This window comes from Aulonocara sp. 'chitande type north' Nkhata Bay, linkage group LG15 (genome assembly GCF_057382095.1).
Source record: "Aulonocara sp. 'chitande type north' Nkhata Bay isolate Kocher_YH1m ecotype deep benthic linkage group LG15, A_spYH_male_GT1.1, whole genome shotgun sequence".
Lineage (NCBI taxonomy): Eukaryota > Metazoa > Chordata > Actinopteri > Cichliformes > Cichlidae > Aulonocara > Aulonocara sp. 'chitande type north' Nkhata Bay.
The window spans coordinates 7,587,236-7,715,518 of NC_141358.1; the positions used below are offsets into that span (position 1 = coordinate 7,587,236).

Sequence of the window (128,283 nt, forward strand, 5' to 3'; positions counted from 1 at the left end):
CCCAATTCTACTTTTTCTGCATAATCCATCATACAAAATGGAATCAAATGGAAAAATCTCTTTTTTTAACTTGTTTTATCAGTTTTAATCTTTTAACTTTATGCATCAAGCAAAAATTTAATTATATGCAACATTCTCTGAGTTGAATAAATTAGTTTAACATTTAAACCTATTTTCTGCACATTCCAGCACATAAAATAAAATGTTTTTTGTGTTTACACTCACTCTTTCAAATAGATGCAAGTAAAACACAGCAGAACATAAATAAAGTCAAAGACTCAGTGGCCCTGTTGCTCTATTTTCACCTGTAAAGCAGGACTGCGGTAGGCGGAGGTTTACCCTGGTGCAGGTGTGCCGCGGTCAGTTGAAGAATCCGCGACTTTCTCTGTGAGTTTCCCATTACGTCGTTGCGCACTCGGTACTTGCTTGGAAGTTTAGGGGTTTTTTCACTGTAAAAAGAAGTTTTCTTCCCACGCACAATGGACGCTAATGTTTTTGTCACTTTTTATGGAATCAAACTCAAAGTAAGGTCAGTACTTCCACACTTTAAACGCTGCACGCTCCTACTCTCTCCCACAATCGATATGTGATCCATTGTTGATCTGCACACAGTTGTTGTCACTAACGGCGCACTGTCGTGAGACATTCTCGCAAATAAATCAAGGTTTTAGTAACGCAGTAACGCAGTGTTCCTACGGGAAAGTAACGGTAATCTAATTACCGTTTTTGCAATAGTAATCCCTTACTTTACTCGTTACTCGAAAAAAGTAATCAGATTACAGTAACGCGTTACAAGTAACGCGTTACTGCCCATCTCTGCTCATGACAGGACACACTTAAAAAGGCCAATTAACATGAATTTGACGTTCACAGTTTAACTGCAAAAGCAGCAGATAACCCCATACTAAAGTTGTTATATGCCAGATTGGGATGTAGATGAGTACCTGCATACAGCCTGCCCTTGCATTTTCCCCCCCGCTTTGAGCTCAAATGATGGAACAAGTCGGGAAGATAAGCAGGTTTCCAAGGAATCAATGAGACATCCACAGGAAGAACCCCGGCACACTCTGCAGGAGTTCACCACAATATCTTATCTCAGAATCCTGCTTTATTAAAAAAGTGTTAGCTTCATTTTAGATGTTAAAAAGTATTTGCAGCTCCCAGGTTGCTGACCCCTGCCTTAGTCCAATTTGGGGGAATTCAGATCTTTTCCATTACACATTTAGCATTTTTTGGCAAAGAGTGAAAAAACGATTAACCCTCTCAGGCTCAAATTAAACTTTTTGTTGCTAATGCACAACCAAGTCCTGCAGTGGTACTTCTGAGTAAAAAAAACTAAAAATATGTATGTGGGGTAATCAGGTTGTTAGTTTTCAACTATTGCAAATTGGCAACGCCTGCCTTGAGAGGGTTAAAAGTAAAGGCATACAGGAGTGGATTCACGGCACTGTTTACAAATGGTACAGAGGCAAAAGTGCCCCAGTTGTCCTCACAAAACCTCAGCAGGGGCTTGTTATTTAGGGAAACAGCTGCTATCTCCACAGTATTCATGGCATAATATGGCACACGTAGAACAAAAACAGTCACAACAATGCTGATAATCAGTCTCGTGGTCTGTGGATTGTTGAAAAAGGCTGCCCGATTCACTTTTCTGTAGAGACTGATGTATGAAAAAGCTATGACAAAAATGCCACAAATCCTACCAGGAATCCTGTGAACACCACCGCAATCCTCCGGCCCTCAGAGGAGTAGTGAGCTTTGCAGCATATCCAGTGCTGATCGTCGTCCAGGTTTTGAACCACTAAAGCAGGGATGGACAGGATCATTGAAACCAGCCACAGTGGAACCAGCAGCCGCCATGCTTCAACTTCATGTAACCTCCTCTCAAAGTGCACCACCTGAAGGTAACGCTGGATGCTCATTGCAGCCACCGTGAAACAGCTGCCTCTAGCGCTGCAGTAAATAAGGTGTTTTACCCGACACAGTATGTACCAGCATATAGAGGAAGTGGCTCACATCCAGAAATCCTACTGGACAAAGATCAAATGAAAGACAGCAAAGAGGCTCTAATCATGGCAGCACAGGAACAAGCTCTAAGTACAAGATCCATAGAGGCTGGGGTCTACCACACCAGGCAGTACCCCAGATGGGTGAGAAGGGATTTTTTTTTTTTTTTGGAATGTATACATATGCAAAACATGCAATGTTCACAAGTGCTCAATATGTCCCCCTGCGACAGATAGCTAACAATCATATTAGATTCATTATATGAATCTAATAATATGATAGCACAACTTACATTTGCTTTTGCAAGCATGACTAGAGTCACTACAACCTCTGTTGTTGTTGTTGTTGTGCAATTTCACATTTAGATTTTCAAGGCCACTGCTACCTACCAGCAACCATGTGAAACTCATGAATCCCCTCTTTCTAACAATATGTGCTTCAATTGTTAATTGTGAATATCCACCTTTTTTTTTTTTTTTTAGTTTCCTTTTTTCATTATTTTGGGTAGTGTTCATGTCACAAACACTTTTTTTGTTGTTAAATATAAATAGTGCTGATAGAAACCAAAGCAGGCATAAGTGATGAACTGAGGTCACTGAGATCAACAGATGTGTCTTTTATTGCATCTCATTTGGAGTCACATGCAGGTGGGGTTGAGGGAGGGGGGGTGATGCCATCCATGTAACAAAAAACAAAAGAAAGGAATCCTTAATTTTTGATATTCATCCACATTCTTCTTGTTTTTAGGTGCCATTTTTATTTTTCCTTCAACACTTTGTTAATGCCACAATGGATTAAGATACAGTCACTTTTTGAAATAATACACAGAACATCCAGCGTATACTCGAGTGCTTTACAGTGAGCCCGTTAGCAGCACATGAACAAATGTACCAACTGCTGCTCTATCACAAATCACCCAAAAACAACTGAGGCCAATCACAAACACTTCCTCGTGTCTTTGTTTCCACCTTAACTTGGACTCATCGTATGTAGAGATAAAACAAGGAATGCAGCTCTTTCAGAGTGCCTCCCAGATTCACCTGTTTCACGTCATGATGCAGTACCACTCCACACCAGCAAAGGGCGACACAGCACACACTCTGAGCAACATTTCCACTCAATATTTGTTACAGCTTCAGAGGTATGTACAAAGTGGGAAACTTTTTAGTCTACTTGCATTTTTATCCAACCATATAATTTAATGTAACTAAAAATATATGATACACTTTTTCACTTAAAATAAAGAAAATATGTATAATCTGTCATTTAAAATAGTCTAAAATGCATATGTCAATTTTTGCATGTTTCATACAATCCCTAAAAAAAGATAATGTGAAAATGAAACGAAACACTGTTTAATGTCTTTAGTGATAAGCCCAGATTTGCAGTGCAAGTGGTGTTTAAGTACATTTTGATAAGGAGCTTTTGTCCAAAAAAACTTGAAGTAGACAGGTAGGATGGATGGCCATCAGATATATATGGGTACAACCAAGTCTTTAATGACAATAAACAGTATTAGTCTGAACAACAGGGATAGAGGAGTGGGAGTTGGCCAGTGAAGTTACACCGAACACAGTCCACATTGAACAACACAGTCCTCGTCTGGGAGATGCGCAAAGAAACCAACATATATCCACCATTCCAAGTCAGCTGATACGCCAAAATCCAGAATGAATCTAAATACACATTTACTGATTTTTTTTGTTAATTTTTCTGTAGTATATTAAGTAAATGTTAACACTGAATAACACACACACCCACACACACATAAACGGAATTCTCTTTTTCTGTATCTAGGGTTCACATTCACAGTTGTGCTACAACATTAGATAAAGAGGGCAGGTTGCTTTCAGGGGTTGTGGGGGGGCAAAGATCGAAGAGTTGATGGCTGGCTGAAGAGGCTGAGAAAAAGGGGGGGGGGGGGGGGGGTGCAGACATCCACTTCCACAGAGCTCCAGACACGATGACAAACCTACACAGAGAAAGAACATGGTCTTGTTTTAGCTTTCTGTCAGAGGAATGTGTTAGCAGACACAACATATTGCATTATTATTATTAAACAGCATGAAACTGGCATGTGATATCTGATTTAACTGTCACAAGATGTTTTCCCTAACCCTAATGTCACACATTTGGTTTCTTTACCTTATCGGTACTGTTGTGGATCCCAATCCAAAGCAGCTTTTAGCACATTTTGTTTTGTGAATGCTGATCACTTAAAATTTGTGAAGTCTACTTTCAGAAAAAATCTTGATATTTGCCAGTGACTTCTGTCTGTTTACAGAAAAAAAAAAACCTCAGAAAAACCACCCTTAATTTTATCTTCAGGTCTGGGAACCACTTTTCCAGCATCAAATTGAACTTGCATGTGGTTATTGTTTAAGGCTCAAATTCTTCTCCTTATGCTTTGCTATTTCATGACATATGAGATATTTTAGTTTAGCAATTGCACAACAGGTTTACAACAAGCAACATGCATGTCTACATCTTAAGCAGAATAACTGATGGTAGTAGTGCTGTAGATTACTGTTATGCTGAAACTCCAGCCTGTTCTACAGAGAAAAACTATACGAATGTTATCCGTAATGAGAGGAATCTGCAGTTTCAGCATACTATCAGTAAAGATGTGTACCTTGGGGGTTTCTGGATCAGTCAGTCTACATGAAGTCCTTAATATTGAGGTCATCCAGAGCGTTCCTGGGTGGTGGAGGCTTCCTGGGGCTCTGGGCGATTCCAGGAGACATCTGTAAAACACCTTATTTTAGCACTCATATTCCTTCTTTTGTCATTGTAACCTGTGCAAATAATAATATTTTCCATTGTAAAAAAAAAAAAATCAAGTGTGTTACCGGTGCTCCTGGGGTCACCCCAGCGGCTGGGAAGCCTGGTCTCGCCATTGGCATCATGGGAGCTCCAGCAACTGGTGCTCCGGCCTGATGGAATGGAAAAGAGTCAATAAAACTAGATGTCTGTTATTTTATGGGTGTGTGAGGGCCACCCAAAGGGGGTGATTGTCCATTAGTTATCCAGTAATGTCCTGCCTGGGCATTACTAGACTGGACTGGAGGTCTTACCATGGTGAAGCTAGGGTGAATCCCCATAAAAGGACTGACACCCATGGGTATGGTCTAAAGGTATGGACGAGAGGGGATGGAGAGGAGGAGGTGGGATGTTACTATACTACATTTCAGATGAAAATATGGCAAAATGAACACAGAAAACAAAAATTTAAGGTAAAAAAAAAAGGACAGACACACCGAATGCTGGACAAAACAAACTGGCACACAAGAAACGAGGACACGCCACAACAGAAAGCCCAACTTCATCTTCAGTTTTTGTTGTCTATTTGCATATGAACAGGGGTTCAGAGAGCAGTGAAGCTTGTTTCATGTAGCCTTCAGATGGAAGCGTCAAACCAACTGCAATGTCCAGGTTTGCCTCAACTCAATCAGGTTTCAAAGAAAACTCAAAAATTAATAGCTGTTTCCAAGCAACAGCTTCTTAATGCAGTACTATCACTTCCCCCTTCATCACTCTCCAGTAAATATTCCAGAAACACACATTAGGCTGAATTAAATTTATGCCCTGCTTCCTAGCTTTATGGTACACCTGGAACCTGGAGAGCTGGGCCATATTGAAAAGAAAGAGGACAAATCTCCAAAACATAAGCATTTGTTATAAGTTTTTTTTTTCCTGTTTCTTTTCCATATGGTGATGAAGGCGACACTTGTGACTGCTGCTACAGGTTTGCCCTATCTGTCGCTGGCATGCGGCTCCACTCCATGCTTTAAGACACAGACAACATTTACCATCGGAGCACCCCAACTTGGGGGAGCTACCTGAGGGGCCGCTGGAGTTCCCATTGTGAGATCTTGGAAGGAAAGAAAGAGAGAAAAAAGGTACTGCAAAAAAATCTGTCGCATCATTTGTAACTTGTAATTTACTGCAGTGATTTCTAAGTTACAAGACAGAAAGTCAGTTAAAGTAGATGTTTGCCATTTTAGTAGATGAGTTTCTTTGCTTTCTTTTAACAGAGGTGGAAAGATTAATAAGTTGGCTTATCTTTAACACAAGCACTCTTAAAGTTCACAAGAATGATTTACTTTCATAAATAATTTTAAGTGTAAAGAAACATATTTGTGGTTTATAGGGGAGTTAGAGCTACTGCTGCTATTTTTACTTGACTTTTTTTTAAATTGTGAACTAAGTGTCAGATGGAGTCACACACTCAAAAAATGACTCTTTGCCCTCATAAACTTTAAGCAACTCACTCTGTGAGTTTGGTGCTATCAGAGGTTTCTTCCTTTTAAAAGGGAGTTTTTCCTTCCCACTGTCACCAAGCACTTGCTCATAGGTGGTCATCTGATGATTGGTGCTTTCTCTGTAATTTTATAGAGTCTTTACCATACAAAATAAAGCAACTTAAGGTGATTGTTGATGTGATTTGGTCCTATAGAAATATAACTGATTTGAACTGAATATTGAATAAATGTAATGATTGTACGCCACTCAAATAAAATTCATTTCACCAAATTCCCAAATGTTTTACATTGTAACAAAATTATAAGTATTCAAATTACTTAGTTAGCATTTTGGGCATGTATACCATAAATAGGTTTGGCTCTGTTAAATATAAAAGAAAATGTGACTGCCAGCACATCTAACGTTCCCAAGACTGCTTTTCTCTTTTGTTTAATATGTAAAGAAGTAACTCTCAAGCCTTTCACAATTTATTTAGAATGAATAAATAAAGCAAACCTTGCAATTTAAGAATCTCTGCTGGAGAACAAACAAGCATATTTCTCAAAATGTTAATTTACTGCATTACATAGTCCAGAAATCTAGAAATCTAAAACTCTACTTACTACTTGCCATGTTAGCCATAGAGGTGTCAACATCCCCAGCCTGGGGAGTCACTGTGGGCTTCATTACATCCCCTAGGCCATCAAATACTACAGCAGGGAGGAGGTGCAACAGGGAAGGGAGAAGATGGACAGGGGAGGGAGATATTAGTATCCTTCACTACAAGCAATTCTCACACTCTACTACAACTCAAGAGCAGGCCTTCTTATTACTTGGGATATTACCATGACAACCAACAGATGTCTCCATGACAACAGCGAAAAGAGAGCATTGAAATGTAACCTACTGAGGAAGAGTTGGTTCATTTAAAATACGACATATGGTTTCTTTTTGGAAAATACTAAATCTTAGTGAATTTCAATCATGTGAAATAGAATATAACATAAAACCATCGAATATATGACTCAGGAGACATCTGTTATGATCAATTGCAGTAAGATAAAGAACTTTAAAAGTACATATATATGTGGGACAGATATAAACCTGAGCTTGCTTCTGCATAGCATCAAACATGATGTCAAGAATGCGACCGTTAATGTAGTTTTCCCATGAGTTTGTGACTGCTGCAGAAACTGGCATGAGGGCAGAAGCACTGAAGCTAGAATGAAGCTGGGTTAAATGCTAAAGAAGCACTGAATAATAACTGCTACTTCACACAGTCCTCATAACCGTCAAGCATCTGGTGTTTCAGGAGAAAGTGCAGCTGAGCTTGCCTTGCACCACCGCAATGCAGTGCACTGTGGGAAATTAGCGTGTTAAAGAGCAAGGGGACTCACCCAATCAAATGGCAGGAAGCAAGAAATGAGCCAGCCCAAGAGCCAGATGGAGAAAGAGAGCGAGGGAGAGAGAAAGAGAGGAGAGTAAAAAAAAAAAGCACAGATGCCAAAGAGAGAGGGGGGAAAATGCAATGAGGTTTCAATAGAGTGTTTTTTTTCTAAGGAGGTTATTGTATGGTTGATAGAAAGGAAGGAAAAGAGAAAGAGTTAAGCCTTAAAGCAGAAGTATTGCAGACCATTAGTTATATAATATGAGACCAGCAGCACAAAAGGAGAGGACCAGGAACCACATAAGCAGGGATCAAGTATTGAAAGGTGAGAAAGATTGGAGGATTTTCCGAAGAATATAAGTCGTCATAAGCAAAATGTGATGCTGTTATCATGAAACTGAAGCAAAAACCAAGCCAGCAGAAACATGCACCATTTTGTGTGGCACAAACAATGTTGATGTATGTTGCTGTTAAAAGTTAATAAATACAATCCAAAGAGAAGCTGCTGACAGCAAACCATTTCATTAACCATTACCAAAGTTAATAGAAACAGTAAGTGATACATCCACTGACACGAAACAGCTAGTCTGGCAAGCAAACCGATTTTAAGATTATCAAAGAAAGTGTTAGTAAAATATTGTAAAGTGATATTATGGTATTAGCAAGACAACAACAAGGAATCATGAGTGTTATTACAAGATGAACAGCTGTAGCCATGGATGAATGATCAGGTTAGGGCCTCTGAGCTAAGCAGAAACCCCAACCTATTCTTTTTTGGACAGGGCATCCAGGGCCCAAAAGACAGGAGAAGCAAGGTCGATAGATCTATTAACACATAAAAGTTCCACAATATGTTTAAGTCATGTTAACTCATCAACCAAAGCCTTACTGTATTCAAACAATATATTATTACTAATATTATGAATCAAATCCTTTTGTGCTGTCTGTCATTTGCAGAACATGCATGTGAACCTGTTGATGTCAAGTATGCAACTGTTTTTGTTTTTGGCAAGTGTCAGAAAAAAAACAGAGTAGCTCCTCTGTTTAGCAAGCCAAAGCAAAAAAAAAGTGGTCCTTAAAAGAGGAAGGAGAGTAGAGGGGAGGACTTTGGACTTAAGGAACTTGAGCAGCACTGACTTTGCTGAGAGCATGGTCTGAAAGGTGAAGTTCTGATGAGTGAGTAGTTTGTTACCGCATATATATTAATAATATAGACTCATATTTGGAGCGCATGAGTCCATCATTGAAATAATTGTTGAGTGGGGAATTCTATAAATGAGCGTGCTTGTTCGGTACCATGACGCCATCCAGTCAGTCTGTGAGGACCTCTGGTTAATGTTCTCTCTTTTATTCCACGCTTACAGACTTTACAAAACAATACCATCAGTCTATTTCCACTTTAAACTCGACAAAAACAAACCTTAATACAGAGGCTTTAGCTCAGGAGCCTCCAGACCTGTGCTCATAATATCTGTTATGAAATCCATCCATGACCACAATACATGCAGTGAGAGGGAACTATTTCATACAAACATGATGATATAACCTTCACTGATCACATTCAGGTTGGCACTTCCACATCTGAGGATTTACCTGACATCAGTTCAGCACCGGGGGCAACAGGAGCAGGGGCAGCAGCAGCAGCTGGGGCATCTCCTCCTGTAGGCTCTGGCAGGTCAACCAAAAAACATAAACACAGTCCACCATTCATTCCATGACAGGGTCGCAGTGGGTCGAGCCATTTCCATCGCAGCATTAAGGCAAAGAAGGGGAACAATCAGCCTTCAGCTTCACACTATTAATGTCAGACAAAATGCTTAGAGTTAGAAAAGAGGGCTTGAAAGCATGAGCGCAGGATTTTCGATTTCAGAAAATGAAAACATCACACACACATACTGCTTATAAAAATGGCCTTTTCACATGTAACACTCAGATATACACAGCAAGGAATTTTAGTTGTTAGATTTGGGCTCATAATCCTATTTTTCTAGAGGATAAATGAGAGCAAGTATAATTGTGCTGAAGTAGTGTAGCCACTTTTAGTTTAACAGAAAGAAAATCTTGAGCCAGAGTCATTATTAGCAGTTGATAAATACTTTGACTCATCTCAGCTATCTGTGTGCGAATCTCCAATAATGTATCCACCCACATGAATAACAAAAACAAAATATACAGCAGCAACAATCGCAATAGCTATGATCATAAAGGAGAAAACCTGATGGTTTCAAAATCACTTGTTTCATTTTATGTCCTTCGCTTCCTCAGCGTGAACAAGAGAGGCAGAGTGAGGGGAGGCGGTCATGTGAGTTACCCACCACCAAACAGATTCATGATGGCTCCTGTGTCAATTTTGGATGGGGGTGCTGAGGAGAGGATGGGGGCAGAGGAGCTGAACACATCCGCTGGAGGAGGCAAGGTGGAGATTATGTTTTTAGACCCCAAACACGCACAAATACACACTAAACACACACACACACAGAAACTATTCATTATAATGCACAGTGCGCTTTTATCAAGTTCAGTTTCAGTGCACGCAGTACATGCCGGAATAAGAAAAGAGGTAAGTGTCATTCACTAAATGCTTCAGACAGCTCAGTGGCTTTCAGCTGACCCATAACAGAGCAATCTCATTTCCTTCTTTTCTTCCCTGATCAAACCCAAGGACAAAGCTGAAAAACACAAACAGCAAGACAGGATATGAGAGTAAGAGCACGCGCAAGATGGCAGATTGAGTGCAAAAGGGTACCTGCTGAAAACAAGTCAGCACTGGGAGCGAGGTCTGTTTTGGAGAAGCTCGTGTCTGGCATGGAGTCAAAGATATCTACAAATACATGCGCACCCAAGACAGGAATATTAAAAAGCTCAAACTCTTTCAACTGGAGAGGCAAAGCTGCAAACATGTGCACATTTTCCCTCATAAAAATAATGACAAAAAAAATGGCAAACAGCCTCAAATCAGAGTCAAGAAGACACCAGCCTGCCTCAGTATGATGCGATAGTTACTAATGCCGGATCACACAAATCTCCAATGTTTACCACTGAAAAGGTCAATCCCAGGGCTGGTGGTGCTGGCGGCAATAGGAGCTGAAATGGTTGCAGTGGTGGTGATGGTGTTGGATGAGGAGGTGAAGAGCGGTGAAGGGGAATGGGAAGGGGAGGGCTGGGGCACACCCGAGCTAAAACAGGCATCCAGGGAACTAGCCGGGTTATTGCTCTCCACTGACATCATGCCGAAAAGGTCTAGACCTGAAGACGCTGCGTTGGTGCTACCATCTGAGGGAGCAAAGGGGTCTTTTGGGAAGAAATGGGGGGTGTTGGGGGTAGGAAAGAAATGTAAAACATTGAGAGAAGGGGAATGTTAGACATTGACTTTGATACAAAAGAGAGCAGACATATGGCACTGAGCAAAGGTTTAGGTCAATTCTAGACATTAGATATCTGGTCCCCCGCAGAGGCCTGATCCCAATATCAATGCGTCAGTCTGTCTTTACACAAAAAGACAGTGAAAAGTGAGAGACAGGCTGACACAGAAAAACTGCAGCAAGTGCTTCAAGATGCTTTGAAAAATGTTCCTTTGAGAACTGGTGCTGCATCAAAGAAAAAGTGCAAGCACAACAATTACTGATTTGAGGGTGAACTTATGAAGCTACTCACTGCATTATTTTTCAACATTTTTGCACAATACTGTATGTTTTATGTAACGGTTACAGGAGTACCGCAATAACCACAAGAAGGAGGTCAGAGAAATGGAAAACATCAGATGGGAATGATAGGAGGTGAAAATGTGCAGAGCTCCAACATACTCCTGCTGTCAGTCGTAACAGTTACAGCTATAAATAGCATCTGTGATGGGAGAGAAAATGACAAACAACTGGAGCGGATATTAAATCCTTTCACAGTCCATAACGTTAGGAACTTCAAATAAAACCAGGCAGTCTTCTCCATAACAGAAAGTCTAAAGTTTTCTTGTGATGACAAAAGACAAGCATGAATATTCTTGCTCTTGAACGCCACTAACAAGATTTCCCTTCCATACCCAAGCAGTAATGATGAATGAATCCATACTACCTGCACAAAGACGTGAGTTTAAACCCTCATTAACCTTTACACATTCACAACCACAGGCATCTACATCTTTCTCTGTAAAGTTATAACATTTTCTTCTTTCACAGTCATAATAAAAGAAATACAAAAACAACATAACAAGCAATATATTCCATTAAAGTCCTGTATTTTAACAACTCTTTGTTGTGCCCATGTTATCTCCATGTTCTGAGTTCAAACTACGGAAATGCACAGAAGTCAAAAGAATACCTTCCTAACTAGGAAAATAAAGTATGTAAGTAAAATATAGTAATTATTGATGAGAAACTCTGACTCACACAATTGCATTCTTCTACCGTGACACTATCGAGAGTGTGCTGGTGCACGCCATCCCTGTGTGGTACGCTGGTTGCACAACAGCTGACAAGAAGAGACTACAGAGGGTCATCAGAACTGCAGAGAAGGTGATCGGCTGTCCACTCCCCTCCCTGGACTTAATTGGCAGCTCAAGATGTCTCTCCAGAGCCAGGGCAATTATAAAGGACCACCTCCATCCTAGCCACCACCTCTTCAACATCCTGCCCTCTGGAAAAAGGCTCAGATCCATCAGGTGCAAAACCAACAGACTAAAGAACGCCTCTGTCAGTGCGCCCCAGGGTGGCTGTGGCTACAATGTAGCTTGCCATCACCAGTGTGTGAATGTGTGCGTGAATGGGTGGATGACAGGTTGTGTAAAGCGCTTTGGGGTCCTTAGGGACTAGAAAAGCGCTATACAAATACAGGCCATTTACCATTTACCATTCTTCCCGTGGGCTGTCAGAACTCTTAATGCAAACTAAGAGTGTGTAAAGACTTCCCCAAGACATCCACCCTGACACTGCTGTTGATCATCTATGTGCAATATCTCAGTCTTTCCATGTTCTGTGCAATATTTTTGGCTCATGTGCAATTATTTTGGTCCCAGTCTGTTTCAATGTTTCCTACACATACACCATGTATATAGTTCCACTCACATATGTATACATGTACACTGTTTTTATTTTATTTTATTCTATTTATTTAATTATTTATTTCTTTTCCGCCTTCGTTGTATATTGGTTTCTCTTCTTCTTACTTTATCACCTTTGTGGTTCAGCTACCCAATTTCGCTGTGCAAGAAACTGCACAATGACAAGAAAAAGCTCTAAGTCTCTAAGTCTAAGTCTCTAAATAAATATGCGCATTTTGAAAAGTTACAGGAGAAAATATAAAGCCACGATAGCGTGACTCAACGTACACAAACAAAAGCTAGCATTATTTTAATAGTTACACCTGTACCTTTTCTACTGTGAGTAGGTTTTTTATTACTCTGTGTAATTAAAAAAAACAAAAAAACAACAACTTTGAAACAATTGGTTTTTATTTTAGATAGCTGTAGCTGTTGAAGCCAGCAAATCTCTAAAGCTAATTAAGCTAATATTAGCATCACAAATTAGCTCACAGCTTCTTTCCTGTTGAGGTTTTGAGTTTTTAGCTAACTTGCTTTGCTGTGTTGTTTGTATGTTTTCATGCAGAAAACATGTAAAGAAAGAATTGCTTAACTGCATGTTTTTTGTTGTTGTTGCTTTCTCATGTATGCCACTGGCTGACACACATACACACTCTCTCTCACACAGACAGATGTTGGTCACCCACCAGTTCCAGCGTTGGCAGCTGGGGTGGATGTAGCAGCAGCCCCACCTTCAGCTGCTCCTGCGGAGGCCTCAGCGGCAGGAGCAGGACTTGCGAAGGCTTCTGCAAAACCCCAGGAGAGGACAGAAACGCGGAGAGAGACAGATGAAGAAATAAGGATAAAAAAGAGAGAGTCAAAAAGCCAGAGGAAAACAAGACTATTAAGAAAAAAGAACATAAGATTAAAGCGTTTAAGTTGCAGAAGCATTTTTAAGCTGTTTTCAGCTTTTAGAAACAGCAGCGTACAGAACTGTTATGTGACATCAATGACTGACAGGTGAATGAGCAAATGGGAATACAGACAGGAGGCATTACAGCAAGGATTAATCTAGTGCACAAAGAGCCGAATAAGCCAGGACTCTACAAGTGTTACAGCTGCCATCTGTAGCTGTAGACATGTGACAGGGTTTGATAGAATTGCTTTTCAGAGATCAAAGAAAAGCATTACGGCCTATCAAACAGGACGCATGAGTGCAGCAGTGTATATACAAGCCAAAAGTGAACATGTGGTGAGTATGTGGAGAATATCTGTAGAAATATTAAGTCTAAATCTGATTGTACATTTTGTATGGATTAAAATAATGTGATTGCTTTCCCAAAAAAGCACATCACATAAAACTGCGTACCACCGATAAACGATTAAAACACAACTCATCACTAAACTGCTTGTTAGTCATTCTTATTATCATATTAGCTAGTTCATTCATTTAAATTCTATATTGAGATATTTTTCACATCAGAATTTCACTTTTAGTAATTTAAATAATGACACTTTTCATGACACTAAAGCATTGTTACTGCCCACATAGTTACACACTTTACCCAAGTAAATTTCTTCCAAGAAGGAGCAACCCTGAATGGTGACAAGATTTCATGTACCTCTCCAAATCTGATCAATTCCGCTCATAACATTTTGAAACAAAAGTTGTAATTGCAGTACTGTACTTAGCTGCGGTGTGCTGTGGAAATAACAGCTCATGGATAATTCGGACCACCCTGTGCACCACTTAGTGCACAGTACTTTTAGTAATAGACTGATTTTTTGTTTGTTGCTACATGATCAGACACAGGAAATCTTTTATACCACACGTTAGCCACTATACCACTCTCTGTAATACAGTAGATTATTATTATGTCACGGAGCACAGGAAAAGCAAGCCAACGGTCCAGAACTACAATCCTGGCTGTGCACAAATTCAGCCAAGCAATGAACTGATCAAGAACAACTGGCATGCAACATCTCTCAAAGCTATGCTAGAATGATAGTTTATTGAACAGGGTTTGATGCATCAACTGCAAATTAACAATGCCCTATTTTGCCCCCAAATCTTTATCTAGCAAACCTTTCAACTATGATGAGAAAAACCCCACTCAGCACAGCCACGCATGCCTGGGAGTGGAACCTAACCAGTCAGCCGGCTTTTTTGTCTTTGGCCTGTGGTGGTAACGCTGTCTGGATTTACAGTTTCTTGTAAATCTTGTAGAGTTTCTATCAGAAGAAACTTTGCAATCTTCACCTTGTAGTTAGACCCTTCATGTTCACCCAATATGTGTTCCTGTCACTAATGTGCACACTCTGTGAGCCCAAAGCAAGAGGCACACCTATTGAGTCTCCTCACTAAGAAACACTTTTAATAACCCTGCTGAAGTATAGACAGTGATAAGTTACAGATTAATCTTGTGAAATAAGTCAGCATTGCTGCAGGGTAGCTGATAGTTCCCCCAACTCTACCCTCACATGACAATGAATAGCGTCACAAGAAAACGAACATAGTAACCTCCAAAATGGCAAACCCTAGTTCACAAACCATCTTTTCTACACAACCTGCATGGAAGCATTTCTTTCTTTTCACCTTCTTTTAACGCTGAGTAATATCAATGCCGGCCAAAATTACGATCAGCATCTTGTTAATAAATTGATGTTTTTAGGGCATCAACGTCAAAAAGATGCTAACAGAGGCAGGGACTACTACACTGTCATGAACTGTGGCATTAGGAAATGAAAAGTGAAAATTCATGTGATAAGTTTTTCTAAACATTGAGTAGCATTGTAAGCTATTAAGTGTATATATTTTGACATGGTTAATCCATAATCAAATGTATTTAGTCTGTTTAAATATAACTAAATAATGCGGGGCTATAATTTTAAGGCAGTTGATAGGGATGTGCATCAATCCAGTACGCAGTGAAAGTTTTTGATGATACAACTTTGCTTGCAGTGGACAGACAACAACTGCCATAATTCAGCAAAGTTCTGTCTACATACTGTACGTGTTTGAGCATGCAGTCGTCTGTGTTATCATATCGTGTGATGGGTTTTACAGTTGAGCTTCCCAGAGTGATTCCTTCGTAGAGAATTTTCTGGAAGCCCACTGACCTCCCAACAGATCCACATTGGCGGCGCCAGGGGAGGTGGCAGCTGCTGTGCTAGTGGGAGGAGCTAGAGAGACTCCAGGTTCTGCTGCTGCAGGAGTGGGCGATGCCGCTGCAAGGGAGGGGGTGGGCTCAGCTGCGAGGGTGGGTTCAGATAGCAAGGAATCGCCCATTTCTTCCAGTACCATCAGGGGTGTTTGAAATCCCCATAGAAAGGAGGCAAAATAAACCACAAAAGAGGAACCAAAATAGCCAGTGGAGTCACCGTTGTGAGAGTGAAGAAAAAAAAAAGCCAAAAGAAAGGTCAATCCAAATAAAGCCCAATAAAGATCATTTAGAAGTGGCCAAAAAAAAGAAGAAGAAAAACCCGTATTTTTAAACAAATTAAAAGTCGCCAAATGATCCAGCATTGTCCAGTCATAACCAAGAAATAGATATTAAAAAGCAATCAACCAAAATAGCCCCCATTATAAACCAAAAACAGACAATGGAGTATGTGGAGGGAGGGGAGGGAGAAGGCAGAGAGAAACAAAGAGAGTACTCAGACTAAGAGAACAGCTTGAGGAGACAAACAGGGAAGTAACCATGTGACACTGCTGCAATGTTGTCTATTTTTATATTTTCTAAATAGAGAAACAATATATTGCCTCCAGGTTGCTTCAATTTCATATTACAGCAAGAAAACCAGGAAAATCAAGGCAACCTGGAGGAGGTTTTACGAATGGACTAGTCTGGACCAGATCCTACAGGTGAAGTAAAGAGGAGGAGTTGCACTCACCTGATCCAAGAAGATCTACGGAGGCAGAAAACAAAGAAACAGGGAGAAGATATGTCTTGTTCTGGGGATTTGATTTGATTCTCTAGTCAACTCCAATGAAAATAGACTGTTACGTGTTCACTAAAAGGACTAGATTACCTGTCGTTCTTTCTAACAATGACTGCGACGAAAACCATGTGCATGATACCAGCAGCTGTTCTAAAGGAAGGAGGGCCACTTACCTCCCCAAGATGTGGGGGCAGCTGATGGTGCTGAAGGGCCAGTAGAGGCCAGTGGATCCAGATCTAGCAATGAACTGGAAGATGATAAAGTTTTAACCACACTTTTCTGAGTGAAAATTTTCTGCTGCACATGATCAATAGTTTACTTGCACTTAATCAGCTGGGTGAGGTTAAAATAGCACTGTTGGAGTGACATTTTGTTACCTAGCACTAAAAAAAGTGGAGACAACATCGTGGGAAATGTCTTGCTTCTGAGATCATTTACCCATCATCCAAATTATACATGTGAACTAAATGAAATTATAAACTAAACTGGGCAAGCAGACACCAAAAAATCACAATTCGTGATTTCTGTCTGTCTGTTAAAATTCTGTCATTCCCAATCACTTCCACTTTGTTATAATACCACTAACAGCTGACTGTGGAATATTTCATAGAGAGGAAATTTCACACTGGACATGTTGCACGGGTGGCATCGTATCATGGTACCATGCTGGAATTGGATTGATCAATTCTGATGGGTGGTGATTACTTTTGGCAATACTGACAATACAGATACACTGTAAGTATATGGTATTTTATAGATGTTAACAAAATCCAATGTTTTTTGAAAGGTTGCATTGGCGGGGTATTTACTAGAAATAGGAACCTACTCTTCAGCCGGTTCAGGAGCAGCTGAAGCAGCAGCGCTGCCAGCACTGTCCCCAGGAGGAGGCTGCAATGTGGGAACAGCATTTGAAGATTTGGCTGGAGTTGACGTTGGAGACACATTGTTTGTAGGAGATCCCTGGAAAGTAGACAGACAAGCCCCCTTTCAGTGCTGATTCACAATATAAAAGGCTAAAGAAAAAAACAGACTACTTTAAATGTGCATCTTACCTTTGTTGGAGACCTGAAAGTGGAAGAACAAGAGGAGGTATAAGTGATGTGCTTAAAACAAACTGCTTGACAAAAGCTCAATTTTACAGATCATTTTAAACTCAATATCGGGGATTCAAACAAACATTTAAGATAGACTGCATCATATGTGATCATATGAAGAGTTAATTTCCAAAGTACCATAATATATAATCAAGTATGAAAACAAGAATAAAATCCAGCCCATAAGATTTGTTAAATCAGTCTGATTTTGCCAGCTTTTATTTCATTTTCAGTTTGACTTGGGAATGAAACCCTTCATATAGCGATTCACATTGCATATTAGCGTATGACAGTACACATGTGGTGACCTGCTGTTTACCAAAACATGTGTCTCCCAGAGGTCACGCATGTAATCACACCGACACACACATTTCCACATGTGAACTATTCGATTGATCCAGTTCATAATTCACATGTGAATAATGTGCCCATTTATTACCTGGGGGAGGGTGGGGCGAGAGGTGGGACAGTAAATACATCTAAATAATTAGTAAACTGCAAACGAAACATAACACATATGCTCACCCTTCACTGGTGTTTCCAAATCAACGTAAAGGAGAGTAAAAGAGAGGAGGGGTTAAAGGAAACTGTAGAAATACAAAACCTGTTTCTACCAATATTTCTATTGGCTACTCGTGAAAACAAAAGCGGGAGATAGAAAGAGTTATCCTAATGTTTTTACTATGACGTTGCAAAGAAATGTTACGTCTTACCCCTTCTTTCCACCTTTTATATCCTCCAGGCCATTCATGTGGGTTTCCAGAGATTCTAGGATACTGCTGGGAGCCTGAGCAGAACAAAGAAATTTCAAACTGTAATCACAACTCCACACAAATCTTAAATCATCTCCTCAGATACATTCCAGCCGAGGTTTAATCACCAGAAACAAGAGTGAGAGAAAATCCCACCGCATTAGTCACATGCATGTGTCTATGCACACACAAACACAAGAGTGATTTGTGTGTTTTGTGTGACTTGTTTGTCAAATTAAAGAAAGGTCAACGTGCCAACACTTCATCCTGTAAACAGGCACTCAGCCAAAATAACCCCTTTGTTTCTGTGGTTACCGGTTCCTCGAGAGGTTTAAAGGGGCAGTCCTCGTCATCCGAGTCTGCTAGATCCACCACTACCCCTGGGTGGAGACACTGGGTGGGGAGATGGTGGTGGGTGAGACATGGGCTTCTGTGTATGCATGTGTGTGTGAGAGGAGATGGATGGTATTCATATGCATTATATATTCTTGATCCCATCGCTTGCAAAGTGGGATTAAAAAACCCTGAGAGCTGTGATATGTAACTTACATAGTTGATGTCGGGAATGTCATTTTTGTCAACTCCAACTGTCTGTTAAAGAAAAGAAATATATATATATTTAAAAAACAATATTATCACACTGCACAGACTCAGTTTTTACAGTCACTATGTGAGTCAAAAGAAAAAGGACTGCTGAGGCTACCTCAGCCAGCTTCATGAATTCTCCAATCTTTGTCACCCTGGTCAGGAAACGCTTGTAGATCTCCAAGGCCTCCTTGCATTCACTCTTCTTCATTTTGAAGAATTTCTCTACACACAAAAACAAGAGGTTTGCTGACTGACAAACACCTTGTCCATCTTTTTTGATTATCATCGGTGAAATGAACAAAAAAAAAACCTGCAATCTATTCACTTTAAGTGGACTACTAACCTAATAGGTTGATGATCCCATCATTGTAGGATGCAAACAGTTTCACCAAGTCCTTGAAGAGAAGCAGAAATGCAGCATTGATGATCCCATTGTTCAGCTCCTTGGGATGAACCTGAGAGGAGACAGGACAGAGATAAGTAGGGCTGTCTGAGGTTCTGTTCATCCAAATAAATAAAGAAGAAGAAAAAGAGCGAAAAAGTGTGCAAATCAAAGCAAAGACGCACATCAAACTCCAGGAGTGTGTCAATCTGTGTCTGCAGAACAGGCATGCCTTTCAGCAGCTTCTCAGTAGTCATGGTTCTCATCACTCCATCAGCGCTGAGGTAACACAACAGAGAGAGTATTTTACACAAAAGAAGAGCCACAGGTTTTAACCACACACTAAGTAAAAGCATGTAAAAGAAAATGCTAATGGCCAAACAAGTGTTGCTATGAGCAACTGCATGCACACCGTGTTTACCGTACCCTTTCTTGACTCTGGTGAAGTCAAATGCCATCTGGCGGTAAGCGAAGGCTTTCTCATTCAGGTATCGTCCATACCGCCTGATGAATGTAGACATGTCATAGCCTACACAAAATGAAATCAAAATTAAATGATTGTTGAACAAAAAGCTAATAGGCTTCTTGCTGTCTGCTCGTATTTGTTTCTTGATTATTTCTATTATTTGTCATTTGTTTCTCAACAGCTAACTTCATGCATTGATCTCTTTTTGTCCTAGTGGGAAAATATTTTTTAGAACCTGCAGTAAACAGTGTATCCCTAAAGCAGTCAATATAACAGGAAGCACAATTTCCCCGTGTGTAGCTGGTCCATAATTTGCTGAACACACAATTTTGTAGCCTCTGTACATTACCACAGTGGTAATGTACCACATCAAACAAAAAATATTTTTATGTAGCCCCCATTTGCAGAGGCTAAAATGAATCTGCCAATTCAAGTGAGACCTGTCATCTTATTATTTCATGACAAATGAAGTCACAAGACACAATATTTGATATAATAAGGTTTCATAGCTTTTCACTGTAATTTTAAGAGCCCAAAGGGATGTCAGTGCAAGTGAGCGAGGTCGTCATTTGGCTAAAAATACACCTTTGTGAGGGCCAAATCAGTGATCTGGTACATTCTTAAAAGGAAAAAATGCATTGGCCAGTTAAGCAACTCTAAAAGGTCCGAAATACATCAGAAGACAACAAAATGCATGATGACAGCATTTTTTCCATAGTTAAGAAAAAGGACACTCTTAAGAAAGTAGACATATCATTATCAAGAGATGCATTCATGAATGGAAGATGGCTTATAACAAGGTGCAAATCACTGGTTTCACTCAAAAACAGAAAGGCCAGAATTAGATTTTCAGGACTGGATAATGACCCAAAATACAAAAGCAATGCAACAGTTTGTCGAGGAAAAAAATAAAATATTCTTCAAAGGATCACCTGATTTTTCAGTTATTGAATAAAACCGTACATGGAAAGACCCTGCAATAAAGGTGGCTGCAGTAAAGGCTTAGCAGCCACCTTGCAATGGAACAAATACAGCATTAGGTGATGTCCATGGGTTCTAAACTTCAGCAACCATAAACTGGGAAGGATTTCCATCCAAGTATTAAAAACAGTCCTTATATTTAAAATTATGTTAGTTTGTCCAATTCATTTTAAATCTCTGAAAATGGGGGAGCTGTGTATTTAAAGGGCTGTAATTCTTCAAGTCTGTACTTCACTTAGATTGTCTGGTTGTGTACAGAGATGAAACTACAAAAATTCTATCCTTGTCCAACAAATTATGGATCTCATTAGTTGACACCGATTAAGTCCAAGCGAAAGGTGGAGCAGGAAAGGAGGTGGTTTGAAAAGCGTGCAACAAATTAAACAACACCCTAGATTGAATGTATATATGGAAGGGTAGCGGCTGATCCATCAGCACTGAGATCGGCTGCTGGGATTGTAGCTGATATGTGATATTTGTTATTTTCCTGTTAGTTCCTATTTTTCCTAACTTTATGTAGGTTCTTCTCTAAAATCTGTAACCTAAGGAGCAAAGGATGAGAAAGTTCAGTAATGTGCGGTTATTATCAGATTATCCATTTACAAAGAACGATACACAACGACACAAAGGGAGGATATTACAGTTGATCAGACTGTCGTCTTACCATGAGATCCGGTTTTGTCAATAAAGTTGCTGAGGTTGAACAAGGATGTCCTGGATGCCAAGTACTGAATGAACCTCTGAGAAAGAGAAAGAAAACCCAGTGAACATTCCTGTAGAAGTCAAAGCTGAAAACTACAGCCAACAACACAGCATTGACATCTTTAGTAAGGGTTTTCTTTGTTGTGCTTTTCAAGCTTTTATTCCATTATTTAATAGCTTTTACAGGAGTAATGCACAGTGGACCCATTCCACTAACTTGTGGTCAAAGCCTCTATTTATTTGTGAAACATCAGGCTTCCTGCAAATGCCTTGAAAGACCAATTTCAGCTCTCTAAAGTGGTAACTTCACACCACACCAGACATTTATTATTTATTTCAAAGGGGTGGCTGTTTTTGTCAGCAATTAGAAAAAAAACTTTACTATATTAAAGTATACTATAATATATACTATTCAGCATTTCTATTGATCTTTTATCCTGATTAGAAGAGATTCAAGCTTAAACCAAACTGCTTCACATGTTAAATGGTCTATTTACTGTTCACTAACCTCATTGCCATAGACACACATGTGGTGTGTGGTGACGAGGGCCTTGAAGACGACCACCCAGCTGGCGTTGGTGGATCGCTCAAACAGTGTGTCAGCCATCTGAGGGATGTTCACGTTGGTGGTATTGGTGGCTGACACCAGGTCTGCAACACAGCAACAAAGAGTTCTACTCATCTGTCAAAGGTTCTCTCACAGAGTGCTTTAACCTTGTGGTAACTTTAAACAGCTTATTGCCGTCTTCTTCTTCTTCTTTTAACTACAGTGGATTGCCTGTCTCCATCTCACCCCATCACTTACATCCGCTTCTGTCATGCAAAGAATCTGCATGCTTTCCTTTACTACATCTAAGGGTCTTCTCTGTGGTATTCTTCTTTTCCTCCTGACTGACAGCTCCATATTCAACAGCATGCCTCCACCTCTCTAGGCTCTCTGCTTTGATGAAAACCAACCCCACCTTCAATCGATCTGTCACTTCTACCTTACACCTCACTACTGTCTCACTGTCCTCATACATGTCCTGCACCACCCTCACATGCTTCTCTGTCATGCCTGACTTCCTCATACAGTACCCCATCATGTGCTTTCTCTAGATCTACAAAAACACACTGCAACTCCTTATGATCTTCTCCATTCAAACCAAATATCACGTCTGTAGTGCTCTTTCTCTGGATGAAGCCATGCTGCTGCCCACTGGTCATCACCTCTCTTCTTGATCTAGCTTTAACAACTCTTTCCCATAGCCTCATGTTATGACTCATTAGTTTTATTACTCTGTAGTTACTACAGCTCTGCACATCACCGTGTTCTTGAAAATTGGTTCCTGTAGACTTCATCTCCTTTCCTCAGGCTTCATCTCACTCTCCAGGATTGTATTAAACATTCTGGTCAAACAGTCCACTGCCATTGCTCCTAGACATCTGCATACTTCTGCAGCAATGTCTCAAAGACCAAACACCTTTCTAATCTTTATTCTCTTCATAGCTGCCCCCCACTTCCTTTTTACTAATCCTCTGTACTTCCTGATTCACTAACTTTCCTACACCCTTCATTAAATAGCTTATTATATGCTATTAAAAGGGAAGTGAACTTATTCTTAGACACACGTCTGCAAGATTTTCTGCCCTGATTTAACTGCTCTGATTAAATTTTGATTAAGTGAGGAGGCAAAGTGCTCACTGCAGAGCTGCACCAGACAGTTATGAAAATATTGAGGCAGGAGAAATACCTGATGCACATACCAAATGTTGGTGCAAGAACCCAGCCACCCACCCACACACACACACACACACACACACACACACACACACACACACACACACACACACACACACAGACTCACATAAGGGGGGACACACGCTGACAATGCAGAGAGAGAAAGAGAGAGAATTATGCTTTGTCATCTCTCCCTGGCTGCCAGTTCAGATACTCAGACAGAGAAGTCTCCAGAAATAAAGAGTCCTGACTATTGCATCAGTAAAAAATATAACAGAAGGTACAACGTACTTTGACAGTAATGATACAGATAAGATGAACCTAGGCGTAACCCAAATACCGAATCTTTTGGTTTTTCTGTTTTGAGAAAAACCAAAAGATTCGGGTTTTGAAAAGGTTGGACTCATGTGATTTCTCAATCTATTTCAGACTCATGTTCTTCTTGTGAACACTCAAGATTTTCATTCTCTATATCTAACATACCACGGCTGATAGCAAAAGAAAACTGAGTTTTTGTATTGAAAATGTAAAAAAATAAATAAATAAAATCTAATAAGCAGAAATAAAGATAGAGACACTAAAGACACATGAATGGTCCATGGCTTGAAACTAATAAAGCTATAATCACTAATCATGCATTACACCTACAGAAGCTACGGCTCAATCATGGACACTTATGATGTGAAGCTCCCAGTGCACCCTTTTTGTGCTGATGTTAATGTCCGTGGGCGCTGGTGACTTTTTCACACTATGCACCTCAGCACTCAAGCACCCCAATGTGTGACTTTATGTGTTCTCGACTGACCGAGTTACTGTGCTTCCACTTTGCATTAATGCCACTTACAGTTGATTGTAAAATATCTAGGTGGGAAGAAATTTCACAAACTGACTTTCTGTAATGCTTAAGTGAGCTCTTTAGAATGACCCATTTTTTCAGAAATGTTTATAGACTGCATGGCTAAGTACTCAGTACTTGATTTTATCTACTTGAATGAAAGCCCTAAATTCAAAGATTAAGAGGTGTGGGCCAATACTTTTGTCCATATACTGTGCATCAGCATTGCTCACAAGCTTAAAATAATGGTATGATGACATGAACTGTGAACGGTTCTGCATCAGCCATGCCTATCTGCAATGAATAATGAACAGTTTGTTTATTCTTTTTTCCTTTGTTCATGCTTTGATTGAGTTTGGCATCAGTTTGTTTTCTTTCCAATAAAGAAAGGATATGGCATGCGGCTGAAAAGTAGGCACAAAAAGTTTAGTTGAAACAGAAGAAGTAACACTTTGAGAGGGCACTGACAGACATTTATGAAGTGTAAATAAAGAAATGTATCCATTGGTAGATTTTGTATATGTTGTGCTCACTGTGGCAGTAGAACAGATGAACATTTCGTTTTATATGTTCTTGCTCGCTTAAACATAGCATAGTGTAGCTGTACATTGTTTTGTGTCCTGCTGACATTGGCATCTGAACAACAAGGACACAACTGAGTGCATCCATACAGAAAGAAATGCAGCAAATATTGGCAGACATCTGTGATAATGGAGGGAGTGGAAGGCCATTCTATTCAATAGACCTTGAGCTTGTTTCAAATAGGTAGAGAGCAAACTATAAATTAAACCAGACCACAAGTCTGCAAGGTGATGAGAAAAGGGATGACAAGAAGGAAGAGAACAGTAGGGAGTCAGATGAGTGTGCAATAAAAGAAGCGATATACGAGTTTGAGCAATGAAGCTGCTCAGGGTCCAGACAACAGGCTGGTTGGGGGGTTGGGGGTTTTAATGCTTGGGGTGCTGTAAACAGATTATTACTAATCACTGATCCTGTTCTTTTCTGTTGTGGTTGGTTGCTACACCTCACACACCCTGTTCTACACACTGCTCATCACCTAACACGTCTTCATTATCAGCTTTTTGTCTGTGGCGTTGTAGGATGTTTCACTGATAATCTGATGGAACTGATGATCTTAGCACAAAACGAACCGGACAAAATGAAAATAAACAGCAGGTGGATGTGCTCCATGAATGTGTTTTAGCTGGTTCACAGTGATGATCACAGCTCTTCCTTTGATCTTTGTTGAACTAATTACACCCCAGTCCATCTGTACAGCTTCACCAGATGGTAACAGCGACACTTCAGCTGCTCCAAAGATGTCTGATGTTTTTAATGAAGGTTGGGGTGACATCAGTCCTTCCACTGTACATGTTTAGATATGATTTAGTCTCCATTTTCCCACTTTAGTGTCATTTAGTCTATGTTAAAGAAAATCTTCTCTCATTTTTTATCATTTCAACCAATCATCCCCTTCCTTATTTGAATATACTCTATGTTTTGTTAAAGATTGTCCTGAAGCTTTTTCAAACACACACAAACAGAGTCAGGATCCACAATGGCTGAGATTAGATTATATAACATTATCATGTCACTGGCACAGCTACAAGTTTAGATTTCTATTAGCAGCATGAGCACAGCACTAACCAAGAGCCATTTTCTCAGATGTCCAGCTCATAATAAATATCAATTTACATACATAATCTCATCCGTTTATGGATGTTAGCTATGTTGCCATATTAGCCATATCACGGGTTGTAATCCATGCTGCCGTGTTGTGGTACCATAACCCGAAACAAACACACACTGACATACAACTGGTGTGCCTATGTGTGCATAATGAGGATTGGCTGAGCTAAATAAAGACTCTTACGGTAATCCACGAGTTGAATGAACTGCGAGGCCTCACACTGTGTATTTCTCTGCACCACAGTGTCTCAGTGTGCGTTTTCTACCCTACATCTTAGTCTGAGGAATGAGTTTTACAGTTACACAACAAAATCGTGCACCAGCCCGAATATTCTAGATAATGGTAAGCAGAACACATCTGCTTACTGTGCTACATGTGTAGATTTATAATGCTATCAATAATACTTTAGGCGGTTGTTCATTGGAAATATATAGCACATAAATTTCAGACCTAGCATATACAGCTAGCTAAACATTACAATTTCTATGGTAAATAAAAGTTAAATAAGGAGCTTTTAATGTGACCAGTATCTCATATGGGACCTCACTGCACCACTTAGCAGAATGTTTTAATCAGCTAACATTTTGGGAAACATCTAACTTGCTAACAGAAGGTACCATGGATTCCCGACCTGACCGAGTCCTTTTTTCTCTTTTTTTGTTGTTATTGTATTTCTTGTTCTTGTTTTTTTTATTGAGGACTGTACTACTCCACAATGAAGCTCAGAATTTTATGGACAATCGTGTTTTTTATCACATTTTTTACGGCATCTGTGTCCGGAGAGCGCGTGGAGGTCCGACCGCCAATTGTTTACAGCAGGGATCAGCTGTTAGCCCTCGGGGCCTCCGCTGTTCTGCCTACCGCCAAGCGAGCCAACATCCCCCAATAGGTGAGGAGGAAGAGACGCGGCACTCGGGCCGGGATTGGGCGTCGCAGTAAGGTTAGGAGGTACCGGCCAGCGATTCCATCTGTTATTATGGGGAACGTGAGATTGCTCCCCAAAAAAATGGATGAACTGGCGGCTCTAACCCGACATTAGAGGAGCTACAGGGAATGCAGCGTGATGTGCTTCACAGAGTCGTGGCTAACCACGCTAACTCTGGACTCACACATAAACATAGATGGTTTCCATCTGGTCCGGGCAGACATAAAAAAGAAAAGTGGTAAGAAGAGAGGAGGGGGTTTGGCTGTGTTTGTGAACGATAGATGGTGTAACTCTGGTCATTTATCTATCAAAGAGACGCTAGGCTGTAAGGACATTGAGCTGCTAGAGGTTAGCATGAGACCGCACTATTTACCGCGAGAGTTTACACACGTCATTATGATAGCTGTGTATGTCCCGCCCTCTGCTAACGCTGCAGCAGCCTGTGAGATCCTGCACACTGTAACCAGCAGACTCCAAGCACAGCATCCTCAGGCCCTTTTCCTGATCTCTGGGGACTTTAATCACATCTCCCCATTCTCCACTCTCCCCGCCTTCACCCAGTATGTCACCTACCACACCAGAGACAATAAAACATTGGACTTATTGTATGCTAACACCAAGGAGACATACAGCTCATCACCTCTCCCTCCCCTGGGGGGCTCAGATCACAACCTGGTTCATCTCCAGCCTGTGTATAAACCTTTAGTACACAGAGAACCAGTTGTGAAATGCACAGTTAGGAAATGGTTGGCAGAGACTGAAGAGGCCCTGAGGGACTGTTTCCATTCTACTGTATGGGACAACCTCTGCAGCCCTTTGGAGGATGACCTCAACAGCATCACAGACCGCATTACGGATTACATGAACTTCTGTGTGGACAACACCATACCCATCATAAAGGTACGGTGTTTTTCTAACAACAAGCCATGGATAAATCCTGAAATAAAGGCTCTCCTCAAGGAGAAGAAGAGTCTTCTCCGGTACCCATACCAAAGACCTCCCATCCCAAGGACCTCAGCAGCTACAGGCCGGTAGCCCTAACATCACATCTGATGAAGACCCTCGAGAGGTTGGTTCTAAACCATCTGCGCCCCCTGGTGAGGTCTTCATCTGCTGCAGTTTGCTTACCAGCCTGGCATCGGGGTGGAGGACACCATCATCTACCTCCTGCACCGAGCTCTGACTCACCTGGAGAAGCCTGAAAGCACTGTGAGGATCATGTTCTTTGATTTCTCTAGTGCTTTCAACACCATCCAGCCACGACTTCTGAGAGACAAGCTGGAGCTATCGGGAGTGGACCACCACTCTGGACTACCTCACAGAACGCCCACAGTATGTGATGTCACAGGGCTGTGTCTCTGATACGCTGGTCTGCAGTACGGGGGCCCCACAGAGAACTGTGCTGGCACCGTTCCTCTTCACCCTCTACACTGCAGACTTCTCCATCAACTCCCCACGCTACCACCTACAGAAGTTCTCTGACGACTCTACCATAGTCGGCCTCATCACAGGTGAGGATGACTCAGAGTACAGACAGTGGACTGGACTTTGTGGACTGGTGCCAGCAGAACCACCTGCTGATCAATGCCAGGAAAACCAAGGAGTTGGTGGTGGATTTCCGGAGATGCAGACCCACCACACTGACACCGGTGAACATCCGGGGAGTGGACATTGAGATAGTGGACTCGTATAGGTACCTGGGTGTTCACCTGAATAATAAGCTAGACTGGAGCCACGACACTGATACTCTTTACAGGAAGGGTCAGAGCAGACTCTACCTGCTGAGGCGGCTGAGGTCATTTGGAGTCCAGGGAGCGCTTTTAAAGACCTTCTATGACTCTGTGGTGGCATCTGTCATTTTTTACAGTGTTGTATGTTGGAGCAGTAGTTTATTGGCAGCTGAGAAGAAGAGGTTGGATAAACTCATTAGGAAGGCCAGCTTTGTTCTGGGATGCACCCTGGACCCAGTGCAGGTGGTGGGAGACAGAAGGACTCTGGCCAAAATAACATCTCTGATGGACAGAGTCTCCCACCCAATGCATGTAAATGTTACTGAACTGCAGAGCTCCTTCAGTGACAGACTGCTGCATCCTCGATGCATGAAGGAGCGTTTCTGCAGGTCCTTCCTCCCTGCAGCTGTCAGACTGTACAATCAGAACTGCTCCCAACAAACATAGATGTTTACATCAGCGCTGTAACTTGGCACTATTTTATCAACCGATTCACACTATAACCACGGTTTGCCTCTGATCTGTATTAAATTTTATTTAATTTAATAAAGGTACAGTACTCTGTTTTTGGTAACCATTGTCATTGATGTAAATATGTAAAAATTGTGTATGTTTCTGTTCTGTGTCTTGTGTACTGTTTGTTTGTATATGTGTCTTTCTTGCTGCTGTTACACCCAAATTTCCCCTTGTGGGACAATTAAAGGATTATTCTATTCTATTCTACCAGTACTCTAGTGTTTATATGTGAAATACAGTGCATGGATAAAGATATTTGATGGTTAGCACAGGTTAGCATAAGTTCTCAAAACAGGGGAAAACTTTCTAGCCTTGCTTTATCTAAATACATCAAAATTAGCCAAAGCTAGTAAATTCATCTCACGCTGACAACAGGAAATTAGGAAGTTAGTGCTCCCACACCACACACTCCCTACAGCAAGTAGCTCCATTTGTTTGAGTTGGCAGAATTTTTATGCAGATGCAGACCCAAAAGGAAGTTGTGTCTCTTCCCTTTGGGTCTGCATCAAACCAGGGATCTTTCACTTATAATCCACTACACCATAAAGCCTCTTCCATGTTACTCTGCAATCTGAAAATAGCAATATTCCACTTTCAATATATACAGTGTTTCTTTAAAACACTGTTTAGAAACTTAATCTAACTAAACAGACTGTGAAGAATTAAAAAAATAGGACATTACAGTATGTTGAAGTTGTCAAATATGTAAGTTAGTATATTGTACTGTCTGCTTAAGTTAGCATGCTAATTAGCTAGCACCAGGTGACGGAATAGCAATGTTGTCCGGAGAGGATTTTTTTTTTTTTACAGTCTGTGATTCTTTACTCTTTTTAATCATGCTGAATGAAAGACAGTCAATGAAAAAAACATAAACTCAATGATGTCTGATGTCTTAGCAGTTTGGTTTCTTCCTGCATTTATACTTCCTCACACATGCTTTAGATGCCCCCTCCCAGAGTCACTGACAATAGGCAATACCAAGGACTGGCCCACACAGCATATAAGTGAGGTCATATCATTAATCCAGCAACCCCTTCCACTTATGAATTGCATCTTTAAATCGAGGAGATGTAAAATGTTAGTTTGTGAAGTTTATAGATGCCAGTGGGCACGTGTTCTACATCTGGACAAAGCCAGGCTGACTCAGGTACTAAACTACTGACTGAATAATCTAAAGCTCGTATGACATAGTTCTAGATCAGGTAAGAACACTGGGACACTCTTCATAACAGCAATTTTATACCAATTTGACATTTAAAAAACGGACAATCAGTGCCTGTGGTGATGAGAAAACGCTACTCTTTCATTGACCTTGGGTGGATACATTAACTCTGTACATGCCCTCCATTGTTTCTTTCACTATGTTTGCCATAACCATGCATGACTAGACAAACCAGAAATACAAAATTCAATGCAGTGTGTCATTTAACCCCAGCACGTTTCATAATAAAATCAAACACAGACATCTAAGTCAAAAGACAAGGCGATTTTTGCTCCAAAGGAAAAGCACATAACATTTTGAGCTTTTAGTTTGTAGTTTATTCATGGGTGGAAAGGCACCTGTATGTTCTTACTAATCCATATTTACACACCTGCTTCTTCTAAGGCTACTTATTATGTTGCTGAAGACAATCAAATCAGTAATTTGTTCTCATAAAAGTGGACCATGTCACTAAAAAGGTCAGACAGTTAACTGTACTGAAAGACCAAAACAAATGTCTCAGTTTAATAGCTACACATCCATTGTGATTTCCTCTGCAGTCTAGTGATGACAGGCATGTCATTTCCACTCTTTCTTCTCAGAGTCCCCTTCTGTCATTACACTGCCCCCTGACACTATTAATCTGTTCCCTTGGCAACTGCACTGCACAACCACCGCTACACATGCATGTCAAGCATTGAATAACCCTAATAATCACCAAGCAATAACTAAAACCTGTAGTTGCATAATATATTTAATATTATTAATCAAAAACACTGAAAGCTAGCTAATTAGAAATGTTTTGATCATTAAAAATTACCCTAGTGAGCCTTTAGTTGTTTATTAGATTTTTTTGCTATGTGTGGTTCTTCATAGGTCTTCATAGTGAAAATGTGTTTTACTGTTTTGAGGTGAGGAATTTCCTCCAGCCAAGACTGCAGCAGAGGCACAGTGGCCTACATACCAGAGGTCTGTTGAACTGCCCTGTTGAATTACCCTAGAAATAGACCCAGTATAACCTATTTGATTATGGAAATAAAAGACACATGTTTATGTTATAGCTTACTAAATGAAAATATATAGAGAAATCTCTACATGTCTGCAGCAGTTTTATGTCCTTGGACAAAAAGGCTACAAGCAATGCCGGTAAAGGTTTTCCCAACACGTCCACACATGCACATGTCCAAATCAGCACCACTGAAAGCTAGAAACACTGAAACTATCACATGGAGCAGCAGAGAATGAGGAAACAATGCTCTCTGGTGTAGTCTAGCTTTTGCATTGTCACCTTTGGCTTTGTAAATTATGCAAGACAGCCATTGGCTGATTTTTAAATTATTCAGCAGGGGAGTGGATCACAAGATATAAAGTCCTAGCAGAAGACACAGGACCAGACTAGACCTGACCACACACACACACAACCTTGGAAAACACACAGGCAGACATACAAGAAAAAGAGCCAATCAAACTATCCAGAGCAGTGCCACTGCTTTGGGTTGACTCAGTGTTTGTGGTAATGATGATTTGTGGAGGTGGCTCCTGCTGTCATCTGTAGATGTGTCAATGAAGCTGTGAGGTTTGTAATTTAATTCAGCTGTGACTTTATTGGTCTTAAATGGCTCCACTCTAACCCAGTTAGTGCACAGGCTCCTGTACGCTGCACCACCTCGGTTACAGTCGGTTTCAGCATGGAGTAAAAGAAAGTGGCCTTGAAACAGCAGGGGAAGGGAAACTTAAATGGGTCTGTCAATCTACCTTAAAATCATACATGTTTCTCCTTCCCAATCTCTCCTTCTTTCTCCCTGGGTGTCCACCATCTTCGCTGGACACAAAGGGTCAACAGAGGGGGTCATCACCATGGCTACTATATCCTGCAGCACACCCATTTAAGTAAACGGAACGAACAAGCCCATAATGCTGGCATGGTCTGCGTGTGTGGCTGTGTAATATGTAAGGCCTAGGACCTATAAAGCTACAGTCAGTGCAGTGAGGATGAGGGCCACACTTACATTCCAGGTGCTTTTTCTTGGGCGCCATCACTTCGTGAGTGGTGGCTTTGCAGACAGCCCGGGCCATATCCGATCCCGTTAGCTGGTACTGCGCAGCGGCAATGCGATCCGTGAGCGTTTGCCCCGACATTTTCTCCTAGTTGTTTCGACCTCCTCAGGAATTTATTTCACCACAGGACGGTGAGGGGGAGGGGGGAAAAATACGAATACAACCCAGCTTCTTCCCTGCGGTTCAGTGAGATGAGTGCGTCCCTCTCCCAGATAATATAGGCCTGCGACCTTATGTGTGGGAGGGGGTGGGGGGAAAGCAGAGAAAATGAGCTGGATAAATGTTATTTTCGCAGTAAATCGTGTGGTCACGTTGTTAATATTCGCCGTTGCATGAGTAGACTTACGCAAGGTTGTGAATTCCCGGTGGCTCGTTCTGTTATAGGCTCCGAGCGTTCAGTTCAGCACCTTGGAGAGCTAAAGCCACTCGGTTATGTAACAAGCTGGCGACGAAAGCTATTTTCTCAACCCGGTGAAATTTATTCCAGCAATGGAATAGACTCGTCTAATCGTAGAACAGTGTTTCTGAAAAATAAGGTATATAAATCAGCGCTGCATAAGTCGGTCAAATGTCCCTGTTGGGGGGAACACCGGTTTTGGCTCCCTTTCCCTCCTTCGTTGTTGCATTAAAAAAAAAGCTTTTGAATAAACGAAGAACCCGCAGTGCAAAGCAGGTCGTCAGATTGCGGCTTTTCTTTCCTCTTTGATCCGTCAGTCTCGGCTCGGAAATGCCGTTTCAGGCTGTGGTCCTTTCCTCAGATAGAAAATTGCGCACCGCTTCCCGTCGCCAACACTGCGCAGCGCAAGAGGCTCGGGAACAGGAAAAGCGAGGAGGGAATTTCCTTTTCCCCTTCCCCCTGTGGTTTGTTTATTTATTTGACCTGTCTACAAGTCCATCCAGACTCTCCTCTCGGCAGCTTCTCGGACAGCGTTGGGTGACACACGTCGCATCACCACGTCTCTTAAAGGGGTGTGGGCATGGGGGGGTCACAGTACAGAAATCGCTATCAATTTGCGCCAAAGGGTTAATACACCAGCGTCATGGTGGCATACTAGCTGCTGCATGTGGGCTGTATCCCACCGGGGCTGCTCGTAGATCACGCGGAGTGACAGATGATGAAGGTGAAACAATTCCTGCTCTAAGCAGGCTCCTTTTAAATATGTGATCGGCAGAGGTATTTTTAATCACACGTTAAACCACAAAAAACTACTGATCACAATATTTTTTTGTTTTGTATTTGGGAACATCACGTATTTTGTATTCAGAGCAGATGATATTGGGGATGTATGCCATATGGTGAGTTAGCGTATTTGCTTGTAGCTCAACTCTGCCAGAGAGCTCGATAATCACGATGCATTCTGGGTAGACCCGGCCATGTTGTTGTTCACGTAAAACCAAAGTTAGTCATTTATGCTGCTATTATGAGCCCTTGGCTTATCTGATATTGTGAATCTTGTTTATGTTCTTGTTATTTAGGCTAAGTTTTTTAATTTAATTATTAACAAGATAATTATTTTTTTTAAAAAAGATGGACACCAGCCTGTAGCCAGATTTGGGCTTATCCAGGTTAACTTCAAGGTTGACCCTGGATTCACTTCTTGCCAGGCTAAATTGCCATGGTGACTTACGCTGCCGAACTAGTGATCAGTAGGTGTGAAACTACACACATACATATATTTAAATATAATATGAGTAAAAGGTTTGGACACACCTAATTATTTAATGTTTTTTCTATATTTTGATGACTATTACAGTGTAGATTTTCACTTAAAGCATATGGAATTATGCAGAAACAAAAAAGTGTGAAATAACTCAAAACATGTTTTAGATCTTCAAAATAACCACTCTTTGCTTTGATTACTGCTTTGCACACTCTTGGCATTCTCTTAATGAGCTTCATGGGGTCGTCACCTGGAATGGTTTTATATAGTTGTGAGTAGACATATACACACTTATTCAAACTATACATTTTAACGCATGTCATAAATTATGTTTATATATATCGTTTATATTCATATTTATGTCAGTATTTTTAGCTTATCTAAGTTTTATTGCACTGTGTGAAGAAGTATTGCCTTCATTTTGTTATGCTTGCATAATGACAATAAAGTCTAGACTCTTGAAACTTTTAACTCACACAGTTGACATTTTTTTCCCGCTTTCATATAGGCTAAACTTTATTAGTTCAGCAACTCTTTCCCCTTTCTTACAGGCCAAACCATTTCAAGTACACAGACATTCATAAAATGCTTTTAAAACCACACAGATGTACAGTACTTACCCACCCATAATGCTGATTTAAATGTAGAAGCTGGGTTACTAGCATTCTTTACTATAAGATCAACACAGAATGCAACATTTTCTCAACAAAACATTTGTGGGACTCAGTCAGGCAACCAGTGAGGCTTGGCTCTGTGATTCATGCAGAAAAACATTTTTTGGATCTTTGGCCCTGCAAAGACACTTTGCATAGTTTCTTTTTACTTGGTATTTTTAATGCTGCAGGTTTACATATTTATTTTCTTTTCCAGTTTATAATTTTACATCTTATAGCACCACATACATCTTTATTAGGCAAAAGGTTTTACTTGGAATTTTAATATTGCAGTGTCATAATGCCCTTACGTTTCTACACTATAGTTACACTAAACTGTACAGTGAATCTTTCAGAATTAGAGTAATTCATACGTTAAATTGTTTTTCATGTATTTTATTATGGTACAGTGTTTCATTACAGCACTTCATGTTTTGGTGCAGCAGCAAGTGGAAGGGCTTGTGGTGATGCCAGTCAGAGGGAGTCGCAGAGACTTCTGTGTGTCTGAGGTGTAAAATCCTACCCAGATTTCATTGTCGCATTTCAAAAGCTGGCTTTCCGGAAACAAAGGAATAAAGATTTTGCTTTCGCAGCTGTCCTGCAGCCTGTATCCATGAAAGAGATGTCTGATATGAAGTGTACGGGAGGTGCCCAGTCAGGGCACTATAATGCATGACGTCGGCGACGTCACGATCCAGTGCTCTGCAGAGCTCTAAATAGAACCCTCAGTTGTATCACTTCTGTATTTTAATTTTGTTTTACTTCTGTGTTGTTTTACTTTTGTTTTTGTTGTCTTTCTCATTGTGAAAATGAGCTGGGAAAAAAAATACAATAATTAGGAAAATAAAATGTACCGACAGTAAAGTATAAAAAAGAAACAAACAAAAAAAAAACGCTCGACTCTGGCTGAGCATGCGCTGTGTATTCGCAACACGTGACGTACGCGGAAATGAAGCCACGTCTCCCGTGAGAAGGGAGAAGGAGGAACCTAGATCCAGGAAGCTTTTCACTGACTGCACTGTAGTGGAGATACTTCAGAAAACACAACAGTAAGTAAATTAAAATTAAGCGAATCTGCTGCACAGCGCAACCTTTGGTTTAAACACAACGCGTTTATTGTAGTCTCTTTGTTTATGTGGCTTGAGACGATTTTATGTAACTTATTTTACTTGGGAGAAGCACGTAACTTTCTTTGCCATTCATTTGTTGTGCTTCATTTTATTGAGCTTTATACTTTGCCCTCATTAAGTGCTGTCAGTGTTTAGTCCAGTCGCCGTGTTTTTAATCTATTAAATATGGTTAAATATGATAAACAGCATTTTAATAAAGTAAGCATTTCCAGACAAGGGCTTGGGCATGTGACCTCAAATCAAAATCACGACTAATTAAAACATTTTACCCAAATTACGATTAGCGAACCATTATTTATAGTAATAACCTTCATGGTTTGCTAGGCTTGTTTTGCAAATATGTTCAAACAGTAAAGCTGGGACACACACACACACATAACATATACAGGTGGTATTACCTTTGCTAGAGCCAAAATTGTATTTATTTATTTATCCTTTTACTAAACTGCCTTCAAGTAAACAAACAGGCATTGCTGTCAAACATGTTCATCAAATATTCCAGCCAGCAAAGAAAAACAGAATATAAACAAATAAATGAAGTACCTTAAATTAACTCATTCCAAGTATTTCTGTTTTAAAGCATTCCTCTTTTCCAATCATTTTATACACTGAAGATAAATTGCATAATTTTTAAATGCAGAAAAACTTGGAATAAACAAAACTACACTTATAAATATAAAACTTTCCAATAATCAAAAGGCTTACACACCGAAATTCCACCTTGGCTCTTTATAGAAACCCGAAACTTAATCATATCATATTCTAACACAGGAAATGCTTTTTTTTTTCTACGACAACCATTAATGAACAGTGTCTATGTAACTTAATTAACAGCGTGATAATCAGAAAACTTGAAACTTAACTAACTTTTAATTACATCAACATTAATGTTATTCCTCCAGCTTTTTGTAAAAGATATGCCAGGATACTAAACCATAATGTTAATTTTTTACAAATGCTCCAACCATTTTAACATAGTACTTAGTACATGAGTTACTTCAAGCTCGATGACATTCATACCTCTCGTTTCTACCGATTTTACAACATTGCTTTTCTGAATAAGATGTTCTTTATTACTCCAATGAATTTGGTTTTATAGTTCTGTTTAATACAGCTAAAGTGTATGCTGGATTTACTAATCTGGCAGTGCAAACTTCTGTAAAAGGAATTCTTTTTTTCTTCACAAAAAATGTGAAGAACCTTTTTAGCAAAGGTTCCCTGAAAAATGTAATTCTCTGAAACCTTCAGAGAGGCTTCAGGAACCTCCAGGGAACACTACCTGAGGAGTTACCCAGAAATTATTTTGTGAAAACTATTGTTTAGAGGGAGCACACCCTGAAGATTCCCTCTAGGACTTTATGAAAAAGAGTCTTGAGAGAAGATGTGTAGAGTGTTTCCTACAAATTTAGTGTTTGCAATTTTCTTTTTTTTAGGAATGTTCTCTGAGGGTTTGTTTTGTAAAACCTTCATTTAACCATCATAAAACTTTCATTCAAAATTAATTTGTGAAACTTTAAAGACAAACTTCAAAGGGAACGTTCTTTAATAACAAAGACTTGTACAAAATTCTCCAAAGAACATTTTTCGAGAATTCCTTATTTAAAAACAATATCAGGGAACTTTTAGGGAACTTCAGAACTCCTCTAAATAGTCCATTGTTTGTTAAAGAGTTTATTTTAAAAATTATCTGTTAATAAACAGATAATCATTTTTTTTGATAAGTGTTATGGTATGCATCGGTAGCTTGAATCCCCTGCTTTTATTGCATAATAATAACTGTACATGTTATAATTCAAGTAAGGTTAACATGGCGGGGCTTTTAAGGAAGATCTTAACACTTTCTCTGCCACTGATGCTTTTCTGATATGTTTCAGCAATGGCCGAATTTCAAGAAATATCAAAGCTGTCCGCTTTGCACCCGAAGCCCGCAGGGCTTGTTTTGCAGTATGGTACTTCTGGCTTCAGGACCAACGCCAAACAGCTGGACCACATCATGTTCAGGATGGGTCTGTTGGCCACAGTGCGCTCCAAAAAGACCAAAGCAACCATCGGTGTCATGGTCACTGCATCGCACAACCCAGAGGTTAGAGGGATTCATAAGCGCAAATAGCTATGGTTTATTTTCATCATAAATTACAACTTCAGCCCATTCCTGTTTGTCTCATCATGTCTGTACTTGTGTAGGAAGACAACGGTGTGAAGCTCGTTGACCCGATGGGCGAGATGGTGACACAGGACTGGGAGGAGCATGCCACCCAGCTGGCCAATGCAGATCAGGAAGACTTGCTCACTGCTCTGAAGAACATTATAGAAAAGGAGGCCATTAACATGAGCCAGGAGGCTAATGTGTTTGTGGGAAAAGATACTAGGTATAATGTCTTACTACAAACAAATAAATCAAAAACTGATCAAATATAAACCTGTGTGTATGAGTAGAATAGCTTCTTTACAGTCGTGTCCTCTGCCTGTAGGAGCAGCAGTGCCAGCCTTTCACAAGCAGTACTGGATGGAGTTTCTGCTCTTGGTGGTCACAGCAAAGGTAAGAGAAGTGGATACCTAAAAGATATTCCTGTGATTGGCTGCCCCTCAGCTGGGTTGCATTAAAATATATGCTTTGCAATGTATTAGTTTCCTTCTTTGCTTGGCTTTTTTGTTTTTGTTTTTGTTCTTTTATTGTTGGTTCTTCTTCTGGCTCCTTATCTGCCTTTTTATCCTTTCCATCTGTCCTTTCAGACTATGGTTTGGTGACCACCCCTCAGCTTCACTACATGGTCTGCTGTCAAAACACGCAGGGTAAATATGGAGAGGCCACAGTGGAAGGATACTACACTAAATTCTGCCAAGCTTTCATTCAGCTCACCAAGAATGTAAGAAGCAGAAGTGTGTCGTGTGTTATTTTGCGCTTGCATTCAGTCACTCTTTGTTTGTTTGTGTCAACGTGTTTTATGATACATTCATTCATCCAGGAACTACTCCTTTCTTTCTCTCCTCCATGGTTTTCTTTCCATTAGACGTCCAACCGTACGGATGACCAGAAGCACCTCTGCCTGGATGGCGCTAATGGCATTGGGGCTCTGAAGGTACGTGAGATGGAGAGTCACCTGAAGAAAGAGCTACAAATTTCTCTTAATAATGATGGCAGCAAAGGAAGGCTGAACCACCAGTGCGGAGCCGACTATGTGAAGGTGCAGCAAAAACCCCCAACAGGTGCGCATAGGGCCAGTTAAATTACTTGAATGTACTGTAATCGTTTTAATATGCGAGACCTGTCTTGCATTCTCACATGAAGGCATTAAGATTAACCCAGGAGAGCGATGCTGTTCCTTTGATGGCGACGCCGATCGAATAGTTTATTACTACACAGACTCTGAAGGAACATTTCACCTGCTGGATGGAGACAAGATGGCTACCCTCATCAGCACTTTTCTCAAAGAGCTGCTCACACAGGTATACTCTAAAAAAAAAAAAATCATGTAAATGACATACGGGCACGCACTTACCAAGAATCGCTGTTCTTTGTATTTTTTCTCCCTTGGAATGCACAGGCTGGACTAGACTTGAAGATAGCAGTAGTGCAAACTGCTTATGCTAATGGAAGTTCAACACACTATCTGGAGAACACAATGAAGGTGACAAAAAAAATTCCACAGAGAATTCAGGTGTTTTATTTAGTATTTATATGGAGAGGACGGTTCTCACAGATTTATTTGACAATTAGGTCTTAGTGAGGTGTACGAAGACTGGAGTGAAGCATCTTCACCATGTAGCCCAGGAGTTTGATGTCGGTGTGTACTTTGAGGCCAATGGCCACGGAACAGTGAGTACACACATATGCACACATATTTAAATGCACTGAAAATCACCTGTAAGGCTAAAAATCAGAAGTAATGTGTCATCCTGCGTTTGTTTGTGTTTGGATCAGGTGTTGTTCAGCAAGGCAGCTGAAGAGAAAATCCAGCAGCTGGCTGAGGACACAAACGTCAACGACGAGAGGAAGAAAGCAGCTCTCCTGCTGCGAAACACGATCAACGTCATCAACCAGGCACGCTCACGCTGACATCAATGTTGAACTGAGCTCATGCAGACAATGGAGCTCTGTTGTTAACGTTGATATTTTCTTTTAAAGACTGTAGGAGATGCCATTTCTGACATGCTGCTGATTGAAGCCATACTGGCCATCAAAGGAATGACTATCCAGCAGTGGGACACCATCTATACCGACCTGCCAAATAGGCAACTTAAAGTCAAGGTGCTCATATTGTATAGTTATGTATTATATCCAGGATATAAAGTGTGACTGATAGAAAGAAATACGCACTTTACATTTAATTTATTCCATAGTATGATACAGCAGTGCCGAACCAAACTAAGGAGGCTTTTATTTTTTTAGATAAACGTTTGTCTACTATAACCCTGCACATAGCCAGTTAGAGATAGTGGCTCCTGAGGGTGATCTTTTTTCTTTTTCTTTTTTTGTGTAGGTGGCGGACCGCAGGGTGATAGACACAACAGACGCAGAGAGGCGGGCGGTGACCCCAGCAGGCCTGCAGGAGGCCATCGACAATTTAGTGAAGAAATACAGACAGGCTCGCTCCTTCGTGAGGCCCTCTGGCACAGAGGATGTGGTGAGAGTATATGCAGAGGCAGACACGCAGGTGAGAAATCTATTTTCCAAGTTTTCTCTGTTATTGATTCTCAAGCCAGTGTTACTGAGGTTAAAAAATATCTGGAAGGGAAGGGTTTTGTGAATAATACTCTGGCTCTCTGTGTTGTTTCAGGAGAGTGCTGACGCCCTGGCACATGAAGTCAGCCTTGCAGTGTATCGCCTTGCTGGAGGAGTTGGGGATGAACCCAAACCATTGCATTAGAACCACAATCACACAAACACACCATATTGATCGATCAGAATTACAGAATTGCTGATCATTATTTTATTTTTTATTTTTTTAAAGTCAGGTGATACCAAATGATTTTATATTGTCCTTATTTTCTTTGTATTTCTGTCACTCTGATGATGGGGTACACATGAGGGGAATTAATAAAGGTTGGGGGAATTGTGTGTGTGTATATAAAATTTAAACAGTCAAACAGCTGGTTTTAATGTGGGTGGTCATTTCACTTGGTCCCAGGTATTTGTGAACAGTTATTTTAAATAATTCCCTTAATTTTCATTAAATCATGTAAGTTTACATAATGACTGTTGAATCGGCTTTGCTGCTATTATTTGAATTAAATAATGGAAAAAAGGAGAGTGGGTTTTTTTTTTAATTACAGTGAAGTAACACTGATAGAATTCTATGATTGAATTGACAACCACAACTATTTTTGCTTGCTGTTTATTTTTCTTACTTTCAGTGACATGCTCATGTCACACAGGAGGGTTAGATAAGCAGAGGCTGAGAGCGAGTTAGGACCAGGCAGAGCGGAGTGATGACGGCACACCAGATGTACTCAAAAAGAATCACAGAGCTGGGGGTTTATTCTTCATCTGTGTCATCGGCTGCTCCGGAAATGACGATGGTGCACTCCTGTGTGTCACTTTCGTAAATGTCCTCATCTGTCTTAACTGTTCTGGGAAAGGGGAGATCAGACAGAATAATATGATTACTGTGTAGTCACTAGAGATCTGGCTGAAAATGTTACAGGTTTTATGTGTCATGCATTCCGTGCCAAAGTCATCCTCTACCTGATGAGGACCGTCTTTCTCTTGGACATCACTGTTGCCTGCTTCTCTAAGTTACCATCAGCCTGGATGTCTGATGAGGCTGCTGCTATTCGGCCAGCACCTGCAGCTCTCTCAGTGCTGTTACCGCTTGTATCACTCAAAGATCCACCCAGCTTTGAAGGTGCTGAGAGAGCACATTTGCTATCACTGGAAGGAAGTTGCAAGCCTCCAGTCAAGGAAAGGTTTTGGACCATGGTACCCAATCGGCTGTCTTCCCCCTCAATCAGTTTTCTAACACACAAACATACGAAAAAAGAAAGGAAAACTGATGACAATTTGAACCAAAGTTTTACCGGTTTACATCCATCTGATCTGTTGCCCGATTTTCTTTCCACATCTTGTGTAATTTTGCATACCTCCACCTTTTCTTCCTGTTTTCCTTCTTGACAGCCACCCTTCCACTAAGGCCATTTCTAATGAGGCTTCATTTATCAGTTGTAAATGAATGATTAATAGCTCAGTGTTAAGTGGTTTACCAAATAAGGACAGGTACAAGAACTGGACTGAAAATTAGTGAAAAAGGGTGGCAATGTCCAAAGAAAAACATTGAAAACCTTCACAAAGCCTTGAGAAAATTAGAAGGGAAATCTGTTTCTTTGGAAGCAAACTGTAAAGAAAAAAAGGAGTGTCTCAAGACTTTTGCATAATACTATTTATTTTCTACTTGATGTAAAAGCCACACACCCACATCTGTGTGTGTGCACATTAACAGTTTAAGTGTTCTAAGTGCTTAAAACCTATTGTAATGCTTGTTCACCTGTAGGTGGCGATCTCAATCTCCAGAGCCATCTTGACATTCAGGAGGTTCTGATATTCTCGCAGCAGCAGAGCAGTCTTTTCCTTGCTCACCTTCAAATGCACTTTAATTCCCTCAATGTGCTCCTGTTGAAATTACATCAGAGGTGTATGTTTTTTGTTGTGATCAGGCCATAGGATGACAAAAAATATCTCTATAAGTCAGTCAGTTAGTTACCTCTAAGCCCTTCTCTTCATTCTTATATTTCTCCAATCTGTGACGGATCTCGGCCTCCAAATACTCATTCCTTGTCTTCAGTACCTCCAGTTCATGTTCTTTGTCTAGGATCTAATTGTGCATATGTACACTGAGTATCCAGAAAAGTTGCAGAATGAACCACAAGAAGAACAGAAAGTAACACTCACATTCTTCCTATAGGCAGCAATTTCCTCTCTCATACTTCGGACTTTTTGAATATGTTCACTGGAGGTGTTATCAAGATCCTGAAACTTGGTTCTATACCAGGTCTCCATTTCCTGGACAACACAGAATGAGATGCAAAGAGATCTAGAGACTAATTCTCCAGAGTCGGGGCATACTTCAGCTTCATCAATGCCACTTACCTCCAGGTTTTTGGCAGCAATGCTGTCGTACTGAGACTGAATCTGTTTTAGGGCAGGGGAAAGGTCTGGGAGGCCAAACATGAAGTCAGATTCAGAGGATGCTGAAGAGATGTGCAGGATCAACTCCTCAATTTCCTTTCAGTAGAACAAAAACAAACACGGGTGGGGGACAGTTAAATGAGCTAGGAACATTTTCAAATCTACCACTCTGCCCCACAGATAAATCAGAACTTGTCTGTTTGACTTCCTCTGAAGTTTTCACACCAAATAGATAACTGCAATATTTATGGTCTTACTCACTCTGTCCATCAACACGAGCTGGATTTGACAATAACCAGCAAATTTACAGCCCGTTAAACCACTGATGGGGAATATGAATGACATGCCAACCACGAGGCAGCTATGTGTTACCTCTTTGTGAACTCTCTGCAGGAAGGAGAGTTGAACCTCCAGATTTTCCAGCTGCCTCTCCAGCGCAATCCGGGCTGAGGTTGCTTCGTCCACATTCTGAGAAGAACAGAAACAACAGGGATATAAATGTAATTTATTTTCACAAGCAGCTGCTAAGTGTCTTTATTCAAAGTTACAAATTGACTTTTCATTGTGTCATACCGGGCGTAGAGCCTCAATCTCATACTCTGACTTCTTCCTGGTCTCCAGGGCTTCATTATATCTTGCCTTCAGCGTGTCCAACTGGCCCAACATTGCCGCCTTGGCTGCCAAAGACAGATCCTGTACAGGCCACAGATACAACTGTCAAACTCCTGTAGAATCAAAAAACAGTGCTACCCCTCTGCGCTAGCGCTACCCAATGTGGGAAAAGAGGTAAAGGAGGAAAACAGGACACAGTTGCAAACCATTTGACAATACACAAAAAAACAAGAACATGAAAAAGAACCGCATAAGATAAGATAAGATAAGATAAGATAAGATAAGATAAGATAACCTTTATTAGTCCCACACGTGGGAAATTTGTTTTGTCACAGCAGGAAGTGGACAGTGCAAAAGTTATGACGCAAAAATTAGAATACAATAAGAATAAATACAGTACACAGCTGTACAGAATAGAATAAAATAATATACTATATACAGTAGAATAAAATAGAATAAAAATATACAATAAGATAAAAATAGAATACGAATGCTATATACAACTGAGTAAAAATACAACGATGCCAGAAAAGATTATTGCACTTAGTGTTATTGCACATGTGTGGATGTGTGTGTTTGTTCAGTTAAAGTCTTTGTTGTGGAGTCTGACAGCAGTGGGGAGGAAAGACCTGCGAAATCTCTCCGTCCCACACCGTGGGTGCCGCAGTCTCCCACTGAAGGAGCTGTTCAGTGCTGTCACAGTCTGCTGCATGGGGTGGGAGACGTTGTCCAACAGGGATGACAGCTTAGCCGCCATTCTCCTGTCACTCACCACCTCCACTGGGTCCAGAGGGCATCCTAGAACAGAGCTGGCCCTTCGGATCACCCTGTTCAGTCTCTTCCTGTCCCCAGCAGAGATGCTGCCGCCCCAGCAGACCACGCCATAAAAGATAGCAGAAGCCACCACAGAGTCATAGAATTTCTTCAGGAGTGGGCCCTCCACCCCAAACGACCTGAGTCTCCGCAGCAGGTACAGCCTACTCTGCCCTTTCCTGTAGAGGGCGTCTGAGTTATGAGTCCAGTCCAGTCTGTTGTTCAGATGAACACCAAGGTACCTGTAGCTGTCCACAGCCTCAATGTCCATACCCTGGATGTTCAGTGGTTGCAGTGGAGAATGCTTGTGCCTGCGGAAGTCTACCACCAGCTCCTTGGTTTTACTGGCGTTGATCTGGAGGTAGTTCAGCTGGCACCAGTCCACAAAGTCTTGGGTCAGACCTCTGTACTCCTTGTCGTCCCCATCAGTGATGAGGCCGACTATTGCAGAGTCATCAGAGAACTTCTGCAGGAAGCACTGGGTGGAATTGTGGGAGAAGTCTGCAGTGTAGATGGTGAAGAGGAACGGAGCCAGAACCGTTCCCTGTGGGGCCCCCGTACTGCAGACGACCCTGTCCGACACACAGCCCTGAGTCCTCACATACTGTGGTCGGTCGGTGAGGTAGTCCAGGATCCAGGTAGTGAGGTGATGGTCCACTCCAGAGTTCTCCAGCTTGTCCTTCAGAACCGAGGGAAGAATAGTGTTGAAGGCACTGGAGAAATCAAAGAACATGATTCTCACAGTGCTTCCAGCGGTCTCCAGGTGAGCGAGGGAACGATGTAGGAGGTGAATGACGGCATCATCCGCGCCAATGCCAGGCTGGTAGGCAAACTGAAGTGGGTCCAGTGATGAGCTTGTTAGGCGCCGAAGCTGAGCCAGGACCAACCGCTCCAGGGTCTTCATCAGGTGGGATGTCAGAGCCACTGGCCTGTAGCTGTTGAGGTCCTTGGGGCGTGAAGTCTTTGGCACTGGTACAACACAGGAGGTTTTCCAGAGCTGTGGGACTCTTCCCAACCTCAGGCTCAGGTTGAAGAGGTGCTCCATCACCCCACACAGTTGGTCCGCGCAGGACCTGACGACCCTCGAGCTGATGCCATCTGGGCCCGCTGCCTTCTTGCCATTAATCCTCCTCAGTTCCCTCCTAACCTGGGTGGTTGAGAGAGACAGGCTGGAGCCTTGTGTTGAGTGTGTATTGGATGCTGTTGTTGGGGGTGGGGGGGAGTGAGCAGGGTGAATAGAGGAGGTGTGCATCATTTATGTGCAACAAAATATTACAAATACACGCACACACATAAAATTTTAACACTTTGGCCAGCTTATCCCAGCAGGGTACTTATTTTCCACACCAGAGTTTCTGCAAAAAGAAAGAAAAAAAACAAAGAAAAAAGAGAGACTGTGGAATCATGACAGCACAAGAACAAGCTCTAAGTACAAGATTGATAGAGGCTGGTGGGTTTTTTTTGTTTGTTTGTTTGTTTTTGTTTTTTGCCTGTCCCGTTTGGTTCTTTAGCCATCAGAATTGTTGTCTGAAGGCCTTGCCGTATTGGTCCATTTGATCGACCTCTGCTATTATTATTTATTTTATTTTCAGTTGTTACAGACGGGATAGACATGGCTGGGGGACAGGAAAGGGAGAAAGAAAAGGAGAGAGGGGGAGGGAAAGAAAAACAGAGGGGAAGAGGGACAGTAAGAAGGGGCACTTATAAAGAAACAATCTCCTGGATCACCTGTTGAGAGAGAAAAAAAGAGAGCAACATAATAAACACAACACCATCGCAATAATGTAGCTTAGTGTAAATAACAGTAAATACTAAATATTGAATGTTGTAGTGCAGCACGCAGAACCGGCAGCGCACAATGTCCTTTGAGGTAGCAGTCAACAAAGGTGTAGTTTGTGTCTGTGAGCAGTGAACACCCGTGTGTGCACCTGTGCGTACACCTGTGTGGATGAGCGTGCTTGTATTCAAAAGGTTTGCCCATGTAACAATCTGCTAGAGGGTGTGGGGAGCCATAGCCCCGTCCCCCAGGACGACAACAACACTCCATCAATATTTTACTGCTGAGGGGTAAGAACTGAACAAATAAGGGAGTGAAATAATGCAGTGGTGACTACAATAAGGACCCACACCAGCTCTCTCAGTTTGCCACTTAAAAAGTCACTTGACTCTCTCTCTCACCCTTTGCTCTCTCATTTTCTCTGCGTCCCTGTTCACTTCCTTCAGCTGAGACTCGTAGAGTTTCCTAAGCCCAGATGATCTGTCATAGCTGCTTCTCAGGGCCTCAATCTCAGCCTCCAGCTGCTTGTTTTTTGACTCCAGTGTTCTCACCTAAAGCAAGGAGCATGAGAAACAGGTTAAAAGTAAAAAAAAACCAAAAAACCCCCCAAAATGTACAATGTGCTACCATTTCATCTTAAAAGGTTATGAAGCACTATGTGTAATATTAACTTTTATGTTCTTGTTCATTTCTGAATAAGAAAAACAGACAACAGAGCAGACCTGTGTGTATGTGTTTCAGGTTTTATTATAAACACAGAAGCAGAATATGGTTGGACTGCAGATTACTTTTTCGATATACACTGTCAGACGGTCATTGAGGATGACCATCTCCTGCCTTTCGTGGGTACGAGTCAGCATAAAGGCCCGGTTCTCCTCTGCAGCCACATCCAGGTCCAGTTCCAGCTCACCATCCTTAGACACACCAAAGCACAGAGCTCCCATACTTGTACTGCTTTAGGAAAGGAAGAGAAAACTTTTTTCTGATTGATGTTAGTATTTTTTGTTTCACACTTCTTTAAAAAGACAAATCTGAACACAACTAACATAAATAACCAATAAATACATTTTTACACGTTACCCACCTGGTCAGTCGAGCCTTGTTACTGAGGGCCATGCGCCCCCTTGTCTCACCACTCCGGGTGAAGCTTGCTGACCGATGCCGGGTCTCCTTCCGGGTGGGAGATGGACTGGAAGCCCGCAGCTGGCAGGCAGAGCTGGCTGCCAAAGTGCCCTCGAAATGACGGCGGTATGAAGACATCCTCTCTGGACTGCGGCTCATCCTGGCAGACTTCACTTATGGAGCTGAACACTGGAAACCGGACGCTTACTTTGTCTCACAGTCTGTGCTGGGGTCTTATATTCTCCTCAGCCCTTCCCTCAGCACCTAAAGAGGAATGTAGAACCTCCCCAACCAAAGGGTGCATGTCCCTACAAATATCTTTCAAGCTTACGCCAAATAATTTATTAGACCTATGGACTGCTGAAAGAATATTACTGACAATAATGACAGAATTTTCTGCTGAACTACTTTTAAAGCCTCCTTTAAAGCAACGTGTATATGCAGTGCACTGAAATCTGAATTTAGAGCCCATATTATTCTCAGCAATATACCAGTCACACATTTTGGTGGATAAAAACTTCCAGACAGAAGGACAGACTTACGACGACTGACATGTGTTTCTTACTTACTCACTGTTTCTTAGTGTTGTCTTGTGTCTGGTGATTTTTGTTTTACTTGTACAGTGCAATGTTAATAGAATCAGGCTAGCTTGAATATAAAATATCAAAATGTTACTGCATCATGTTACTGTATTACTGTAAATGGTAACTGTATCATTAACACAATGATATTGACTGGACATGGACTGCTTGAGTCCTTTGAATAATGTTACTTTATTCAAATTAATTATCAATTATTTAAAACTCAAATCAACACTGTCTGAAGAAAAAAAATCCCACTTTTGACATTTTAAAGGATTTTAAATACAATCCGGAACCATCCCCTTTCGTTTTCCGGAAGGTTTTTGATGTTACTCTAGCTTCTGCTTAGCCTAACTACTTTCCGTCTGGTATTCACTCCTTTGCAAGCGAGTAATATCAGTTTAAAGCTTACTTCTCTACCTCAGCTGCTACGATATGGCGGGGAATTTTTGGCAGAGTTCTCATTAGTAAGTTTTTATTAAAACTTCGACATGTTACGGTTTTGTTTATGAATTCGCCTTCTTTGTTGTGAGGCCTAGCTGTGTTTGCGGATGCATCGTATGACGACGCTAACAGTTTCTCCTAAACTGCTGCTAGGATCTAAAATAGTCAATATAAATAAGACCGAAAGAAAACTCAGTAAGATTGTATATGCCATAAAACGTAATCATGCAAGCGTTCTGTTATGTTGTCAGCGACACCAGAGCCGGCGGCTAAAGCTTAGCTTTATGTTGTTATTGTTGTCTTGCCTGCTAGCTTCATTGCTCACGTTTTGACGTCTAAGCGGTTTAAAACAATATTGTTTCATGTATTTGTCAGTCTGCAGTGGGTCCTGGATAAGCAGGACCTGATGAAAGAGCGCCAGAAGGACCTGAAGTTTCTCACAGAAGAGGAGTACTGGAAGCTACAGATTTTCTTTGCCAATGGTATTTGTTATATTTGGCTGATAGTAATTGATAGCCTACCAAGTTATGTTGGTATTGTTCGTGTAAGCTGTGTTTGCTTAAGAAAAAAACATCTCCAGGCTTAACAGTTATTTATAGCCAATCTATATTGGTATAATAAAATGCGCTATACCTCTTTTCATATTTAATTCTGTGTCTTTCAGTGATCCAGGCTTTAGGTGAACACCTGAAGCTGCGTCAGCAGGTCATTGCTACTGCAACTGTTTACTTTAAACGCTTCTATGCCAGGTAAACGGATCCCATCCAAATAGACTAAAAATCTTATTTTTATACTCCTGTGGGAGTGGCAGTGAAATGTGTCCATATACTCCATTCAAAAACATATATCATTCAATATAAAATGTTTTAGGTTATTGTGTTCAGTTTTTTAAATAGTTGTTTTTATTATTATTTTTTTTTTACTTTAATACCTACTACTCAAACAAATAATTTTCTTTGTCTTCTTCTATGTAGGTATTCTCTGAAAAGTATAGATCCAGTTCTCATGGCTCCTACCTGTGTTTTCCTGGCTTCTAAAGTTGAGGTATGAGTGTTTCTGTGCTGCCACGAAGCCTCGAAGTTCCTTACTGTCTTTAAGGTTCCCACTTATTAACTGATCTGATCTTAATCATTTTTGTCCTTTTAGGAATTTGGAGTTGTATCCAACACCAGGCTGATCTCTGCAGCAACATCTGTGTGTAAGTGACTGTGTTCAGCAACATATTCTTTAAATTTAAAAATAAATGTGTTTTTTCTCCTGCAGTGTAGGTTGTATAATGCTGTTTTATTTTTCTCAAACAGTGAAAACAAGATTTTCCTTTGCCTTTCCAAAGGAGTTCCCCTACAGAATGAATCATGTAAGTAAAATATCCTTGCGGAAGTTAATATAACAGGCACAGCATCATAATATAAAGAGGTAAAGTGATCTTTTTTATGACAGTCAAAAATACCGTTTTGAGTTTTGATGGTAAATTGCACAGGACAGAAAGAGTTGAGGACATTAGACATGAAAAACATTTAAGTTGTTGTCTTATGTACATGATATTTTAGTAAAGCAGAGATTGAGGAAAAAATGGACAGAATTCAATTGATCTGAAAAGTTATTTATTAACCGCCATGCCGCTTTACAACATAACAAGAACCTTTTACTCTATATCACAGTGTCATGGCATTAATGTCTATTAATATGTGAGATTCCCCAGCTAATGTTCACACCCTTGTGATGAAAACTCAGTTACTCTGAGAGATAGCATTGTACTGTGTGCTACAGTACGCACAGTTGTTGTGCACAGCATCTCACATTGTGGTGGCAAATGCAGTGAGCTGCCACAAGATTATTTATCTAGCATCACTGCAGGGTTTCCGGGACATCACCAGCACAGCTTTGACATGCCCTCTGACCAGAAAAGTGTGTAAATTATTATTTATAGAGGGCCACTGCAAAGTGATAAAAGGAGGGAGTGGTTCACACAGCAGGGAGGGAATTTGCAAGGTGATGCTACTCATAAACATAAATTTTTGTGTCTGCTTTTGCAGACATAGTAAAAGAGAATGATGGAGTAGCACACAGACAGTTCTAAACAAAAAGCGGTGTAGATTGTGAGCAGTCTAATATTTGCTGGTGGAGTTTTTATCAGAAGTTTAATTATTTCTAATTGTGCTACAAGTGACTGCTTATCTATTTGAATGTTTACTAAACCATAAAAATTCAAGAACGGGTAGCTTAACTTCCTCAAGTTATAAGTCAGAGAAAATAAACAAAGAGGGATAAATAAAATTGTTATTTTGCATGTTAATTGAGAAATTTTGGAATTGCTTTATTAATTATTATATATACACTGTATGTATGTATGTATATATATATATATATATATATATATATATATATATATATATATATATATATACACACACACACACACACTATGTCACGTATGTTGAATAGTATTTAAAAGCTTTGCAAGCTTTTAAAGGTGTATAATATATTATACTGTCCAGATGGTCTTCTCTCAGATGTCTTGGTTTTTAAGCATTTTTAATTTGTTTTGTGAGTAAGTTATCTCTGTAAGAAGCTGCCATGTGTTTTCTTTGGAGTCTTCTCTGAACTAGTTTATGTTGCCATGCATGTTGTGTCCTAAACCCAGTCCTGCTTTGTGTATTTACAGATATTAGAATGTGAATTTTACCTTTTGGAGCTGATGGTAAGTACAGAAAGATTTGTGTCTTTAGTGCTGGCTTGACTGAGTGTTGTGTTACTGATTTATTGATGTAATGTTTTTCTATGTTTTCAGGACTGTTGCCTGATTGTGTACCACCCCTACAGACCACTGTTGCAGTATGTGCAGGATATGGGACAGGAGGACATGCTGCTGCCTCTGGCCTGGTACGATACCATCTGCTTGACATTTGTCGCTTTTGTTTATTCGATTTAGTTGTTTTTGTGTGTCCTCACTCTGTGCCTGCCCTGCCAATGTCTCTTTACCAGGCGAATTGTGAATGACACGTACAGGACAGATTTGTGTCTGCTCTACCCTCCCTTCATGATCGCCCTGGGTAAGACTTGTACCCATGCATTTCAGATTGTTCTCTAATATAGTTACTGATTTTAAATAAGCTTTAACCTGATCAGTTTTTCTTTTCCTCCCACAGCCTGTCTGCATGTTGCCTGTGTGGTGCAGCAGAAAGATGCCAGACAGTGGTTTGCAGAGCTCTCGGTCGACATGGACAAAGTCAGTTTGATATCAGTTTCAGTGTTGTAGAGTTTTACCCATTCGTACTTAGCCTCATAACATATAGCAACTTGAGGTTCCACACATTGTGATATGGCAGGCACATTGTTGCCTGTTTAAATCAAGTTTTTACATCTTTATTCTCACTTTGCCACCATTAACTGCTGATGAGTTATCTGCGTTTAAGTAGCACGAGGTCATGAGATTGACCTAGTTATTAAAATCACTGCTATCCTTTTATGTACTGTATGTGTATGTGCTAGTAATATTTTGTGCTCAAATATTAACCACATAAAGTGATATTTTTGCTATGGATTTGAGCATGTAACATACTGACACAGACGGATCATGTCATTCACTTCATGTATATGATTTTACATAAGAAAATGTTCATTTTGTTCAATGACTACTGTATATTTTACTTACAGGAAAATGACCCATTTTACTTTGATTTAACATTTGTGAGTTTTCATTACTGATGTTGCGTTGCCTCACGTTGTCTTGTGTTTTTTGTGTGTCTATTTTTTGTAAAGATCCTGGAGATTATCCGTGTCATTCTGAAGCTGTATGACCAGTGGAAAAATTTTGATGATAGAAAGGAGATAGCTGCTGTCCTAAATAAGATGCCAAAACCCAAACCACCTCCAAACAGGTATGTAGTGTACTTGTTTCTTTCTCTTTAAAAAAAAAAAATCCTATATTTTAAAACACACAGGACAGATTAAGTAGAGTAAAATATCAATCATATATATTTCACCTCTGTAATATTCTTGATATTTAAATTGAGCCATTTGTGTATATATTTTAGCTATTTTTTATATTTTGTAAACTTCGTAATATATTGTATAATTTAATTAGTTTAGTCTGTTACTGTTATTGTTTTGGAGCAACTGTAACTCACATAATTTGCTTAGGGATTATTAAAGTATTCTGATTCTTACAAACCAATTTATAAAAGAAGTTGGGAGGTTAGACCTTTGTGCAAATAAAACAAAAATGCAAGGATTTGGTGCAAAAACAGAGATTTTGATAAAGTGGTTTGATCAACACAGTTTTAGTTTTAACATCTGGTTTGTTGCCGCTACATATTTTCAGTGTTTAAGTGATTTTGAAATGACTTTTATCTCAGTTCATGTGTACATTTTACAGTGTTTTTCCTTTTTTATGCAATTTTTTTTTTTTTAATAATGTGAACAACACAGTGCTGCCTGTACAGTGGCTTGCAAAAGTATTCGGCCCCCTTGAACTTTCCCACATTTTGTCACATTACAGCCACAAACATGAATCAATTTTATTGGAATTCCATGTGAAAGACCAACACAAAGTGGTGTACACGTAACAAGTGGAACAAAAATCATACATGATTCCAAACATGTTTTACAAATAAATAACTGAAAAGTGGGGTGTGCGTAATTATTCAGCCCCCTTTGGTCTGAGTGCAGTCAGTTGCCCATAGACTGCCTGATGAGTGCTAATGGCTAAATAGAGTGCACCTGTGTGTAATCTAATGTCAGTACAAATACAGCTGCTCTGTGACGCCCTCAGAGGTTGTCTAAGAGAATATTGGGAGCAACAAAACCATGAACTCCAAAGAACACACCAGACAGGTCAGGGATAAAGTTATTGAGAAATTTAAATCAGGCTTAGGCTACAAAAAGATTTCCCAAGCCTTGAACATCCCACGGAGCACTGATCAAGCGATCATTCAGAAATGGAAGGAGTATGGCACAACTGTAAACCTACCAAGACAAGGCCGTCCACCTAAACTCACAGGCCGAACAAGGAGAGCGCTGATCAGAAATGCAGCCAAGAGGCCCATGGTGACTCTGGACGAGCTGCAGAGATCTACAGCTCAGGTGGGGGAATCTGTCCATAGGACAGCTATTAGTCGTGCACTGCACAAAGTTGGCCTTTATGGAAGAGTGGCAAGAAGAAAGCCATTGTTAACAGAAAACCATGAGAAGTCCCGTTTGCAGTTTGCCACAAGCCATGTGGGGGACACAGCAAACATGTGGAAGAAGGTGCTCTGGTCAGATGAGACCAAAATGGAACTTTTTGGCCAAAATGCAAAACGCTATGTGTGGCGGAAAACTAACACTGCACATCACTCTGAACACACCATCCCCACTGTCAAATATGGTGGTGGCAGCATCATGCTCTGGGGGTGCTTCTCTTCAGCAGGGACAGGAAAGCTGGTCAGATTTGATGGGAAGATGGATGGAGCCAAATACAGGGCAATCTTGGAAGAAAACCTCTTGGAGTCTGCAAAAGACTTGAGACTGGGGCGGAGGTTTACCTTCCAGCAGGACAACGACCCTAAACATAAAGCCAGGACAACAATGGAATGGTTTAAAACAAAACATATCCATGTGTTAGAACGGCCCAGTCAAAGTCCAGATCTAAATCCAATCCAGAATCTGTAGCAAGATCTGAAAACTGCTGTTCACAAACGCTGCCCATCTAATCTGACTGAGCTGGAGCTGTTTTGCAAAAAACAATGGGCAAGGATTTCAGTCTCTGGATGTGCAAAGCTGGTTGAGACATACCCTAAAAGACTGGCAGCTGTAATTGCAGCAGAAGGTGGTTCTACAAAGTATTGACTCAGGGGGCTGAATAATTACGCACACCCCACTTTTCAGTTATTTATTTGTAAAAAATGTTTGGAATCATGTATGATTTTCGTTCCACTTCTCACGTGTACGCCACTTTGTACCGAATACTTTTGCAAGCCACTGTAGTTAGTGTCATACTGACGTAACACTGACATGGGGATTTCCATGTTAGAGGTGGCTGAAAAGATGGAGATGATTAAAAAATAGTCTCAGGTGAAAATGATTGTAGACGGTTGTCTCATCAGAATCTGTATTATTTTTTTTATTTATTTTTTTTAAATTGCCACGTTTGTACACAAACGAGGATTTGTCTTGGGTGTCATGGTACAAAAAAAAATAAATCAAACTGTGGTACAGAAATGGAATATATGGTGTTTACAGTATCTTTAAATATTATTATTAATCCTCATAACAGGAAAAAAATGTATGTATGTATGTATGTACGTATGTACGTACGTACGCTAACTACCGACAGATATTAGAATAGAAATTAAGAAATATGTAAAGGTTGTGCAAAGTGTAGGTAGAAAATTACTGTACATGTGAAGATGAGGTTTGAGCTTCTTTTCTCTGGAAATGGTTTCACAAGTTAATTGTTTTTAATTGCTGTGGGTCTGCTTTCATTAGTACAGTATGTTCTTGTACACTTGGACTTCTCACAGTCTATCTCAGTGACCTGTATGCACTTCATTTTTCTCTCTGTCTGCAGTGAGAGTGATCAGAGCTCCAATGGGAACCAGAGCAACTCCTACAGTCAGTCTTAGCATGCCGTCTGTATTTCCGTGGGAATCCATAATGTCGACGTGGAGGATCTTCTTGTAATGTCACAGTGCAACCATTACAGTGTCACTTGGAAACAGTCACAATAATCAGAAATTTGATCCTCAATCAACCCCCACTCCCCAACAAACTGAGTGTCTTTACCTTTTCCTCCTTGTCTGATCATTATGGGTTTGTGGACTGAGCGAGAAACACGGAAATGCCTGCAGTGAACAGCAAATCGAATACAACAAGCCATGACGTTGTCTCGATTAGGCTCCAACTTGAAACGAACTTAAAAGCCAAGGAACATTTTGGGGGTGGAAGGGAATGTAGGGGGAACAGATGTAATGGTTCAGTAGACACTCGTCATTGTGATGATCCTGACATCCTTGAACAGTCCAGAGGAGTGAGTGTTTACACGTCGAGCTCCGTGGGATTTGAAAAAACAAAACTTGATCACGAGCACTGTGCGTGCATGTCTGTGTCTGTGTGTACTACATGTGAGCGGCCACTCTGGGTGGGTTTTAATTCCTCAGGGATTGCAGTAGACTTTTTTTTTTTTTCCTGTTAATTGATTTTGAGCTTACAGGGTGGATCTTATTGGTTATCACCCTGTTCAGCTGTGATGGGATGCACCTGCCCTGTTAAGTGTCTCTGCTGGCTGATTGGTAAACTGTGGCTGGAGAAATGCCAAGAGAAGCTCCTCATGAGGGCACAAATGAGCTCTTTGAATACAAGAATTTACTGTTTTGAATTATGACAACCCACCAACCCCCACCTCCTTGTAAATAGCCTTATGATACTTTTCTTTTATCTTTCATGCTTTTGCTTATATAAGAAAAGTTTAATGGAAATCATGAGCTGGTTTGTGCTTCAGATAAAAGTGCCCCTGTTTGTTTTTATAGTAAATATTTTTTCCATTTACCCTACTTTAGTTGTATAGTGCATTATCTAACACTTTTTTTGTTTTTGGAAAAACCTTTGCTTTTAATTTGTCAAGGAACATATTTTTTTAAATGTTTATCTGCAAAGTTTTGGTTGTACCTTATTTTAATTTACTCTATTCCCTGAATTTAATCACTGAGTTGTGGCAATATGTGTGTGTAAATGTCTCTATATTTTTGTGATGTAATACAGCGGAAGCTGTGTGTGTGGCTGTACTTAAAACAAGGTGCTTGAAAGCCTTACAAAATAAAAGCTGCTGGTTAAAGAGAGAACCCCTCATGAAAGCACATTGTCCCATTCAGGTGAACTGCATAGTGTGCTGCTATTGTTGCTTATTATTATTATTTTTCTTTCAGGCCTTTTCTTTTTTTTTTCCTTTAAAAAAAGAAAGAAAAACAGATGTGGCACGGTGCCCTCTGGCCTTTTTCCTGCCATTCAACTCCTCTATTGTTGGTGTCCACTTTAAAATAGGGTGTGATCCTATGATCCTACATGGATATATCTAGTTCTAGTTAAAGAACAAAGAAAATGTTATTTTAAGGCTCATTTCGAAGCTCAGTTATGGTAATAAAGTCTATTGTGTATTGTCTACTTAACAAAGTGGGCCTTCGTTTTTGTGTAATGCACATTGAGGCCTCTTCCAGCATGTTACAAAAGTCATAGGAAATCCTTTTTACCAACAGCAGTGTCTGCTCAGAGCAGGGGCTGTGGTGGGACCCCTAGTGTTGATTACAAAGAGTGACAGCTGACATGTACTGGTAGAAAATTCGGAATGTGCACAGCCTGGGGCTCCAAGTGGCGACATTAAAAATGAGGATAAATTGTACGTTATGATTATGAAAATGAAGCACTGAAGGTGCAGTAAACTCTGGTAGTTGACGCCTTCGGGGTACAGTCAGTTCCCGTGACGTCGCTTTAGCTGCATAAGGGCAGCGGAGGTAGTATGGCAAGCTATGTGATGTCTCCTTCAAAATAAAGGTCTAAAGTCAAGATTACACATGAACTGACAAAATGCGGAAGCAAAACTATTTTTAAGTGCTTCTTCAGGAGTACTTAATCATAACCTTAACGTAAAGTCTGTGACAAATCTGTTGGCAACCGCACCGACAAGGAATTAAGTTTAAAATAAGTGTAACCCCAAAGAATTAATCATGGTCAAAAGATACAAAAGCCTGTTTGAAGTTCGACTTTTAAAGCTACTACGCTTCAGTAAACTTGAAACAAATCTTCATATTTTCTCATTCTCTGTGGCACACCTGTTCATTTTTGTGACCTTTTATTGCCACAAATATTGTGCTGTTTCTAATATTTTTATTAGCACTGTTGCCTCATTTATAAGAGTTTTATCTGTTTTAAAAGGTTAGATACAAAGTATTGTCAAAAGGGAAGGAATTTTGTCCTGTTGCCACTCATTCATTTGGCTGTCCACCAGTAAAGTAGCCTTATTATTTTGTAGTAGTTTAATAATGGTTTGTATTTAGCTTTGGATTTATCTATTTTTGTTCGGCACTTTTCTTGACATTACTCGAATTATTTTGCAAAGGATGACCCGCAAATCCACTTTTATATTGAAAACATAACCGGAAACCCTTTTGTGTTTCACTTACTCTTGACAGTAATTATAAAAAGGGGGACATAACCTGGGAGCTCCGAGCGGGCTTCAGAGAAAGTCAACCCCGCTACGGGGACGGGCTCCGGGCGGGATGCTTGTGTCCGGTCGGCTGGTCCTCGTGCCGTCGCCTCTCACCTGCATCCGCGTGCACCCATGAAGCCCCCGCTGATGAAGCTCTTGGCTGCCAGGGTGAGGCGGAAAGTGGCCAGAGACAGAGAGCATGTACTGGCGTGTCGGGTTCGCCTGGACTCGGTCGTGTGTGGCTGATCTCGGACCGAACCAGAGCCTCTCCTCCGGTCTGCTGGGGTCCGATGATCAGCTCTCGTTTTACGGGTACATCATCGCATACCCACTGCAGGACTGCGGCGGGATCATGTCAGCTTTGGGCTCGGACTCGTGGTGGCGGAAAACACTGTATTTGACCGGAGGGGCTCTGCTCGCTGCCGCTGCTTATCTGCTGCACGAACTGCTGGCCATCAGGTACCAACAACAACAACAACACAGGGACTGCCAGAGAGAGGCAGACCTCAGGATCCCTGTACGCAGGCCTCCCAGGCCAGAGCACAATCCGTGTGGATTTGATCTGCTCATATTTTCACTCCAAAGCTGTATTTTCCACTGAGGTCTGATATTACTTAATCTCGTCTGATTGGGCTGGGTGAGAGTGGAGACGGGGGAGAAGGAGTCGTGAGTGGGGGTGGGGGTGTTGTGATGTAACGGAACCTCCACCCCTTGAGCTTCCTCCTCATAAACACACACATATTAGGGGAGATTTCCATCTTCGCTAGCTTATTTCTGTGATTAGTGATATGATAATAGTTTATTAGTGTTATTGTATGTCCGTGTGCTACCACGGCCTTCACATAGCTCTGCTGCCAAATGAAAGGACATTAGAGGCAGTAGGTCGCTTTCATTAGTCTCTGCTAGAAGGACGAGGGAGGTGATGGAGGTTAACACTCCCGCTGGTGTTTAGGTCCAGTCTAAACGCTGCAGTGGTGTGTCGGTCTTTTATAACCTCTGATGTAAACACCTTGAATCATGAAGGTTGCGGGAGGGGATATGGTAGCTTTAAAGTAGAAAGAAGCGCTGTGTGCTTGATTATTCATTTTCAGGGTGAAAGCTTTGACTGAGCGAGTTTATTTCTTCGATTTACCCGCAGTCCAGGCCAGGGTCTGTGCTATGTTACAGTTTAAAGGGTACTTAGTGTTACTGCAAATGGCACTGACGATGTGCTTTTAAGATGAGGAAACGGAAGCTTCCTCTGCGGTTTTTTTGTTGTTGTTTTTTTGTACCTGTATGAGCGGATATGTTGCAGTTTCCCCCCTGCCTCCCTTTCTCTACATCGTCCTGTCAGCAGCCATGCGTGCTGTAGGCGATCCTCTTCTATTCTGGTGTCAGCGGCTATTTAAGCACCGCACTGAAAATAGACAGCTCCTCTGCACTCAGCCGCCTGCTTGTTTGTCGTTTCAGCACTTTACACGGCGGACAGCTCCTTGTCCTAATTCTGCATCCTCTCCGCGTGAATGTGCTGCTTTTCGTCTGGCTGTGGTTGTGGCAGTTTTGACATTAACCGGTCGGTGATTCGTTATTATAATGTTACAGTTTTCATGCAGACAGCCCACGTGATGCACATACTTACGACCTTTTCATTTTCATTTTTTATTTTGCTGACGAAAGCAAGAGAGTAACTTAGTAAAAACTAAAGCAGGAGGACATTAACTGTGAGGAAATGTACTGACAGTTTCCTCAAATAATAAAAACCAGATCAGAATAATCTGGAGAGCGGAGAGCCAATCAGAACAGCCGATGAGTATGGAAGTGATTCAGTCAGAAGGTTAGAGTCGCAAATTTGATCTGGCCCCGGAAACAGTGCAGCAAAATTGCTAATTTTGGTATGATCCAATACCAAGTAAATACTGGGCCACTATTGCCGATACCAATATCAGTACCAATACTGATTTATGTAGGGGAGAGTAAGTGTGTCATGACTAATGAGACGAATCACTATCAATTTTCAAATTTTAGACCACTGAATCGCTGTGATTTTTACTTTCCACAATAATTAGTTAACACAATAAAAACACAACGTTCACCTTTTCATGGATATGAAACTGTGTTGTTGTCGTTTTTTGTTTGTTTGCTTTTTGGAAACTTTTTGGAGTGCAAATGTTCCTGTCTCTAAAGGACTTTTTTCAAGTGTGCTTTACGCTGTAAATAAATCCATGACAGTCAAAACAAAAAGGTTTCAAAAACACAATTCAGAGGGCGACATACCTTACTTAGAGGATAGAAACAGAGTATCAGCCCTCTTGTGCTAGTATCAATCCAATACCAGTTCCAGCGTTGGTATTGATGCTATCCATATTTGGATCGATCTGCCCACTACTAGGTACAGCTAGCGCCCATGACCCCCGTTTCTCACGGAAATGCAACAAAATTCTAATGCTTGGTAGGAAGAGAAGAGTAGACATATGGACATAATTTACATTTGATGTCAAGGAAAACAGGACGCTGGAAAAACTCTCAACAGTAAAAACACAACAATTTTTACACCAACATTTTTATATTTTGTCACCTGAATCAGCTTCAGATCTAGTCTGCTATAATCTTTAGATATTTGGCCAACTAAAACTAGACTGAAAGTAAAAGATTTGAAAAAAATATGGCTAAAATTAAATAAAAATGTGCTGTGCTTCTGAGACTTACCTTAACCATAAAATCTGCTAAACTACTTTAAGTCTATCTTTGTATGCTCCCCAAAACTGGCTAAATACATACACCAACCTTATTACTCTAACAATAACCACAAAAATAAGTGCTTTATGAGCAACTGTGGTGGCTATCTCCATATTTTTTTGTTCATGGACTCTTCTACAGTTGCAGTATAGTTCTTTATCTTGTAATGGGCTTTTGGCCAGACTTCGACTGTATGAAGCTAATAGCTCTTCTCCCTTTAAGGCCGCCCTCCAAGCCAGATTTCCTCTGATTGGCTGCCCTTTGTAAACCCGTGTGCCTGTGCCAAAACTGACTATTCAATGATGCCCACTCTCACTGACATCAGAGGGGCTAATAACATCAAATAATAGAAAAAACTACACTCTCTATATAGTTGATACAAAATACTTGGTTAACACTCATCCTAACTTAAATTTAAACATGGTCTAATGTTATATCAAGTGTTTGTACATCTAAGATCTAAAGATTTGTGTCATGCCGACTTCCTTTTTGTTCCCTAAAAGCGGGAACAGCCTAATTGCTTCCCTGTTTTCAGCTATAATATGAAGTAGACTACTAACAGGCGGCTATGAGGATGGTATCAGTCTTCTAATCAAAGTGAAAAGCAGGGATGTATTTGAGGCTGATAGATTGGTCTTAATCCATCATATTTACAATGTAGCATCAAGAGAAAAGGCTAAACTTCTGATGAAGAACACAATCCAAATGAAAAAATGCTGAAAACTGCAAAGGACTAAATGTCTATGTAGAAATATAGAAGACGAGTGCTATGTCCATGTATGCAGTTGACTCACACCCAACCCACACTCTACATTTTAGTGTTTAGTTGTTGTTTTTTCACAACCCTTGGAGTGTATGTGACATGCAGCTCTTTCCTTCTTTGCCTCATACAGAAAGGAGGAAGAGCTGGACTCTAAAGATGCAATCATACTCCACCAGTTCTCCAGGCCCAAAACTGGCGCCCCATCTCTGTCGCCTTTCTGCCTTAAGCTGGAGACCTACCTCCGTATGGTTGACCTGCCCTACCAGGTATGACTGTGTTTATGTGGCTGCAAAAGAAAAACAATATTTTGTCTGTTATATAATAAAATGAATTTATTAAAAATAATCTCTCCTGCAAAGGTCACTCAGTTTCTTTTGCAGCATTTACCAACCACTTTGAGAATTTTCTCATCATCTTCCCACCCCCTTTCCTTAATCCTCTTCTAGAACTACTTTGATGGGAAGCTTTCGCCGCAGGGAAAGATGCCATGGATCGAGTACAACCAGGAGCAAGTGTGTGGGACAGAATTCATCATCGACTACTTGGAGGAGAAGCTGGGCGTGAGCCTCAACAAGAGCCTGACACCCCAGGAGAAGGCCTTATCACGCGCCATCACCAAAATGGTAGATGAGCACTTCTACTGGTGAGGGACCGCTGAGATTCAAGCTGATTGTTTTTGTATTAAATGAGTGCATCTGTGTGTCTGTATATATAAATATATATGCATCTCACAGGACCATAGCTTACTGTCAGTGGGTGGACAACCTGGAGGAGACCCAGAAGATGCTGTCGGTGAGCGGTCCACTGAGTGACCTACTCAAGTGGATCCTGAGTCACCTGACAGGTGGGATAGTTAAGAGGGAGATGTATGGTCACGGGATTGGACGGTTCTCTACCGAGGAGGTGTACGCCTTAATGGAGAAGGACATGCGCACCCTGGCCACCCTGCTAGGTGAGGGTTTTTTTTCCAATTTAAAATAGTATGAGTCAGCCTATGGGCAACTGAATCTATTTAAGTATGCATTAAGGTTAGAAGTATGTTTATCCAGAAGACAAATGGATTCAAAACTTGGAATCCAGAAAATCACCCAGATTTAGATGTGGTCACATTCGAGTCTTCAGTGGGAAAACACTTTTTTTTCTTCCTTTTTTTTTGCTTTGTTTTGTAAATCTACAAATCACTTTGTATTGTGAAGCTCGATCTCAGTGTGTGTCACCATTTTGGTTGCATATTTTACCCCAGGGCCAGATCAGTGGCTTTTCAATATGCGCCTTGAGACCTATAACCAGAGACATCACTTTTGTTAGCAGCAGTAGATGGAAAAAAACTGAAGGGATTGCTGAACACTGACCTGCTGTGGTAGAAACTTAGCATTGCAATCACTGTCAAACCGGGTAGTTCATGGTAGACAATTTGCAGTTGTTTGGCCATGACAGGTGGCTTCTCAGGTTAAATGTTTTTCACTAAAGGTGTCAGTTAATCTGTTACCAGTATGTGTTTATTTATTATAAAACAGAAGAAAATGGAATTCAAGGGGGGAAAGCTTCACTGTTTGACTTATATTTTTCTGTCTGCTGTCTAAGGTGATAAGAAGTACATTATGGGCTCTAAGCTTTCAACAGTAGACGCCGCAGTGTTTGGTCACCTGGCCCCTGCTATGTGGACGCTACCGGGATCACGGCCAGAGAAGCTAATCAAAGGTGAATTCACCAGAAAGGCAGTCTACCTAATTTCAAGCAAACTTGCACTTGAGTGATGTATGTACAGTATACACAACTCCAATTCCAAAAAAGTCAGGATGATGCATAAAGTGTAAATCAAAACAGAATGCAATGATTTGCAAATCTCTCAAATCCATATTTGATTCATAATAGAACACGGGAAACATATCTAATCTTTTTCTTTCTGAATTTTTATATGAAATATAGAAATATAGAAATGTGAACTTTTGCATGTTCTAATTACACATTCAGCACAGAATTCATACATTTGAACACTATGTATGAGAGGAAAACAACACAATGTCCTTTAGCGAAAATCATAATCAACTGATGCAAGATGAGAAACATCAAAATGAAAATGAAATTCACTAAACTGTAAATCAAGTTATTTGTTTATCTAAGAGAATAAGAATAAAATTAATAATAAGAAACTCTCTGATCTTTGACTTAGAAACTTTTTTAACCTTTTCTGCTAACCTTTAAAGCTCATCAGTGCCTAAAAGGACCAATGGAAAAGTGATGAATTATCATTTTATTACTATTTATACATAAAAATCTGTTTTCTTCTTCTTTTAAATCTAAGTCATCATTACTGGAAAATAATATTTCAGTTAGGGCCACTTTAGTCAAAAGAAGGTGTTATTTCCATTAGGCAGTGCTCTATATGTGTATACACAACAGCCCAAGATGGGATTAAAATGAGCAACTGGTGTTTAGGTGGGTTGCAAAGCAGCTTGTAGGCAGGCGAGAGCAGTTGCACAGAAATCCCCAGTAAAGTGTTTCCTGAGCTATCAGCTGGCGTTGCTATTTGCTGTTTTATGGACTGTGAGATCTAATCCTATACTCACTTATATCACTGGTGTCTCAGTGAGATACCTTATGGGCGCTGTACCTACTGAGATGTTTGTTCCACCCAGGTGAGCTGATCAACCTCGCCATGTACTGCGAGCGCATCCGCCGACGATTCTGGCCCGAGTGGTTCGTCGACCTGGAGGACTTCCGCTACAACGACACCACAGAGGGCAGCGACTCGCCCTCGAAGCTCCCCGACCTCGGCCTCTACTCCCGCACGGACACTTTCCAGGACGATACGCGCTCAAACACTTTACACACTCACACGCCACAAGACCCGCCATCGTCTCAGAGTGACCCCACGGGCCACTCGCTGTACGACTCTGACATGGACACAGAGTGTTCTGAAATAGACCAGCCGAAGTGCTGACGAAACACACACACACACTTATAGTACACACTACATATAGGCACGCCGCAGGAGGGAGCTGCATCCCACCTATGTTCTACCTCTTAGAACAGAAAACAACAGGGGGGTGTATTCGGTGTTCGCCGGCCGGGACGTTGAGGGTGTAGGAGGGTAAAGTGCCAACTGTAGTGGAGGAAAGATTGCAGAACAAGGAAAAAAAGGTACAACAGAGATGAAACTGGAAAAGAAGTGAAGAGAAAAAAAAGAAATGTAGGTTTAAAAGTGAGAACTAGACGCATTCAAATCAGGAGTAAATGACGCAGTTGCCGAGAAACTCCTCCACATCAACTGCAACCACAACCTTCTACCTGTTGTCTGTTGCGTGCCCACTGTTGTCCCTCGTAGCAGCTCGCACCACCCAGCAGCGTTTTGCGTCTGTGTGTGTGAGTATTTGTGAGTGCATGTGTGTGTGTGCGTGTACCAAATGAACCTTTAATACATGAAAGGAACTGTACAGAATCCATCAGAAAGAAAACATTTCAGTGTAAATATATAAACGAATCTGACTTCATTCTCAGATTTAATAGATAAAAACTGTATTATATATGAGTATAAATAATATAGATAGGCTGGAACTATAGTATTATGTCGTCTGTCATATGGTGTAAATATTCTAGGTGTTTATCTTATTCCTACCCTGCTGGTCTAAGATCAGCTAGAGGAACCCTGTGAATTCTTTTACTGTATGTATCCGATTACAGGGATATTACAGTATTTAAACAGTTGAGAAAAGAAAAATCATAAAACATAATAGGTAGTAAACTCCCAGTTTCCATTAACATCTTGTCTAACTGAGGCAATTATTTTGCCTCCAAAAAATCCCCCAAATCTTAATGTACGCTGCTGTTTTTAGGAGATTTTACATGCATTCAAGCATTGAGCGCACGCCAAACAATCGTGTAGATATAGAGCGATAGATAGAAGACAGTCTGAATCAAAGTGCATGGCTGATTCAGGCCCATAAGTCTCTCTTAGCACCCCACATTGATAATCTTTAGCTACATTTCTTAGTAAGCCTAGTGTGATGGAACGATGTAGCTTGTTTGTCGGTGCCTCTGGCCAAATCAGCCGTGCAAGCATGTATCCAATGGATTATGGAAAAAAAGCACTTGTTTTCTTTCAGCATTTCTGTCAGAAAATGTTACGTAAAGCAATAAGAGACACAGACACAGGTTCAATTTATGCCAGGCTGTGATAATTGTGGTGTGTGATGGTAAGGAGCAGGCTCTATGTGCGCTTGTCGTTCATCAAGCGCACGTACCGACAACGTTTTGTATGCATGGAAGAAAGGGCGAAATACTATTTATGTTCCTGTGCACATTAGCCTCACATCATTTTAAAAATATTTAGCTCTAGAAGTTTGTTGTCTGTACTTACAGTCCTGGTATAAAGAAAGCACACCCTCTTTCAACTCTAAGGTCAGAAAACACGTCAGGACATATTAAAAAGTCACATGGTCTTACCAGATTCTAAAATAATGTATATATAGCCTCAGGTGAATACCAATGCATGACATATTACACTGTGTTGTTATTAAAAAAAATAAGCTGAAATGCAGAAGCAGGATGTGAATAACCAAGTATACCCCATGGTCCAGTAGCCATCTTTAAGCATCAGTAATCGGACGTAATTGTTTTCTCCATGACGGAATCAGTCTCTCACATTGTTGTGGTGAAAATCTTTTCATGTGGCTGCAACACAGACCAACATCATCACACCTCCACTCCTGTACTGGACAGTTGGTGTGACGTATTTGTGTTAATTTGCTTTGTTTGGTTTTCTCCAAACATGGTGCTGTGCATTATGGCCAAACACCTCCACTTTAGTCTCATCTGTCCAAACGGCATTGTTCCAGATGTCTTGTGATCTGTGATCTACATGTGAACTGTAATATTTAACATGCTAACTGAGGCCTGTAGAGTCTCAGATTTAGCTCTTTGTTTTTTTCAGTTTCTGTAAACACGGCACAGCCAGACTTTGGGGTGAATTTGCCAGGATGTCCACTCCTGGGACGACTGAAAAATGTTTTCCCCTTGAGATTAATCTTTCTCACTGTTGAATGACAGACTTCAAATTGTTTGGAAATCGCATTATAACTCTTCTCTATGAACTTTGCAGAAGTCTTTGCTCCTTGGCAGTGTGTTAACGCAAACAAGCGGCAAAACCTTTTCCTTTCAGAGAATTGCTCACACTTCCTGATGATCAGTTAATGAAGTGCATTTGATTAACAGCATCCGGTTGCTACTTCTGTGGAAGCAGTGAGGGTGTACACACACTGCATCTGTATTTTTGGCTTAGTTTTAGTTAAGTAAATAATGACATGGTGTAATAATGCATGTGTTATTTTTCACATCAGGTTGTAGTTACCTCATTTAAGGATCTGGTAAGGACCAGATGTGCAAAACTGTAAAACTTAGTGTGGGTGTTCTTTATTTTTCACACGACTGTACCTGAGCTAGTTAGGTGAACTCAGCAATCACAGTCAGTCCCAGACATTTTATTCGACCTGTCCTACACTCTGTCCATAACGGAGTTACAGAGTTGCTGAAACTAAAAGTTCTGTTAGGGAACTTTAGGGGAAATTACAGATCTCACAGTAAACAAATTGTGGATGTGATCAGTAATTACAGTTGGAAAAACTGTAATTTAAACCCTGATGTGAGGCCTTTAATGGGTGTATACATGATGTCAGCCAGTAAGTTACACTAAAATATATTTGGCGTAATTTTAAAAACTGCGTCTCCAGTTAGTCATTTGTCCACCAGAGAGCACTGGAAGCAATTTTTTCAAATATGCTCACAACTCCTGCTGCTCTCAGTTCTAATAACCACATTTATAGGATAACATTAAAAATGTCTTTTATGCTATAATAAGTTGTTTTTGTATGTTTGAGTTTTTCAAATGCTCAGAATTGTCTCCAAAATGTGCAAGCGTGGCTTCGTTTGTGGGGATGCTGCATGTATGTAAGACTAGAATTAAAAACAGATGTAGCATCAACTTACCTCTAATTCGAAAGAAGAAGCAACAATCCTACATAACGAAGGGAACTGATGAGGAAAGAGTCCAAAGGATGAGAGGGCTTTTTATTTATTTTTTGATCCTTAAGGCACTATTACGATTCTGATGTCATTTTAAAACCATGAGTTTGAATGTGATGATGCCTCGCTGTTGAATTCTGCTCGATAAAACAATGCCATAAGTTGCTAGTCCAAACTCTGAGTCTGATCTAAGTCTTTTGTGGGGACACAGCAGACACTGAAGCCTTTATGGGTGTGTGTATGTGTAAGTGTGTGTGTTCAGCAGCTGAATTTCAGTGGAGTAACAGACTGAAACTAAGAAGCTAATGAACTGAAAAGTTTGGTTTGGTGTCTTAAAACCCCTGGCCTGCATGCTATTGCCTTTTAATGTTAGTAGTCAGATTCAGCCTTATGGACGCTGAAGCTAAACTGTTTACTTCATACCAGTGCCAGTGTATGACTTCTGTTTTTGTATGTTACATTTATTTATATATTATATTTAGTTTATGCTATTTCTATTAATTTGTTAAGATGGCTGATGTGCTTGAATTTGATAAGCAATTCTACTTTTTTTCTACATTTTGCACTTTAGTTATGTTTACACGTGTTATGTTTCTATGTCTGAAAATCACTGTCAGACTAATGATATGCATTGGTGTATTAGTGCGCTGCTAGATTTTCTTCAGGCTTCTGCTGACATATAACTCTTATAAAAGCTACACATGTCCATCCACAGCAGTGGTTGCATGTATATCCACAACCTGGAAAGTTTTCCAGCTCATACATGCGGTTTGCTGCATGTCTGACATTTGCTGCAGACTCTGCCTTTACAAGACACAATAACTCAGCTTCACCCTGCAGTGATTTATGTTCACTTGAAGCCGAGATACCAAACTGACACTCGATCTTCTGTAAGCAGGGTGAGGTGAGTCATCCTGCTGATCGGCTGATCATCAGTGTCTCCTCTCTCCCGTGCGACTTCACCTCTGGCAGTACAAATTGCAAAAGTCCTCCTGATAAGAGTCTGTTGCCAACTCTGTCTGTCTCAGTGTTCCTCTGCATTTCGAGGTGAGAAGTCAGGGTTTAAGCCCCGCCCTGCGCGTCACAGTTCCCATTCTACCCCGATTCCTGCTTGTAGACTTGTAGAGGCCACATTGCGCTGTTGTCTTGATGTTGTGCGTGCGGAAAAACACTTGTGGTATCTTGTTGGACTGTAAATAAGTGAGCCAGAAAAAAGCCAAACTAAATATATAATTTATAAATGTATATATATATATAGATATATATATAGAAAGACAGAGAGAGTGAGATAAATGAATATGACCTGAAAGAACATGCTCTGCAAGGGTTAAAAAAAAAAGAGATTCTTATGAATGTATCATAAACAGAGATAAATGCTGTATGACAATGGATTACTTCTAATATTTCATTAAATATAACTGCCATATTTTCCTCTGGTTTTGTTTCCGTCATTGTGTGGATTGCTGCATGCATGAAAAATTAGAATATTTCTGCATGAACTGTTCAGTATCAACATGTTGAACTGGGTATACTCTGGCATATCTATCTCATAATCCCTCTCCCTCTGTGCTTGCTGCCATACGACAATACTAAGCCCACCCAACAATGCTGAAGGATTAGCTCTCTGCCCTTTTCTTTGGGCTCTAAGGGAAACAGAGAGGAAAAAGCAGGGTATAGAAAGAGAAAAGGCAAGTTGCGGGAGCACCAATGTAGAGACGGAGCGTGGGTTTGGGTGCGAAGCGGGCTTGAAAAGGGGAAGAGACAAACAGCTCGAGAACAGATGAATGATATTTGATAGCTTTGGCTGGTTGCGTTTCTGAGACCATTGTGCAAAATCCCTGGGAGATCGCTTCCACACAAGATAGGGGAGACAATTCAGGACTGACAATGACACCAGAGTATAAATCATCTCTGGTGAGTCAAAGATGGCATACAGTGTCAGAGGGAGCAGCTGTGTGTGTGTGTCTAACACGTGGCTGAATGCATGATATGTGAGGTGAGACAATGTGTGTAGTGAGAACTAAGCGTGTCTGAATGTGTGTGTGTGTGTGTGTGTGTGTGTGTGTGTGTGTGTGTGTGTGTGTGTGTGTGTGTGTGTGTGTGTGTGTGTGTGTGTGTGTGTAAAAATATGAAAAATGCAGAGGATGCCTGTAGGAGCGTGAGGGCCGGGAGGAGGGCAGATGGTCGCTTGCTGATAGGACGGAATCCAGGCAACGGGGTCCTCCAGAGAGCTGGGTTCAAACCAGGTTTACACACACACACACACACACACACACACACACACACACACACACACAAATATTCACGCTTATCTCTTTCTTTCTCTTTCAGGCACTCTCTTTTGTTGCCCCTCAACTGCACACACCAGTTTCAAGTGGTGTCAAAATAAAGGCTTGTGTATATCAAATGATAGTAAAATAAAATACAGGTGCACAGTTAGACAGATTCCTTGTTATTTTAAGGTTGATAGCAAATTATATATCTACATATTTTTTCATTTACTTTAACTTGACCTATTATTGAATATTCGAAATTACAAAAATGTGCATTGTCAGTTTGTTTAAATAAAGATATCCCAGTTCCACATTCTCAAAATGCAAAGTGTCAGAATGTTTTTAACCACCATTCACCTAGAAATTTAACACAGGTAAATAAACTTTGCCTCCATCTCCCCTTTAATTGATACTACAATAAACCTTTTTTTTTTTAGAGTATGTTTGATCAAGATTGTGGTGGAGAAATGCAGGAATCTAGTAAAATAACATAATAACTGGATCTAAAAATTAGGGGAAAATTGTGAATCTTTATAGTAAAGAAGGAATTATAATAACAATAATAATAATAATAATAATAATAATAATTTCACTCAAAAATGAGTAAAATTCAAAATCTGTATGTGTTCTTCACTTTTTACCTACTTTTTTAAATTTAATGCCATTTTTAAGCTTGTGTGTCTTCTCTTGTTCTGTAACCTCAACACATAACTAATTGCCTAATGATTATTAATGAAAATCGATGATTATGGAATAATGGACACACTGGCCTGTAAAAAATAATAATTTTGAACATCGGCATTCACCGTTCAAAAATCGACCACCTTACATTCAACTTAAGGCTCTTGAGGCTTCCTTTAAACCACCAGGTGGCGTCAGGACACTTTCCGATTTGACCACCGATCAGGCCAAGGTCTAATAAAACATACAGTACAGACACGAGGTGAACAAACCCAGTGGAGAGATGTACTGTTAAATGCATTTCTAGCTGGTGAAGGCTCGCACAGGTTCTGAAACAACAGTTTAAGCTTCATTTTTTTTGTAATTTAGACTGAAGCCACAACCTTTTAATCTCTATTTGAAAAACCCTGTCGATATGTTCTTTTTCCTTTTTTTGCACAACATTTCAGTGTTAATTTATTTGCACACGTTTCCCATTTAAACTATTTGTATATTACTTCATCGTACATGAAAATGATAAATAGGACAGGTTTATGGTTATTTTTAGTGTGCATGCTGATGGCAGCAGGCCCAGTTATACATAATAACACTATTGTTACATCAGCTTCTGTACCTCACCTGCAGTGAGGCCTATATACCTTCATTTCACATCCTTTACAGACAGGCCTGCTTTTTATTTATTTATTCATTGCCTAATAACATTTTTTTAAATTTTGCTTCGATGGTCAGAAATTTATCTCGCCGTGCTTGTCGATCACATTTCGCATTTATCCTAATAATAATAATTTGAAGTCACTTGCTGAGCATCTTCTGTAACATCCATCACACAGCAGTATCAGAGCACATCAGCGGTAGCAAACACTTCAGCGAAGCAGGTGAAACATTTTAAACAACCGAGACGAACTGATAAAATCCCCAATTTTAATGCGAGTCCGCACACAATAAAAAATACAGTTAAATGCGACTTTTTCCCCTTCTTTCTTCCACCCTGAAGCGCAATGAACGTGCAGGACTGCAGAGTTTTAGAAAACAAATACGCTTTAATGACAAAAAGCATTTAGAAATTGTGCAATCGTTGATTTCTTTTTCCTCTTCGTTTGATCACAGATTTCAGGTCACTGCTATTTTGTTTTGGTTTGCCTCTTTTTTCCCCTCCACCCATCAGAAACTCAAATTCAGCTGAAGATTAAACAGGGTGTGATTACAGTATTTTTTTTTAAATTTCACAAATATGGGGCCTTATTTTAATCGAGGGCGAATTGTTATGTAATACCTACCCATAAATAAAAAATGCCATGTGCGTATTGCAAAACGTTACATAAAAATATTGCTATGGTTATTTTTTATGATTGGCGATGAAAAGGGAGGTTATAGACCTACTTTGATGTTGTTAGGTAAGACTTATACATTCAGGTTTGTTATTTTTTTGTACACTGTCTCACATTAACAAGCTTTGGTCTATTAAAAATGTTCCTCTCCAGTCATCAGTATTCCTCAGCTTTATTTGAGTTTCCACTTTCTTTCTTTCTTTTTTTCTGTTTTATATATATATGTATATTTATTCTTCATAATTTGGTAAAAGAACCTTTTAGTGGGTTTTTCCTCCCACATACACTCCTACTATCAGATCAGGTTATCAATCACAGGATTTCAGTGGCACAAGAACACGTGTCTGTGTTTGTGCTTTGGCACAGACTGACAGAAAAGAAACTGAACATACAAACAACCAAACGAACGAACGAACGAAGCAATACAAAAACGAATGAAGATACATCCCACAGATCGCCTTCTCCGTGAATGAATGAGTCATACAGTAGTAGTAGTAGAAGTATAGCCACTGTGGCCAGAGCTGGTACCAGGATATATTCAGTTTTTTTCTTCTTCTCAGGAAAAGAAGGCAAAATGGGCTGGATTGTTCAGAGTGTTCCAGCCGGACAGTCTCGGTCTTTCTCGTCACAGCATTTTGGAAAAGTACAGAAATAACAAACAGCAAAAACACACTGTAAACAGGCGCACAGAAATTTCTGCACAAAAGGAAAAGCCTTGAAGTCCACCAATACTCAGTCTCAATTGTATTATTATTATTATTTATTTATTTTATTATTATTATTTGCTGATAAATTAGGAATGTAAAAATGTAAATACTTTCACATTTTATTATATTAAAGCAATACTGTATTTTTATTGTGAATAAGTTCAGGTCGTCACAATAAATTTAGACGAATACCTACAATTTTACAATAATAATAATAATAATAATAATAATAATAATAATAATAATAATAATAATAATAATAATAATAATAAATTATCTGGCTGGTATTGGCTTAAAATTTTAAACATTGTACAGCAGGTGTCTGCCATTTCAGCCCTCTCTTGCCACAAGCCGCGAAGAACCCCTGTTGCTTTTGTTATGATGGAAAGATGGCGTTTATTTACCCACACTCACTGCGACTAAATCATCATGCCCGAAGCGAGTTTTTATGTTTTTTCTCCCCGCGGACACGTCTCGTCCGTGTCACACTCTGCCTTTTTTTCATCTCTTCTTCTTCTATTTTTTAAAATAACATATTTGATGATGGCACACTGGCGCCTGGGTCTGGCATAAAGAAAATGTCGCTGTTTTTTTCTTATTCTTTTTTTTCTGGTTAGCACACACCACCCCGATACGTTTGGCAGTTCTGCGGCATGAAACCTCTCCATACGGCTCTGCTATGAGTATTTTTAGCGCTCGCGTGCCACTGCGTGTCCCCACTGTGTCTGTCCGTGGGTCCAACATCTAAACTGGCTGAGGTCCAGTTCCGAGCGGTCCAGCACAGAGAATAAAAGAAATAAGGAGGCGTTATACCTCCTTTAAGGGGTCCGTGTTTTTACTCGGGATTGAGAACTGAGGTCACTGCACGGGAGTTTGTCCTCCGTGGCGAGGAGGGGTGTCCCCGTACATGTCCTCTCCTCCAGGTATCTGTCCCCCAGCGGGCGTCATCCTCTTCTCCTTTTGCCGCCGGTTACAAAACCAAACCCTCACCACCTCCTTCTCCAGCTGCAGGCTGTCCGCTAGGGAGTTGATCTCCGCTGCTCCCGGTTTTGGACATTTGAGAAAATGGCTCTCCAGAGCCCCTTTGACGCCCACCTCAATGGAGGTTCTCTTTTTCCTTTTCCGTCCCTGTGCCGCGATTTTATCCAAGCTGGTGGGGCTCCCCGAGGTGGAGTCCGCCTCCTCCAGCCACTTGTTCAACAACGGTTTTAGTTTGCACATGTTTTTGAAGCTGAGCTGAAGCGCCTCGAACCTGCAAATGGTCGTCTGAGAAAAAACGTTCCCGTACAGTGTCCCGAGAGCCAGTCCCACGTCCGCCTGGGTGAAGCCAAGCTTGATTCGCCGCTGTTTGAACTGCTTGGCAAACTGCTCCAACTCGTCAGAGGTCGGCGTGTCCTCGTCAGACTGATCCTGATGGCCCCCGTGCTGGTGATGGTGTGTGAGAGACTGCTGGTGGGCCCCGGGGCCGCCTCCGTGTTCACTGAGGTGCGGACTGTGGCTGTGGTGGTCCTCTTCGCGCAGAGGGTGGTGGTGCATCCCCCCTTGCTCTCCCCCCGGCATCAGACCGAAGCCGGACTGAGAGTACACCAGGCTCTGGCCCTCAGATGTCGCCATACCGGAGATGTGCGTTGTGGCTGTGCTGGTTCGCCATGCTCTGGCGTCGTGATGCGCCTGCTGGTGCGCTAGGTGAGGGTGTCGCTGTTGCTGCTGCTGCTGTTGCTGCTGCTGCTGCTGCAGACTGCTGGAGTTCTGCAGCTCCTCTCGGTCACTGTCATGCAATACGGGTTTCACGTCCTGTTCTCCGAGGGGACTAGACGGCCAGGGTGCCCCGCTGTCACCGTGAGACAGCGCCGTTATCCACTGGTGCGCGTGGCTGAGCGGATGCCCAGCGCCCGGTAACGTGCTATAGTCGTTCTGGAGCAGGGTGTGCGCGTCCCTGTACGCTGCCGCCTGCTGCATGCTCCCGGACTCCGAGTGCGGCGGCGGCGCGCTGCTGGGGGTACTGAGGACGCTGTAGTGGTTGGACGTTGCGGTCGCCATAACTATCGGAGCCAGAGTGATAGCTGGAGTTAAAAGGAGGCTGCCTTTGACAGTAACTCTTTTGCGCCACGGGGCAGCTAGGCGTCTCTCTCCAGCATCTCCCGGGCGCTGTGCCAAGGGGACGCAGAGGCGCGCACCTGTGGTCCGCCTCGCTCCGCTCTTTATTGGCCAAGAACGGTTGACAGATGTGGTTACCCCTGACAGCACCCCGCTCATTGGTCACGGGAGATTGTACAGAAACCCCAATCACTCTGCCCAACAATACAGGCAGTCCTGCAGGATGCTAGAGTACTACAAAGTGGAGGGAGAAATCAGGCAGTGTAAACACAGAATAGGCAGAAGAACCTGGGTTGTACTAAAAGAAAAAAAAAGGGGGGGGGGGGGGGGGTGTCTGACGTTTCTGTCTTTGTTTTAAAGTACTTTTATAACCTTGATCTGGGTCACTGGGTCACAAGTGTTGGATTTGTGCGTCAAAACGCTGCGTAAAAGTTACACACGAGATGAAGACTTTACATATTATTTATTGTAGGATAGCCATCACTCCCGTTTTAATAGTTTTTTTAAACGCAACTTTCAGAGAGCAAAATGTTTAAAATTACCAAACATTCCGACCACGTCTGATTCCACGCGCGTGAAGTTGGATATCTGGAGGTTATTTTGCGCCACGAAAACAAAGCAGCGATCGTGACGAGAAACTTCCAGCTGCCTCTCTGCCCCCAGGACGCTGTCCAGAGAGAGGGGCTGCGTGCTTCCAGCTTCTGCCCCGTTACCATGGCGAACGCAGTGAATGGAACAACAACGCCCACGTCACAGCTGCAATTCGCTCCTTCTTTTCGTTCCGTTCCAAAGGGCTCATTGGGGCCGCGCTCTCGGCCGACGGGACAAATAATAGGGAGGAGGGGAGGGGGAGGAGGAGAGGGCAAATCGGGGCCGAAAATAGAGGAGGCTTACAAGAATGGATCCCTCTGCCTGCTCTGAGCCCACTCCACCCTACACCACCCGCCCCCACCTCCACCTGCCTGTTGGGTAAACTTTGAGATGTGGCACGCGAGGCTTGGCTTTTCAGACAGCAGGCCTCGACCTTTAATGTGCGGATGAGGAACAAAATGTAGAAAATATTTCCTCCTTCAGCAAATTTGTGCTCTCCAACATGAGTTTTAAATGGTATACCCACAAGTCCCATAAATACCATATAAAATATCCACTTTATTGCACTTTAAAATCTCTTAGCTGATAATTAATGCAACTTTAGACTAATCCAGGAAATCCCACACTTATTTGACAGCTAATGTTACCTGTAACTATGAAGATTGAGCTTTTAAACATAATCTGATGCACTGATGTTTGATTAAAGCTGTGCTGTAATGACGATTTTAATGTATATTATCATATAAACACTACTTTGTGTACATTTTGAAGACTTTGAATTCTCCATGAAAGTGTTTTTAATGGAAACTAAGCTTTCACTAAAGGCTTTCAGTACCTCGTTTATCATTGTAGCACAGGATCGTTAAGGTGTTGGGAAGACAATATCAGTTAAGTTAGTGAAAATTCATCAAAGCACTAATTTTTTTGCAGCATCTGCTGGTCCTATCTTTAAATTAATGCAATAATATTGAAATTAAACTATTCTTAATTCTGCTGAGTCCCCCTGAAACCCTATTAGACCCCTCGGGGGTCCCTGGACCTACTTTGGCAACTACTGGTATTTAGGAGATGTGATTTTATTGGCTCAAAGTGGGGCACTGACTGTAAGATATCATAGCTATTAGGAGGTTAAAGGAACCTCAAAGGACCAAAAAACATCAATGTTTCACCTTCAAACAGGGATGCTGTGCAGCATCATGGGCATCAAGGAACATCTGTGTAATCTTTTATATATATATATATATATATATATATATATATATATATATAAAATAAATTTAAAGCCAGAGGGACTCTAAGGCATGCAAAGAAAATAGCATTTATAAGGTTATTGAAGACCAAGGTGACCTACAATAAAATTTCGTATAAGAACTGATAGGTTAACCAATAAATCCTTCAACTGATTGAGCCGAGGATGCATAGACATAAACTGACGCGCTCAGATTTATAGGGATCGAAAGAACACTGGCTTATGATTAGGGTGTAATTCGGAGAATTACCAAATGTGTCGCCAGGGGCTCTGGCAAGCCGTGTGTTGAGAGAGGCAAAACATATTACCCTAATAGACTAATATGCAAACTACTGGCTGCCCAATTACAGGACTTAATAACGCATAAACGATGCGGGTCCTGTTCTTACAAGACGAAGAGGTCGTTGTTAATTCAGTCAAAGGGCCGGCTATGCTGTCAACACAGGCAGCGCTTTTGCACACACATGCAGTCTTCGTTTCCCTGTCTGTATTCACGAGTGAAAGTTAATGATGGAGATTCTGAGCGTTAAATTAACAGTAATTATGGCCCCAGTGCTGTAAAGATTCAATTTCTTCCCAAGTCTAATGGGCCAAAGTGTCCCTGTGCGCAGGCACAACTCTTTATGAGATATTTATGATTGAATGATTATGATTGAGATGGAACGAAAACAAACACGCACACGGAAAAACCCACAGAAGAAAGGCATCTGTTCCTTTTTTTACATTTCCTACATTTTTGCTGTATTTGAATTTGTTTTTACTCTCTCTGTTTATTTATTTTTTTGGGTGTAGCAGTGCAGCAGGAGTACTACATTAAAGGCCAGCACTTTTTGAATCCAGATGTGAAAAGCCTTTTTTTATTGGCTCCTGTGTAAACAGTACCACCCGCTCTCCCACACTGCTTTGAGAACGAACAGTTCAAGTGTGAGGTGAAGCCATTAATGTGAGCGAATGTTTGCAAGCACACCAGTACTCTGGCTGCTTTCACTTTCTCTAGACCAGTATGTGACCAGGCCATGTCCCTCCCCCTGTGGGAACTCTAACACAGGGGTAACTGGGGCAAGGGGGGCTCCTTTATGCTGCCGGACACAGGGAGATAATGGCCATTCCTCCACAGCTGGCCCACACAATCAAAGGAAGAGGGGGCTCGGAGGATTCCAGCTTTAACCAGCCCATTGTCTGGGCTAATTACATCTGAATGCAAGACTCGGAGAACCCACCTCCCCCCTGAGTGAAACCTGAACAGAATACCCCAAACAACCCTTCAGAGATGAGGGCGAGTGCACAGACACGGGGCACACACACAGAAAAATATAAACCCTGGACTAATTCATTACCCCTAAATGTAAGCACACAAACACTCACGCGCGCGCACACACACACACACACACACACACACACACACACACACACACACACACACACACACACACACACACACACACACACACACACACACACACTCGAGCCTCGTTCATTACCCATACACACTCTTGTCCCCAGCAGGCTCTTATCGTAGTTTCGTGTCTCTCACTTGCTCTCACACACACATACTCACTCAGATGTGGCACTCAGCATTAGATCAGATCTCAGCTTGCTCCTCTCAGAAGAGATGAGGAGGTCTTAGAGGACTTAGGTTGAATAGAAAACACAGAGAAGAGCCATTCCCCATTGCACCCCCAAAATCCCAATCTACACCCTCCCTCGCGCCCCCAACCACCAGTGCTCGACTCCATCTGCAGCCTGAAGTACGTGGCCTGGGCTCCGTTCGGTGCGGTCTGTTAAAACTACATGTCAGGAGGTGATGTTTTAGTGTTTTCGGTTGTTTTTTGGGGGTTGGAGTCAGAGAATACATCCAGCTGGATTGATATGGATTTCCTCCAGTATGATGAGCACTGCAGTGAATGCGGGTGTTTGAAACAAAAAGAGCAAAGACAGAGAAAAAATGTGTTGCTGTGATGGCTTATACTAGAAAGTGCAGGTACAAACACAGTAAATGGCTTTAAAAATGTCCGGAAGAGTTTACTGCTTGCATCAGAGATTTTGAATGGATGTTGGAATTTAGGCTGAAGCTCTGAAAGAGTTTTAAATGCAAGAACCAAAAGCAGCTGAAATCAGTCAATGATCATTTGCTCCGAGAATTAAAAAATGTAAATTTTTAGCATGGCATTTAAAGCAGTTGGTGTGCGAGTTGAATAGTGAAGGACGACGGCTGTGGGTTTGTCGTTCAGAAAATTTACAGATGAAAGCCGTTAAAATGTCAGCTAATCTGTAAATGATGACTTTTAATCTGAAGTTGAAGTGCCAATGATAGTTTGGACTAAATGACAGAAATGTCAGTTGGAGTATAGTTGTGTAGTGAGTTAACATGCAGAGGCTGAAAGCTGTTTATTAAACTTTAATGTCAAGTTAATGACTGTTAATCTGCTGGTGTGCATGTGGGCACTGAAAATGCCAGATGAAGTGTGAAGGATGAAAGCAATTGAAACCACTACCGCAGATAGTTTAAGTGCATCGTAAATAGTTGTAGAGTCAGTTGATGTGTAGTCACCTGGAGGGTTGAAACATGAAGCCAGTGCAGAAGTGCCAAAATGCAGTTCCCTGAATGGCCATTTGAGGCTGGCACCAAAACTCATATCAGTGAGTTGGTCGCCTTAAATATCAATTGTAAAATCTTCAACTAAATACCAGCATTATCCATGTTTACAGCCTAGTACCAATCTGTAAAGATAACCTTTTCATTTACATTTTATGAAAGATTAAACGTCTGCTTTATTATTACGGGCATTGCAGTTTTCAGTTGCAGACTGATGCCGACTAGGTACCTTTTGCTGAACCGGACCTATCAAACATATTTGCAGGGTTGGTTTAATTTGGGTCATTTTGCTGCAGTCGTCTAGTAAATAACATTTAATTCAGTTTTTTATATAGAGCCAAATCATAACAACAGCCACCTTGAGGGGCTTTATATTGTAAGGTAAAGATTGTACAATAATGTAGAAAAAACTCCAACAATCAAACGACTCTCTGAGCAAGCACTTGGTGACAGTGGAAAGGAAAAACTCTATTTTATAAGGAGGAAACCTCTGGCAGGACCAGGCTGCCATGACTGGTTGAGGGTGAATTAGGGCATGGCTTGCTGTGCAAACAGTCATACCAACAGCTCATACAAGAAGACTATAATAACTTAGACTTTGGTCCTTCCATGCTACATATACAAGCATATAGGGAAACAACCTTTCTCAAGAATTTCCTGTCTTTGGAGGAGGTCTTGTTTTTTTCCCAGCTGATGAAAAACTATCTGCTGCAGATGAGCCGTATCTGAAAGTCAAGTCTTTAAGAAATATGAAGAAATACATTAAAGGCATGACACAAGACCTGAGACATGCAACTGACTCATCAGTTGATCCATTGACTCTTCGGTGAAACCTCATCAGAAATGGTCTCAATGCAAGGTGGGCTTCTAAGGAAGGAAAACAGGGAGAAAAGGCAGAGAAGAGTTACACAAGAACTGGACTGAAAATCAGTGACAAAAGGTTTCTTGGACCTGTTGATGAATACAAATTAGAAACTTTTGGTACAAGTTGTTGCCAATATATAGAGAGGTCAAGAGAGGGGTACAAGAGTGAGTGTCTGGAAACTGTCTGATTGGCACCAGATTAATTTTTCAGCATGACAATGACCCCAAACACACTGCAGTACACACACACAGCTGGATCAAAAAACAAACAATATCTTCCTCCAGAGCTTGGACCTCAAAATTACTGGAGCAAGATGGAATAAAAAGGCAGCCAAAATCCAGTGAAGAGCTTTAAATGCCCTTTAGGAAGCCTGGAAAACTATTCCTGAAGACTACTTAATGAGATGACGAGAAATCTTGCCTGAGAGGTAAACAAATCACTGCACCAATTTTCAATTTTTCTAGCAAAATACAAAGAAATGAGGGGGTAGCTCAAGACTTTTGCACAGTGCTAATGGTTTGCATGTATATAAACAGCCAATTTCTCTTTTCCTAGCTTGTAAGTACTGATATATGGACATATACACCAATTTCCATGGACACGTTTCACATTGTGCGTTTGTGTACGTGTGTGTGTTTATGTGTGTAAGAGGTGGTGTCAGGGTTGGGAGGTCTCACTGGTGCTCAGTTTAGCATTGATTTATTCTCTTTCTCCAATTTATTTCCCCTTCGCCTGATCTGCCTCTGGGAGGACAAATGGAGGAGAAACACCAAGCGCAGTAACTATCTCACACACACATGCAGACACCACTAGCTGTATTTTACACAAAAAGTGACAAATGTTTCAAAGTACAGGAATACACTCAAATACTCAAATTCATATTTCTGTATAGGGGGTGGAAAGCCAACACACACATATAGTCAAATACCTCTAAAGCCTAGATCTCGATTTCCAGTGTTTCTGTGGTGGACCAATCAGACTGGTGACCATTCTGTGGATCTATAAATTCACAACACTCCTCAAGTCCCAAGACACCAGAGCTACTATAAGACTTCTCATGTTGTCCCATATAACTGTCTTCAGAGAACCTATAAAGACATAAAGGGATGCTCCTACCTCTAGCTGAGTGGTCATAATTCACCGGCAGGTATTTTTACCGTGACATTGCTGTAGAGGTGCACAGATTCATCTCTCCTCCTTCTTTAAAATGTCCTACACAAACTCCAGTCAGGGGAAGCAGTCGTATTTTACCAGCAGCTACTTGTCACAGCCTGGTGTAATGGTTTGGAGGTGTAGGGTTGTATTGGAGTGTGTGGCCTCGTGGATACAAGCTTAAAGCCTCGTGTCACTTCTGCTTTGGGGGGTGATAACAAACCTCTCCCTTTTCTCCTCAAGCAGAAAAAGAGCACATCAGGAAAAGGGGGAGTGCGGGACGGGAGAAGGGGCAGGTAGGTCGTTAAACCCACTTGAAAGCTCAGCGCCTTGATCGATAGTCTTGGGCCAAGCAGGGATTAAAATCAGGCTAAGTCTGTTCCAATCAATACTGATGGCTAACCCTGGGGTTAAAGCAGGAGTAAATCTCCATAAACGTCCATACACAAATCTGCACTGCGCCCTACAGTACAAATAAATCTACAGCTATCCATGCAAATGGACACACAATGGGTTACTGTGTGAGCACAGTCGATATGAATGAGTCCTGTATAGGCCTTCAGCGAAGACAGAGACTGGTTGTTTGTACCTGGGTATACACTGTTTATGTGAAAGATTGAAGTAATAAATTGGAGTTTGTCGATGAAAATGAGCAGAGTGAGTAAAATCCTTATAAAGAGGTGCAGAGTGTTTAAATTGAGAAACAAACAGCAAGTTTCCATGTTTGTGCGTACACACAATCAGAGAATGATTTAAAGAGCTGAAATGTATGACTGACTGCTTTGCACCCTAACCGAGGAGGGACATTGCTGTCTAGACTGATCTTACAAACATAGGTCTCTCTATTGATTACTAATACAGATCAATGCAGGTATTGACAGGAAAGGATGTTGTATTTCGATATTCCAATCAGCTAATTTTTCTAGTGTAAAGTTTAATGTCTCTTTCTTAAATGGTTATCGGTTTCCTCTAATCATTGGGGACAGATCACAGACCACAAAAAAACAGGAACCAACAGAAGTAAAATGAATAAAAACTGATAACTGTTGCTATAGTAGCAATAGTTTGGGAAATATTTTATATTAAGTCAGGAGTTTCTGAGGGTTAAAGACTATGTTGACGGTTGGGATGGGGGTGGATGGTGGTCAACCAAAAGTGACATCGCATCAGCTAGCGTGAGCCGTGATTTGGTGTTGTTTCAGCTTGTCATACGCTTTTTTTGTTTTTTGTAATGTGGAATGCGCCAGGTTGAAGACACCATTTTCAATCGATTTTTACTTTTCAATGATGTATCAGTACAAGAACTCAGAGACTCTCAGATTATTCAGAGGGAGATGCTGCAACAGCTTGAAAAGATTAAACTTTCTGTAGAAAACTCTGGAAAAAAATCTCTTTGCAATTCCTTCTACTCCTATATCAGCACTGATATGAAGGTTTTCTTTGTGTAGTGAGTCCAAGTGTTCAGGAGAAGATTACAGTTGTGATGGGACTATGGTGATGTCATTGTTTGTGTGTGAAACAGCAAACGTATCAATTAGGCCATTAGATGAGAAGACTTTATGGTGAGTCTCATTTAGCAGTTATTTTCACATTTAGTGTATACTACTATGTGTATATAGAGATATTAGCTTTAAATTGTGTGCTAGTATACTTTTATTTGCTATTTTCAATACATTTGGGGATTCACAGTGAAATGTACAGATACCAGTTTCTTACTGGGATGTCCTTAACAGTCAAAGATTTGAAGGTTGAATATTGTAACCTTACTCTGATCACAATTTCAGTATAATTGGGGGGCCAAACAACTTGCTAGCCAATGCTAGCTAGCTAACAACAACTTTGTCTTTATCAAACATTACTGTTTAATGTGGTGTTAAATTAGGTTTATGAGTGGTCAAAGAGTTAGCAATTTGCAAATGTTTGCTAATGCAGCTAGCTTAACAATCCATGAGATGTTGCTATTATTATTCGCAATGAGTCCACAGCTAGTTTGTGAAATTCAGACCTTAATCTAGTAAGTACTGAAGTTTCTTGTGGTCATGTGTGTTTTGCTTGAGATATCCACCATATTGGAAGTGAAACAACCACTGGCCACTAAGAAAAATTTATTATTTCAAAGAAGTTGGAAACAAGTGTGTTGGACCAAAAATATCCTTAGGATTGCTTTAGTCGCCAGCAGATTGCCTCAGTTGCCCATAGATTTCATGGAAAATTCTGACTTGTCTGCAGATATTTGCTAATTACTAGCTAAGCAGTGGTAAAACTTCAAAAAATGTTAATAATTAAATTGAGACAGCCACACCTTTTAAAATGTGCTTGGTGCGTTTTGTGTAAACAAGACGGTGTGTTCCAGATGGTTGCCAGTTGGTTGGAGGTCAGTCTCTAAGACTTGAGCTTTAATTACTTGACCCTGCACTATCACCATGATTGTCACACATCCAAAATAGCGGAAAAGTTAGTCTTAAGAGATTGTCTGCAAAATCTCAATACTCTGTGCAATACACGAAGGTAGGAAAAAAGTACCCAAAAGAGACAAAAAGTTATTTTTCTACTGCTTTTATACTTTTTTTTCTCTGTCTTGTTTACATGTTAACAACTAAATTTAACACACGCTTACAAAAACCTGACAGTTCTGTCTAAAACCCCTTGAAACCAAAAAATACAAGCACATTGTCCGCTTTTCACTTAGACTCCAATGTGAAATCATACTTTTTTTTCTCCCCCCACCGAACACACAACACACAGTTGACAATATTTGGCACAGTCTTCACAACTCAGCTCTCTTGTGTTCATGTGCTAAAGCATTGTCTGTCAAAACGCTGAAGCAAAAGGATCAGTTGGCCACACTGATGACTCACAGGTGCAAACACTAGTTACTAAATTGGTCAATTACAAATCAGAACAGAGGGGCGAAGGTGAGTTCTCTTGCTTTGGAGATGAAGGGATGACAATGGTGCACAGAGAAATGGAAGGAGAGGGTAAAGAGGAAAAGGGCATAAAAGATAAAGAGGGAGTTGCATTGTGAAAACAGCTGGGTAAGTTTGGGTGAATTGAAAGATGGACATTTTTATTTTTATCAACAAAAATGTTTGAGGAGCTGCTTTTCATTTGGTTTTGCAAGGTTTCTGTTTACTGCCTTGTTGTGATGCCTTTTGTTTTAACGAGTGTAGTTAAAGAAGATTAAATTATCTCACAGTTGAGTTTACAAAAAAACATTTTAGATTTCTATTTTAGATACAGGACACAATATATAGATGTATATTTATAATGCATATTTCATATATTAAAAAGGGGACTCCACATTTATTCTATAAAATGTGCTTTTATTGTGGATCATGTCACTTGCATGCATCTCATCTCTTTACCAGAGAATCTAACTGCCTTTAACCCCTGTGTCCTCCATCACTCCTACGAGCTGTTGGGGGTTGTGAAACGAGGGCAGAGGGAGGGCTATTCAATAGACTTCTTACTTTTGTGTGTCTTTTTTAAACACCCAACAAACACACAGGCCCCCCCTCCAGTGCAGCACCCACGCCAAACCCAGATGCAAAGGCTAGAGTTTGGGCCAAGTAACATATATTTCCCCGAGTTTATAAGTAAACCAGTGTGTGATGTGAGAAGCATCAACCGCATCTCCTGGTTTTAAATAATTTGTGCTGAAATCAGTCACGCTGCTATGTTCATGAAGTTAAGATAAAGAGGACATTGTGTGTTCGAATGGATAACATGTGAGAGATGGTGTGAGGCATGACTACATTTAAAGATCTTTTCCTGAAACTTACCCAAGATGCATGTCCAGAAATCGAACCAAGATGGATAGGGGTAAGGCCTTGGGGAGCAGTAATGGTTGTTCTCAGTGTGGTAATCAAACTAATCTCTGTCTTGTTCTCTTACTTGTTTTCTCTTTCTAAAGCTCTTTTAAATCAAGTTTTTCTTTTTCTTTTTTGCTTTCCTGTGTTGCTTTCCTTACATGTACCTCCATTTTTTTCCCTGAGTATGAAATCGTCAAAGGATTAGTCCCCCAGTGTTTCCAGTCTCTAGTTACCATGGGATACAGATGTGCTCAAGTTCATTACAGTGTCTCTCAGCATGTGGAATTTCATAATGAACAGACAAATTCACTGTCAAATAAAACATGAAAGCAACGTGGTATTTGCCAAGAGGATATGTATTTGTGGAGTAACTCTAATATTGAAGGCTGTACTCCGATGTGTAACAGCTTATTTAATGAAACAATTGTGCATATGCAACCATATAACTGGAAATTTGAAGACAAGGTACCAGGATTTCTGCACGGATTAAATCTTATCTGATCTTTAGCTTAGTCGCAAGTATACAATTTGTCTTTATTCACCAATTTAAGTAATAACTTGAAGTACAGGTTGGAAAAAGAAAGCGAACTCCTGAATTTTCAGAAGCTTCTTTGGCAGAAAGAAACAGCAATGAAAGTTTCATATAGCTGCTTGCAAATGAGGAGTCATTTCGAACCATTCCTCCCTGTAAAAGTGTTTCAGTTCATCAATATTTCTGTCATGCCTCAACTGAACAGCCCTCTTCAGGTTATGTTGCAGCATATTAATGAATTAAGGTCAGGACTCTGACTTGGACATACAAAAAACAGGATTTTTTTTCTTTCAACCGTTCTATTGTTGCTTTACTTGTGCTTTAAATGTGTGCTATAAATCATTGCTTTGTCTACCCAAACTCTGCGGAGCTTTTAGTCAGAGACTGCTGCGATGACATTCTCAGATTTAGAATTAATTGTTCCCTCAGTGATTACAAAGCAACCCGACTGCACTATATGCTAAACAACCTCAAACCATCATGCTTCCTCTACCATGCGCCATAGGTTTTTTTTTTCCCCTCCAAATGCCAAAATGCCAAGGAATTTCACTTTTGTCACAGTAATACACAAAACCTTGTCCCAGGTTTTGTGTGTTGTGTGGAACATCCAGGTGATTTTGTGGTATCTGCCACTAACAACGTTGTTATTAAGTGTCTTTTTTATAGTGGACACTGAATCAAAGATTTGGGCTAGTTGTAGAGATTTCTGGCAGTTATTGTGCTCTTGATGTGATCTTTGCAGGATCACAGGCATTTTTCTCCTTAGCTACACTTTCCAGTTCCTCCTGGGGATTCCCGAGTCATTCCCAAGCCATATGAGGAACACAATTGCTCTGACTTGTGGGTCTAACCCAGGTGGCCTTTTGAGGTGCCCAAACCACCTCCAAAGGGACGGGCTTATGAGGATCCTAACCAGATACATAGACTACGTCAAATGGGTCCTTTTAACACGGGTTGAGAGAACTATGAATTACCACCATATAATCTGGTAGTAAATATATTATAGGGTTACCTAGGCTACCAGAACTTGGAATGTCCCCTAGCGACTAAACAGTTCACTTCCTGTGTGGATGGAGCTTAATTTCATCTCCTGCATTGGAATGCCTGAATTCAAGTAATGTTATTAGCAAAGATATTGACTTATTTTTTTCAGCCTGCACTTTATCACTCAGTGAGATCAGCAAGACTTTAAAAGTAGAACTTTTTGTGTGTTATTAGTGAAATTGTGTTTGTCTGTAAATGTGATTTAGACAAAGATTAGGCTCATTTTACGAGTAATTAATGCAGAAATCCTGGTAATTCTAAAGGGTTCACAAACTTTTCTCTTGCAGCTGTCTCATTATATGATTGGCAGATGCACAAAAGCGAAGAAATGAAAGCAAACATTGCATTTTTTTGTGAAGGAATACTGCTTTACACGCTTCTCCTCCATGCATATCAAATATGCTTTAGCAATTGAAAAGCATAATTCAGGGTGGAGGGAAAACAGAGGAGGCACTCTTGGAGGCAACCTAGCCAATTAATTTGCTGCTCAGATCTCAAAGCCTCACTGGAGAGGTGCTAGGCTACATACCACCAGGCTAATTTGTGTAGTAGGTCTGTATTAAATATATGCATGAGGCTAATTCAGTTAGTGTCGTAGCCCTGTAGCTGTGGTGAGTGCGGCGCTAGCTCCCATTAGCGATGTTTCTGCCTCCAGTGGAAATCAACAGAAGTCGAGGCCGATTCCGCTTTTTGCATAAAGCAAACAAAATTAAATTTGCTTCGCTAAATCAAAGTGTAGTGCCAAATGTGGGACTCTCTCGCGCTCTCTCCCCCGCTGTCTCTGCCTCTGTCTGTCCGTCTGTCTGTCTCCTTTTCTCTCTGAGGGATAAATTACTCCAGAATCATAAAAGAGTAAAAAAAAAAATTATAGAGAGAGGAAAAGAGAGATTTTAGTCAAGTGGGATTCCCCCTCCCAAACAATCCCGGCATGCTTTTGCTTACTGAGATGCGTCTCCAGCGTGTTGTGAGAATTTGTCTGATTTCGGCTGTCTTGCTCTGCATGTTTCCCTGTGTGTCTCTGGTTGTACGGTGCATGCATTTAAAGGATTTGTGTGTCTCGATCAGCATGATCTCACAGGAAAATTCACATTTATTTGTCAGGAAAATTAAAGTCATGTTCAGCGTGTGATGTGAACAAAAACGGAACAGACCATCTGGGCGAGTTATGTTTATTTGTTTTTTACATTAACGTTACAAAAACCGTGTTACAAACCATATCCAAACCTCATTTTAACTTACAGTTTGTCTTTTGACCGTGAGTTAAACTTCATTTTAAACATGTTTCATGCTGAAAATTAGACGTGATGGATTCTCGAGAATGGGATTTAATCATGTGGTCGTGTGAGAATTCATTTATTTTGTGCAGTTTTTATTGTCAGATTCAGGTGCCACTATCAATATGTGTAAAAGAGTGTGACAGAGTGTGTTTGTATTAGTGTGTGTGTGTGTGTTTGTGTGTGAGGGAGACAGATAGATAAGGAATGAGAGCTCCTTGCAGTATACTGCAGAGCTAGTCAGTTAAAAAAAAGGGGGGGGGGGGGCTTGGCTGTTCCTATTGAACTTGACCTGCGGGCCAGATCAATGTATGTGTGAGTGTGTCTGTGTGTGTGAGAGAGACAATCCTGGGGTGTGTGCATGTGTGTGTGCGCAAGTGCGTGTCCACGAGCGTGAGTGCGCGCTGCCAGATCAATGTGTCTCCGTGTGCCACAGAATGAGAGAGCACACTGATTACCCAGGGGGTGGCGGGAGGGAGGTGGAGGGGGAGGAGGAGGTGGGAGGAGGATGATGATACAGAGGGGAGGAGTGGAGGGGAGTGGAAGGGTAGGAGGGGGGGTGATGAGATTGAGCAGAGGACAGAGCTGAGACCAGGATCAGGAGAGAAGCTCAGCTCATTTCATTTTCATTTTCCCTTCATTTCACTGCGAGCTGTGCCGTGTGCCGGGGCATTCCACACGGATGGGGTGCCAAAAATTTAGATCCATAGCCAGATGGCATAGATCAGTCGGGAAATAGCAGCACAATCTGAATGCGATGGGATGGGTTTGGGAGGGTCAGTGAGCCATGCTTCTTGAGTCCTCTTGCTACGCTCTTTTTCTTTTTTCCTGTGTCCGTTAAGTGCCTCTACATTAATAAACTCTCACATGATCAGAGCGATGCAGTTTATATGACGTAGACATGAAATTCAACCAGCCTCAAGGCCACTGACAAGATTTCTTTATATGTGTATTAAGATGTTTGCTGTCTGTGTGCCTTGTCTTGCTTTTAAAAAAAATGTTTTTTATAGTTAAGAGTATGAAGGACTGTGTAGCAATCCTCAGCACTGCAGGGGCTCCTCTCATCTCTGTGTACGTGCATGTGTGTGTGGTGTGTGAGTTCTGTTTGCAAACCCCTGCCCGTGTCCAATCAGCACGTAGCCTGTGTAAAGTGTATGTGTGTGTGAAAGGCAGACAGAAGAGGCTATGAGTGGAGGTACGAGGTGATCTCCTGCCTTCTCTCTGAAGAGTTATACTTCATTTTCATATTTGGATGAGAATGTACAGCTAATAAAAATCGCACAGCAGCTAAAGAACTGTTGGCATTTTCACCACTTGCGGAGAAAATTAATTCCCAGATTTTTACATTTAATTGAAAATAGTCACATAAATGCCTTTTTTACTAAACAATCAATTGTAACAGGAAGACTCTTATTTTCAGTGAAAAGTGGAGCTCTCCAGTGTCTGCGTCAGGCGTTTCAGTGCACACTGCCAGAGAATTTTAACTAAACTCAACTCTGACCCCTAAATATGCCGGCTTTTATGACTGTGTCCAATGCTGTTTTAGCTTTGACAGGCAGTGAATTGGGCAGAGTGATGGTATCAGCTTTGCTAGGGATGTGAAAGAAGCTGAATTCGAGAAAGCCTCATTTTTTTTCTGCAGGGACTGAACAAACAGGACGAAAAAGACAAAAGAAAAGTTCTATCTTACCAGCAAAAAGTTTTAGAGTACCTCTATCCCTTATGGTTTATGGGAACCCATGGTTGACCTTAAATAGTACAAATGTATCTTGCAAACAAAAGAAAAAGGAAAGAATCATCTCAAACTCATACAAAAACAACCATTTTCAGGCATTAAAAGATGAATTAACTTGTCCAGGAAAGAAATGCAAATAATTCTTAGAGATGCCCTAACTTCTTAAAACCTTCTGCTGGTGCAAGCGCTGGAACAAACTGTTACTACGTCATCTGTGCTGACCTCAATCACAAATGTGATGGTGAAGTCAGATTCCACTGTTAAGTGCAGGATTCAAATACTAGATCCTTTTTTAAAATGATTTTCATGTAAGGTTGTGCTGCTATGAATTTTTTCAACAAATGTGCATTTCAGTGTAAAGCAAGCTCTTTGTGACAGTCTTTAAAACTTCACTTTAAACAGCTTGTAGCTTCAATGAACAAAACATTTAATTAAAATCTTGGTAAAGTAAAATCGTTATGCAACTTACCAATTTCAAGTAAATGTGCTCGTTATTATTATATAGTGCTTTTCTACTCAAGCACTCAAAATTCTTTAGACAACATGCCTCATTCAGCTATTCACGCAAACACTTTTTATGCCTCATTGCTTTCTAGCTAGCATCTTGCCCAAGGATACTTTGGCATGGTGCAAAAAAACTCAGCAACCTTCCAATAAATAGACGACCCGCTTAACCTCCTTAGCTACAGCCACCCTTCTTCATTCAAGTTCTACCATACCACTACCATTACTGGGTTATTAGCCAGTAACCTTTACCAGGAATGGAAAACATAGATTAACACTGAGTGACATTACAACCCCGTGTCATCTGTGTATCTGTAAGTGATACATTGCAACACAATAACCTGCATTACATTACAGTATCTGTGTAGCTGAAGAAGAAAAGATAAACGGCATTGCTGTGTTAGCCTGTATTAATATTGCTATTTAATTAAATGTGTTAGTTCAGTTACTTAGCTTCATTTTCTTTTTCTGCAAGTTAACATTGCATTGACTCATGAAGATGTGACTGTATTTGTCTGCAAACATTTATAAAAATAATAAAATCGGATACTAGTATCAATAATTGTATCACAGGGGTGTGTTCTGAGCCCTCTGCTACACTCTTAGAAAGGATGTGTTAAAAAATGACACAAAAAATGTGTTGTTACACTATTAACACATTTTGTGTAAATTTTAACATAACATGTGTAAGAAAATGTGTAAACATTGAAAAAATGTGTAAAACGCTTAACACACTTGATGTGTTGCACAGTTTAACACATTTTGTGTGTTATTTTCAGAATCTAACAACAGGACCTAAAATTAGCAGCTCAGTAATTTGATACTAGCCCTGTGTTTAGTGAAATAAATTGTAGATTAACAATGTATTATAACTATATTAACTGAATAAATAAAATGTTTAGTTATTGTTTGTTTTCCTTAATCCTTTCCTCATTACTTTCAACAAATAAAACATTTTATAATGTAATGTGGACCAAGGTATGGTGTACTAAAATTCTGAAAGAGGATTAATTTTTTATTTCTCAATATGTATGGCATACCAATTAATGGCCATGGCTATACTATAAGCATAAGTATCCACAAAGAACAGGCTTAATTTTGACCGTAACATGTGAATACAATTGAAGCAAAAGTAGAAAATGAAATGAGTAAGAACACACATGCTTAAAATTGAAACAAATTCTGCCCAGCAACATGACATACCGGCGGCGGCGGGAAGGGGGCGCTATCTTTCGCGCCAATGAGACAAAGGAGACAAAGATGGAGGTTACGTCGCCTAGTATGTTGTCAGACCTTACAGTAAGTATCATTTACCAGTTTATCTTAATGTACTGAAAATATGCCGGGTTTCTGGAAGAATGTGAATTTATATAAAATATAGGAGTTTAGAGTTTAAGTTAATTACTGCTTAACTATACCTAGCTAACCTTAATGTAACAGTCTTGCTAACATATCCTACTCTTAATTTTATTATTAGTTCTTGGATTTCGTGCCATACTCCATTAGAGTTAATGTGTTTTGGTAGTATTTTTATGTATTACTTTATTCATGTATTTATCTATTTACTTTATTTATGTATTAGAGTATTCAGAAATTGCTCTTAGAACCAGTGTGGTAGTTGGCTAGCGGCTCCGACAGGCATTATGTTGTCTATGAGCAACGCCAGAGTCAGCACCTAACCGTAGCAGTGTTGAGTAAAATGACAATATTGTCGTTAGCTCTGAATATAGCAAATGTAGTTATCACCGCGACCATTCGTTTACTAGCAGAGAATAGGAATAAAGACTGAGTAACTTTAACATGAAATATACCTCATATTGACAGAGATAATTATTTTTTCAAGCAGTTAAAGCAGTTTTTGCATCTAGTATGATTAACTAAAGTATGTGCACATTCTTTTTTAAGGCTTATTGCTGGAAACATGCTCTGATATAGTTTCTTTTTTATGCAGAACTTCTGAGGAAGTAATAGTCAGTGTTATTTAAAAAACCAAACAACAGCAACTTGACCATGCAAATTATCTTACTTATTTAGCCATGTGTTTCATTTTTTCAGCACACATATGACAACTTAGAATCTGTCAAAGTCCTTGTAACCACTTTTATAGATGAGAAAGAAATTTGTAAAAAAAAAAAAATAAAATTCTTATTGTCAGCAGTGCCACAGACATCAGACATCACTATTAGTCAGGATCAGATTTATTCACCAAGTAGCAACTAGAAGATAAAATCAATTTATTTATTATTCAGAATTTCTTTTAGTCATTGCGTTATAATCACGTAGTTAAGAAACCGCCTTCTTCTGCTGCAGCTTTTTGAGTAAACTCGTGCTTTTATGCTCTGTGGAAATTTGCTGTCATGACTTTGAAGATTATTGCAGAGAGGTAAAGTGTCTGGTGTTGCCTTTACACAGTCTACCATTACCACAGAAGAACAAAGTCAACCCCTGAAGTCACTCAGGAAAGCCCCACAGATTCTTAAGGAGTATGAAACCTGTCGGTGCCATCGAGGAGGCTCCTTGTGAAGACTTGCATTGGGGATTTGGTGGAGAGGTGTGGTTAGTAAGTATCGCACTTTACTGTACTTTGTTAAAATTTTGCAATGAATGTTTTCCTTTAAAAATGTTGAAGTGCACAGAAGTAAAAAAGTTTACCTTTGTGTAACCCACATAAAAAGAGCTGCATCTATAACTAAGCCGAAATTTTAAATTCCAATTGGGAGCGTGCCCGTGAAGGCATCGCGACGCGTCATGGCACGTGGCTGCACATGCCTGTTGTGACCAATCACATTCGCGAGGCACCGATATATGCCTTCCGGGTTGTCGTCTCGAAAAGACGCGGGGGAGAGGCGTTAGCGGATGGAAGCAACAGTATTTTGATACCGCCGTGGGTAGATGCGTGGGGCTCGTATGTGACATCGCACGTAGTGAATGTGCAGGCTAGTGGTGCCCTGGAGAGACCACAGCGACACCACTACTTTGGATGGCGAGCTAGGCCCAACGAGCCAGAACCCCAGCTACAACTTCCTGCGGTCTGGTAGGAGGCTGCTGCGGCCTACACTCTCCCCTCTTGGTTTAGTCCCCTAAATCTCACTTCTGAGATTTCAGTTTTGGAATCTTAGTGCTGATCATCCTACTTCAAATTTCAACCTGTCTAGACTGTCATACGCGTTGGACTTATATCACTCATGAAATAAACTTTATGGACATTGTTGCCAGAGGTTGGACGAGGTTCCTGCACTGCCGTGCAGCGGATATTTTACAAGCTTGAATTGTTTTATTTTTTCCTTGTCTGCAGATTTTGTAAATATTGGTGTTTGGTAGTTGCACTTTGTTTTCACTATAAATAACATTTGTAATCACAATATCTGTGGTTGTACGTTTATTGTACTTTACTCACCTCCTAGAGCCGAATCTGATATCTTCTGAATTAGCCCAACTATTCATAACCAACTTAAATTATTTTAGCTTATGTACTTGCTACATAAGACAAATTAGTGGCGAGCCAGCCAGGAGGTTGTGTCAAGTATAATATTGTTGTGTACATTCAGTCTCACTATCTCACCATATTACTATGAACATGGACTTGTTGGAGTCATTAGGTGTTAAAATACCAAACGCGGTGTTGGTCAGTGGCGTTCCCGCATATGTGGTTGAGGAGGTTGAAGATTTTCTTCTCCAGTATGGTGCTATTGAACGCTCCGTGCCAATAAACTCACCCGGCTCTGAGTTTAATAATATGCTCGTTGTTGAGTTTAAAACGGGGTCTGCTTTTGATTTATTGGGTCCGATTCTGCCGTATACATTTAAGCCCTTAAATAATGAATATCATATAAAAAGCTTGTCTAAAATCTATGCGGCTACTGTCGGGTGCACAAAGACTAAGACTTATTTAGCTGACTTAAAACAAGTAGCAAAACTGTCTGGTCAGGATTTTGCTGAAGTTCTCCAAGAACTAATGACCCAAATAAATGGAGCTGTTTCAGAACTGCGCCCAGGAAAACCAGAAGGGCTCAAGCAGGAATGCACTGCCGCATCTGAACACAAAATGGCTGCCACTCCGGATCGACAAACCCACAACATGGCTAGCCCTGTCACTTCTTCAGCTGCCCTACATCCTACAACAACAGAAGGACATTCTATCAGTATGTCTGCGGCTGAGTTGAATCCACCTGAAGTACAGAGGTATGTTGTGGAGCATATAGTAAAGAGCGAAGATGTAAACATACGCTCATCCCATAAGCTGCGCATGTTTTCTGGGAGACTACCACACCCACAGCATGAGGTGGACTATGATACATGGCGCTCTGGAGTGGATCTCATCTTAAAGGATCCAGCCATTTCAGAACTGCGAAGATCCAGACACATCCTTGATAGTCTTTTACCACCTGCAGCGGACATAATCAAGCACCTTAACCCCGACCTACCAGCAGAGACTTATATTCAACATCTTGATTCTGCTTATGGAATTGTACAGGACGGGGAAGAACTTTATGCGAAGTTCATGGACACGCTGCAGAACTCGGGTGAGAAGCCATCCGGCTACCTACAGCGACTTCAGGTGGCCCTGAGTTTAGCTGTTAAGCGGGGAGGGGTCAAGCAGGGTGAAGTGAACAGGCACCTGCTCAGCCAATTCTGTAGGGGATGTTGGGATAGTAACCTTATCTCTGAGCTCCAGCTGAAGCAGAGAAAATCCAACCCACCCTCTTTTGCAGAACTGTTACTCCTATTAAGAACTGAAGAAGACAGAGAAGCTAGCAAAACTCTGAGGATGAAGCAACATTTGGGAACACCAAGACACAGAGTTGCAGCTCAAGCTCAGTTCGCAGTAGAAGAAGAAAAGGGGGTCTGTGCTGCGTTGTCCACTCTCACCCAGCAGATGGCGGAGATACAAAAGCAACTTGCCGCCTTAACTGCCTCCCAGTCTCACCAGTCCTGTACTCCTGTTCCAAAGCAGCACCCGAAGCAAAGAACGGATACACAGGGGAATATATCATCTAACCCCAAGCCTGGGTTCTGTTTCAGGTGTGGGGAAGATGGACACATTAGACCACAGTGTGAGAACAGACCCAATCCCGCATTGGTCAATGCAAAACGCAAACAGTTCAGTGAAAAGAAACCAAAATGGCAGAAGCGGAATTCATCAACTGGACATTTAAACTAGATACAGTTTCTGTAATGGGACGTACAGGAACTGTGCAGGACCCACATTGTCCCGCAAAGGAGGAAATTGTTCACTGTGTAGACCTACACACTTGTCCGAAGGCAACTACAATGTTACCTCATGGGTTAGTTGGGTCAAGATGCACAACAGAGGTGACCCTAGCAGGCCATCCACAGAAATGCCTGCTTGATACAGGATCACAGGTTACTACAATACCTGTATCCTTTTACAACAATCATCTTCATGACCAACAAATTCAACCACTCCATGATCTTCTCCAGGTGGAAGGTGCTGCGGGTCAAACCATTCCATATCTTGGATACATTGAGGTTTCCGTCAAGTTCCCCAGAGATTTTGTTGGTGAAGAATATGAAGTAACAACATTGGCTCTAGTTGTTCCGGACGTACACCCTGACGTCCCCGCTACTGTGCTAATTGGGATGAACACCCTGGAACCCCTGTATGAACAGCATCTTAACCAGCATCCGAGCTATCAGCCTAGCACTCATGGGTACAGAGCGGTGTTGAAAACACTACAGCTGTCACACAAGCAGAAGGAGAATGGCAGCATTGGGAATGTGAGGCTACTAAGCAAAGCTCCAGTGCGTGTTCCGGCCGGCCGCACTATTGTCATCCAGGGCTCTGCCAAAGTTTCCACCCCGTTGTTTAGCCAGAGTGTTCTCCTACAGCATCCTGCTTCCACCTTACCTGGGGGGTTGTGTGTCAGCAGTTGTCTCATCAACTTCCCAGCTCTTTCTCCATACAAGGTTCCTGTGGTTATTACAAATGAGTTGGAGCAAGATACCTTCATTCCACCTCACAGTGTCATTGCGGATTTGGAAACCTACCACTGCATCTTGTCTGAACATCGCGTGACCCATCTTCCAGTCAGGAACACTACCACCAGCCTGAACTTTGATTTTGGTGATTCTCCACTGTCACCTGAATGGAGGATGCGAGTCATAGGCAAGCTGAATGACATCTCGGAGGTCTTTTCGCATCATGACTTGGATTTTGGATGTACATCAGCTGTCAAACATCATATTCCACTCCATGACAATACACCATTCAAGCAACGTGCCCGGCCAATCCATCCACAAGATTTCGAAGCTGTCCGCCGTCACCTGCGTGAGCTCCTGGAAGCCGGCATTATAAGGGAATCATCGTCTCCTTTTGCTTCGCCTATCGTGGTGGTCAGAAAGAAGAACGGTGAGGTCCGGCTGTGCATAGACTACCGGAAACTAAACCTTCAAACCATCAAGGATGCATACCCCTTACCTAATTTGGAGGAATCCTTTTCAGCACTCACTGGTTCTAAGTGGTTTTCAGTGCTCGACCTGAAGTCCGGTTACTACCAGATCCAGATGGAGGAGGAAGACAAGGCAAAGACTGCTTTTGTGACTCCTCTTGGGTTCTGGGAGTTTAACCAAATGCCTCAAGGTGTTACCAACGCCCCAAGCACCTTTCAGCGCTTGATGGAGCGATGCATGGGGGACCTTCACCTAAAGGAAGTGCTCGTTTTCCTGGATGATTTAATCATCTATTCGGACACTCTTGAGGAACCCGAATGAAGGCTGCTGAGAGTCCTGAACCGGTTGAAGGAATATGGGCTGAAACTGGCACCGGAGAAATGTCGATTCTTCCAAAAGTCTGTAAAGTACTTGGGTCATATTGTCTCTGAGGAAGGAGTTCAAACAGATCCTGAGAAGATAGAGACCATCAAGACATGGCCGGTTCCCCAGACTCTGAAACAATTAAGATCTTTTCTGGGTTTCGCTGGTTATTACCGCCGGTTTATAAAAGACTATTCCGTCATTGCCAAACCTCTCAATGACCTGACTCGTGGATATTCTCCAGTTCAAAGATCAAAGACTCTGAAAGCTCACAAGATACCCACCTACAGGCCAAACCAACCCTTCGGGGAGAGGTGGGATACCAAATGTCAAGTTGCATTTGAAACCTTGATTGAGAAGCTTACAACTGCTCCGGTTCTTGGGTTTGCAGACCCGTCTCGTTCATACATTCTGCACACCGATGCGAGTGTGACCGGACTTGGAGCAGTGTTGTATCAAGAGCAAGAGGAGAAACTCCGGGTCATAGCTTATGCTAGCCGCGGATTGTCGCAGAGTGAGAGCCGTTATGCAGCCCACAAGCTGGAATTCCTCGCCCTTAAGTGGAGTGTGACCGAGAAATTCCAAGATTACCTGTACGGGGCAGATTTTACAGTGGTGACGGACAGTAATCCACTGACCTACGTTTTGACAACAGCTAAACTGGACGCTACTGGACACCGTTGGTTGGCTGCATTGTCAACGTACTCCTTTAAACTTCTGTACAGAGCTGGCAAACAGAATTGTGACGCTGATGCGCTTTCGCGGCGACCTTACTCCTGCTCCAGTGATGAAGTTTCTAATGACCATGAACTCATTCGTCAGTTCATTTCTCAACACACAGCTGATTCTGATGTCCTTCCAGAAGAGACTGTGAGAGCAATCTGCCAAAGTCATTTGGTCAGAGCCACACGGCCGGGTGACTGCGGTGAGGTTGGCTTCACACTTGTCGAGTCTTTGTCAGTTCAAATGGATACCATCCCTGACAGTTACTGTTCCGAGGACTGTCATCGGCTGCCTGTCGTTCCTACTCTTAACATCAAAGAGAAACAACACTCAGATCCCTGCATTCGAGAGCTTATTCACCAGCTTGAGACGGGGGAGAGGGTTCCACCAACAGCTAGAGCTGAGCTCCCTGAACTTCCGTTCCTGCTCAGAGAATGGTCCAGGTTGGAGCTGGTGGATGGAGTCCTGTACAGGAGGAGACGGGACAATGGAGACCTTTCATACCAGCTTGTCCTTCCAGAGGAGTTGCGACCATCAGTCCTGAAAAGCCTCCATGAGGATATGGGCCATATGGGGATTGAACGTACACTTGACCTTGTCCGTACGAGATTCTACTGGCCTAAAATGGCAAAGGATGTTGAGCAGAAGATTAAGACTTGTGGCCGCTGTGTGCGCCGAAAAGCCCTGCCGGAAAAAGCTGCTCCACTTGTCAGCATAAAAACATCTCGACCCCTTGAGCTTTTGTGTATGGATTTTCTTGCTCTTGAGCCTGACACTAGTGGCACTCGTGATATCTTAGTCCTGACTGACCATTTCACTAAATTCGCTGTTGCCATTCCAACACCCAATCAAAAGGCAAGAACTGTGGCGAAGTGTTTATGGGAGAATTATATCATTTATTATGGCATTCCTGAGCGAATTCATACCGACCAAGGGCAAGATTTTGAGTCAAGACTAGTAAAAGAATTGTGTGAGTTTGCAGGCATTCAGAAGAGCCGTACAACCCCTTACCATCCGAGGGGAAATCCAGTGGAGCGATTTAACAGGACGTTGCTGGCAATGTTGGGGACCTTGGAGACAAAACAAAAAACAAGGTGGAAAGAGCATGTGAAACCGCTGGTTCACGCCTATAATTGTACCAGGAACGAGGTTACAGGGTTTACTCCTTACGAACTCATGTTCGGTAGAACACCTCGTCTACCTGTGGACCTGGCGTTCAATCTGCCACTGCGGGAATCCCAGCAAAAGAGTCACTCACAGTACATTAAGTCACTCAAATCGAGATTGGAGGAAAGTTTCAGTATTGCCTCCAGTAACGCTACAAAGGCTGCCGACCGAAATAAGAAACGCTTTGACAATCGTGTGATACCATCAGCATTGGAACCAGGTGATCGTGTGCTTGTGAGGAATGTCCGCCTTCGAGGGAAGCATAAACTTTCAGATAAATGGGAGGAAGAAGTTTATGTGGTTGTCCATCGGGCTGGGGACCTCCCGGTCTACAAGGTAAAACCTGAGAACAGCGATGGACCTATGCGGACCCTTCACCGCGACCTCCTCCTTCCATGCGGCCTCCTCACGGGCAGTGAGGTTAACTTGGAATCACCAGAGCAATCGCTTCCGCACAGACCAAGAACTCGGCGGCAGAACCCGGATTTAAATTCCCTCACAGAACCTCTGGTTGAGGATGAGGACACAGGAAGCTTGGTTTCATTGTATGTTAATCCTCCAACGTTGCACTTCACTGTGGAAAAACAGAATCAATTTCCAGATTCATCTGACAGTGGGAGCCTAGGACCACTGATTTTGGATCCTTCAGTTGAAGTGGAAGTGCAAGGAGAACCAGCCTCTGTGTCCAGTGTTCTTCCTCCAGCAGTGGAGTCTGGTGGTGAGCAATCTGACTCTGATGTGGAAGACATCCTACTTGAACTTGGTGAAAGTCACCCTGACAACAGAAATGGCTTACCTGAAAATTTACTTGGAAATGGAGACATACTTGTCGACATTCCTGTCGTTGCTGTTGAAGATTCTCCTGCAGAGTCTAGTGTTATTGAGCAGGACACTGACATAGGTGACGGGCTAAGACGTTCACAACGACAAAGAGCACCACCTGACCGACTTCACTATTTCACTCGTGGCAATCCTCTGATTTCCGTTGTTCAAACGATGTTGCATAGTCTTTCCGATGCATTGGGCCATAATGCTAGCCGTCCTTCGTCTGTTCACGTTGTCTAGCGTTTAACATGCGACGGGACGTGCATGGGTTAAGGCGGGGAGGATGTAACCCACATAAAAAGAGCTGCATCTATAACTAAGCCGAAATTTTAAATTCCAATTGGGAGCGTGCCCGTGAAGGCATCGCGACGCGTCATGGCACGTGGCTGCACATGCCTGTTGTGACCAATCACATTCGCGAGGCACCGATATATGCCTTCCGGGTTGTCGTCTCGAAAAGACGCGGGGGAGAGGCGTTAGCGGATGGAAGCAACAGTATTTTGATACCGCCGTGGGTAGATGCGTGGGGCTCGTATGTGACATCGCACGTAGTGAATGTGCAGGCTAGTGGTGCCCTGGAGAGACCACAGCGACACCACTACTTTGGATGGCGAGCTAGGCCCAACGAGCCAGAACCCCAGCTACAACTTCCTGCGGTCTGGTAGGAGGCTGCTGCGGCCTACACTCTCCCCTCTTGGTTTAGTCCCCTAAATCTCACTTCTGAGATTTCAGTTTTGGAATCTTAGTGCTGATCATCCTACTTCAAATTTCAACCTGTCTAGACTGTCATACGCGTTGGACTTATATCACTCATGAAATAAACTTTATGGACATTGTTGCCAGAGGTTGGACGAGGTTCCTGCACTGCCGTGCAGCGGATATTTTACAAGCTTGAATTGTTTTATTTTTTCCTTGTCTGCAGATTTTGTAAATATTGGTGTTTGGTAGTTGCACTTTGTTTTCACTATAAATAACATTTGTAATCACAATATCTGTGGTTGTACGTTTATTGTACTTTACTCACCTCCTAGAGCCGAATCTGATATCTTCTGAATTAGCCCAACTATTCATAACCAACTTAAATTATTTTAGCTTATGTACTTGCTACATTTGTTTTCCAGTTACCCTCTTAGTGCAGAGAAGCTAACTGTAGCAAAAAGCATCCTCACCACTTTTCCACCCTTAAGTGGCAGGACAGGGGGAAGGATTTGTAAGTAAATTTAGCATTTTAATAATGTAAATTCCACTACATACTGAAAATTGCACTTGTTCCCACTTACTGTGTATCGTTTAACCTTTATCTAATTATTTATTAGAGCTTTTTTTCTCAGTTAAAATTGCTCAGCTGTTACCCATATACCTCTGTCCTTTCTTCCTCAGGAGCATTATTATGATCCAGTCTCTCATTGTGGATTCCTAGAGACTAAACTGCGCAACCTTAGACGGAATCTCGACCAGGGGCAGAGACATTATAAGAAGCGAAAAGTGACAGATGACTGTGGTGAAGACAAGAAGCTCAGGCGAGAGGATGGGAATACCAGCAGCACAGATGAGTGGGTCACCCAAGTTATTGCGGCCCTCAGCTGAGAACCTTCCAATTATCATGTCAGGCATGGAGGAAACATACACCAGTCTCAGAGCCTGGAATATTCGGAGAGTACCCACGGTTTTTGGACATGCCAAGTCTGGTAAGTTGCTTGGTTCTCTGGTAATGGTTTATGTACTCCTTCTCCACTCAGTTGTGTTTTGCATACAAAGTATGTAACAGGAGTCGATACATTTGGAGGTATGTTTATGAGCTCCTAGTGAATATTTTGAAAGTTTTATAACTTCAGAGTTTGATCATTACTCCCTGCGCACTGATTACAATGAGCATCACTTTTCACATGGTCCAAAATCTTAGTCGTACCACCAAATGACTATCTAATAGTAGGGACATCAAATGACAATGCAGAAAGTGCTGCTCGTGGAAGTGAAAACCCTACAAAAAAATCACCTAAATCTGTATGAAACTCTGCTTTCAGCAGCACTATTTTCAACAAAAAAGCTCTACAGGACAAACCGCAGATAGACAACATAAGAAATTGTCTGCTAGAAAGTTGAACATCAGCTAAAAAGTCCTAATTTTTTCTCAGGGTCTGATGGGACCCAAATCATAGCTAAAATTAAGGAATAATGGACTTGTATTCAAATACCACTCCAAGTAAATTGTTGTTTCACTGTGTAGGTAAGCTTGATGTGGAATGGGTAACAGAAATGTGATACTGTAAAGTTTGATTTTAGCCATACAGCTACCAAATGGACAGAATGTACTTTTGATTTAATGTATTTAATGCTTCATTTTAAACTTAAACACTTCTTTTATTTCCGTAGGCTGGACTTGGAGTTTGGCAATTTTACAGGAGGAAAGGTGGATCTCTTTTTGCGAAAATGGGAAGCCAGTATCATTCCGAAGCTCAAATCAGTAGCTGCCCTGGAAACAAGAACCCCCCCGCCATGTGTTAACACACCTACTCCCACCAGTTGGTGCCAGTCGTTGCAGCCTTTTTTGCACTGGTATGTATTCAGTAAAGTTCTCACGGTATTTACCTGAGGAAAGCATTTGTCTACACCTCACTGAATACTATCTTTATCTTCCCCCATCTCCAAGCCTGGAACAAGTATTGCATCGCTTTGCAGTGATCCTGAAGCATCATCCACAACACACCAACCCCAGCTGATATGCATCGGTGATCTAAAGAGGGCAACCAGGCAGTACATCATTGTTGCTAAGAATGACAGAGTAACCATTTCTCTGAATGATGGCCTGACGTGTGCTGTGGATAAGCTTTTCAAACTGTACTGGGTATGTAACTTGTCCTATCCAGCACCACTTGGCTCCGTCTTCACCTTCTTTGATTTTGTCTATGACCTGCCGCTGTCCACCCAAAGGAAAACCAAAGTACTGGAGCTGATTGCACAGATTAAAGTATGCAAGTAAAATGTTCACCTGTCCAAAATGTAGAGAGTCTCTGTTCACAGAGGTGAGAAACCTCATTTGGCATCTTTGTCAAATACACTGCTTATCAGGACTGACCATTTTTATGCCTATGCAGTGGAAAGGTCAGACAATATGAACTGATTGGCTGAAATTTTTGATTTTTGTATTTAAACCCAAGGTACAAAATTGTATAACCTGGATGCTATATTCGCCAAAATGTATGTTTTTCTGTTTGCATACAACTGCACATTTGTTAAATGTTGACAATTTGTTGAAGATGACAATTGTTACCTTTAAAAATTTTAATTCATGTATTGTCTGGATTATATCAGAACATTATATATATATATTGAAAAAATTGAAAAATTGAAAAAAGGGCAATCATATATATGATTGCCCTTTTTTCAATTTTTTTTGACATTTTAATGATCTAGAGAGATAGAAAGCTAGTCAGATATGAATTTTGTTTGATTTTGTAAAGTAAAAATTGTGATATAGCTTTGGCTAAAATTGAATTTAAAACATTTTAATTGAAAAGATTCTGACAGTTGTTGTTCATTCAGTTTGTAATGATTTATAATATGCCAAATAAAAAATGGAATTCAATAAGTGTATAATATATACCCATCTTTTTTCTCCTTTTTTAAAAAAAATTGAAATGTACACATTTTAACACATCTTTGTGTCAAAATAACACATCTTTGTGTTTACATTTTTTAACACAGAAGATGTGTTAAAGGAGCAGACACATTAATTGTGTTAAAACTGACACATCATGTGTTGTCCCTGATCTGATGCAGCACATGTGTTAAAATTTAACACATGATGTGTCAATTTTAACACATCCCTTCTAAGAGTGTATACACTCTCTTCACCCATGACTGTATTTCCTCCTGCGCGTCCAATCTCATTGTTAAGTTTGCAGATGACACTACAGTGCTCGGACTTATATCCAACAATGATGAGACAAACTATAGGACAGAGGTGCAACAACTAGAGTCATGGTGCCACGACAATAACTTGGTCTTAAACACCAAAAAGACCAAGGAGATCATTGTAGATTTCCGGAAGAGGGGTCATAACAACCATCTGCCTCTCTTCATTGGCAGTGAGGCGGTGGAGAGGGTGAGCAGTTTTAAATTCTTGGGGGTAACTGTGACCGAGGACCTGTCCTGGGGCAACCATATCACCTCAGTTGTACGGAAGGCCCAACAGCGCCTCTACTACCTGAGGAGACTGCGGAGCGCACACATTCCCAGATCTCTGATGTTGAACTTCTACAACTGTGCCATCAGCAGCGTTCTGACGTATGGATTTCTAGTGTGGTTCCCCAGCTGCACCAAGGCCGATCAGCAAGCACTCCAGCGGGTGGTGAAAGAAGCTGGCAGAATTATTGGAACAAGTCTGCCAGAGATCAGTAATATCTTCCCCACTCGCTGTCTGAGGAGGGTGCACAGTATCCTGCGGGACCAACATCACCCTGCGCGCCACCTTTTCCATCTGCTGCCCTCAGGGAGAAGGTACAGGTCTATACAGGCCAGAACATCCAGACTGGCCAACAGCCTGTATCCACAGGCTGTGAGGCTCCTGAACTCTCTGCCCCCCTCTCACGGACAATAACCATATCCAACTTCTTAATAGCAATGAACTGGTCTGCATTGGTGCATCATATCTTTATTCTCTTCCCCCTCCTGCACCCCCCCTCTTTCTTAAATAGATAACTATCATATCTGATATCATATCTCACAGTACAATAATATTGAATGGGTTGCATTGTTGTATTTTGTCATGTTTCTCAGGTCTTTGTCTGAATTTCTACGAACATTATTGCTAAGGATTGTCTTATTGCATTGGAGTCACACTGGGTTAAATATGTACACTTGGGTTTTAAGGGGTATTTATTATTTTCTTCTTTTTTTTGGGTTGTATGGAAGCCCCAAATGCAATTTCATTGTTCTTGACAATGACAATAAATAAATAAATACTAAATACTAAATACAAGACAGATTATTCGCTGTTTAACACATATGTTCAAAAAATGTTTTTTAAGATCATGAAAATCATTTAAATAAGCAATAATTTTGAAATTAAACACATTTTGCACCCGAAATGAGACCCCATCTTTACACAGTCTCTGATGAGCTATTTAATATTTCAAAGAAACTTACATGTTCTGCAGTGATCACAAGTGGACATGTGTTTTTAAAAAAATAATAGGTTCTAATGGTACATTGTTGTTTCATTGTTATTGATGCAAGTAAACTAGCGATAGCAAGGCTAATCTACTTGTTTCTACACAGCACACCTGTCCTCTCTTTTTCAGTCAAATCAGCATAATTTCTTGGCTAATCGCTAGCCTTCTTACACTAATGTGTGTGCACTGTGTTCAACTTGTTTCAGGTATATCTCAGAGATTATTGTGAACACAACCCAAAGTTAATCTTCTGAACTCCTAGCAGTTTCTCTTTTTCTACAAAAACCTAGAGTTTTGCCAAATTCTAACTTATAAGAGTGAAACTATAGTGACTTCCTCTTTAACATAAATTTGGCTAACAGACATTTAGCTGTTATAAGAACTTTCCGGTAATCTCTGGTCTGCACTTTCCAATGCAATCTAAGATAAATAATAAGCCACTGCATGAAGTAAGCATCATGTTAAACATTAAATAAATAATAACCTAACCTTACCTAATCTGAATAATGTTTAGGACAATATATACAAAGCAGAAAAAATATTTTACGTTAACAACATCTTGATAGCTGGTACACAAAATTCTTTATAGCTGTGACAACAGTTGGCATGAACCTCACAGTGGCTGTGGCCATGTGCTCGTGACGGTAGTTCTCACACACTGGAGTTGTTTAGTTCCCACACCATTTAACCTACATCATACACACACACCATTCATTCATACAAAGTTTCTTAAAGACTCAGCTGGAAATCTGGAAACCCATTGGCTGTTGTTAATGAGATATTACAAAATGTAAGTCTGAGTAAGAACTGGAAAAACAGAAGCATGTATTAGGAGGGCAGTGCTGGATTTACAGGTAAAGATGTGACTGTGTACATGACAAATAAAAGGAGTTTGAAGGTGAGGGAAGATTCAGGATGTAATAGGGAATGGACTAATTAAATGTTAAAGCATAGTGGCGCATCATTTCAGACATTACCAGAGACATTTATATTGAACAGAACTTACAGATTGTTGTTTTCTGACATTTCTAAAAAGAAGCTTCAGAAAATCTGATCAAATCAAAATCAGAAATGTGTGGAGGAAGCGTGTTTTCGAGGCTGTTTGACGATCTGATGAGCGGTTGGGACGATGGGAACTTTGTCACAGCACATTTCGCTTCTTTTGTTTAATGTGACTCAACATTTTTCTGTGAGGCTTGTTGTTACTCTGAATAGAAGTCATGGTGTACGTGAAGAAAACTGAAGATGCGTGTCGCATGTAGGCTAAGGTCAGAGTTACTTACATCTGAAATATCAAGTAAAATGCAAGCTGTGATAAAAAAAAAAGAAAGAAAAAAAGTTGCCTATAAAGCAAACAGGGAACACGTGATTTGAATTTGAACTCTCTTCCAAGGTCGTCTCCTTATGTGTGTCACATTGCTCCTGCTATTCTATTTGTATATCACCCCTTTGAAGGAACATTCACAACACAAGTGCCTGCACATTTGTAATTCCACTATGGACCTCAAACTGGGACAGAGAGCAAACATTAACTGTTGTGTCCAGCCGAACACGTGACCCATCATATGTGGATGCTCGTAATTGCCCCTGAATAAACAACTGTGAGTAATCGAAACTGAAAGACCAAATTAATGCAGAAGCAGATGTTAATGGACAGTTCAGTTGCAGATTATTATTATTTATTTATTCATTTTTGGTCACAGTGATTTCCCAGAACAGACTAACGATGAGCAATGAAATGCTGTCGACTGAGTGAAGACGGCAACCGCCGGTTGTGCAGTCAACTTGAAACGACATCAATCATACGCAACCGAAGAAACACAGACAAAAAGTGCAGACTGATGTCCACTTTTAAACTCCGAACTACAGCTGTAAATCATAACGAAGTGCTTTAAAACATACTACTTTAAAAACTAGCTGTACATTCAATAAAAAAGTACAGTTTGCTTGTTGCTGACTTTAGCTTTATCGAAGCTGTTATGACGATTTCACACATTGCAGCAGTAGCTACATCCACGTCACGTGTGATATTAGGACAGACACACACACACACACACACACACACACACACACACACACACACACTGCTCTCTGTAACCCCTGCCTGTGTAGCTCTACCCCAGGAGGAAATTGAATTGGAGAGTTGACCCCGCCTGACACAAGGCAAGCACCATTGATTTTTATTGAAACATGAGCCATCAATACCGAGATTGCTTTTGATTCATGGGGTTTCTTTGCCCATGTTTCCCCAGCGAATGGTGCAGGCTGGATTTGATTATCACTTAAGTCATCTTGTTGTTGTAATTCCAGTTGTGGCACACATAAATGAATCCAGAACCTCATGAATTATATTAGAGAAACTGTTTCATTTGAAGCAAATTAATATTAGATATTTAAAAATAAATAAATAAACTAATTGGCTCCGCTTTCAGCGGCGACAACTATTGTTTTTGAAAGTGAACACTAATGAAATTTGAAGTTTATCGACCAGGTTAATAATGGTATTCTATACAGACTATGTAACAGACCTGAATACCTATACAGACGAAAGCAGTCACACCTTAAAGTCCTAGTGGGTGTTGTTTGAGAGTTTTGATCGTATCACAGAATCTTTATCAAATCAAATTATACATTTGTGAATTTGATTATTTCTTTCCTTAACGTACAAACCGCCCCCGTGTTTTTCCTTACGCTTTAAGGCTGTTAAAATGATCATATTCATCACTGACTGACACAGTTGGCTCAGTTCCACTCTTCATTAACTCTACTATATGAAAACACTGAGAACCTGGAAAAAGTCCAGATACACAACATACGACTTACAGGTAGCAGGCTGCTTATGAGAATAAGGAACGTAAGTGTTACAAAACCAGTGGTAAACTGTGATACACTTTCTCTGCTGATTGTTCTGAAAATATTTAAATTGGTCTGAAATATTAAATATGCTGATCCAGAATGCTGCAGTGAGAGTACTGAATGGGACTAGAAAGAAAAGAGCATATTTGTCCCACATTGGCTTTTCTTCAGTGCCTCCATGCTAAATCCAGAATCAAATTCAAAATCGAATTCGCACATACAAGATCTTAAATAATCAGGCCCCGTCTTGTCTTAAAGCTCTCATAGCATAGTACTGTATCACTCCATTAGATCATTTTACTCTAAGACTGCTGGTTTCCTTGTGGTTCATAGAGTATTTAAAAGTAGAATGGGAGGCAGAGCCTTTAACTTCCAGGCCGCTTTTCTGTGGAACCATCTCCCAGTTAAGGAGTCAGACACCGTCTCTACTCTTAAGATTAGGCTTAAAACGTTCCTTTTTGATAAAGCACACAGTTAGGGCTAGATCAGGTGACCCTAAATCCTCTCTTAGTTATGCTGTAATAGGCCTGGGCTGTTGGGGGCTTCCCATGAGCATTTCTTCTTCCTACCATGTGTTTTCCCTTCTTGTGTGTTTACACAACACTACTATATTTAATCATCCATCATTTTTCATCTCTATCTCCCACAGTGTATCTTTGTTTCGTCTTCCTCTCCTTACCTCCAACCGGTCTTAGCAGACAGCTGCCCATCCGTGAGCCTGTTTTACCTGAGGTTTCTGGTTTCTGAGGTTTCTTCCTGTTAAAAGGGAGTTTTTCCTTCCCACTCTAGCCAAGTTCTTGTTCATAGGGGGTCATGTGATTGTTGAGGTTCCTTTGTAATATTGTAAGTTTTGTACCTTACAGTATAAAGCTGTTGTTGGGAATTGGCACTATTTAAACAACAGGATTTCCACAATTATCCCCACTTTATCCAATTCAAGAAGAAGGGCTGGAGCCTAACTAAGCTGTGATAGGACAAGAGCTGCAGTACACCCTGGATAGGTTGCCAGTTTCTCACAGGGCTAACACAGAGACACAGACTTGCCTTTAGACTGTGGGAGGAAGCCAGAGTATCCACAGTATTTCAGATACATGCAAAACCAGTGTCAGTTTTAACCCCAGTAAAATTTCCCTACTTATAAACAATTTGGTTGGCTCCATATATTAAACAATGGGACAATGGGAGGATCTCCCACTCTGTGTGTGTGTGTGTGTGTGTGTGTGTGTGTGTGTGTGTGTGTGTGTGTGTGTGTGTGTGTGTGTGTGTTTCATCGTACTGGTGGGAAAGCTGTGCCCTCCCTCTCCCAGACTAGAGAGCTCTTTTGGTTTAGGGAGGGTGAAAGTGCTTATAGGTATTCACTAACGTGCTAACCAACTCACAGATTTGTATGATTGACTTGCACTGTCCTAATGTTACAGCGTGTGCCTCTTCTTTCATACACTGCACACTTGTGCTGTGTTTAAAGTGATAAGTAAATGTTAATAGGCCTGGCCTGATAACATCTTTTAAAAATAAGACATCTATTGTGAAAAAGTGACCGGGGTGCTCTTTTGGACGTCAAGACGAGGATGATATGTTCAGATACTTACACTGCATGCTTTGTCTTAGCTGCTGTAGCACGTCTTATCTTCAAGCTAAATATGATCACCTCTTGTGCCCAGAGTCACACCCTTGTTTGGATGATTTGAACATGGTCACACGCAATCATATGAAATGTTTTAATGGGATTTCAGTCATTGGATGCTGTGACCTGCTTCTCAGCTGACCACTTAATTCTATCAGGACTCTGGACAAAGAGCATCACTCTGCCTCTTGATCACGGTTATGACCACACAGCTCACAGCATTAATGAGCCCTTTGCAGGCAAAATCATGTGCACATTCATGAGCACATGGACACAAAAACACACACTAATGCTTTTATATGAACTAATTACAGACAAACACGTTTGATCTGCGCTCAGGTACTTAACAACGCGCACACACACCCATACTCGCACACATTCGACTGATGAAAGCCAGCACAGTGCGGCTGTGGTGGTGCATACTGATGCCTAGCCAAGAGCTCCCCGCTGGGCTTAGCTTGATCCCAGTGTGCCCCTGATGGCTTGGAAACTCTGAAGATCTACTCTATGGTTAACCTGCAACATACACTCAAGTACGTGCATGTCCACACACACACACACACACACACACACACACACACACACACACACACACACACTCCTCACAAAGCTTCAGTATGTTTTATTGGGCTGAATTTGGCTTTCGGCACACAGCCACAATTCACTGTCACCAAAAAACAAATCACGAGCGACCTGTGTGAAGCTGTCAGTGCTGCTCGTAGCTAGGACTCTTTTCCTCACTAACACACGCTGATAGACACTCATATTTCCTGTGGTAACAAGCGTGAAAGTGGCCTCATAAATCCAAAGTGATTTTACAGAGACCACATCAGCGGCCTAAAGGAGATGTATTATGTAAATAAAACAACATGCCGTCTGTAATGCTGCCTTGTTGCTACCAGCAGATCATAATGACTCAGTGGGAGACCTTCAGTTGAATACAGCAACAGTTCGATTAGGTGTACATGAGTGTGTGTGTGTGTGCAGGCAAGCCCCCACGCAGACACACTCCTCCACTACATGATTTGATATTTCATCATAAGTCTGTATCCCAGCGTGATGTGCTCCTTTGTAGCCTGCTATGGTCCAACAATCTGTGAGCAGAGCACGGGGAAGGCAGGGCTGGTGCACTTCCGTGGTGTCATGCACAAACACACAGGCACCAGTCACACTGTTTATTAAAGGTGAAAGAGCGAGGAAGCGTGTGTGTATGTGTGTGTTTGTGTACAAAAGCTTGCATGCAAACACCAAATGGACTCGAGCACAGTTGGGTCTTCGCTGTGGGCCACAACAGCGCAAACATGACTCAGATTCACATATTCAGTCATTCACACACACATCCACACACACACCTACGCACGCCCTAACGGCTCGCCCAGCTCCGACCCGTGATGGATTGGCTGCACTCCTGCCGTGACAGACGAGCGATGGATGGAGAGCCGAGAAGATGAAGGGAAGAAAGGGATGGTGGAGGAGGAAGAGGAGGTGGGAGGGGTGGGGTGAGGGTGCGTGCATGCATGCGCGGGTAGTGTTGGAGGAGAGAAAAAGAGCTGAGTGCAGTGGTCTTGGTGCCAGGGAGGATCTTACACGGGGGCCAAGCAGATCATTTCCTCCTCGGCAGCACGTGTCATTTCCTCTAAACAAACAGCCCTTCTGTGGACATGAGAGAGGCTGAAGGTCTGCCCTGTCAATCTCTCCCCTCTCTCCTCTGCCTCCCTCTGTCCTTCTTTATCTCCTCTATGAGCCTCTCTGTGTGTGTGTGTGAGTAGGAGGAGTGTGCATTATTTATGCGTATTAGTGCTGTGAATGAAAGAGCAAGAGCAGTGTTTGTGTTATGTTGAAAACTGCTGTGAACATCTGGAGGGAAAAAAAGCAGCTGTTTTGAGTGTGAATGGCTGCTAAGGTGCAGAAATAAGGTAAAAGAAAAATAAACAAATATTTGCGCTTCTTAAATGTAAGCATCTGTTTCTATATTTTCTTCGATGCACTATGCAGGATTAGTTTAAAAGAAAGAAAACTTGTGTGTACAGGTGGTGCAAAGGTGACCAAACAACCTTGTATTTGCTGCATCCTGCACCCCTATCCTACACCTACATCCACATTTTTCTCCCTTAATTAATTCACTTTTTAAAAAATGAATGTAAAGATGCCTTTGCATTTATTTCAGCGAAGCGTAATCTGTACTTATGTGTGCATTACTGCAGAAACTTCGCCTGCCGTGTCGTCTCTGCAGTAAACAGCCATGTTAGGCATAGTGTCACACATGATTTGTGTTTTCCAGTCAGGAGTGTGCCTTGTGTGCTACCCGCCAATTTAACTTGCTCCTAATTATGCACTTAAAGACGTAATTAGGCCTGCTTGTTCGAGTGCTGCACACAGAGACATGACAGTAGGCCACATCTGCGGAGAGGGAAGGGTTCACCCGTGGTCAGGCAAATATGCAAACACAGATGCATTTTAACGAACATACGCTAACGTAACATACAATAGAAAGTGAGAGTATTTGCCCCCTTCCTGATTTTTTTAAATGTAATTTTTAATGTATTTATTTTTGCATTTATGTCACGCATACTTTTTCAGGTTTATATTAAACAAAGATAACCAGAGTAAATACAAAATGTATTTTTTTAAATCAAGAAATCCCTTAAATAGAACCTGTTTGACAGAGTGAAACAGGCTAAAAGATCTTTTTTTAAAAAAGCAACACGTCATGCCACGTTTTAAAGAAACTCAAAAACATCTGAGAAACAAAGTCATGGACATCTGTCAGTCTGGAAGAAGTTACAAAACCATTTTTAAGGCTTTGTGTCACAGTTGTAATGGCACAGTCGGAGCCATTATCCACAAATTGAGAAAACATGGGACAGTGATGAACATTATATTAAGGTTTGTAAATCGAAAGCACAAGATTACGCTGCTGAAACAAGGAAGAAAATTAAAAGGATCTAATGTCTTTATCAATGAACATCTAACCAAACACAACGCTGAAATAGCCAAAAAAGCGCGACACCTTAAGAAGCTGGGAAAAATCCAAGGCACTTGGACGACGAACTGCAAAATATTCATTAAACTAAACGGATCACCAGAGGAAGCCAAAGTTCTGACCATTAAAAATATGGCGGATCTCGAAAAATATCAGTGAGCAACACGATCTGGACGGCAAACAAGGTAACAGACAACCACACACTCACTTATGACACACACTGGAAGGAAGAACTCAGATACATCTGGAAGAATCAGCTGCATCAGTCAGACAGTTGCAGAATATGATCAATTGGAACTGAAAACATTTAACTATATGGATCACAATACACACGACTTGGAATATGAAATAGATCCAGACAACAACTTTTTCTCATCTAACAATAACAATTGCTGCTACTATACAAATAAAGACTACAATCAGAGGATTAAAACTGAGAATAAATGATCAATTATCCACTTTAACTGTAGAAGTCTCTATGCTAATTTTAGTCATATCAAAGAATATCTTAACCAGTTTTCACATCCATTTAGTGTCATTGCCTTATCGGAAAATTGGATCAATATGGAAAAAGGAACAGACTTTGAACTGGAGGGTTATGAATTCACATTTATAACTAGGCGAAACAAAGGAGGAGGAGGAGTGGCCTTGTATGTGGACAAATCCTTGAAATTTAATGTGGTGGAAAAGATGACGATGGTGATTGATAATGTACTAGAATGTATTACAGTTGAAATTTGTTGTCACGGATTGCCGGGGCAAGCCGTGTGGAAAGTAGGAAGGACCCAAAAGGCAGCAGCTCTGGTGCAGATGAGTATTTATTTAACAAAAGAAAATACAAACAGCAATGGCGTGGGTGAAGGTGAAACAGGAAAACCTAAACTGGGTAAAACTAACAAAACAAACTAGAAACGAAGATGCAGGGAGGTCCAGGGAAATACATATGAAAAGACGCAGGGAGACCGAGGGGAAACAACACAGACGAACCAGCAACTACTATGACAGAAGACACAACTTAAATACACTCAGAGAACACAGGGGGATTACATACAGGTGGGGACACAGCTGGGAGTAATTAACATGACGAGACTAGGGAGGCAAACTGAAAACACTCACATAAGACACAGACCTTCACAATAAAACAGGAACTTACACATGAAAGGACACAAACTAAGAAACGCGGACTAGATACAGGAACACACGGGCAGAACAGAGTAAACACTAACCAGAGGAAGAACAGAACCAAAATCGCAAAGAGAAAACACAAAACGCTGGGTCAAAAGGACCCAGGATCATGACATTTGTAAAGAAAAAAGTAAAAATGTAATCATTAGCTGTATATACAGAGCTCCAGGTAGTAGTATTGAGACATTTAAAGACTGGATAGAAGAAACATTTATTGAAATAGCTCGCAAAAAAGTTTTCATTTGTGGAGACTTCAATATTGATTTGCTAAACCCAAATAAACATAAAACCACTGAGGAATTTATAAACACAATGCACTGTATGAATCTATTCCCTAAAATTACTAGACCTACCAGGATTACATCACATTGTGCAACTCTCATAGACAACATTTTTGCAAATGACATTGAAAATAAGACTGTAAGTGGACTCCTGATTAACGACATAAGTGACCATCTTCCAATTTTTACAATCTATGATAGGAATTACAAGATCAATAAAATGGACAGTAAAAAAGAGTACAGACGAGTAAGAACAGAAGAAAGAATGAATGCATTTAAAAAAGATTTATTGAAGGAAAACTGGGGTGAAGTATATCAGGAACAGGACGTTAATAGTGCTTATAATAAATTCCTTAGAATATTTACATTACTGTACAATACCAACTGTCCAATAAAGCAATATAGTAGGAAACAGAAATATATGGACTGTCCATGGATAACAAAAGGTCTGCAAAATGCATGTATAAAGAAAAATGCTCTATACAGAGAGTTCTTAAGAACGAGAACTAAAGATGCTGAAATCAGATACAAAAGATATAAAAATAGGTTAACTAATATACTTAGATTTAGTAAAAAGGAATACTATAAGAAGCAATTAGATATAAATAGAAATAATAATAAAAGATTATGGGAAATCCTGAACAGTGTTATAAAATGTGGGACTGGACAAAAGAACTATCCCAAGTATTTCATTTGTAATGACCATGAAGAATACAATATGGATGTTGTGGCAAATAGTCTCAATAAATTCTTTGTAACTGCTGGACCAAATTTAGCAAGAACAATCACTCATCCTGGGAAAGCACAGGAAAAACCCGATACACTGATTGACAGAAATCCATATTCTATGTTTCTCACAGCCGTTGATGAAAATGAAGTTCTTGAAATTGTCAAAAAATGTAAAAATCACAAATCTTTGGATTGTAATGATATTGATATGATAGTGGTTAAAAGAGTCATTGAGGCTATTATAAAACCATTTACATACATCTGTAATTTATCATTTCAAACTGGTCGATTTCCAGACAGAATGAAAATAGCAAAAGTTATACCTCTATACAAATCTGGAAACAAACACCATTTCACAAACTACAGGCCTGTCTCTTTACTACCTCAATTCTCAAAAGTTCTTGAAAAACTGTTTAAAAACAGACTGGAAAAATTTATAGATAAACATAAACTACTCACTGAGAGTCAGTACGGATTCCGATCAAGCAGATCAACATCATCGGCACTATTAGATTCAATAGAATACATCACAAATTCCATAGACAAAAAGCAATATGTGGCTGGGTTATTCATAGACTTGACAAAGGCATTTGACACTATAGATCATGATATATTAATAAGAAAACTGGAACGTTATGGTGTCAGAGGGGTAGTTTTAGATTGGGTCCGGAGTTATTTAAGTGACAGAAAGCAGTTTGTGAAAATAAATGGTGGTTGCTCCTTATGTATGGACATTGCTTGTGGTGTACCCCAAGGGTCAGTTTTGGGTCCAAAATTCTTCAACTTGTACATTAACGACATCTGTAAAGTGTCCAAAGTATTAAAAATGGTTCTCTTTGCTGACGATACAAACATTTTTTGCTCTGGTGATGATCTGCAGAATTTATTGGAGGATATGACTAATGAAATAAGTAAAGTGAAGTTCTGGCTTGATAAAAACAAATTATCATTAAATTTGAATAAATCTAAACTTATGTTATTTGGAAATAGTAGTTTAAATACAAATGCAAAGATTCAAATAAATGGTGTTGATATTGAAAGAGTCAGTGAAAATAAATTTCTGGGGGTAATAATAGATGAAAAACTTAACTGGAGAGCTCACGTAAGATATATTCATTCCAAAGTATCACGAAGCATTGCAGTACTAAACAAGGCAAAACAGGTATTCGACAGAACATCACTTCATATTCTCTACTGTTCACTGGTTTCACCATACTTAAGCTATTGTGCAGAGGTCTGGGGCAATAACTATAAAACCACATTACATTCACTTTTTACTCTTCAAAAGAAAGCAATTCGAATCATCCACAATGCAGGTTATAGGGAACATACAAACTCACTATTTTTGCAGTCTGAAATATTGAAAATTGACGATATAGTGAAATTCCAAACAGCACAAATTCTATTCAAAGCAAAAAATAAAGAACTGCCAGGTAATATTCAGAGTATGTTTTTTTTTTTGAAAGAAGGAAGTTATAATTTAAGGGGTTTTTGTAACTTCAAAACAATGAAGGTACGTACTACAAGAAAAGGCTTTTGTGTTTCTGTTCAAGGAGTGAAACTATGGAACAAACTGAATATGGAATTAAAGCAATGTCCAAACATAAAACTGTTCAAAAAGAGTTATAAAAATATGATCTTCTCGATCTATAAAGAAAAGGAAAATATTTAAATTAAGTGAATGTCTCTATTTAAAAACAAACAAACAAAAAATTCATGATGTGATATTATAGTATATAGTATATCAGAAATCTGTTCACTATTTTTATTACAAATTATATCAGTAAGGAAGCTGACTAAATATTCACTGATAATTTATGGGACAGGGGTGGGATTAAATAAGTGTATACTTCTTCCCACTCCCTTTCAACATGTAAATTAATCAGAATGTTTTTTTGTATGTAATTTGTATAGTATATATATTTTTTTCTCTCATTTCTTTTCTAAATGTACTTGTATATTGTTCACATGTTGAAATAAATTACCAATCAATCAATCAAAAAACCTTCCCAGGAGTGGCCAACCTTCCAAAATTACTCCAAAAGGTCACAAAAGAGCCCAGAACAACATCTAAAGAACTGCAAGCCTCACCTGCCTCAGTTAAATTTAGTGTTCATGACTGGGCAAATATGGCATCTATTGGAGAGGTCCAAGACCAAACCCACTGCTGACTAAAAACACCACATTGTCATCTCACGGGACAACTTGTTGTAATTGATGGAACCATGAATTTTTCTTTCTACCAGAAAATCCTGAAGGGGAATGTTCATGTTCATGCCCTGAAGCTCAAGTCACTCGAGTTATCCTGCAGGAAAACGATCCAAAGCACACCAGCGAGTCCACCTCAGAGTGGCTCAAAATAAAAAAAAACTGTTGTTGCCTTAAATCTGATTGAGATGCTCTAGTATCACCCTAAACAGGCTGTTCATGCTTGAAAAACCCAACACTGTGGCTGAATTAAAACAATTCTGCAATGTGAAAGACTCACTGTCAGTTATCACAAAAGCTTGATTGCAGTTCTTGTTGCCAAGGGTGGCACAACCAGTTATCAGGTTTAAGAGGCATTTACTTTTTCCACACAGGTTTTGGATAGCTTTTTCCCTTAATAAATGAAATCATTATTTAAGAACTGCATCTTGTATTTACTCGGGTTATCTTTGCCTAATATTTGGTTTATGATCTGAAACATGTTAACTGTATAGTGTGTGAATGTGTGTGTGAATGGGTGGATGACTGGATATGTAAAGCGCTTTGGGGTCCTTAGGGACTAGTAAAGCGCTATATAAATACAGGCCATATATGTCAACAAATCTGTTTTATCTGCTGTGGGTTTAGTTGGCATAAAAAGCTCATCATGCTCATCTTAATTTCAATAAAATCCACATTTATAAGTACACAGACATTTTCATGACTTTCAGGCTTACATATAATGTTTGTCAGCAAATAACCTAAACACACAATTGTGAAGCACAATCAAGACGTTAAAACATCAAATGTGCCAAAAATTCCCACTCAGCAATTATTTGCATCTTTCTCATGTTCGTTATATTTACAGCCTTGGTCTACTGGCAGCATTTTTAAAGAAATGCATGCACATGTTTATTTAATTAATCTTTTTGCTTTATTTTTTTAAAACATGAAGTAATTATAGTCTTGTTCGGGGGGTGTTGGGAGGCTAAAACATTCCACAGATCTAAAAGAAACTGAAATAATTAAAAGCTACCTCTTTAACTTTACACACAGTCAAACCTAAAAATATTGACTGAAGCAGATTTGAGTACTTAGCTCTTTTAGGCACAATATCTAACAATATCTAGCAAACCGCTTCAGTCAGCATGCCCTTACATATGCTGAGGTGTACTTTATACTTCTGACATCTTGCTTAGTGTTCCCTCCTCCTCTGTTCCTTCTTTCTGAATGACACTCTCTCTACAAAAAAGGGAGAAGTTACCACCTTTAAAATAACCAAAAAAAGTTAATAAATGTGATCAAAATAAAGATACAACACCATGGGAAATCAGACACAACTGCACAGACGCACCTAATCATTACCTCAACAAGCATGGTGGGGCTCCGAGGCACCGAGCTACAAGAAGAATGAAGCACCAGCCTTCGTCTGAACCTTGGGATATAAGCAGTGTGTGTGTGTGTGTGTGTGTGTAGCAGCCCTCACTCTCTAGCTGGCTGCTGCTTAAGAATCCAGTCACATCTCTTGCTAGCAGGCAGGCAGTAAGGCGCTTTCACGCTCACAGGTTTGCTTTGGTTGGGTCTAATACCCTTTCTCTCGCTCTGTATGTGTGTGTGTGTGTGTGTGTGTGTGTGTGTATGCACGTGAGCATATGCCTAAATCCAACTGCATGTGTGTCTTATACCCACCACTTCTTTGTTTCTTTACTTTGTGTTAACGTGCGACAGTTGTGTGCTCAAGTTTATGATGTGTGTGTGTGTGTGTGTGCGTTGGCTCTCGGTGGCACTGATAAACCCACTTAGACTCTCCCCTGATCTGTTCGCTTTGGGCTGGCAGCCCCCTGCCTTGGTTGAAACACACACACATACACACTCACACACACACACACACACACACACTCACACACTCGGAGCCCTCTGCTTTAGTTGCTAGCTGATCTGTGACAGCCTGCCACTCAAACGCAGCTCCGTTGAGACACTGCACAAAGGAGTAGAGGAGGCTGAGAGAGGAGGGAGGAAGGGGAAGAGGGAAAGGAGGTGGTGTTGGTGGTGGTGGTGGCTGTGGTATTGGGGTGTGAGAGGGGGGTATCAGTGTCTTTCTTCCGGGTGCCTGCTAGCTCCCGCTCTCTGGCTGTCTTCCTTATCTCCCTGCTCCTCACTCTCCTCCAACTGACTGGCTTTGGCAGCTGCTCCTCACTCCCCAACACATCTCCCCTTTCCTGTGCCTCTATTCCCCTCTCTTACTCGCCCCCCCCCCCCTTTTTTTTTTTTCTATTTCTTCCTGTCTTTATTTTCCTACCTGACCAAATGTCAGTTCATCTCGCTCTCATTTGCCTTTTCAAGACAGGAGGACTTAGTGGAAGATGAAAGAGAATGGGAGAGAGAGGCAGGGCGCATCATAGAGACAACCTGCGAAGGCATTTGGCAATGAAAAAAAAGGGTGGTGTATGAAACAGGAAAACATGGCTTGTTGAGGGAATGCACTGAACCGACCAAAAGAAAAACAGAAGCAATGAAGGGCGAAAGCAGAGTGGAGGAGCAGGTAAAAAGCTGTGCTTGTAAATGCACATTTTTGTGTGTGTCCTGGTTGTGTTACTGGAATGAAGCTAACATACAGTAATAATGAAGCCAACAGCTTCCGGTGTTTGAAAATCCACCAAATACAAACACAGTATAGTGTCCAACCTGGACAAATGAATTAAACACTATCTACACATCTATATTTAAGGCATATATTTGTGATTCTGTGTATATGTATTAAAGCTTTTTAGCGTTAATAATAAATCACATTACTAAGCAAAGTGCTTGTAATAAATTATCACTGTCTCTGGATGCAGTTACATGCACATGTTCTCCCTGATAATTGGAGATTTCAGATGGACTGGTTTTAGCAGTATTTTTAACATGCGCTGCTTGTTTACATCTGTAAACACACTTAAAGGTATTGGAACAGAGAGACAGGTTCCTACAGGTGATAAATAAGAGATGCATTTGTCTTCCTTAGTTGGTATCTTATCTGTCTGACACTGATCAGCAGCCAAAAGACGGCTTTCTTTTTGTCTGTTCAGAGCAGTAGCTGCTAGAGTTTGTAGACTATTTATTAAGTAAATGGAAGAGAAACACTTCAGCCAATTTTGGAAAGGTCACAAGCATATCTCGGCTACTATCAGACCAGAGGAACAGGGTACCACCTTTGCAAACATCTCACACCCAGAGACTGTTTATACCTTGTAGCGTAACTGTTGAATAAAAATTATATAAAATGATGCTTACATTCCTGCAGCACCTTTTCTTGTCACCAATGTCTCTAATGTAGCTGTGATGTCTTTGTTGTTACTCTTATATTGACTGACAGGCACCACAAGACACAAATGAAATTTCCAAAAGGTCAAAAAATACCGCTACAGTACCCCACACATTTACATGAGCACAGAGGACACTCAGAAATGAAGCAGCAGGTCAGATCGTTCAGATGATAGGATATTTCTTGTGAGTGGTTTACAAAAAGCTTTGCTTCACTCCTCTCCACTAGAATTCCACCTGTTCCTCTGGCTGAGATGTTTATATAGAGTGGATAATAGAGCGCTTTAGTTCTTTGTGCAAAATCTTATAATTAATGAGAGTACTGATGAGTTCTTCTTTGAGTTCTTTCTCGCTTCTTTCATTGAATAAAAGGATATCACCTACCTAACAAACCATCCTAACAGCACCCTGAGGCTAAAGTATGTGGCATTTCTCTTGTGAGTTGGTGGAGACCAAAACAGAGCAATACATGAATGATGAAAGATGATAAACATTCGTATTCGTGCAGCTACGGCCCATTTAGAATTAACAGCAAACCTAACAGTCATGACCTGTGACTGTGGGATGAAGCAGGAACGCTTGCAGAAGGATCCACACAGGACAAAATGAAAACTAGAAGTGCTCCAGCTGATCAGCGTGGGTTCCTCTGTGACTTTAGTTTTGTTATAATGAATAAATCCAAAGCGAAGAGTCCGCTTTGTGACGAACATGATAATATGTGTGGCAAATCAGGTACAGTGCATCTTTAAAGGACTAAAAAAAAAGAGGAAAAAATCAATTTTCTCGTCAGCGTGTGGCTGCGAAAGCAACGCTACACCAGCTCCTGCCACTGCATTTCATTAAGGTGAAGACTGTGTGAAAGTGAGAAAACAGTGTGTGACAAAACAACTGAGATAATGGAAGCTTCTATATACGAGGCAGGCCAGAGGGAGAGAGATAAAGAAAGATGCAGCGGGACAGAGTCGGGGAGGGGGAGGACAAATAGAAATAGAAAAAAAACAGGGCAGTGATCCCCAACGAGCTGGGATGGATGACAGGAACAAAGTTGGCTGTAGGTGGAGTAAAGAGACAAAAGATGGAGTTTTGCCGTGAAAGAGAAAGAGCGTGCTCAGCAATATGGATCCATAGCCCTGGGTTAGAGAAGACGGAGGGAACTCTTCATCAGCACCTTGACTGCCGCCAATATCGCTGAGTCATCATCGTCCTCTTTTGCTCAACTGCAGGATTCAAAAAAGAAACCGAAAGCCTCCCCAACCATCACCCTGATTATTTCATGTCAGCCGTGTCACTGTCAGTATCATCACGTGCATCATTCACTATGAGAGAAAATCCAAACACTCACTTTTTAAAACCACTTTCAGATTGAATCAGAAATTGTTGGTGGAGTTCACCCCTTTAACTGTTCTTCCGAAAGCCTAGTGGGAGACGCCTGGAGCTATTGGGCATCTTTCCCAGCGCCAGCCTCGCACCTGCTCCTGGCAAAAACAGAATAACTATGCAAAACTCTTTTCCACTCTTGCAGACTCCCTCTCCTTCCTTGTTTCCTCTCTCCCTCTTTCAGTTTTTAATTAAACAGAAGCAGAGGGCTGCGAAAACCTGCTACTAATTACACAGCCACTGCCTCCCTCTCTCTCACTGTTTCTCTTCCTCTCTCCCACACGCTTCTGTTTGCTCCTTTCCTCTCCATTCCCTTCACTTTTCTCCCTCACTCTGAGCCGTGCTGGAGCTCCGCCAACAGCCTGTGGAATCACTTACCAGCTACCACGACGGGAGTGGAGGGGGGGTGGGAAGAGAAGGTACACTTGTCGGCGTGCGCACACAAAAATCCGAGACATCGCACGTGTGCACGCGCACGCTAAGATGCAGACGAGCCCATTCACAAGTCAAAATGTGCAAAAAGCAGGCTTGCAGACACACACACGGGTCACACTCAACACATCTGAAGGTTCTTACCCATTTAGCAGCTTTGCTTTCTCCACTGTAACTGTGTGTGTGTGTGTGTGTCTGTGTCTGTTTGTTTGTGTGCATGTGTGAGTGTGTGTGGCAGGCAAGAGGGTGATCAGCTCCCTAATGAGAGAGAACACTAATCATATTTCACACTGACACAAACACAATCACAACATCTGTATCTAATGCGGTCCGCCCTCTTATTCCTCCCCCACTCTCCTCCACTGAGCTTCCCTCCCCATCTCCTCCCCTCATCATCTTCACCTCAATCCCCCCACCCCCCGCCAGTTTCCCCCTTCCTCAGTTTCACTTTCTTTTCTCCCATCCTCGTCCTCTCTCACCCCCCCCACCTCCTTCTGAAGTAATCAAGCAGGGATGCAGACTGACACCTCTCCCTCTCTCTTGCCTTTGCTTCATACCTTCCTCTGTCTCCATTCATCAAACTGCATACCTCCTTCTTTCTCCCTTCTGCCTTAATACAGAGCTCCCTTATTCAAGCTTGCACTTTGGTGGTTATCCAATCCATCACATAGATCATAACGTACACACACACACACACACACACACACACACACACACACACACTCTTGCCATGCATCTTGCAGGGGAGCGTGTGAGTTAAGAGAAAGAGCAAAAGATTAAATGAGTGTAATGGGAGGAAACAATGGCAGAGATAGCATAAAGACAAGTGTAGCGTCACATCCACAGAGGAAACACGGGGTAATGGCTGTCGGACAGAGGAGGGAGTGATAAAACGGGAGTGGTAGCTTGATGATAAGGGGAAGAGGGAGCAGATAGAGAGATAGCAGCTTTAGCTAAAGTAGCTGGACAGCAGGAGTGGGCGGGACACAGAAGCCCCCCTCTCTGCTGCAATCAAGCCTCTGTCACCATCTGGACGCCATTTTAAAACCATCAGCTCTGGCTCCCCATGTAAACAAGGGCGCGACCCCTAACATGCTCCCCTCCCTAAATGGGCTCTGTCTGGCATCTGCAGACCCCAAAATGGCTGACTTTGTAGGGTGAGAATTGGAGCCAGAATGGCAGACTGATGGTCATATGGGGGAAGGCGTGCTTTTCATTTGTGAGGCATTTCTGACTGCGCACAAACGATGTAAAGTTGCTCAAAATATGTTTGTTATATTGCCCAACCGATAGCGCTGCAGGAGAGGTCTGATTCAAGATAAGGAAGCAGGTTCGGGATTATCAGAATAGCATGTCAGAACCAAGTGTCTCTCTATTCCCATGAACCGTACAGTAATTAACCATCATGCAAAAGTGGAAAATTACCAGTTGATTTGTATGCAGCGTTGATTTAAAAGGTAGTCACTAAAGGTAGTCCCTCCATTTAGTCAATATAACAGGTAAAATCATTTATTTTTTCATTATTATTTGACATCGACTTTCTCAGTTAGTTAATAAACAGAAGAAAAAAAAGAGGTAACAGCTGACGGCTTCAAATAACCAGTTTTATCAAGCCACACTTAAAAATCTAATGTCTAATCATAACGGACCGGGAAGAGCAACAAATATTCATTTTGAGAAATCAAAACTGATAATTAAATTAAGAGGTCTGTGATTTTTTTTTCTAATCTCAACTGACTAATCATGTAAAATGTTCTCTATATACTTTAAATATATAGTAGCAATGTTACCATTAAATGACTCTAAAGTGCTACATTTGCCAACATTAAACTTGTGTTTAAAGATTTTACTGTAATGTGCTGTAAATACTAAGGGCGATCGTGGCTCAAGAATTGGCAGTTCGTCTTGTAATCGGAAGGTTGCCGGTTCGAACCCCGGCTCCGACAGTCTCGGTCCTTGTGCAAAACACTTCACAAGGACACAACCTACTGGTGGTGGTCAGTGTCCGGCAGCCTCGCCTCTGTCAGTGCGCCCCAGGGCAGCTGTGGCTACAATGTAGCTTGCCATCACCAATGGGTGAATGTCTGAATGTACTGTAAAGCGCTATGAGGTCCATAGAGACTAAGTAAAGCGCTATACAAATATAGGCCATTTTTACCATTTACATGCTTTACAGTTAAATACAGTCACGTATTGTGTTGTCATTGTGATGTTCTTTTAGTATTCCTTCAGTAATCTCCAGAAGCAGTTTACTAGTGTAAGATGTATAACCGCGCTTGCTCTTTTAGGTACCCTGAATCACTTTCTTGTCTTTCTTGAACTAAGACAAGACATCAGTCTTTGTCATAACTCCCCTGCTCCTCACTCGGCACTGTTATGGGAGCGCTGCTGTATTCAGCACTTTAGCAAACAGCCGGAAGATGAATCACTACAGAAGTCTTGGTCGTGAAGGTGCATTGATGGCTGAAGCTTAATATTGGAAATCACACGTCCACAACATGTGAGTCTAAGGCTAAACACAACACAAGTGAAATAAACATCACAACGCCATTTAATTAATGCTTTTAGCTTCAACAGCTTTTACATGCCAATCAGCCACCGCCTTAAATAAGAAAAAAAAAGTACTGTGGAGCAGCTTGGTTGTAATATTTGTTCCTTAAAGACACGATCGCGGGTAGTCCAGTGCTGTATCACTCCTCTGGGAGAAAAACAAAATGTTTTTAAAATAGTTTTAACAAACCACCAAGAGAGCCGCATTTTTCTCAAAAACAAATGTTAGCTATTGTGGCTGTCCCACCAACAGGTTGACTTTAATTGGCATTTAGATGAATGCAAACAAACATGTAAACAAGCATTATGAATGGCAGATTATCAAGAATTATGATGCGCTTACATGGGTGTGGGACGTAGATAGAGAGATAGAGTCTGTGACAGTGAAAAACAGAGGGAGCATGTCAGGGGGATGTGTGTATTCCTGTGGGGGGCTGTGTGCATGCGTGTTTCCTGTGTGTGTGTGTGTGCGTGTGTGTGTGTGTGTGTGTGTGTGTGTGTGTGTGTGTGTGTGAGAACATGAGTGTTTGCGTGCCTCAGAGAGAGAAACAGTTGAAGATCTGATGCAAAGTTCAGATGCATGCACACACACACATGTGCACGCACACACACATGTGCACGCACACACACAGAAACATATCACAGGCAGCATAGTGATAATGACATGGAAATGATATGGTAATGATATGGTAATCTGGCAACATTATTCTGCCCACCAGAGACTAGGAGGGAGAAGAACCTGCCACACACACAAACACAGACACACACGCACACACACACACACACACACACACACACACACACACACACACACACACACACACAACCACACACACACACACACACACACACTGACAGAGAGAGCAAACAGAGATCTATGCACTGACATAGCAAAGAAGAGTAAGACCAGTGTGGGGGAAGGTGTGTAACGTTAAAGTGTTAACGGTGAAAGGAAGGGTCTTTGGTTTGATTTCTTTATCATTACTTTGTTGATTACACAAGACTTTAAGTGTCTAATCTTTTTAATAAACTTAAAATTGAAAATCTGTGGTGTTCTGCAGAAAAGAAGTCCGACGAGCATTTTGAAAAATTTAAATTCAAACTCCCGGTTGACTTATTAGTGATTGATTTAGACCTTTTATTCTAATTACCCCTGATGACAAATCCAAAAGCTAAAGCTGTTGTTAAAAAAGCACATGAGATGGAGCTGGAAGTTTTGGAATTAACTTTTTGCTAAGCTGCAAAGGTTAAGAATAAACTATCATGCTAGAAACTTATAATTACACACGCACACACACTTACATAGACACACATACAGCCAGACAGAGAGTTATGTGAGAGAGCATAATGCAAATGTAATGTAATAGGGGGAAACAGACCTAAAAGCATCAACATAAAGAAGATGGCCATAAAGCACTAATAGATTATTTATTAGACAGGATGCGAGTATCCAGAATGAATACAACACCGCCACCCTCTGGAAAGACCTATTCACTACAATATTTCCAATGAAGAGTATATGCAATATACTGACTGTAAAAATAAATAAATAAATAAATAAATAAATAACTGTAACTTAGAAGGCAGGCCAACCTGTTTTTGTCAGAGTGCCTCAGTATGTTTATGTATATGTATTAAGATAGGGTTGTCAAATTATAAAATAAATCTGACTGAATATCAAAATATTCAGGTGTAATGACTCTGATAAGATAAGATAAGATAACCTTTATTAGTCCCACACGTGGGAAATTTGTTTTGTCACAGCAGGAAGTGGACAGTGCAAAGTTATATGGCAAAAATTAGAATACATTAAGAATAATATACTGTACACAACTGTACAGAATAGAATGGAATAAAATAAAATACTATATACAGTAGAATAAAATAGAATAAAATATACAATAGGATAAAAATAGAATACAAATGCTATATACAACTGAGTAAAAATACAACTTTGTCAGAAAAGACTTAGTCTTATTGCACATGTGTGGGTTTGATCAGCTGCAAAAAGTCTTTGTTGTGGAGTCTGACAGCAGTGGGGAGGAAAGACCTACAAAATCTCTCCGTCCCACATCGTGGGTGCCACAGCCTGCCACTGAAGGAGCTGCTCAGTGTTGTCAGAGTCTCCTGCATGGGGTAGGAGATGTTGTCCAACAGGGATGAAAGCTTAGCCACCATTCTCCTGTCACTCACCACCTCCACTGGGTCCAGAGGGCATCCTAGAACAGAGCTGGCCCTGATGAGTTTAAGGAAAGAAGATTAATATTATAGTAATTTGGTGACAACTCTTTCACACATACTATTGTTATTTAATCTCAAATAGTTATTTTATATGCACTCTTTCAAAATACTTATCACAGACTATATAATATTTGAGCCATTTGTGTAAGTGATTAATTATGTCACTTGTGCAAAAAGAACACAGAAATATAGAAATATCAGAGCCGAATGTAAACAAGATGCAGTGGAGATGAAAGTTCACCTAAAAACTCTAGTTTGAATCACATTGCTGGTTTCTTACAGAGCACTCAGCTGTATCTTGTTGTCTTCCTCTTTATTGTTTCTGTCTCAACTTCATCTGCTAATCACTAGGTGCTCTTCTACGCCAACATCACTGCTCCTTCTTTCCTTTCCTTTCTGCTTCTTGCTTCCTCCCTAGTTGTCAGTGTTTCCCTTGCTGCTCCTCTTTAAGTGGCTGTGATTGACAGGTGGGCTATATCCATGCAATATCACCCAGCGCACGTTCCTATTCCCTCCTGGAGCCTTCATCCGTCGGTCAAATTAACCTTTCGTGCCAACGGGAGGGGGCCCTGCGTGGGCCAATCAGCAGGTGATTAGGCCGGGGGTGGGAGGGGTTGGGGGTCACTGCGATGGGGCCATCGCAAGCCTGATTGGTTTCAATCAGCGACCAGCCGCAAGGACAGCTGGGAGCTGAGCCGCAGTGAGCGCTAATCAACGCGTCCCACAGTGAGGCATGAACAGTCACCGCGCACACATACACAAGCAGACCGATGTTGGTGTATACACACCGACAACACTTACTTCTCTGTGTGCACACATTCGCCCTGAGACAAGAAACACACACACAAATACACACAGTAAGACATGGGATGCAGAAATGAACAGTCAAGACCACAACAGATAAACAGAAAATCCCATAATGGAAAACTAGAGAAAATCGAGAGAGGGAGACAGGGAAAGAGGGGCATACTCAGAGCAGCCACAGAATCTCACAGTAAATTGAATGACTAATTGCATTGGATTCGTTAATTTGACCACTGGCACATCAGATAGGGGGCCCGTGACATTGGTTAGAAATGCTCTGTCCTACAAACCGTGACAAGAAATCTCATGTGATGTTTCAAATGTGGAACAATCCACATTCGCTCCGCTATGGCTGATGTCATGCCGATTCTTGTTCAAATATCATAAAGTACAACACTGACCAGTCACTGATCAGATTAAAAAGAAAATGTTGCAAAGAGCACATTATAGCAACTCTTTGGTGGATCAGCTCAGGCTTGTTGTTTATGACAGTTAGGCACTTCTTTGGATGGTTTCGTTGAGTCGAATGTCTGAGCTACAGAAGAAAACTACACTTACAGATGTTAGGTGCATTGGCCTCCAAAGTCACCAGTAAAACATCGTTGAGATGTGGTTGAACAGGAGGTTCACATCAGCTGACAAGTCTGCAGCAACTGTATGACATTATTGTTGAATCTATGCCATGAAGACTGGAGGCAGTTTTCAAGCCATAAGGGGGTCCAACCAAGTAAGAAGGTGTACCTTAAAAAGTGTCAGGTAAAACCTACACCCAGATTCAAACAGATAATTCCTACTTTATTCAAACTATGAAACAATGTACATGTATTATATAACTGGTTCACCTGTAACTGAGTTACTATTGGTTTTCAAAGTCTTATTGTGACCTGAATATAAGTAACAGGTAACAGAAAGTTATTCTACCATACATACATTAACTGGCCACTTTATAAGGCCAGTTGCTAGTTAAGACAAATATCTAATTTGCCATTCATATGGCACCAACTCTAGGCATTTAGGCATGAAGACATGGTCAAGTAATACAAAAAAACAAACAAACAAATGAGAAAACACCCACGAATATTTCTGAAAATGTAGCGTTTTGTTTTTTTTGTTTTTTTAATTTCAAATATTGTATAACAAGACAAAACAGCAAATGTGAATGTAATTTTTTTTCACTCTTAATAACTGAAGCCTTTCATTGAAATACTAAATAAACAAACTGGTACTCTCTTTCTGGCCAGATACGTGGAAACACTTCTGCTATGATTTTGTTTGTATTTAACAAAATAAAAATGCAAACACAAATGTATGCATTCGTTTTTGACTACGAGTGAAAATTGTTTTCTTTACAAATAACTTAAAGAACTTATTTTAACATTCCATTCAACAACAAACAAATCCTCCCTAGAAAAAATTGAATTTTATTTCTTCACATCAATATACAGGCCGCAAGTAGGGGGAAGTGGGCCACAAGTGGCACCCAGGCCACAAGTTTGAGACCCCTGGTCTAGTACAACTAGACCAAGTATTAGCACCTTGCAGCTAATGAAGTGAGTTTAGTTCTTAGAGAGTCTCTTTTCCTTCAGGTGCATTTACAAAAATATAACAGAAGAAGACATGATCAAATTCAGTTAAAATATGTAACAAATCTGTGATGGTAAATATTGAAAGTCATAATGTAAAGAAAGATGCTTTCAATATTTCAGATGTTTCTTTTTAAAAATGATCTTTTACTGTACTGTACTCTTTTCACCTTTAACCCCCGACTAGTCAATTATTATGTGAATACTGGCCACTAAAAGG

At 40.9% G+C, this 128,283-nt stretch overlaps 7 protein-coding genes, 1 long non-coding RNA gene and 1 pseudogene across 10 annotated transcripts; 5 read left to right on the forward strand and 4 right to left on the reverse strand.

The window, feature by feature from the left end:
• Positions 1-1,317: 1,317 nt before the first annotated feature.
• LOC147312414 (leukotriene B4 receptor 1-like) lies at positions 1,318-2,474 on the reverse strand (annotated as a pseudogene).
• Positions 2,475-2,608: 134 nt separating this feature from the next.
• LOC147312415 (clathrin coat assembly protein AP180-like) lies at positions 2,609-33,258 on the reverse strand. The gene is made up of 25 exons (XM_086263736.1): positions 32,576-33,258; positions 32,181-32,459; positions 22,063-22,205; positions 21,517-21,592; positions 19,832-19,934; positions 19,591-19,684; positions 19,367-19,478; positions 19,139-19,245; positions 18,985-19,026; positions 18,397-18,470; positions 17,642-17,654; positions 17,416-17,549; positions 16,763-16,836; positions 16,542-16,556; positions 15,768-15,938; positions 13,355-13,453; positions 10,673-10,927; positions 10,383-10,457; positions 9,952-10,038; positions 9,230-9,304; positions 6,873-6,959; positions 5,817-5,878; positions 4,857-4,940; positions 4,640-4,751; positions 2,609-3,979 (listed from the first exon to the last, which is right to left on the reverse strand). The coding sequence occupies exons 2-24, from the start codon at positions 32,308-32,310 to the stop codon at positions 4,665-4,667; spliced, it is 2,199 nt and encodes a 732-aa protein (XP_086119862.1). The 5' UTR covers positions 32,311-32,459; positions 32,576-33,258; the 3' UTR covers positions 2,609-3,979; positions 4,640-4,664.
• Positions 33,259-34,976: 1,718 nt separating this feature from the next.
• On the forward strand, positions 34,977-41,000 carry pgm3 (phosphoglucomutase 3). Its single transcript, XM_086263732.1, has 13 exons — positions 34,977-35,592; positions 37,548-37,756; positions 37,858-38,042; positions 38,145-38,212; positions 38,407-38,540; positions 38,685-38,880; positions 38,963-39,120; positions 39,219-39,302; positions 39,392-39,490; positions 39,596-39,715; positions 39,800-39,922; positions 40,155-40,328; positions 40,452-41,000. Exons 2-13 carry the CDS (start codon positions 37,550-37,552, stop codon positions 40,539-40,541), a joined length of 1,638 nt encoding a protein of 545 aa, XP_086119858.1. The 5' UTR covers positions 34,977-35,592; positions 37,548-37,549; the 3' UTR covers positions 40,542-41,000.
• Positions 40,844-47,305, reverse strand: ngs (notochord granular surface). 3 transcript variants are annotated; one of them, XM_086263735.1, is made up of 11 exons: positions 47,083-47,305; positions 46,787-46,952; positions 46,400-46,549; positions 43,370-43,489; positions 43,169-43,264; positions 42,758-42,892; positions 42,560-42,670; positions 42,372-42,482; positions 42,156-42,280; positions 41,360-41,629; positions 40,844-41,239 (listed from the first exon to the last, which is right to left on the reverse strand). In XM_086263735.1, the coding sequence occupies exons 1-11, from the start codon at positions 47,277-47,279 to the stop codon at positions 41,236-41,238; spliced, it is 1,485 nt and encodes a 494-aa protein (XP_086119861.1). In that variant the 5' UTR covers positions 47,280-47,305; the 3' UTR covers positions 40,844-41,235. The 3 variants fall into 3 exon arrangements, with proteins under 3 accessions (XP_086119861.1, XP_086119860.1, XP_086119859.1); XM_086263734.1 differs by having other exon boundaries at positions 40,848-41,244; positions 46,787-46,949; XM_086263733.1 differs by having other exon boundaries at positions 40,848-41,244.
• Positions 47,306-48,009: 704 nt separating this feature from the next.
• Positions 48,010-56,382, forward strand: ccnc (cyclin C). Its single transcript, XM_086264172.1, has 12 exons — positions 48,010-48,168; positions 48,521-48,627; positions 48,810-48,894; positions 49,120-49,189; positions 49,292-49,343; positions 49,447-49,502; positions 50,811-50,846; positions 50,937-51,028; positions 51,131-51,198; positions 51,295-51,374; positions 51,908-52,026; positions 54,696-56,382. Exons 1-12 carry the CDS (start codon positions 48,137-48,139, stop codon positions 54,748-54,750), a joined length of 852 nt encoding a protein of 283 aa, XP_086120298.1. The 5' UTR covers positions 48,010-48,136; the 3' UTR covers positions 54,751-56,382.
• A 930-nt stretch (positions 56,383-57,312) lies between these two features.
• Positions 57,313-68,253, forward strand: faxca (failed axon connections homolog, metaxin like GST domain containing a). Its single transcript, XM_086264125.1, has 6 exons — positions 57,313-57,785; positions 60,935-61,070; positions 61,251-61,447; positions 61,539-61,756; positions 62,389-62,505; positions 63,444-68,253. The coding sequence occupies exons 1-6, from the start codon at positions 57,526-57,528 to the stop codon at positions 63,746-63,748; spliced, it is 1,233 nt and encodes a 410-aa protein (XP_086120251.1). The 5' UTR covers positions 57,313-57,525; the 3' UTR covers positions 63,749-68,253.
• A 4,069-nt stretch (positions 68,254-72,322) lies between these two features.
• pou3f2a (POU class 3 homeobox 2a) lies at positions 72,323-74,356 on the reverse strand. Its single transcript, XM_086264289.1, has one exon. The coding sequence runs from the start codon at positions 74,068-74,070 to the stop codon at positions 72,673-72,675; it is 1,398 nt and encodes a 465-aa protein (XP_086120415.1). The 5' UTR covers positions 74,071-74,356; the 3' UTR covers positions 72,323-72,672.
• Positions 74,357-89,870: 15,514 nt separating this feature from the next.
• On the forward strand, positions 89,871-96,017 carry LOC147312421 (uncharacterized). The gene is made up of 2 exons (XM_086264372.1): positions 89,871-90,564; positions 91,678-96,017. The coding sequence occupies exon 2, from the start codon at positions 94,387-94,389 to the stop codon at positions 95,995-95,997; it is 1,611 nt and encodes a 536-aa protein (XP_086120498.1). The 5' UTR covers positions 89,871-90,564; positions 91,678-94,386; the 3' UTR covers positions 95,998-96,017.
• A 2,408-nt stretch (positions 96,018-98,425) lies between these two features.
• Positions 98,426-102,046, forward strand: LOC147312422 (uncharacterized). The gene is made up of 4 exons (XR_015125005.1): positions 98,426-99,964; positions 100,135-100,442; positions 101,128-101,310; positions 101,405-102,046. It is a non-coding gene; the product is annotated as an uncharacterized LOC147312422 (long non-coding RNA).
• Positions 102,047-128,283: the final 26,237 nt, after the last annotated feature.

Excerpts from the sequence above, each read along its gene's own strand:
- LOC147312415 (XM_086263736.1), bottom strand. The coding sequence starts at position 32,310 with ATGTCGGGGCAAACGCTCACGGATCGCATTGCCGCTGCGCAGTACCAG. Across the intron at positions 5,879-6,872 it reads TATGGCTAACATGGCAAGTA|ATCTCACAATGGGAACTCCA; the intron begins GTAAGTAGAGTT and ends TTTCCTTCCAAG. Across the intron at positions 4,941-5,816 it reads CAAGTTGGGGTGCTCCGATG|GCCGGAGCACCAGTTGCTGG; the intron begins GTAAATGTTGTC and ends CCATTCCATCAG.
- pgm3 (XM_086263732.1), top strand. The coding sequence starts at position 37,550 with ATGGCCGAATTTCAAGAAATATCAAAGCTGTCCGCTTTGCACCCGAAG. Across the intron at positions 38,213-38,406 it reads TCTTGGTGGTCACAGCAAAG|ACTATGGTTTGGTGACCACC; the intron begins GTAAGAGAAGTG and ends CTGTCCTTTCAG. Across the intron at positions 39,121-39,218 it reads TCAAAGAGCTGCTCACACAG|GCTGGACTAGACTTGAAGAT; the intron begins GTATACTCTAAA and ends TGGAATGCACAG.
- ngs (XM_086263733.1), bottom strand. The coding sequence starts at position 47,279 with ATGAGCCGCAGTCCAGAGAGGATGTCTTCATACCGCCGTCATTTCGAG. Across the intron at positions 46,953-47,082 it reads AACAAGGCTCGACTGACCAG|CAGTACAAGTATGGGAGCTC; the intron begins GTGGGTAACGTG and ends CCTTTCCTAAAG. Across the intron at positions 41,245-41,359 it reads AGAAAGACGGTCCTCATCAG|AACAGTTAAGACAGATGAGG; the intron begins GTAGAGGATGAC and ends CCCCTTTCCCAG.
- ccnc (XM_086264172.1), top strand. The coding sequence starts at position 48,137 with ATGGCGGGGAATTTTTGGCAGAGTTCTCATTA. Across the intron at positions 49,190-49,291 it reads TCCTGGCTTCTAAAGTTGAG|GAATTTGGAGTTGTATCCAA; the intron begins GTATGAGTGTTT and ends TTGTCCTTTTAG. Across the intron at positions 51,375-51,907 it reads TCTCGGTCGACATGGACAAA|ATCCTGGAGATTATCCGTGT; the intron begins GTCAGTTTGATA and ends TTTTTTGTAAAG.
- faxca (XM_086264125.1), top strand. The coding sequence starts at position 57,526 with ATGTACTGGCGTGTCGGGTTCGCCTGGACTCGGTCGTGTGTGGCTGAT. Across the intron at positions 61,071-61,250 it reads TGGTTGACCTGCCCTACCAG|AACTACTTTGATGGGAAGCT; the intron begins GTATGACTGTGT and ends ATCCTCTTCTAG. Across the intron at positions 61,757-62,388 it reads CACCCTGGCCACCCTGCTAG|GTGATAAGAAGTACATTATG; the intron begins GTGAGGGTTTTT and ends CTGCTGTCTAAG.
- pou3f2a (XM_086264289.1), bottom strand. The coding sequence starts at position 74,070 with ATGAGCGGGGTGCTGTCAGGGGTAACCACATCTGTCAACCGTTCTTGG.
- LOC147312421 (XM_086264372.1), top strand. The coding sequence starts at position 94,387 with ATGGCAGAAGCGGAATTCATCAACTGGACATTTAAACTAGATACAGTT.